Below are 133,218 nucleotides of genomic sequence, written 5' to 3'. Positions count from 1 at the left end.
CAAGCTGTCTTTACCTCCAGTAAAAATTACATTTTACTGCATCTATAAAATAATAACCTGTTGTTTAAATTTTAGCATTATTCTAGCAAGTCTATTACTTATTTTAAAAGTACATTTAAATTAATACGGCTTATCTAATTTTAATTTAGGGAAGCAGCAAAAAATTTTCCTTTCAATTGCATTCTATTCATCTAAAGAGCTTTTCAAAAGTAACACAAATTTGCCGCTTTCGAGCGTCAGTAGCTCTTCAACCCATGTTTACAAAGTCGGGCAAAACCATGGGAACTTGCAGAATAAAAATATCTTCTTATTCAGGAAGTTTTCTGCCACCGTGCGAACTGAGTAAGATGCGTAATTGTCTTTCCTTAGCTAACTAACTGCGTTTGGTATAGAAGACAAGGAACCTGATCTAAAAATTGCTGTAAAAAATGTTGTCTTGCCTTCTTCAAAAACTTCCCTAACAAAAAAAATCGAAACAACTTTCAAAAAAAATCTTATTGAAATTCTTCAGTTCGTGGTTACTCTTAATAGTGGACAGGTAAACTGGTTGAAAGTAATAAATAGGCTGATAAGACACTGTTCTTGGTCTTTGAAGTTACAAGCTATTGCCAAAATTCAATTAGTTTGCAACAATCACATTTCTTGCGTCAGTCTCAAGAACTTTGATCAACCAAATAGAACGCTAGAACTATTTCCGCATTTAAGCCAACCGAAAGTTCACCCGGAAATCGTGGCTTGTTTTTCAACGTAATGCAATTGATGCAGATTCTAAGTGCAGTAAGTCTTTTTTTGTAGTGCAGCAACGAACGGAAAAAGACAGTGCTTCGTTGAAGTCTGGGCTCGTCGACCGCATTATCTTTGCAATAACCTGCAACTAATTTTATCTGAAAAACTGCAACTAAGCGGCAACGTAAACTTACTAAACAAAAGTAACAGTTGGCGTAGCTATTAAGTTCAAAGAAGTGATTTTAAGCCAGACGTTTGACTTTGTATAGGTTACGGAAGATGGCGCAATAAATCTGGAGAGAAAAGTCTTATAGGAGTAGGCATAGTGGGAGCTATCATTCTAGTTTCATGCAGTGTACTTCTTTTCAAAATCACGAAAAGAATCAGAAGCACACAAAAGATTAAAAGTTTGTAAAGTAAAGAAACTTATTTTGTAACAGTATTTTTGGTTTTAGAACACCTTTTCAAAGCTACTGAACTAATTGCAAAGGGTACAGCCTTAAATAATTTCTTAATTTGCTCTATTACTCGTCTTTTAAAGATAAAGAGCGACTTAAAAATCTTTGGCGCAAAACTACTAGCTATCTTTTCAATTCACCGCAAGGCCCTTATTTTCATCTCGATGGCTTTGCGTTGTCCCAAAAATTGCTTGAGTGTTCTAAAAAAAGCCCAACTCTTAATGGAAATCTTGTCCGCAAGGTAAAAAATTCTCCAAAATGCAATTATCATTGTTTACGTAGGGCCACACAATAAGCGTTACCGTCCCAAGAGTTCATACTGTTTTTTTCGAGTTAGGAGAAGAAAGCATCAAAGTCTGGGCTGCGGCCAAAACTGGAGTGTAAATATCATGAAATCTTATTTTTTTACGCCAAAAATATTTTCAACAGTTATAAGTTGGGCAACCCATCAGCAAGCTATGCAGAAGGGTTTGACGGTTTTTTAACGTCCGCACGTGAAAAAATTGAAACTCAGAAACGTGCAGCAAGTCGCTAAAAACAGAACGCTGCACAGAAAACGCAGTTTAGTTTGCATTCATAAAGCGTATTATTAATAAAGAAGCAAGGACCAAATTGTACCTAGCATGCAGAAAGAATTACTGTAGGACGAACTACATGGTATATGAAGATAATGCAATTTTTATTATTTTGAAGCGTCTTTGATGTCAGGTATTTTCTTTTAGAACGCACGCATAATCTGTTTTATTGCTTCCAATTCTTTGTCTCAGATCTTTTTAGTGCATTTTACGCTCCTAACCCTAGTCCAATTAGGAAAAGAGTCCCTAACGTTCCAAACGCTAATGATACTTTTAAAGCCGTTTTTGGTAATTCTAATGAATGCAGTAACTTTAATTAAAGATAAAAAAGAATAATTAAGAATACCAGTTTTTTCTTTTATTGCACGAGTTGTTAGGTTCTTGTCATATTTTTGTTCTCTGAGTTTAGGAGGCCCGCTGATTACTTTGGTGTTTTCGATTTGAATTGGGATCTTCACGTTGTAATCAAAATCCGAAAGACTGCACTTCCAGCCGTCTCCGTGATAGCCATGATCACAAGAGCATTTATAGCTGCCTTGCGTGTTTATACAGCTTGCATGTAAGTCGCATCGGTTCAAACTCATAATGCACTCGTCAATATCTTTAGCACAATCATATAAAAAATACATGGTGCTGTACTACGTACCATCGCAGTAATCTAAGCCGTCACCCGTGTATCCTTCTTGGCAATAACACTCGTGGCTAAACACCTTATCAATACAGTACGCTGCAGAATGACATGGACGCTTTTTCAAAACTTGATAGGCAACGCTGCACGAGTCATCGTCTAAAATAGACGCACATTTTAGTACAAGTAGTAAATTCACTTTCTGCAAATTTAACCTATTTATAGCTAAATCAGAAGTATCAAACGTTTACAATGTACATTTAATATTAGAGGTTGACTTCAATTTGACATCGTTTTTCTTTAGCTACAATTTGTTAGTTTTTAGTATCCAGATGTACGCAGAAAATTTAATAAAGAGTAAACTATTTCTCTTTCTGTACTAACCGACTGGTAATAGTTGCACTTCAGCATTCAATTTCTCTCTAAACATAGGTTGCGTCTCACGGTGCCATACACATCCATACCATCCTGCAATAGTAGTTGACAATTTTTTAATAGTAAGTTTAGACGCGGAAGGAGTTGAGACAACATGTACGTCATCGGGCAAGTTTGCTCTTTGTCTCTTGTTTTTTAATCCTTGCAAATTTCTATAAAATTCCCAAACTGGATAGATTAGCGGGAAAAAGCTGCCTTTGCAAAAAACTTAAAGCGTTGAAAGTCGGAGCCAATGCGTATAACCGAAGCCTTGGATCCCACGCCATGGTACACTTTTTGCTTTCTAAAACTTGCGTTTGCTAAAAGATTCAAAAACCAATTACTGGTCGCACCGTCCAACAAGTGACACTAGTCTTTTGCGCCGTACCAGGTCTGCTAAAGCATATAAACCCCAAGTGCGCGTTATAACGCTATATCACCAAACCTTTGGATTGCAACATAAAAGAACCACTTTGCTTGAAGTACAGTGCACGCCACCATAAATTTCCAATTTTCAAAGTCCCCTACCCCTTTACAAAAAAGCCCTGCTAAGGTAACCAAAGCGCCATTAAATTGTTTAGGAGGTAATATAAATGTGATTGTGAAACTCTTTCGCCTAAAAAGAAGAATTTGTGCTATTAGCCAATCACGGATCAGTGTTCGTTCACATGATCTTCGCGCAATTTGGTAAAATGGGTCAAGTGATTGTTACGTCACAGTCATACTATCGTGGTAAAAGAAAATATTTCTTTGTTGCTAGCCGTGCGCGCGTTAGGGTAGCATCGCTCTAATCATTCGAGACGAAATATTTTCACAAAAAAGCATTTCTTCGTCAATGTCTATCAATGAGATTTTAAAATTGCCTTTCAGTTACCTCCTAAAATTTTGAAATAAAAAATTTATAGTGCCGTTATCGAGAAAAACGCACGAAAAGGAGCGTAGGTACGGTCGTTTTTGAGAAAACCAGAAAATTTCCGAAACATTTCATTCAATGAAAAGTTTAGAAATTTTCTCCAGTATATCCGCAGTCTTAAGCGATTTTTACCGGACACGCAATTAGTCAGCAAAACGCGGGTTTGGGCGTGGCATCGCGAAAGCAATTTTTTCTCTAAACCTGCGGCTTCAGTAGACCCGAAAGAACAAACGCTGTTAGGAGAAACAATCTCCTAAACTCATAGTAGCGCGAAAAGTGCCGCCGATGGCGAGACCTTCATTTCGCGACGAAAAACGCGCGCTAGTTGCTAAGTGGAAATTTATGGTGGCGTGCACTGTATTTTCGTGAAACGCGTCGGCGGATTATTTTATAAGGCAAACGAACCTTAAGAAAGCATCTGTACTGGCGATTGAAATCCTGTGGCAAGTAGGCAATTTTAAAAACTGCGGAGACATGGTAGCCTTTTTCTTTGTAAAACGTAACATCTCCGGAACTGTAATACACCATACTGGTTTTAGGATGAAGATAGAAGAATCGCTCTGGATAAAGTTCTTTGCGTATATGTGGCGTCATAATTTTAATCCAGAAAGAGCACGCCACTTTTTTAAACCGATTTTGAATTGAAAACTTGGACTTTTCTAAAGTAACTTTCATTTTTGACAACTCGTAGGGCCACTCTAAACAGCATTATTAATTAACCAAAGGAATGAAAGAAGGAAATTTACGCGAAGACCACTTCTCTTTTGACCAGCACTCGTGCAGGAGAAGAAAAACCAACGCAATGACCACTTTCATTTCCTACACTATTGCGTCACAATGGCACCGTATTGCAACACGAGGACTATTTCAGAACCGCCTTGGCCTACACTGTACCTCCTCCATTCAATGTCAGTACAGTCGTCAAGCGGTGTCATTCAGTCAGACTGCAAGTATTGATACTACACCAAAGACAAGAACTGAGGGTTTTCACTGTGACGTAAGCGTTTCACATAAATTTGCATGTGATCTTTAGTCGACGTGCACTGTATTGACCAAGATGGCAAATTTTAAGTTAATTGCTGTGTTCTTCGGAAAGACGACTAAAAGTTGTACAATCCTAAAAAAGCTCAAAGATGCGACAAGAAGATATCCTCCCTAAACCTTATCTTCCTCACTTCTTGATTCGACACTCGAGGAGATACTCGACGAAGCGTTTCGGATGGCGAAAGAGCACCGTAGTTGCAAACCAGAAACGCAAGACTTACCGCACTTGACCCATTAGCTATAGGCATGCAATCCGCGTATGGCCTCGTTAGAAGGCTGTACAGTAGGAGAGCAAAAATTCGTCAAGAGCCTGGCCAATTTCTCTTGCGTCTCCTTCTGCGAGAATTCGATCGTTGTAGAATATTGGATTGCCATGTTCCGCGCTCACCTTGACAGTGAGGAGAACGACTGGGTACAGTAGTCGTGGGTTCTAGCTCAACTGAACTGTATTAATATATATATACAGGTGACTACAAGACATGCTCATGTGAGACATATACTTCCGGATAACATGTCCGGGAATGACATCTATTTTAGAGTCCATCACATCCCGATCAATTCTGTCCATATCGATTATGTGGACGGACTTCTCTTTCACTTCTAGTGGTCAAGGCAGCTTGCGGAGCAACTGGAACAGGTTGTGCAGCTGGAACAGGTTGAACGGCCTGTGCGGGCTCATCGGCCTCCGCCACAGGTTCAGGAACAGCTTGACCTGGTAGCTCAGGTTCATCCGGCAATCCTACAGAGATATCTTCGTCGTCGCTATCTGCTTCCGGACTCTCAGATGCGATAACCAATTTTCCACGATTGCGACGAATAGTGCCAGGTAGCTATGTAGTAACTTCTGGGAAAGGGTGCTCGTTTGATAACTCTGCCATGTTCCTGGCGATCCACGATGAAAACGGCATCTCCTTCCTTGAGAGGACGTACACCACCTGCCGGAATATATGCACCGCCTTCCGGAATGTATACACCGCCTGCCAGCGGAGTACGTACACCACTTGCCGGAATATATACATCGCGTGCCGGCGGAGTACATACTCCACTTGCCGGAATATATACATCGCATGCCGGCGGAGTACGTACATCACTTGCCGGAATATATTTACCGCCTGCCGGCGGAGTATACGTGCACCACTTGCCGGAATATATACATCGCCTGCCGGCTGAGTATACGTACACCGCTTCCCGGAATATATACAACGCCTGCCGGCGGAGTACGTACACCACTTGCCGGAATATATACATCGCGTGCCGGCGGAGTACATACTCCACTTGCCGGAATATATACATCGCATGTCGGCGGAGTACGTACATCACTTGCCGGAATATATAGATCGCCTGCCGGAATATATACACCTCTTGCCGGAATTAATACACCGCCAGCCGGCGGAGTACGTACACAACTCTCCGGAATATATACACCGCCTGCCGGCGGAGTACGTACACCACTTGTCGGAATATATACGTCGTTGGCCGGCGGAGTATACGTACACCACTTACCGGAATATATACATAGCCTGCCGGCTGAGTATACATACACAACTTGCCGAAATATTTACGCCGCCTGCCGGCGGAGTATACGTAGACGACTTGCTGGAATATATACATCGCCTGCCGGCGGAGTACGTACACCACTTGCCGGAATATATACGTCGCCGGCCGGCGGAGTATACGTACACCACTTACCGGAATATACATCGCCCTCCGGCGGAGTACGTACACCACTTGCCGGAATATATACACCGCCTGCCGGCGGAGTACGTACACCTCTTGCCGGAATATATACACCGCCTGCCGGCGGAGTACTTACACCACTTGCCGGAATATATGCACCGCCTGCCGGAATGTATACACCGCCAGCCGGCGGAGTACGTACACTGCCTTCCGGAGTATATACACCGTTTTAGCCGTTGTAGTCGTTGTAGCCGTGCCGGCTGAGTACGTACACGCCTGCCGGTATCTATACACCGCCTGCCGGCGGAGTACGTACACGCCTGCAGGAATATATACACCGCTTGCCGGAATATATACACCGCCCTCTGGCAGAGTACTTACACGCCTGCCGGTATATATACACCGCCTTCCGGCGGAGTACCTACGCTGCTTTCCGGAATATATACACCGCTTTCCGGAATATATACACCGCCTGCCGGTGGAGTACGTAAACGCCTGCCGGAATATATACATCGCCTGCCGGCGGAGTACGTACACCGCTTGCCGGATTATATTCATCGCCTGCCGGCGGAGTACGTACACCACTTGCCGGAATATATACATCGCCCTCCGGCGGAGTACGTACACCACTTGCCGGAATATATAGGGCCGAAAACGGTGACCCGAAAAAGGCGATTTACGGCGCGAATAAAGCGTTTTTTCTTTCAGAAACGAAAAAAATGCTTAGAAACCCTTATTTCCAATTGATCTGTGCTATTTTCCGTGTTATAAATGCGCTGAGAAACCGAAACAACAGTTTTTATTGTCACGCTCTGACGTCACAATCAAAAGTATCCAGTCACATGTACAGTATATGGGTGGGTATGTACGCGTGTACGGGTAACAGGAAATATGACCCGTACACTTCCCGTACACATGCATAGGTCCTCCTCAAATACAGAGCACATTATCAAATACAGTGCAGTGCGTGCCAGCATAAATGGCCAAACGGGACTTTTAGTAGCGCGCGAGGAATTCAGAGCGTAGTTTACATTTGGCGTAGTTTTGACGTTTGATCGTCACATCAAGGATTTCCAATGAAGTCTAGCATTTCTATTTACGTCTATTTTGTAAGAAAACGGTTTTGATTTCACCGCAGACAACGTTTCTATACGTTTTGCTAAGACACAGAAAAGTTCGTTTTTTTCCAGTTTCAAACAACATATGACGGCTTTCATAAACTTATCTGTCACTTTATACCATTTTCTAAAACTTCATTATCTTTGATTTTCAATACAGTAATTCGGTGGAAAGAAACGGATGTCACGTGACGTAAATAGAAATGCATTTTTTTCCGTTAGGGATCAAGTTAGAAAGAAACTCACTCTATAAATGGCTTCTCACGTGCATTGTTTAGAAATTTATTATCGGCGAATTTGAAAATGTTCTTTCCTTTACAAAATTTGCCATTTCAGAAACTTTTTATTAGCGCGCGCTAAACTTGCAAAAAATTTAAATCTTTGGGAGTGTACGTCCCACAAAAATCAAACTGACATCCCTGTTTAAAATAGGCATTAGAGTGATTTTCGTTGACACACAGTGACACTGTATGTCTTGCAGCGAGTGATCTACAGTGATCTTAGCGCACATTTTGTGGCCATTTATGCTGGCACGCACTGTACTGTACGTCAGAAAAGCGCCTAATTAGGAAAACACAGCAATCATGCAAGTACTGTATTTACAGTATGCAGGTAGGACTGAGCTGTACTAGTAGTAGCTAACGGCTGTAATGACAACGTGAATATGTGACAGCATAAAAACTATGACGTCACACTATGTTATGCACTCGCGTACGGTAAGCGGTGGGAGGCTCTGCATGATGGCAACACGGTGAACACCGGGCCATCATTCTCTAGTATGGATAGTTACGCGTAGCGGAGACGACGTGTCTATATATACGCTACGGGACGTTTTCCCACCCAGTGCAATTGAACTATTAGATCAGAGTGAATTGGATAATGGAGCCGACCACCAGAGTTGTACGGGTGGAGCCCGTATAACGGCGGAGGGAGGCTCTCTCAAACGTGATCTTAGGGCCGGAAGTGTCTGTCTGTCTGTCTGTCTGTCTGTATGTATGTCTGTTCGTCACGCTCGGTATTGTGACGTAACATAAAACCCGTTTTTTCGTACAGCGCATGCGCGACATAGGGCTCGAAACGGTGACCCGAAAAAGGCGATTTACGACGCGAATAAAGCGTTTTTTCTTTCATAAACGGAAAAAATGCTTAGAAACCCTTATTTCCAATTGATCTGTGCTATTTTCCGTGTTATAAATGCCCTGAGAAACCGAAACGACAGTTTTGATTGTCACGCTCTGACGTCACAATCAAAAGTATCCACTCATGCCGTACAGTGCGTGGGTATGTACGCGTGTACGGGTAACAGGAAATATGACCCGTACACATGCATAGGTCCCCCTCAAATACGGGCAGGGCGGACTTTCAAACGCGCATGCTCCGTTGCTAGGGGTACTTCGCGGATTGTAGCGTTCTATAACGTCGCCGATTCACCCTTTTCGCGTTCGAATTGAGAATTTCTGAGAGTCGGAAAGGTGATGGGACTTCATTTTGGGAGCTTCTGGTTCATCGATTCCGCGTTTCGTTTAGCAGACGAAAAGTTGGAATCGCCACCCAAACTCTCGTAGCTGCGGAAAGTTCTAGGGACGCATTTTGAACTACTGAAAGAGCCATTCATATAATTTCGTTTCCTAGGCAGAGTAAGAATGAAGAACAAATTGCTTTGGTGTAAGGGGCCCCTTTCTCGACTCTATTAGCGGCTTTTAGAAAAGCCGGGCTTTCAGATGTGAGGTAAGCCTATTATTTAATGCTTGCAAAGGTGACTTGATTACAAGCGAGGAGACGCAGATGTACCTAAATAGCCTTCAATAAAATCATTTTCAATTTTGCGCAAAGGTGACCCAATACTTACTGTGGCCAGCTCCTCAGAAAATAATTAAGAGAAGGAGTAGCTGTGGTCAGATGCCGCCTGTGCTCTTCGCTCTTCCCTTATGCGATCCTTCTGTCTCGCCGAAACGAATTCAGGCCTCAAGGCAGACGGAGGCAGGTCTTTCAGTCGCGCAGACAAATTCTGTCTAAATTCAGCGGTCGTGTACCACTCCGCTTGCTCTTCTGCAGCGTCTTCTTCTTCATCGTTGTCTTGCTCGCCGCCTGGCTGTTCTTCCTCTTCATCTGCTTCTGCAGAGATGCTCTTATTGAATGCTTTTGCAAGTCTCTTTATACAATCTAGTATGTAAGGCTGGCAGTAGCGGCACCCGTTTTCATGCAAGCACGCATCATGAAATGAGTGCCCACAGCTGAGCAAAACAACGGTGTCGTCATCCTGGGTACAGTCTTTGAAATCGCAGAGGAAGTCTTGGGAGGGAATTTCGCCTGCAGCTCCTCGAATTTTGTCACTAGGTACTCTGCAGATTTTCCGGCCAGAATAGTGACGCTTTGCTTGTTCGTTTTTTTTAGGCGGATCAGTTAGAAAATTTGATGAAAATTCGTGATCAAAACCGTTCGCACTGATGACTTGAGCGAATTCAATAATCTGCTCTGCTGATGACCACGACGGGCACTGCATTCGCAGCAGCGAATGAAATGTCTCGACTTTTTTCTCAGAGAATACATTCATATAGGAAGAGAACGTCGTCTTCCACTCAGGTATAACTGCCTCCCGGTAAATGTTATCGCTAATTACACCTAACATCGCTTTGTTGTAATTGTGTCGCTGTTGCACAATGAACATAATAGCCAGATGTAGAGTTGCATTCTGCCACAATGAGTAGCGACATCCTCGGTGTATTGTGCTGTAGTAGTAGAACACAAGAGGCAGAAGCTCGTCCAGTAATTGTCTCATTGCTAGAAACTCCGTATCTTTGCAAACGCCGAAGATTCCGAGAACGTCGTCTCTCACGGTAAGCCAACCTCCGAAGAGGCAAGCAATTAGCGTTGCCATTCGGTGGAATCTTGGTTTTCGTGGTAACATTTTCCTTCTCCCAAATAGATGTTTGTACAAATCTAAAGTTGAGTGTAATGTTAGGCTTAGATTCTGAGCAAAAAGTTTGCTAACCTGAGAAGATGGGGTAGTGAAGGGAAAAAAGATTTTCCATTGCATTAAGGAAAATGTGAAATGGTCCCAACATAGGGAGGAGGGAAACAATAGGTGATCTTTCATCTTTGCACTAAAATTTGCAGTGTTAAGCCGTATTATCTCAATTGTTTTGTACATTACCTGAGCAATAAGTTTTTTTAGAAAATAAAATGTTGGATAATCTCCAGCGGCAGGCAAAATGCATTGGCTCAGGTACCTAAAAGATTTTTTATTTGTAACCAGTGTTGCTTGTCTATAGTCTTACATTTTTAAGGCTGGATACAATTCAAGAACATTTTCAATAACGTCTTTATAATTTCTCAAGGACTTGAGCTGTTGCTCCTGTTCGCTTAGAAGGCAGCAGCTTTTTAAGCTGTCAAGATCCTTTTGGTTTGGAGTTACGTAGCATCTACAGCGGTGATTTTAAAATGAGTAAATTGAGCTAAATAACTAGAATAAAATGAACCTCTGATTTTCCAAAGACTTGTATATGTTGTCTGTATCAAGTTGTCTAAACGACGATGGTAAATCCGCCAACCAAGTTGAAGCTAGAACTGCGGAGAAGCGCTCAGAGAAGAAATTAGTAAGATGGCTGATTGCTATTCCTCCTCTGCAGGACGTGTCTTCCGGATAGAAATGGATTGAAGCGCTTTGAAGAGGAAGACTTTCCAAGGTAGAATGAACATCAATTATTGCTGTTGCAAAGTGGAGCGCTTTTGATGTCTCTGCAGATGTTGGACGTGGAATTGTATGAACGCTGTGAAAGTCGTCCACAATCAGCACTGCCAAATGCCCGTCTTTTCCAGCTTCGTCCAGCCGATCGTTTACCTAGAAAAGGTGCCCTTGGGCATATAATTTTATTTCAGAAAGTTTAGAAACGAATACCAGCGGCCTGTTGGCGCTTGATAGTTTTCTTCGATGAATAGTTGTTGGATGGTCACATATTCCCAGGCGTCTTCCGCACTCTAAAGCCGCTTCAGAACAGCCAGACAGCGACAAATGAAGACCGACATCACTAGCAAATGTTGTATTTTGCTGAGGAAGGTAGTTTGCATGGTTAAATATAGGTGAGTCACTAATTTACGTACTTGATTTCTAAGGTAGGCTAATCGATGAAGTTCTCCGACCACTCGACTGCGCCGAAGGCCTGTTCTTCTTTCTGAGTCTACAGTGGCGGAGTAATGGCTTTTTATCGATTTTTCAATAATATTGAACAGCCCTGGTGAATTCGTCTCGCAAAAAGACTCCATTTCGTCAGCATTATAGAGCTTTCCGCGCTCAGGAACGTGCAGTCGATACGCTTCTTGAAAAGACTTTATCAGTTCCGGAAACGATTCTAAAATTTATTCAAATGTATTTGAAAAACGCAGAAGAGCTAGCTAGCTAAACAACCCCTTTTTTTAATTTTTCGTTTTCTATCTTTAGGGTCGACGCTTCATTGCTGGCTGCCGTAAGCTGGCTTGTCAGACGATCTGAATTTTCCAACTGCTCCAAGTGAGTGCAGGCAATAAAACAGAATTTACCGTTTTCTGCTTCAGCCATTTCCAGATTGCTTGTAAGGTTTGTTACGTCGTGTTTCAGCGTCGCTAAATCAAGGCTATCTCGCGATGTTACAAATTAAGGTATATCTGCACCGAGATAAGACTTGGCAGCCGCGGCCTCTTCCTGGAATGCGTCTCTCTCAAACATTAGCTGCTGCAATTGGACAGACGCCGCGAAAAGTTGCTCCTGCATGGTTTCGAGCAAGTTCTACTAGTGAGAACGATAGAATTCCTAAATGTACATATATATACGAGTAAATATGACTTCAGATTCTCTCTGGGTTCCTGCCCCCGGTTCTTCGGCTTCAGGTAAATTCTATATAGACAAACTTTATAGTCGGCGCATATTATACTGCCGCTATATGACGCGAACTTCAGCCTGAGACTCAATCGCCGAGCGTTTCGCAGGCGGGCGATACAAGGGATGGGCGGTGACTTGTTCCATAGAATCGATGGTCTCTAAATGGCTTCGACAGAGGAACGCGGCGGGCTGACCAACGATGTCGTCGAGAACGGCGAAGAGGCGCTCGGGACAAGCGCGTAGGGAACCACGGCACCTAGCAGAATCGAAAAGAACGCAGCATTTATTGGATGTACCTTTAGCGATCCTGTAGTGCTCTAGGCAAAGAGCGACGTCGTCTACGAATCCGCATTCGCGACTTCTTCGTCCCGAAAAGGACGTGGTCCTCCCAAAGCACAGGCGACGAGCACGAGTGCCAGGAAGGTCGGAGTAAAAGCATGGGAGATCAGTTTGCATAGCGTAAGACAGCTGAGAGCGAGTCAATCGAGCAGGCGTCTGCGCGGATCAAGGTCAGCTGAAATGCATTTTATCGACCGTTAGAGCCGTTTTTTTGAATGTATCGAGGCTCCGATCGCTACGCGTAAGCGCAAAGCGTACATAAATGTAGCAGACTTCGTTATCTCTACTATCTGAGAATGGCATGCAGCCCAACTTCCGACGCGTAGTACTCAATTGACGTCCTCTCGAAAAAAAAACGCGTGGATCTCATATGAAAGAAAATTTATTGAAGTCTGGATATGCGAAAGTATGAGCTTATCCGGTTCGAATTGACCTTATCCGAGGCCATTTTCTGTGGGTGGGTCTTAATAGAATACACACAGTCGCGCTATTGGCCCATTGGCCATTGTTAGCAGAGCATGCGCGTTTGAAAGTCCGCCCTGCCCTCAAATACAGAATACAGAGCACATTATCAAATACACTACGTCAGAAAAGCGCCTAATTAGGAAAACATTGCAATCATGCAAGTATTTACAGTATGTACGTAGGAGTGAGCTGTAGTAGCTAACGGCTGTAAGGACCACGTGAATATGTGACAACATAAAAATTATGACGTCACACTATGGTATGCACTCTCGTACGGTAAGCGGTGGGAGGCTCTGCATGATGGCAACACGGTGAACACCGGGCCATCATTCTCTAGTTAATTGTAATTTTTTGTACTGTGGTATTTGAATCGTCACGCCCTTTCGTCATAGCGCGCTACAAGCCGCAAATATTCGTCTGTGTACAATGACGTCACAAGCATGTGACCGCCGCCATTTTAAGTCCAATTCGATAGGCGGAAAATAGCTCTCCTGCCTCGAATCTTTAGTTTCGCTTCTTCGACAGTAACTCGAAAGCTTCTGTAGATGTAGCTAGACTAGGTTATCGAGCGCTTAAAGCGCAACTTAGCTCTTAGGAGGCTAAACGAAGGTGGGCGTTCCTCTTATTCTCGCGTAATTAGCCCTTTCTCACCCAAAACCGAAGCTATGGTTTTTTTCATCTAGTAGTGTTATGACGTAATAAATTCGCTACGTTTTCGCTTGAGATGCGAAAATGAATTTTTTGCTCATTGATTTTTCGGAAAAAAGAACAAAAAATTGTGCTGTTGGCCTAATTTTAAACGGAGGATTTATTTGTAAAAATAACAACTAGCTCAGAAAGAGATTTAGAGACTCTTTCTAAGAACGCTCGGACTTCGTTGCGTGGGCGACGTGACAAAGTGTCCCGTATTGTAGACAGACGGATTCCTTCTTCTCTTTCTTCTTCTATCGTTTGTGCGACTCCCTCTCGACTTATGGTAGACAACTATTCTTCAAACTGCTCGACTGCATGACGCTATCCTCTAGGCTAGCGCTCGTGGCGACGACAGTCAGTCTTACGCATACGTGAAGAACCTGAACGTCGACAGCTTGTGCTGCACGATCTGCTTGGCCGTGCGGTCATTCGTTCTGCAAGAGCTGCGTCAAATCGTGGCTGAAGCGAACTCCCACTTGTCCCGAAGGCCGCTATCGAATGCAAAAAATCAGCTGCAGCGAGTCGTCGCTTTGAAAAAGATGATCAACGCGCTCGAGATCTACTGTCCCAAGCGACACGACGGCTGCAAGGCAATAGTCAAGCAAGACGCTCTCGGTAAAAAATAATTAATTAATTAAGTCTCTTTAAATTCCTTTTTTGACGTTGCATAGTTTTAGAAAAAGGGGGTTCCAAATGACGCTAATTTCTTGTTTATTGCTGTAGAGAGTCATTTGCTGCAGTGTGACTATTCTAAGGTTCCCTGTCCTACATGCGGCCAGTCGACGAAACGAGAAGTGATTGAAGGCCACTTGCACAAGCAAGCTAAGGAGATCTCCCAAAGGGAGGCAGAACGCGAGGAGGCTAAAGAAAAGATTATAGAACTGGAAGACAGCTTGGCCTCCATGAAGAGCGAACTCGACGACGCCATTGAGGTATTTGATTTCAGTTATTCATACGGAACCAACCGACGAGGCGTCTATCAGCAAAGTGTCAAAATTTACTTCTCAACATTTGAACACCACAGGTTGTCCAGGGAACGTCAACACGTTGAAATTGTTCAGTTGTATTCATCGATCATTTGTGTGCTGGAAGAGTGTGGATACACTGATGCTAGCTGCAACCGCCTATGCCACTCGTTGGTTTACCGTCGACCAAAATATGACGTTACTAGATTGGATGGAATCCCTATTGGAAGCTGGTATAGCTTTTTGCATGCTTTGATCTTAAAACTGATTTTCCTTTTCTTAGAAGCAAAGCAAGAAAGCAAGATTTATGTAATCAAATGAAGTCCCTTGAAAACAAGTAGGTCTTATTCCTTCCTGAATAGGCTAGAAGAACTGATAAACTATTTCTGCCTAGCTTTCCGACTTCATCAGCACATCTGCTTCTCTAATCAATGGCTACTACTGTGGCTCTACCAAGTCATTGAACAGTCCAGAAAATCAGTCAGATGAAGAAGCAAGAGACGAGATATGAACTGGTTTTATTTTCTTTTTCATTTGCGTTAGCTGTAGTTATTAGTAGGTAGTTAGATTAGGGGTCCTGGCGTATGCTTGCAAATCTTTTATTTAATATACCCGGAAATAAACCGGAAGTAAAAAAATCGTGCACAGCCTTCTTTACATTCGCTGTCCACCTGCACGAGCTCCGTGTTACGGAAACCCGTGCAGGCTTCAGAGTGGGGGTCACTCCATACTCCCCTCGATCGGAGTTAGAGCCCGTTTATTCTCTTGGCTCGGACGCCTGGCAGTCTCGGATGTGAGCACTGGCAGCCTGATTCCAGGGGGACTACTTTTTTGCCCACCGCAGTCCTGGAGGGGGAGGGGTCGACTGCATAACCCCCAACAGCAGGTCAGCCAATTTAACCTCGTGGCAACAGAGTTGGGCCGGTTTTGTTTAGTCACCCCGGGGCCCAGGGGTGAACGAAGACATCGGAGAGCTCTTCATCACCTCGTCAGTATGATCCATGAACGAGCCTACATAGAGAAAAAAACAAAACCAAAGAGAAAGAGAATCATACCTGCTTCACTTGAATGAGATGACATCAGAAGGAGTAGCTACTCAAAAGTGCCGCAGTGCCTCGGCGTGAAAGAATAAAACGGTTGCTTTCTTTGCAGCTGTGGCAACTCTTGAAATAAGAGAATCAGACAACACAATCACAACTACGCTAGTAAAACTGTAACTTCCCTTAGCAACTCTAAAAGTGACCAAAAGAATTGGGCGCTGACCGATGTCTGATCCTGGGATAGGAATTGGATTTTCCCAATCCGGCCCAATGTCAGAAATAACCTAAACAGCACAGGTAACAAACGCGAGTGTAAGGCGGATTGATTGCCTGGATCTCCTGCGACATAATGGACTCTGCAGAGGAAGCCGGAAGTCGGTGACTTGCTCTAGCTCTCATTCATATATAGTACTGCGAGTCTACATTCATAGAAAAACATGACGTGTGTCCACAAACGAACAAACGGCGGTTTGTACCTCAAAAAGCCAAAATAACGGACCCTATTGTTCCCGAGTCGGAGAATTGCGCGGTCAGTCTGACTCTAGTAGACTGTACCGGTACAGTAGTCTAGCTGTGCAGGAAACGCTTCGAAGAGCGCTGGAGCCACGGCGCGCTGTTGGCTTCGTGGAGTGCGACCTTCTCAAAGCCTGCAGAAGGAGTGTCGGACGTCCTGCGTGAAAAAAGAACGCAAGCGCACCCGGTTGCATGATTTTGCGGGGTCCTTCGATTGCTCGCTCAGTGAGACGCTCTCCAGCTATCCTTATGGATCATCCACCCTCGCGCGGAATGCTTTGACGGTCGTTCGTTAGGCCAGCAGCAGCCTAGAAGAATTCCAGTGTATCCGTGAGTGCACGGATAATAAAATTTTATTATCCGTGGTGCACCGAGGTGCAGTGTCGCGCAATCCCGGATGAATGCAAATGCACGTCGTAAACAGTTGTCCAACTAACATGTTTTAATTATTTATGTATTGATAATGTTTATTTTTGTGCATTGAAAAAATACTTGTTTCACTGAGCGGCGGAGCCGGCAAATCAAGCGGCGACAAATCCATAGCAATATCAACGGTCCCAGACGTCGGCGTCGGTCTTCAACCCAACAGTGTATCGTGAGAGGATGAATGATCTATTAGGCCACAATTAGCTAGGGTTAGCGCACTACCGTCACATCCCCCCTTCTTCAAACAAAACAAAACAAAAAAAAAGTAGACTACACAGACAACACAAAGAAGAGATAAGCCCTCAATTTAATATTTAGGCCCTGTGAATCAAAGATTAGGCCCTCAATTTAAAGTTTAGGTTTTTAGATTCAAAGGTTATTCTCTCATTTTAATATTTGGCTTTTACAATCATAGATTAGGCCCTAATTTAACTGTACACGCCTGAGTATTAAATTAAGAGCCTAATCTTTAATTCTAAAGACCAAATAATAAATTGAGGGCCTAATCTTTGATTCACATGGCGTAAATATTAAATTGAGAGCCTAATCTTTGATTATAAAGGAATCAGTATCAAATTTAGGGCCTAATCTTTGACTCTAAAGGCCAAATATTAAATTGAGGACCTAATCTATGATTCTAAAGACCAAAATATTAAATTGAGGGCCTAATCTTTCACTGTTTTCGCCTGAGTATTAAATTTTGGGCATAATCTTTAATTCTAAAGGCCAAATATTAATTTGAAGGCCTAATCTTTGATTTACAGGGCCTAAAAATTAAATTGAGGGCCTAATCTTTAATTCTACAGGCCTAAATATTAAATTGAGGGCCTACTCTTTGATTCACAAGGCCTAATATTAAATTGAGGGCCTAATCGTTGATTCTAAAGGCCTCAGTATTGAATTTAGGGCCTAATCTTTGATTCTAAAGGTCAAATATTAAATTGATGGCCTAATCTTTGATTCACAGGGCCTAAATATAGAATTGAGGGCATAATTTCTAGTTCAGAGGGCATCAATATTAAATTGAGGGCCTAATCTTGGATTCTAAAGGCCTAAATATTAAATTGACGGCCTGATCTTTGATATCAAAGGCCAAATAGTAAATTGAGGGCCTAAAAATGCTCGAGACGCCCGTCGTCGATGTCGATCGTGCTCCTTTTCTTCGCCAAGACGCCCAACTTCTCGCATATGCTCACAAAGTGCTCGTTGACGATTTCTTCCAACGACTTTATGCTGCCCTTGGCAACCGTTTCGAAACTATCCGAAACGAGCGTCTCCACTTGGGACATCGGATCAGAAATCCCCTTTGCCGCATCGTAATCGTCGATTTCTTTCTGAAACGCCGCGTTGTGATCTTCGACCAAGCGTCGAAGTCTCTCAGGCAGAACGAGATCCACCCCGTCGCAGGCTACAACGACCAAATTAACATAATTATTATTAATCTATTTATCCGTTATTACTTATACGACTGGCTTCCTTTTCGTTGATGTAAAAGAGACAGTAGGCGCTCGCCGTGTGATGCGTTCCAAACGATATGCGTCGAACTTCGTCCCACATCACCGACGTCACGGAGACGTCGTTGAATTTTCGCCACGTGCCGGCGACGTGATCGCGAATGTAGACCCAGTAGTGACCGCCCGTCGCTTCGCCTTCGTGAACCAAAACGGAGTGGAGGCGATAGCACACGTTTTCTAGTTCTGCAATTTTGTACAGTTCGTCGATTTTCGTTCGAACGTTTTCTATTTCCCTTCTCAGTTCTATTCGTCTCGTTTGAGGGGCGAGTTTACGTGCGTGCGTTTTTCTCACCGCGTTCGACTTCGTTCACCTCGTCTCGCCATCGACTCAGATCTTCCGTCCGCGTTTCCATGACGACGTCGCTGGAGACGTGTCGAGGAGACAAATTCGGAGCGCTGCAGAGAACTAGAGAACGAAGTTCGATTAAAGAGCTCTACTTTTTTCTTTTGTTGAAATTGCCTTTAGGTTCTTCCTTGGGTGAGACCTGCATCATGTCGTCCTGGCTACTACCCAAGCACACTCTCTTTGATTGTGCGAATTCCAAAGAGAGATTCAATGCGTCTCTCAGCGCAACCCGTTTGCCTTTATAGTTTGTATATCTAATCATCGAATAGCAAATACTGATTATGTATAATCAGAATCGATTTACTTTTCGAGTTCTTGTTCCAATGCAGCAAGCTGCTCTTTCAATTTGTACTCCTCTATTCGTTTCTCTCGAGTCACGGCCTTATTAACCTCCATATACCTGATATTGAATAAATAAAGATAGTTATTTATTTTCTGTGGACGGCTACCTATCCATGTAGAGCACTTCATCAAAGGCGAACCTATCGTGTATCTTCTTCGCTTTTCCTTCGGTGGAACTGAACTCGAATCGCGATAATTCCAATATGAGAACGGGCGGCAAATGACGAAACCACGTCTCCTGTTCCGATTTGACGTCATCCGAACCGCCGTTGCCGACGCCGCTTGCGTTGACGGGCTCGATTTCGCGCTGGACCATCAATCCGTCGAGACTCGCGTGGAGATTGGGAAAACCGCGGACTGGAAGCGGATGGGCGCCAAACGGGCCGTCCGTTTGGAACTCCTTACCCTCGTTCATGCCCATCGTGGAGAATTTACCGTAGAAGAGTTCGAGGATCGGGTTCAAGGCGGGAGAATCGGTCTTGAACGCTTTCTCGAGCCATTCCATGAGAAGATGGTTAAACTCGCTCACATCCTGAGAACATACAGGTTAAGTTTGTTAGGAATAGTAGGAACGGTTCTACTTACCTGCTGATAGGCTGTGTTAGATGCGGAGGAAGCGAACGTAGATTTGAGTTAACGACACAACGTGCTACTACTAAATATATAGTAATTAATTAATTTTCTCATACCTGTACTGCTTTTGTTGGATCGACGTACTTTCGCCGACTTCCCAGTAGGAGTGCAAATAGGTCTCTCAGCTCCTTTACAAACAACACGGACGGACTCGATGCTTGGTCTCGTTCGCTCTCCGGCGCGTCGCCGTTGACGACGCGTGCATCGTCGAGACTCGCGTGCTGCAAGACGACGTTACGAAAAACGGGAAGATGATACAACGACTACAAAACATCAAAACTCCCCAACTATTTAATCTAATTTAATTGTTATTTTATCTACCTGAACGACGGCACTAAACCAACACGTATTCCCAACGTTTTTGATTCCCACCGGATTGGCTCCGTCGCGGATTCTCTCGTGGGGATTCACAGGGTCGATGTGGAGCAAGAGGGAGTCGTATCGGCGCCGGTGTGTCGAGCCGCCTTTCGTATCGGCCATGCTAGCCTCGACAGCTCTTTGGGGGGGGAGGCGAAGATCACAATTGAGTTTCATGTATGGGAAACTTTAACCTGCTCAAATCTTGGTCTTCTCGAGACAGAGGAGCTCCACTAATATGATTCTACGCATAAAAAATAAATAAATAACTCTTTCTAACGAATAAAATATTCACTACGAGATACAGTTGAGTCAGTCAGTACATCTGTAAGACTGTTTCTGGACTAAGACATGCTGCACTGCTAATCCTAACGTTGGAGCGTGTATCTATCTCTAACCCCCCTCATTTCTTACGGCGTCTTGAAGGCTCAATGCGATCGCTCTCTGGACATCGTCGTCACCGTCTTCCGTCGACGTCAAATTGATGAGAGTCGGCTTCACCTCCGATCCGCCACCGTACATCTACGAGACCGACGAAATAAAAATAAAAAATCATCAAAAGTTCGTCGTTTATGCGTCGAACGTACGGAAGTGGGCACCGAGCCCGTTCCCTCGCAGAGCGTGTATTCGGCTTGATCTGGAATAAAAGGAACTCAAACGTTGCAAAAGTCACAGCAGATCCCTATCTGGACACGCTTAGACGCACGCTTCGGTGGCCCGCATGGAAACGAGCACGAGACCTTCTCACGCGTTCGCGTAAGGGAAACCGTCCGTCCAACTCAAGAGGGGCGAATTCTGAATTAACTCATTTATGTATACCTGCGCTAACTATGGTCCACAAAGCCCCGTCGTTGATCATCTCCTTTGCGGGTTCCTTGGGACGGAGGGTTGCCTGAATAGAATAGAATAGATATCTCTAATAGAAACGAACAAAGGCTCGTGTTCCTATTACTTGAAATTGAATGATTCGATCCTGCGACCGGCAGAGATACATGCGCTCAGTGTCCTTCATATAGAAAGCGACCTGATTGGGTGAGAAAGAAAGAAACGTCGGTTGGCACCGTGAGAAACGATCGACTTCGCGAGGAAGTGAAAGAGACTCGCCTTGTGGAGCTGAGAAACCGGACCATCAGCATCAAGTATAGCAGTCTGGTTGTCCACCTTGCGAATGACCTAAACAAAAGAGAGAACATATATTGCAATGGAAGCCATCAGAAGGAGAGAAAAGAAAACCATACCAATCGAGGCAGAGCTATTTCTGTCTTCGTGCAGACGAGCTTCACCGTTTGACCGTAGTGAACGGCTCCATCAAGAACGGTGAACTCTTCACCCTCTCTTTCATTTTCATCGACTTCAGGGAGAGAGAAAGAAAAAAAAGGAGTTAGGTCTTCTCGCTCCCCCAATTCCTATCAATTTACCGAGGTAAATAGTAAAGGCTCCCCATTGCTGACTGCTCGCTTGGAAATTATTTCCCCCGACGTGAAGATATCGAGTGCTGACGGTCTTCGATTGGGGTCGATTGAAGAGAGCGACTTGGGATCCGGACAAAATGCAAACTGAAAAAAAATCAATTAATTTAAAAAATCATCGAAAACCGTATTCCCACGCGCTCACATTCGGTATTCTTGAGCGACTGCTTCTTTATCGACGGCTTCACGAGCAAATTGAAGTGCTCGCGCTTATCGGCGTCCGATATCAAGAGCGTCTTCGCCGCGCAGTAACCCTTCGCAAAGAAAAAAAAAGGAGATGGAGTCAGCGAAAAGTGCATAAAGCGCGCCCACGCATTTTCTCACGGTGTCCAAATTGAGCGGTTGCATGTCCTGATCGCGATTTCCGATTCCGGCCGAAGCGGAGGCTGCGGCGGCGGCGTAGATGGGAGCGAATCGGTGTCTGTTGGGAAGTGGCGAAAGGCTATTTCTCCGTTTGATCCGTCGAAACTGCTCGTGGGACTCGGTAGAGGGGGGGACGACTCGAGTCGCGCTTCTCATCGCCTAACGAGGATAGGGAAACGCCGTTCCGACGCCAATTGAGTCCGTGCCCAACGTCGGCGGGATTCCGGGCAGGTAATAACCAACTGCTGTGGCGAAAAAAGAGGACAAAAGCTAATGTTATCCACAAGGACGCGCGCTACAAAGGAAGTGAAACGGAAATAGGTGTACCGTAAGGCGACGGGATAGGGTGAATAGGCCGAGCGTCGCGCAACCGAATTCGATCCTTGATACGGATCGACGAACGGATTGTGCCCAGTTGCCGCGTACGGATTCGTCGTGTACGGATGAGCCAACGACGTCGGGCTGTTATACGGCGGCATCAGACACGACGAGCTGGGATTAGCTGGGATTAGTCGCGTGATGATAGTAGGGACCACTTCGCGCCGCTATGGTAGCAGTAATCCTATATAAAGCCTGCAAATCCTACGGCAAAATATTTGTGCTTCAGAGAGTCATCTGCTGATATTTGTCTCGAAGGATAATAGGTTAGAAACTTAATAAAAAAAGATGAAGTTAGTGTCATGAAATCAATAAAGTAAATCCCTTCAAATAATTGAAAACTCTACACGTTGTATATAATTTATACTGTGCACTGCATTCCATATCGTTTAGAGGAAAAGTTGTACTTAGATTGTTATAAGGCTGTACAGAAAATTAACCTGCCAAGCAGTTTGATAACAAAGGCTACACACGTGACGAGTAGACGCACCTTCTGCACAGCAGGAAGCGCATTCCATCCAGGGCAAATCTTTTCATTGGGAGTACCCAGGCCCTTCGTTAGAAAAAAAAGAAAAAAAACTAATTACACCTAAGTAATGACGTGGCATTAGTCTGACCTTACATATCTTATTAACTTGATCAATTTCTGATTTGCCTGGAAAGAGGGGCTTGTGTTGAAGGAGTTCGCCAAAGATGCAGCCAACGGACCAAACATCAATAGCAGTAGAGTAAGACTGCATACGATAATAATATTTATCATTATTTATAGGTTCTAATTATAAATAACTTATTTCTATTTTTACCTCTTTGTACTGAACCAAGTACGTACATTCAACTCCAGATAGATTTTATTCGCCTGCACGTCCTTGGGACCCGGATACGAACTGTCCATGCAAAGAAACGCGGGCAACGTCAAATTGACGAGCAATCTAAGTAACGCGATCCAATTCATCGCTTACGAGTCCTCGTTTCTCGTTCTTACTTTATGCAGGCGTTGAGCAGATTTTCGTCCTCCCAGAAATTGACGAGAATCGATAGAATATCGGTTTGGAGAATTTGCGTGCAGCCGAGCTGGCGACGCGTCAGGCAGCTCGAAGTGTCGCGCTTCAGAAAGCCGATCAGGTCTTTCATGCACTCTGCGCGGCGATCGATCGAGAAATTCGCTCGAAAAGGGAGAGGAGCCCCGTTTTCGTACCCCAGCACTCTTCGCCTTTGTAGTATTGGTCGTCTTCGGTGTATCCGAGAGCGCCGCAGGTCGCTAGAAGCTCTTCGTCGATGTCGAGAGCGAGTAGAGCGTCCATTTTCCTTCTCGGGTAAACGGCTAAGTCACGTGAATAAAATAAATACTTGACTCATGTATATTACGATAAGAATTTTTACACTGCGTATGCCACTTCGAGAAAGAGATCAACTCGACCTCCTTCGGAGCTATAGGCGTCTATTGAAAAAAGATGAGGTCCCATGTCTACGTAACTACATTTCCGCAGCGACGTCGACGTCGTAACGGCACGACATCCACGGCTCCAAGTCCCGCGGCTTTGCCACATAGAGCAAATCGAATGTAGCCGTCTTATTCAAATCGACTACAGTGACAATCCAGCAATGACGTTATAGTAAATAGTGTCTTGCAATATCGATAATTTACCTTTTCGTTTGCGACGGCCGACGATCCTCCCATACAGGAATGGTGCAGTTCTCCGTCCAAACCGACATCTCCTGTGTATATATAATAATATATTAATTAAAAAAATAATGGATATTTTTCTTTCGTCTCCTCGCCACTCACCACATGTGTCCTTCGTTTTTTCCATGCTGAGAGATCCGTTCATTTGAACGCATAGTCCGCCCACAGTTTCTGCTCTTTTCGAGTGACTGGAGCCGTCGCCTTCTTGCTTCTAGTCGACTGGCTCGACGCCAATTTCCTGACGGAACCGGCATGGCAGGTCTAAAAACAATCTAATGAGTAAATTAACTAATTATGTATTCTTAGACACTTGTTTCTGAGGCTTATAGCCTGTCTTCTGCTGTCCACCGTCGTCGCAGAGGTGAATCTAAAAAATTGTAAAAATCAAAATGTATCTGTCATGCGCAATTTCGAGTTTTTCTTATACCCGATTTTCTTGACGGGTTCCAGTCTTTCTGGAATCGTCTTCGTCTTCGAGACGAGGACGAACGGCTTTTTCTTCGCTTTTTCCATCGTCTCCTGTCGTTTCTTCAGCTCTATTCGCTTCTTGAATTCCACCAGCCGTTCGCACATCGATTTTCCCTCGTCCTGGGTCGTCGATCCTGAAGCGAAAGACTCGCGCGTCAATATAACAGAGCTAGAAAGGCGAACGAACTCGGTGCGATGTGCCGTTTCGGCGGCGAGGTCTTCCGAACGCGGTTTCGTCGCGCGTTCAGAGCGTCGTGACGCTTAGTTCGACGCCGATCGTGTTCCTCTTCGTCTTTTCGAAAGCGGCGGTCCTCGGCAGAAAGTCCTCGCGCTTTGTACGCTCGCTGAAGGTTGCGATCCATTTTTTTCTCCGAATTGTGCGCGTGCGCTTTGTAAAATCCGCAAAATCCGCGGCCTACTGATTCTAATTTTGGCACGGAACATTTCCCATCATGTTGAGGCTTTAGCTTTTTAGGATACGCTCTGCACGCCAGCCTGGAGGCTAGCCCGCTCTGAGAATAAGATTCGGTGTTTCTAGGGTGGGTACAATTCTCGTCATATTTGACAGCTTTCCTCTCAGCAAGTCGACATCTTTGAGTCTAAAAAGCTTGTTCGTAGGAGAGTCTTGCAAACCGATATGTTGCCAACGTGTCATCTCAAGGGTGCGGCCCGGCCCCTGCATGCCGCCCACGTAGACGTACGAGGTCTGCAGCCTGCAATTCATTTATCGGGAGTACGTGGCGTGCGTAGCTACTGTCAACAAAGAACTTCTAGCAGCTACGTACTGATAGGAGAAAAGTCTGCAAAAGCGATCGCAAACGTGAAAAAATAGCCTCGCGTAGCCGGGCCCGCGTAGCCAGGCCCTTCTCCCTGATCTCCCGTATAAACACGGGAGGGGAGAAGGGCTAGTCTGGAGGCCACACCCTTCGCTCGGGACAAACGCGCATGGTCCAAGTGTTGCATGCGGTACGCACTAAACGAATTAAGTTATTAGAGACGCCCTACGTCATAGCTTCGAGATCCCAAAAGCGAGACAACTAGGGGAGAATTGGAAAGTCTAGGCGCGGTCTAGGTGATCGTACGCAGAAGCGACAGCTGAGGAGTTCGTCGTTTTCGCGTACTAGATTGCTTTCTTTCGCGTACGATCGTCACATTTTCGCTTACGATCGCGTACGATTGGGTGGCATAAGCGTGCGATCGACCGGGATCACTCATCGCTACTCGTATAAAAACATTCGAGGGCGTAAAAGCTAATTGGTCCCTACGTCACAGACAACTCGGCCTGTGATTGGGCCGCACTCCACAGTGCGGGGTGCAACACATCCCCCCCCCGTTTGGCCTGACCCTATGCCACGGTCACGTGCAAGGGTCAGGTGACCTGACTAGTCAGGTCACCTGACCCTTGCACGTGACCGTGGCCGAGTTGTCTGTGACGTAGGGACCAATTAGCTGTTCTAACCGTTTACGCCCTCGAATGTTTTTATACGAGTAGCGATGAGTGATCAAGGTCGATCGCACGCTTATGCCACCCAATCGTACGCGATCGTAAGCGAAAATGTGACGATCGTACGCGAAAGAAAGCAATGTAGTACGCGAAAACGACGAACTCCTCAGCTGCGGAGCTCGTCGCTTCTGCGTACGATCACCTAGACCGCGCCTAGACTTTCCAATTCTCCCCTAGTTGTCTCGCTTTTGGGATCTCGAAGCTATGACGTAGAGCGTCTCTAATAACTTAATTCGTTTAGTGCGTACCGCATGCAACCATGCGCGTTTGGCCAGACCCTTCCTCCCTCCAGACTACAGGGGGTCTGCGTCAGAGGGTCACGCGACACCCCACTTGCCCCGTGACCTCGGTGGCCCTAATTAAATCAGCACGTAACGGTAAGCAAGATCGCTTCAGCGCGTAAGGAAACGTCTTCCGACACTAGTTCCGAGGTAAAATCGCGTTCGCGGGACTTGTTTAAAGCCATATGTACGGTAGAGCGAACAGTTGCGAACGTTTCCTTACGCGCTGAAGCGATCTTGCTTACCGTTACGTGCTGATTTAATTAGGGCCACCGAGGTCACGGGGCAAGTGGGGTGTCGCGTGACCCTCTGACGCAGACCAATGTTACCAGGCCCTTCCACCAGTGAGTGCGCCCCAAGCGCGCTAGCTGGTGAAGGGCCTGGGGACGAGGCTAGGCGGGCGTATCGATCGACCGAAGAGAATCGTCACTCTCCCGGTGTGGTCGAAGGATTATGTGTTGGAGGTCTCGACGAGGCCGGGTAGTAACTCCTAGTCTTAAGACGAACGTATTTGCAGTGTGTGTTGTAGGTCGACCATTTATGTTAGTTAGTGTGGAGTTTGTGTAGTAGAAGAGTTGAGAAGTTGTAGTAGAGTCGAAAGAGACGTAGAAGAGTTGAGAAGTTTTAGTAGAGTCGAGAGAGACGTAGCAGAGTTGAAGAGAGTAGCGAGAGTAGAGTAGAGTCGAGAAGAGAGGAGAAGACGTAGTTAGTAGTAGCCGGCATTTGTAGTGTAGTCTGTGATCATGCAGGGACGCAATGATCTTGGGGGGGAGGAGTGTAGTGAAGTGTACTCCGGGACCTTGGTGTCTTTTAATTAGTTAAGTGGACGCGGCCGATGATTGGCTGTATGAGTGTGCAAGTAGGGGTGTCTGTGCGTGTGCGAGTCAGTCGAGCAGTCTAGTAGTCTAGTCGAGTAGTCGAGTGCTTGTACGTAGTCGAGTGCGAGTGTGTGAGCAGTGAAGTTAAATAAAATCGTTGACGAACGTACGCGAGAGTGGGCCGAGCGGGCGAAGCGAATCAGCGAGCGAGCGACGACGATCGAGAACCGAAGAGACGACGACGTTACACTTCCCCCCTGCGTATCCGCAGACGTAGTCCGTCAGCGAATTGTTAGAAAGACTTTCACTAAATGCATTTTCTTACAAAACAGATAGAAATTCAGTACATACGAGGCCAGATACGAGGGAAAATGGGAGCCTACGTAGAATGCGAGTTAGCGGGAGATCACCCTAACAACGACGCATGCGCCTTTGAAAGTCCGCCCTGCCCGCGCAGCGAGGCCTTTGCCAAAACTGACGTCACAAATTAAGTCGGAAACCCCCGTATAATATCGTCAGACATAACTGAAAATCTAGTCGGGGTTGACGCAGTTGGAATCAGCATTCAACTCATCAAAAATCTCGAAAAACAAAACATAAAAACCCTATTCCCAATTCAAAGCGAACTCATACCAAAAGTCCTTGAATCAAGCGTCTCGCCTCTTCTATCATCACCAAGTGGATACCGTCCTCGAGACGTGTGCGTATCAGCGCCGACAGGCAGCGGAAAAACCCTCGCCTACGTTCTACCGCTTCTCCACGTGCTAAACCGCGTGGTGGTGCGTCGTCTACGCGCTCTCATTGTACTACCAACCCAAAATCTCGCTGATCAAGTCAAGCAAGTATTCGATACGTATTCACGTGGAATGAGCGTTCAAATTGGCTTGACAACGGGACAACAAACGTTTACTAAAGAACAAGAAATGCCGACTGAATCCAGAGGAGTCGATATACTCATTACAACTCCTGGTAGACTTGTTGACCACGTGACATCAACAGGTGGCTTCTCCTTGGATAACGTACGTTTTTTGATTATTGATGAAGCCGATCGCTTATCGCCAACCCTAATAATTTGCGAAAATTCGACGTTTCGAAACGAGGACTCACGTGTCTTCCATCGCTTACACATCGTCTAGTTGATCTGGGTCGGAAATCGTGCGTGTGCACAGTTCGAGCACTCGCAAACACCCCGGATAAACAATAATGAGCCGACCACCGAGTTGTACGGGGAGTTCGTTATTCGCAGAGAAGAGCATCTAACGCGCGCTAGAAGATAGTTTGCCTATGGGTAAAAACCCACGTATGTCCTACATGTTTGACCAGGGATACTAGACAATAGGGATAAGAAACGCGTGTACATTGTGACGCATGATGCGTGACACGCCACGCCCCTTCACCAGCTTGGACCTCTGTCAAATACCGTATAGCGCAAAATATTCGCGGGAGAAAACTTTCGCGAATTTCGCGATTTTTTTCCCTTCGCGAAAGTTTTTTCCCGCGAAATTTTAGATTTTCACACACGTCATAAGTAGGGCCCTGACGATCGCGAAAGTTTTCTTCGCGAAGTTTATTTCTAGGCAAATTCGCGAAAGTTTTCTCCCGCGAATATTTTGCGCTATACGGTAATTATCGATATCTCCAAATCTGAAAGCTGCAGAGCCTTCTAATATTTTGGCAAGGTTTGGAACAGACTACGAATTAATTTCCTTTTGTCGTTTTTATCAAACGAGGCTGCTTACGACGATTTTGGCCCGTTTCTCTTCAGCACGCGACTTTGTGCAATTGTTATGATTGTTTGAAAGGATTTTAGATCCCCAAAGTCTATTCCAATATTAGACTATAAACGTCAAAGTGCAACTGTCCTGCCCAAGATCGTCTGTCATTCCTAATCACCAGATTAAAGGCAATTTTGCAATTTGTCAATAGAGGTGCTTAGCAGAAAATCGTCTCGATTTTGACGGTTAGAAACCAGTAATGATTTTGGGCAATACAGTTGCACTTTGAGGTATATTGTCAACAATTTGAATGAACTTTGGGGTTCTGAAAACCTCTAGAACGATCATAACAATTGCACAAAGTCACGGTGATGGGGTGCTGTAGAGAAACGGGTCGAAATCGTCTATAGGACATCATCGTTTCGAGAATGTTGAAAAGACATTTTGCAACCTTGCCAAAATTATTCACTTGCTCTCGAGCTTTTGGATTTCGAGAAATCGGGGAATTACTTAAGAGAGTTCAAACGGACGTGGAGGGGGGCGTGCCGAGTCACGCATGTATTATGACGTTACAATAGGTCACGCGCGCGTTTCTTATAACCAAGAGCTATTACGGACGTGGCAATCAACCTTCGTGGATGAATAATGTGAGATGCTCCGGAGCAGAGAAACGCGTAGAAGACTGCGCTTTCGATGGATGGCATGAAAAACGGTGTACAGCGCAAGAATCAGCCGGAGCCGTTTGTGGTACGTATTGCTATAGGTCTGTAGCTACACATAAGATAGTTGTTCCTCACAACGTCACTCCTCCGGCTGGTGCAGCCAAAGTGCTGGTACAGTACGTTAGCCTCTTTCCAAGATCCTCTTACACGCGGTGTATTGTATTATAGGTCTTAATACCATACGTTCCGACAACATTAGCTATTGTTTCTTAAACTAAAGTATTAATAGCAACTGACGACGTCGTAGTCCTGCCTCTAACAACGGTTCGACTTACCGGATCGTCTTTCGATTACGCCGGAATTGTCGAAGTTTTTCACAATGGCAGCTAGGGAGTAATTTGCAACTATAATTGGATTTGGAACTCAATCAGCGCTCGCCTCTTCTGCCGTCAGTTGGGATACAAGGGCCCGTTCAGATTGCCTGTCTATCTGCGTCGATCAAAGAGATCGTCTACAACGCGTTCGGCTTCGTGCCGTTCGCGCGTTCCCTCACAAAGTACGTACCTTTTTAATATGCCTGCGTGCATATCCTTATGCGTCCTCCGAAGGTTGTCCGTCGATTTGACGCAGGCGGGGCGCGCTGGGGCACTCTTCCAATCGCAATACCGGGCGGCCCGCGAAATGCCCGCGAAACGCCGGCGACGGTCGAGCCACGAGATGAACGGAAAACGGGACAGGCGGAGGTAGACAGGGAAAGGGAGCCAGCAGCGGTCCGTAGAGTGGATAGCCCATTGGCATTTGGGGTGGAAGAGGAGGAGGGGGCGGTGGGGGAGCGTCGTTTTGAGGATTCGTATACGCCGGAATAATCTGCTTAGATAGAAATGGTCATCGTCGAGGAGCGCTATGACGTTACGCGGGTCTACCTGAACCTCCGCCGGTCGGACGTAGAACGGCTGGGTCGACGTGAATTCTGTCCAGACGTACTGCTGCGCTGGAAGACCGGGCATCGCGCCCAAAGGAACAGAACGAGACGTCGGCGGCGGAAGAGGAGGAGGTGGAGGAGGTGGAGGGGAGCCTACATAGAGGAAATATATGAGAAACGAAATCGGCTAGGTCTTATAATCTTTCTACGGTACGTAAACGTCTTATAATAGGGATTTGGTGTTGCTCACCTTGCATAAGCAGTCCTTGGGGCATTCGCGAAGATTGAGTGACGAAAACATCGCTGTTTGCCGACGTTACGGCGACGTGTTGAGGTCGTACACTGTCTGCAAGACATCAAGTTATGAAGACCACTGTACACACTTTTCGACCAGACTTTACTTGCGAAATTGATATTCACATTCGGCAACAATCCTTTTTGCCGATTACCGTCTGCATTCACAGAACTTTCTCCCTTGGTTTCCGACTGTTTCTCTTGGAGCCAGTAAAGGGAATCGGTAGTCTCTAAATCCTGCCCGTCGGGTGATAAGGCCTCATTGGCGCTCTTTTCGGCGTCACTGTCGAGCTGCTGAGCCACCTCGCGCAATTCCTCGTCCATAATCTTCTCCAACTGCCTCGATTTGACCTCAAATTCTAAAAATATTTATTGACAAAATAGGTCATAAAATTCTCGTGACTCGTCCCAACCCAAATCGTCCTCATTGGTCGTCTCCTCGTCGAGGAGAGGCCATTCGGATTGAGTAGACGGAGCCCAACTTTCTCCAAGAGGCCTCCCACTCCCCACGCTATATAAATGCATATTAATTAATGCCTATCTATACTACGTGCTCAATACAGACCTTCCAGGCTCTTTACTTGAGCTGCTGCTCTCTAATAATAATAATACGAGACTGCTACAAAGGAAATTTCCTAAAGGGAAGCTCCCACCTTCTGTATCAATTTTCTTCCACAACGCTTCCGGCAATTCAACTCCAGTGTCTACGATAGCGCTATTCATCGCTTCTCTGAGCAATTTGTCTTCTTCTTCCTCTTCGGATGCGCCTTCCTGCCAGACGCTCTGCTGAGCCACATCGCGCAATTCCTCGTTCATAATCTGCGCAAACTGCCTCGAAGCGACCTCAAATTCTAAAAATATTTATTGACAAAATAGGTCATAAAATTCTCGTGACTCGTCCCAACCCAAATCGTCCTCATTGGTCGTCTCCTCGTCGAGGAGAGTCCATTCGGATTGAATAGACACAGCCCAACTTTGTCCAAGAAGCCTCCCAATCCCCACGCTATATACATGCATATTAATTAATGCCTATCTATACTACGTGCTCAATACAGACCTTCCAGGCTCTTTACTTGAGCCGCTGCTCTCTAATAATAATAATACGAGACTACTACAAAGGAAATTTCCTAAAGGGAAGCTCCCACCTTCTATATCACTTTTCTTCCGCAACGCTTCTGGCAATTCAACTCCAGTGTCAACGATAGCGCTATTCATCGCTTCTCTGAGCAATTTCTCTTCTTCTTCCTCTTCGGATGCGCCTTCCTGCCAGACGCTCCGCTGTGCCACGTGTCCTTGATGGGCTGTCGCCGTCAAACTTCCCAGCGTTCCAGCACTGCTGCCCATTGAAACGGGGTGCGGATACGCATTGAGATTAAATGCCATGGATAAGCGAGCCATATCGTTAAATATTTGATGCATATTCAAGGGCTCTATTAGAGGATTCTCGTGCGTTTCCGTTGGCTCTTTGGCATGAGGAGATTCCCGCTTCGCTTTGATATTTGACGTCATTTCGTCTGGCTTTGTTTCTACGACGGGTTCACTGTGTACAGTATGCAGAAAAAAAATTCAAAATAGATCGTTGCGTGACGTTACAATGCGTCTATATCTACCGCTTGATCTTGCGCGCGTTGGACTGTAAGGCGGGGTTTCCCGTCTAGAGAGGTAGAAATATAAAAAAACCAAGGCAAATCAAAAAAAAGATATCGTTACCAGTTCGCGAGGCCTAAGGGGAAATACTAATATAGATACATATAGATATGGAGATGCTTACTTGTTTGAGCCGGCTAAATGAGCGAGAGCCACTGCTTCGAATGCAACGTGCTTACTAAATACAAATACAGTCCGTGACGCTAAGATAAGAAGAAGACTTCTACTCCTGTCATGATACCCACCCCTTCTGTATTTCTTTTTTGGTGAAACTCGCCTCGTCATCTCCTAGTTCGTGAAGAAACATGCAATCCTATACGCAGAAATATGAACGTCATAAATACACGATTGTTTTTGAACGCTGCAGGTTGTCTCACGTGCTTAAAACAGGGTCGACACTTTAGAAAATTAGAGCAATATTTCGACGTTCCAAACGACACTCTTAAATGATAACCGTTGATAAATGTATCATTAATTGCTTTAATCGCTTTAGCAGCATCCTATAGTATAATTCAACTAGAATCTATTTAAAAACGTCCAATTCTTCCATCTTACCTCCTTTCTTGCGTACGTGACATATGCATTTAGACTTGGGCCCTTACATCAGACAATTGCAATAAATCAAAAGATAATTCTTGTGGCCCTACTTGTGGTGGTGGGTATTCCGTCGAATTAACTGTGATGTTTCGAATTTTTCCAAATTTTCCGCAATATTCGTACCGCTTCAGCACGTCCGGATCGGCCACGCGCGGCGGAAGACCGATAATGAAGACCAAATTCAGTCGAATGACTCTCACGCCCTCCAAATGTTTTCGATTTTCGACCGTCTGCCGTTTCTTTTCCTGACTCCATTGCTTTCGAGATTTTTGAACTCTAAAAAAGTTGTGCCATCGCGCGAAGATGCGCATGCTATGACGTCAGAATACCGTTCAGTTGTCAAGGGAATGTATTCAGCGGGATTCTCGGGATAAAGCTAAATCATTGTAATTAATTGATGAATCAGCTAAGGAATATTTGAATAATATTTTACTCTTCGACATGCCGGGCACAATCCGTTCTCGTTCGTGCGTATTCGATGCCAGCAAAATCTGCACACCTGAAAACGCGCTTTTGCCCCTTCTCCTTTCAATTTTCGAAGGACTAACTTGATAACCGCACGTGCACGGATAGAAATTGATGTCGTCTATCTCCAATGGCTCCATGCAGAGGGGGCACTGTTCGACGAAGGAGATGAAGGTTCGTCAGGCGGGTTTGGGAGTGCGTGAACGCTTACTTCGGGTGCTTCGTCACCGGAGGTCATCATCGAGCGTTTTTCGGCAATCTATAGGCGATATGGGGCTGCGAGGGCTGCGAGAATGCTTCTGGAAGCCCGCGTTGTCGATCGAGCCCGGATTGCCGAGTGCGTACTTCTGCGCAAGGTACGCAGTGTATAGGCTACGTAGCGGGAAATATTGCGGGAAATAAGGGACTCTACAGTTTTGCAGAAACTAGACGCCGCGTTTTAGTCATTCGGCGTGTTCGCGCCGCCGCGGCCGCCGAGCCGGAAGACGAAGAGTGAATCCCAATGCCAGATGCAAAGAGCGCCGCCGTCTTTTCCCGTCCATATCAGGCATCTAACAGACGGTCTCATACAACAAAATCAATACCAAGTCTCATATGTGTGTATTACTTTGCTTCGTCGATAGGCGTTGGGCAAAATTCAACCGATGTAATTCCACCTGTGTGGCCGTGGAGTACGGCTACTGGGCTTCCATTCTTTAGATCACACACCCGAACTGTCTGTTTCAAAGCAATGAATCGAGACAGTCACATTATTCTTTCTTCTTACTTTGTCAAGTCCTCCACTAGGGTGTTCTCGTCATTGACAGATATACTAGATAATGATGGCCTTTCGTGAGCCATCATGGGATCCCCGAACACCCCCAGCACATTCTTATTACTCTAATATTTTGTAAAGCCTTTTTGCATAATTTGCATCGCACTGCCTAACCACGTGAGTTGGCATGCTTTATTTTCCGTAAAAGCCTACAATTTGGCCTCTTACGTAAGCGTGACACAGAGCTATACCTCTCCTAACCCTAACCTCTGCCCCTTTGGGTGATCGTGTCACGAGGCCCATTATCAGCTCGCAGTTGGGTTTGCGTGCTGCGAGCGCGACAAACCCAACGTGCTCCTTTACAGCGTTCCCTTTATGAACGTTACTGATAAAGCTCATTGCCATGTGCCCGTTATGTTTAATAGTATTTATCCTCAATGATGTAGCCTGTATAACAATCCGGGGTTCCTATCTACTGTGACGTCGCAATTTTATGTACATTTTGTTCAAAATACGGGAGAGTATGACATCACAATGAACGTGGATGTCATAAAGGCACCTGTGTGCGTGATTGGTCTAAGTGCGATTGTGACGTCAGTGTATACCGACAGACAAACACTTTGGTTTTTGGGCGATCACGTTTGAGAGCCCCTCACACCAGGGCGCGCGCGGGCTTCGCCCGCGCGCGCCCTGGTGTTCGGGGAATCAGATATATCAGCGATCACTGACTGGTGACCCCGTAGCGTCATCAATAGACGGCCGTCCGTTGATGACCAAATCTTCGGTTATCATCAGCACACTAGAATATGTATATTAATTATAATATAGCAAATGATCTAGGACGTTTTTCACAGTAAAAATGCGTCTGCCTGTCCGATCCATCAGCAAGCAATATACAGGAGCCAAATGGCCAAGAATTTTTCGATGCTAAGTAGCAAATGAGGCAGAAAAATCAACGTTCAAGTTCAATCCGGGTCTCTCCTGTAATAAACTACAGCGAAATTACAGGGGTTAGCCAACGGGTCTCTCCTGTAACAAACTACAGCGAAGTTACAGGGGGCTAGCTAACTCTTCTCTCCTGTAAATTAAAAGATATTGGCCAACCGAAGACAATTTTTGAAAATCGTCTAAGATAATTTTAAAAATCGTCTAAGACAAGCAGGGTCCTGCCGAGAATTTTTCAGTGTGGGAAGAAGGCTGATATAGAGTAAAGGAGACTATTAATATATAAGTGTTTCTTAGCTACTTTTTGATTCTTTTTGCTCTCTCTCTAGCATCCATTCCAACGCTTGCTTTTGATATGATCTCAACGTTGGTATCAATTCCGCGGGGACAAGAGCGTCATTGGGAATTTTACGCGTTTCCTGATTGGATAGGACTATTTCGTATAATCCATCCACGTCGCCCGGGGCAACCAAATGTGGCGATTCGTAAACTAAGGAAAACTTTTAGCTACGATTTTTTGATTGAATTTACTTACAATTTGACGTCAGATCTGGCATGAAATGAAAAATTACGAGTTGGAATTTTTCGTGAATGACTCTCCTTTTCAAATTCAATTCTTTTCGATTTAGCAAAACGTCGACGAAAACGATGTTATTTCGATTCGCTTCGATTTTTAGTTGGATGATGTTTTGATGTTCGAGCCAGCATATCGCTGAAACGACGTCGTTTGTCGTCGATTCGTCGTCGAAGGCGATTACAGGGAGTGCCGTAACAATGGACGCATTGTGGAGCCGTAACTCTGCTCCGGTTTCTTCGTTCGACGCCAAATCGATGGAATCGTACGACGAAATGTCGCCGATTGTGTTCTCGAATAAAAGTTGACCGATTGCGCACTCTGTTTCGATGTTTTCCGACGTTTGCGAGTGAACGCGAGCGAAGGGCGATTCGATTTTGGCTCGTTTCGAAGCCAATTGCTCGCTCTCGACTCTAGTCAATAATTCTCATCGTTTTGCAGACGCTCTTTTCATTCGCCTTGCCTTGAGACTAAGCTAGAGGCGGAGCGACGACGTTCTGCATGTTCGAGCCGGTGCATCTTCCAAAATGATAGAGCGCATGCCCACGCGCAAGCCTACAGTACTGTATTCCGGATGACTCGAGATATTCGACGGCGACTTCTTTCTCGTCTCCGTCCAAAGTGATGCCGACCTCTTCAGCGACCCACTTCTCGAATTCGTCCCTCGTCAGAAAATAGGCCAATGGACTCTTTCTCTTCTCGTCGGGAAGAGAGATATACTCTTCAATAGCGTGGCACAGTTTGGGAACATCATCAGCTGTCTGTGGACAGAAATCACTAAAGTGAACAAAGTGACTTCTCCGCTATTTACCTTGAGCATTTCTTCGCGAATTCTTTTCAGTTTTTCTCGGCAGTCCTTCATGCGATCTGATTGGCTCTTGCTGCAATCTATTTCGATCACGTGTAAAACTTTAACTGTGTCTTCGAATTTATCTTGAAGACGTTTCGCGACTTGTTCCAGCTCAAAGCGCACTTTGACTCCCGCCTTCTCATTGAAACCAATGAGATTGAAGATGACGACAAGACGAATGCGCGATTTTTCGTCAGAAGAAAGCGTTCTCATTGAAGCCTTCGTGAACGCACACCAATATTGTCCTTCTTCTAAAAGGCGACGAATCGTTTCTGATGAAATCTTTCCTCGAATTGGAAGGACGAGATTGAATATTGTATTTGATTGGCGAAAGAAGAGACCGTGTGCACTGTGGAATGTGGGTTGGGCACCAAAGTCCCACCACGATCCTTTGCCAACTTCCCCATTATCGCAATTATGGATATCAACACCCGGTGTGCGATCTTCATCTTTTGGTGGGGGTTCATTGAGTTGAAGAAGAGAATTTACGTACGTCGTTTTTCCCGCCATTTCGCTGCCAACTACGCAGAATTTAATTGAATCTGGACGAACGGTTTCTCGGCGAAGAACGGAAAATCGAGCGGCGTCCTATTAAAATAATTACACACGGAAACTGAATTAAATTGATGACGTACGTAATGCTGTCGAAGGAGAGCTCTCATCTCACCCTTCCATGCCACCTCATAAGGTGTCTTTCCGTCCTGAAAATCACGTTTATAAATTATTTTCAATTAGGAATGAGAACACGTCACCTTGTCTTGACACGTGACGTCACAACCCTTCTTAATCAATAGATCAATAACTGATGCGTCTACGCTGTAATAGTATTTTGCAACCATATGCAATGCATTTTGTTCATTCTACAAAGAATTGAATAGAGAACGAGTGAGGAATGAGAATTCTGACTAACCCAATGATCTCTGAGAGAAACATCAGCTCCTAATTCAATTAGTTGCTGAATGATAAAGAAAGAACGATGATAACGACATGCGTTCAATAAGGGTGTCATTCCCTTCTAAAAATAAAATCGCGAAACGAAAATGCGAAATATCGTAGGAATGCGACCTCATCAACAGAATTGATATCAATGCCTTTTTCAATGACAAGGTATCGAAGAACATCTTTCACTTCGTCATCTTCACACTTTGATGGTTCAATGGCATAAAACAAAGCGGTCTTCCCTTCCTGAATAAAAAAGACGGCGATTTGTTGATTGAATTTGTAGAAAATAAACAACATCTCACGTGATCTTTTGCTTGACAGACTGCTCCTTTTTCATCCAAGTAGCGAACTTTCGCTGAACGATTGATGGAACTTGCACACGCAGACATAAAAGGCGTTTTGCCAAACTGAAAATGAAATAAGAATAAAAGTATCACAAGTGAAATCTTCTAACCATGTCGACGCTATTGATATCAGCGTGGTGTTCCATGAGCCACTTTACTCCATAAATGCTTCCATTGGAGCAGGCACGATGCAGAGGAGTCTCCCATCTCTATTACAAATATTGCACATGTAGCTAACAAAACCACATTATATATCACGTGATTAGTAGCGTTGACACTTAATCCCTTTTCATTGACAAAATAATTAAAAATCTCATTTGCTTTTTCAGATGACGAAAACTGATTATCAGCTGCCCCAGCCTATAAATCAAAAGTTATTGTTACCAGAGAGCTGACATCAATTCTGTTACAATATCATCTGGTGACAAAATATATCCATATTCTTCGAGATAGACCATTTTCTTCATTGAGTCAACGGAACTTGCACTGGCATAAGAATACGGGACAAGTCCATTCTAAAAAGAGTGATAAGTGAAACCATATGAAATTAATTCCAAGTCATACGGGGTCTCTAAGTTTGAAATATGCACCGTGAGTGATGAGCCATTCAACGCCAAAAATATTTCCCCACTTGCAGGCACAGTGAAGTGGGCGGAGTCCAAGCTGCATCCACGCATCAGTTAATTTATCAATACAAAACGTATTCATACCCCTGTTGATTCCTCTTCAACGTCTTGATTCTTTTGCACAATCACATAACTGAGCCAATCATCGGCTTCCTCCGCCGAATCAAACTCTCTTCCCGCCACATAGTGAATTAGTGACAAGCAAGGGTGGTACTAACAAAAATGAGAATACAATCAATGTAGCCTGGCTTGCGAGGCTACAATCAATGGTGTGCGGCGATGAAAAACGCAACCATTCCATACCTGCTCAGATCGAAATCCTTTTTCTGTAGAAAGCAAACTAAGCAATTCATCCTCATTTTCCCACTTCTTCTTGATTATCGTCTCTAATCGATCAATCGCGATCCGCGTCTGTAAGCCAACAATCAGCCAATAACAACGTTTTGGTGAATCTTCGAGTTCGTTTCACGACGAAAAGCAGTTCGTCGTCGAAACGACTACTTCTCTACCGCGGCTTCTTACAAGAGGATCCACGTCCTTTTTCGCTTCTTTCGTCGCAGTCTTCAAAACGACTATATCACTAATCGATAGTCTACGGCGGCTTCTTCGACGAGGTGGATCCACGCCGTTTCTCGCTTCTTTTGTCGCAGAGGTTCCCATGACGTACGCATGCGCAGATGTCACATTGAAGGAATGTTTGTACTGTATTGCATTCAAGCCGGTGCATCTTTCAACTGATTGAGCGCATGCGTACGCGCAAGTTCGTCGCGATCGATGACGTCTAAACTTCGAAATTCCCTCCTCCAAGCTTCTAGCACTTGACCACGCCTCCAAGCCAGCAACAAATCAAAAGCCTACAATAGAAAAATAGAAATAAAAGTATCAATAAAACATAACATAGGTTGAATAAAAATAGGAAGCCCTGACCGCGAGAAAACGCCCCAAATATCTACTGGCCATACAGTTCATTGTATTTCATTTCTATATAGCTCTTCGACTGATGCCACAAAACTCTCTAAACGAACGTAGAAGCTGGCCGGCTGTCGACGACCTTGATTGCTTCTTCCACAGCTCAAGAACCTTGAACATACGAGAGAAGTTATCGCGAGTGAATTCGCCAATATTCGTTCGATCGTTCAAGCTAATATCGAGAGCAATAGCAAGAGCTTCCCATTTCGATCCGTCGACAGCAGCACACGCTTTCATCAACGCATCGGACACCGGCTCGTCATCGGAGGGAAAACATCCTAATAAATAAAGAATAATAGAAAAAGAATTTTCAAAAGTGCGAATACCTGAAGAAGGAAACTCTATTTCACGTGCAAGGATCACTAAGTCTCGGACGCAACAAACGTTATCTTTGTCTGGTCGAACGGAGAAGAGCTTGTCGTTGAGAGCCCTCCCATTAACCTTCTCATCGACTTCCCTCGACGAATAAATTGCCGGGTCTGCGTTCAACTTTTTCAGATGAGAACTGTCCAGATAGAACCAGTTAAGAATGACACCCGGACTTCGTTCGTCACAAAACAATGACCGGAAAAGGCGGAACCCTATAGGGTCGTTGCTATCGTACAGTGTATGACCGCAGTTGCCTTTTCCGGTCTCCGTTGCCTTTTCCGGTCCCGGGCTAAAGTTTAGGTTTTTCGCTGCCTCTTTCGTTCTGGGTTGACTGCCACGCTGCCATATTGCCACAGCGCCCCATGCTTTGCTATCACGGTTGCAAAAAGTATTATGACATTAGGCGCTGGCGGGCAGCAATGAACCTACGTTGGTGACCTTAGTCTGGCGACCGAAAGAGGCAGTGAAGACCCTACTTTAATAAAACAACGATCGGAAGAGGCGGAACCCAAAGGGTCGTTGCCTTTCAGTTGCATGCCTTTTCCGGTCGCCGTTCTAGGGTTGTCGCTGGCTCTTTCGTTCGCCGTTCTATGTAGTTGCGTCTTCCCGTCGCTTAGAAGCCCTGCACGCTCGACTTCGTCGAATGACTCCTATGCATCTTGGATCACTACAAATATATATCACTTTCTGCCTGTATGTCAGTTTAATTAAGTTGGCAGATTGCCTCACTGCCACGCGACCACACACGATGGCTTTCTGTATTTGAAAACTGCGCAAGGTTTTCCTGTAAGTAACGGTGCCAGTGTCACTTTGGCAGTGAGGCAGCATACCTATACGCATCGAACAAAGTCCGATCGGGAGTCTTGTAACAGTATCACAATGTTGCTTTCGCAGTACGGTTAGGGTTAGGGTTGGTAGTGATGATAGTAACAAAAACTTTGCAGCAGTTCAAAGCAGCAGTGAAGGAGCTCTGCTTTACGCATGCAAGAGAAAGTTCTTGAAAAGCGGCAGCGCAGGTCGACTTGTTGGCTTGCATTACATCAGGCTTCTGCACCTTAAATTTTGCTGCTTTTTCTTCTGTAACCGATAAGGTCAATCGATTTTTAACGCGAAATTGCTGTACTCCGATAAAAAAAGATCGCCATGTAACGTAAGAAACGCAAGGTGGAAAATATTGCATCTGCAGCCTTGAGAAAGTGGCTTCCACAAAGAAATTTTGGCAACAGCGGCAGTGAACGAACTTATATTTTACTGCTGTCTCTTTCTTACATTTGCGCTTACCTATATTGAGGAAAGCACGAACGGGATTCTTCTAACAGAATTGCCATATTGCTTTACAGTTTAGCATGCGTCGCTTCCTGCCGGGAATACACGTAGCAATGATTTTGCAAAAGTTGAAATCAGCAGTAAAGGACCTCTGCTGTATTTACGGTGCAAAAGCCTGTATCGTGAAGTACAAGCCCAGAGACAATTTCCGCCTTTCAAGAAGTTTATTTTCTTCTTCTGCGAGAAAGAGAGTAAGGCACTTCGAGAATCAATTTTTACTGCCGCTACCAAACAAATACTCTTACACGATTGCTTGAGTCTTCTCTAGTTTGCCACGGTGTCACTTTGCAACATTGCCACGTTGCCACGCTGCCACGTTGCCACGCTGCCACGCTGCCACGCTGCCACGTTGCCACGCTGCCACGTTGCCACGCTGCCACGCTGCCACGTTGCCACGTAGCCACGTTGCCACGCTGCCACGTTGCCACGCTGCCACGCCGCCACGTTGCCACGTTGCCACGTTGCAACGTTGCAACGCTGCCACGTTGCCGATGCTGCAGTGTATTCATGACACGACACTATACTGCTACAGTACCGCAGCCAGTGTCACACTAGCACATATACACATACTACAGTGGTACTTTTACACGTATTAGCATCATTTGTAATTGAGCAGCACTAAGGACGTAGTGCTACAGCCAATAGACATAAAACTGCTACGTGGCCCACTTGCCACGTCAACATTGAAGCCACTCTATAAGGAGTTTAGTGCAACATGCAGCTAATGGACATGCCACAGTTGCCACGTTGACACTGAAGCCACTCTAAGGACTTGGTGCAACTGCAGCAATAGGACACGAAACTGCTACGCCATATGCCACGCTGCCACTGTGCCCTTTTGCCTCTGAAGCCCCATTGACCACTAAAAGCCCATTGCCCATAAAGCCCCCGTTTTTCCACGTTTACATTTAATTCCTCTAAATTCTTTAGTTCTTAATGCAGCAAATGGATTTGCCACAGATGCCACGTTGACACTAAGCCACTGTAAGATCTTGGTGCAACACGCAACACTAAAACTGCTACCGGTACGCCATATGCCGCATTGCTTCCGTGCCACTGAAGCCCTTTAGCCACAATTGCCACTGAAGCTCCTCTGCAACTGTAGCCCGAGTGCTCGTCGTGCTAAAAACGAAGAAACGTTGCTTTTTTGCACTGTGCGTCGATAATTGCAATGACGAATTGTTTATGCATGAATAATAACAATTTTGCAGCGTAAAGCGATGCGTAGATTACCTTTTATACAGCGTAGTTGATGGCAATAAAATTGCGACGTACATCACGTGATATGTTTGCGCGCGCTACGGCTCGTTTCTGCGAATAGGCTAGCCTGAAAAAAAGCCCCAAGCGACTCGCTCGATCTCATCTTTACTGTAGTAGGTAAGCGTCTCTGCCTGTAAGCGATCGATGATAGGCTGTACACGCGTGACATTGCTCTAGCGCGACCGACAATCCCCGCCCGACGTTTATCCGTCGCTTGAACTCCCTTTTAGCGTTTTCTCCGGATATCGATTAGAAGTCATGAAATCAACTCATTTGGTTTATTCCTAGGTTATGAATTGGAAAAACGTCTCCTCTTGTATCGCAGCAACTGCGCTAATCTTTCTCGTCGGTCTTATTAGGTACAAGGCGGAACTAGTGTACTCCGTAGACTGTTCGCGTAGGCCACGTCAATTGACTACGATTCTCCCTGCTCTCCCGTATGTCCACGGGAGGGGAGAAGGGCCTGGCGAACGCGAGGCTATCAATCGACCGTGACTCCCTCCTTTCGCGGGGGAAAACCGGGTTGTTGTTAATCATGCAATGCGCAAAACCTAGTCTGGATGCCAGACCCTCTCGCTCACGAGGTCAGACCCCTGAGCGCTGCGGGACACGCTCCGAAACACCAGTAAAGTGTGCTCATTGCACCAGACCCTCCTCCTCCCTGAGCGAGACACTACGCAAAACCCCGACAGACTTCGAGTCAAATGCAACCGCGCGAGGGGTCCCCGTTTCTCCTGCCGCGTACCTGTACATCACCTTAGCAGCAGGCAACGAATTCTAACTAGCCATCGAGACGCGGCTTTGAACTACAGTCTAGAAGCTCGCGCATTTTTGGCGGCTTTGCGTACGAAAATCGAATCGACAAGTCCCGATAGGAAATAAAAAAAAGACAACGCCGCCGCCGCCGCCGGTCACTTAGACGCTACAAAGCTCTAGAGGGGGCGGGTGTTAAAATTTTAGATAGCACTCAGGCGCGATAGACTCTGGGGCCCTATTTTCTTTATCCTTAGTGCGGTGCTAATGAATGAAACGAAAGGCGTCAGCGACGCTGAGCGTTTCGATGACAACAACGTCTCCGTTCACGATGGAGGAATCGCATTCAAAAAGAAAGTACAACGCACACGTCGCGTCGACGACGTCGCGCTTGCGAGGAAGAAGATAAAGCGACATGATGTCATTCCTTTGGAATTCTACGCCTACAATCTACCTGAACCGCTTCCTCGCGTGGGGAACGATTCGCGTTTGCTTGCCGAATCGATTCTCATTGTCAATCGATCAAATGATTCGAACGTGAACGTTTTTCGGCTAATTCAATTCGACTTGAGCGAAGCCCTCGCGCTCGAAGCGGCGGCCATGTGCGAGAATTTTCCGTTGAAGGGGCGCGCTCAGAGGGACGTGTGTCAACACTATCCAACGGCCATGACCGCCATCATTCGCGGGGTTCAACTCGCTATCAATCGGACGAAAATTGATTTGCAAAAGCGGAAGTGGGACGGAAGTTCGTTGACTAATCCGAAATTCGGACAAAATCTACTCAAGAAAGGTGAGGTGTTTTTATGATAAAAAGTCGGTCTTTTAGAATTTTTTTGTACTTTTTAGCTTGTAAGGAAACTGCTTTTTCCCATGCTGTTATATCTGCCGGCATTGCCTACGCCGTCACCGAATCCTGCTATCAGGGGGAAATACGCAATTGCCAGTGCGACAATGGTCTTAAAAGGGGTCCCTGGGACGGGTGCAGTGCGGACGTCAAATTCGGTGTGAAAATCTCCGGCCAGCTGATGGACGGCGCCGAGACGAGTCACTCCTTTCACTCGGAAATCAATATCTATAACAACCGAGTTGGCAGACTGGTGAGTCCTAATTCTCCTTTTCGGTGGCTGCCTCCCGGTCCAAAATCAGTCGCGTGATAGAATCTAAATACAATGCTCGTTTGCGGCGCACCGCCTTTCGTTTCTAAGGCTTATGTGATTGCTACCCTGTTACGCTATGACACTGCACGGTTGCGTGTAGGTCTTACTTTCTAATAGAAATTCATGAGTCCTTTTTATTGTAGGCCGTTGAGAGGTCACGCGAGGAGAAGTGCTATTGCCACGGCATGTCCGGCGCGTGCACGATCATGACCTGTTTCATGCAATTGCCGCCGTTCTCGCGAATAACGAAAAATCTCGTCGAAGCCTACAATCATCCAGTTAAGACAGCGTCGAACGACGTTGGCCGGCCGATGCGTCCGAGCGAGTGGAAGCTCAAGAATCAGGCGAAAGAGGATCAGCTCGTCTATTTGTCGCCGTCGCCGAATTTCTGTCGCAAGTCGGTTCGAGAGGGATCCGTCGGCACGAAAGGTCGCTTGTGCGAACTTGAGCACGGGCACGAGGGAAGCTGTCGCACCCTCTGCTGCGGGCGAGGATCAAAGGTGCAGCAGAAGGTGAATTTGCGGAAATGTCACTGCAGTTTCCAGTTCTGCTGCAGCGTCCGCTGTAAGACTTGTAAGGATACCGAGCTATATCACGTTTGTCGTTGATGTCGACGACTGACTGACTGAAGGAGGGGACGAGGAGGAGAACGTTCTATTTTGGTCTTGGGGAGATGGAACTGAACAGTAGTCTAATAGAGCACTTGCGATTACGTCACACACTGACGTAATTTCTCGCTGACCCGTATTTCCGGTACATGCACTCGCAGTAAATGAAACACTTTATCGACGGCCTCCAGACGTTCATTGGCGAAGATGTGTGTTCGACGACTTCGCCAACCACACCCCCTTAACGCGCGAGGGTCTGGAGTATCGAGGCTAATAGCATAGATAGAGGAGAAGCGTAGCCAGGCCCTTCTCCCTGATCTCCCGTATAAACACGGGAGGGGAGAAGGGCCTGGTACTTCTAAGGTGCGAAAAGGTCACGTGGGACCCCCCTTTGGGGCAGCGGTCAGTGCTTCTTTAAATACTTGTCTTAACACCAAAGTAGTATCGCTCTCGTGCACTCGTGCTTAGGTCTCGTGGCTCTCGTGCCTCTCTTCGCTAGCGCACTTCGCTTGCAGGACCGCGTCTTTCAAAATAGAGCCGCCACTGACAACCTTGGCTTGCGACGTTCTACGGAACGACTTTCAGCTCTCGGACTTTCGTCCGGGGCAGTTAGATGCCATCCTCAGCATAGCGAGGGGGAAGACGTGGTAGTTCGTTTTGGAACGAATGGTGGAAAATCCCTTTGCTACCAGCTTCCACCTCGCTTACTTGGAAAGTCTTCCTGCGCTGTTATAGTTAGTCCTCTTAGCGCCCTGATGAGAGAACAGGTACAGACGCCAAGTGATGATCTCAACGACAGATACTATGGCGCTACAACAGGGTCAAAATGAATGAATGATACGAATGAATGAATGAATGAATGAATGAATGAATGATACGAGTGAATGAATGAATGAATGAATGAATGAATGAATGAATGATACGAATGAATGAATGAATGAATGAATGAATGATACGAATGAATGAATGAATGAATGAATGAATGAATGATACGAATGAATGAATGAATGAATGAATGAATGAATGAATGAATGATACGAATGAATGAATGAATGAATGAATGAATGAATGATACGAATGAATGCAACTGAAAGTTGTCTTTATTGAAATTTTGAAAGTATGTTTCTCAATTCGGAACACAATCACAGACTTTTAATGCCTAATTAGCAACAACCCTGACAGATTTAGAATGGTCTGTTTTTCAAATCCGAACACAATTACAGCCTTTAAAAGGAACAACCTGGTCATTTCGAAATAACGCAAAAAGATTTCAATGTACGCAACACAGCGCAGTGACAAAAAACGTTTAACAAGTTTGATTCAAATTTGGCCAAGGTGAGTGACGTTGACGAAGGCATGAACTAAACGTTCGACGTATGCCTCCGCATCTTCACCTTTTTTCTGAACGGGCAAGGTCAGCGTTAGGAAGCATATTGAACTCTGTGGGAAAATTGCTGAATGACTGAAATGCAACTTGGGCTTCAGCCTAAAGCCAGTAGGAGGAATTGCATTTGATCCGGTGAAAAATGCCAGGACATGGGACAGGCTGCAGTAGTGCTTTCTCTCTGAAAACGATAACCCGATTTTAGAGTTTAATATTGGAGAATAAGTGTTCTTTTATACCTTCGCAGTCGTCTAGAAATCTTTGAAACAGCATGTACGCGTCTGTCTCTTGCTGCCATTTTTCTTCATCTTCCTTCTTCTCGGTAAAGGCAGCTGTTGCAAACATTTTGAGGATCCCCTCTAAATAAAGTTTCATCAAATCACTAATAACTTTCCAGCAAAAAAATCAAACCTGCTGTAAGTGCTGAGTCCTCGTCGTGAACAAAATATTTCTTCATTATGTCCTTATGATTTCAATAAAGACAACTTTCAGTTGCATTCATTCATTCATTCATTCATTCATTCATTCGTATCATTCATTCATTCATTCATTCATTCATTCATTCATTCATTCGTATCATTCATTCATTCATTCATTCATTCGTATCATTCATTCATTCATTCATTCATTCATTCATTCATTCATTCATTCATTTTGACCCTGTTGTAGCGCCATAAGATACAACTTTGTCGAGCAAGTTTTCAAGCTGAAAAACCGTCAGCCGTAGCTTGCGTTACCGTTGCACAAGCCAAGCTCTTAACCGCTGAAGACTTGTCGACTTTTCAATACTGTACGTTTCTAGAATAACTGTGGTTTTTCTTTATAACGTTTCCATGCTCAGTTTATTTGTCTCCTGAATGTGCTGTGCACCCCTTCTGCATGGCTTCAGACTATGAAGACCCTATCTAAGCGTCTCGTCCTAATAGCAATCGACGAAGCTCACTGCGTTGCAGAATGGTGAGCAATAGTTTAGAATTCACTAGAATGCCTGTACACAATCATCTAATGGTACAGGGGTGATGACTTTAGAGTGGACTTTAAATTTTTTCGACGTCTTCGAGACGTCTCTGCATGCCCGGTCATGGCACTAACAGCAACTCTAACAAAACGTACAAAGATTACAATAGAAGAAAGAATTGGGCTGAAAAACCCAAATTTCGTCGTAACAACTATAAACAGACCAAACCTGTACATATGGTTTCTGAAGCAACGTCAAACGCACGAGGTTCATCACTCATTTGACGTACCTAATGCTTACACTTCTATTCTTATTCACTAGGCATCTCTTCAACCTGTCATGGAATCCCTGATTTCAGGAAAAGAGAAGACAATAATATTTGTCAAAACAAAAAATGTTGCCACGGACATATGGGAAATCTTTCATTCAAAGTATCCAGACCAAGTCGCAATTCATCCCTAACCACAGAAATGAGACGTCAAACAGAAAGAGATTTTCGAGAGGGACGCAAAGTTCTCGTCATTGCTACCGTCGGATTTGGAATGGTAGTATTATAAATTGCAATCTATTTTTCTTGTCAAAGTTATTTTATTATTTAGGGAATTGATATTAGTGACGTCAGAATTGTTGTTTGTTACGGATCACCTGATACCGTCGAGGGCATGTTTCAGGTAGAATAGTAAACAACATAGGCTTCGGCAGCTAACTAATCAAATGACCTTAGATGTTCGGTCGAGCTGGTCGTGATGGCAGTCCTGCCACCTGCCTCCTCTACAGGCCTTCTAGCAAGAAGAGTAATAAAACAGATTTGGACAAAATTCTCCAGGAAAAGACTTGCTTGAGGAAGCAAATCTGCCAATACTTGGAATCCTCGTACAGCGCTGAGGATCAAGCTGGGCACCCGTGCTGCTCTAACTGCAACAAAGAAGGAGAAGATCCATACGGTCTCTTTGTCTACCCAAGGCAAGCCAGAGGAAAGCGAACCAGCGGAAACTTGAAGAGAAAGCGAAAATCAAAAGGCGACAATTCACCTTCAACAGGCGACTGGTACATAGACAGGTCTCTCTATGAATGGAGGGAACGAGAGTTCGAAAATAGCGGCCTGTCTTGCCTCGGCGCTGAAGCCATCGTTAGTAATCGTCTGCTGTCTCACGTACGGGACAACTGTGCAGTGCTACGTACAGTTGACAATATTCAGGCTGCTACTGGCCTCAATGAAAAGTACGCCTCATCTCTCTCAATTGCGCTTAACGATTGCATGGCTAAAGCTTCAAAGATGGTTGCTAGCGAACACAGCTATTGTTCGAAGGCTATTAATTAAATAATAAATTATCTTTCGTAGCATGCTTTTCAGAGCCCTTGCACTTCTTCTACATCATCAACCGTCCTCTTTTGGCTTTCGACAGTCTCTTTAGCAATTTTCTTCTGCAGGTAGTTTTGGAGCCACCCGTTCTCTACTTTCAGGATTCCTTCTCGTCTTGGATCGACGAAATCCCATTCTATCCATGTTCTGTCACTTTTCATGGTGACAACTTCCTCTTCCAGCAGTACTGCAACCATCTTTTGGACGTCATTGTCAAAGGAACGAACGGTGTGCGTGGATGTCTTTGCAATGCCCAATTTGTCTTCAAACTTTCTAGAGCCATCCAAAATTTCCATCGCTACTTCCGACACGAGAGTGAGATGCTTTTTCGTCAATGCTCCGCCGCTAGCTCGTACCGCATTTTTAATTATGGAGCCGACCACCACAGTTGTACGGGTGGAGCCCGTATAACGACGGAGGGAGGCTCTTTCAAACGTGATCTTAGGGCCGGAAGTGTCTGTATGTATGTCTGTCTGTCTGTCTGTCTGTCTGTCTGTTCGTCACGCTCGGCATTGTGACGTAACTTAAAAACCCGTTTTTTCGTACAGCGCATGCGCGAAATAGGGCCCAAAACGGTGCCCCAAAAAAGGCGATTTGCGGCGCGACAAAAGCGTTTTTTCTATGACAAACAGAAAAAATGTTTAAAAACCCCTATTTTAAATTGCACTGAGCTATTTTTATTTCTATATATGCCCTGACAAAGGAAAACGAAGGTTTTGATTGTCCAGCTCTGACGTCACAATCAAAACAGTATCTGTGACGCAACCGGCCCGTCGAACACGCCCGGATCAATGGCCTATGCTCGACAACACTGGAGCCAAGGGAAATCGACGAGCGATCCTTCGGATCGCTCGAAAAGATCGCTCGGAGAGCGATCCGAAAGATCGATCGGAGAGCGATCCGAAGGATCGCTCGGAGAGCGATCTGAAGTCTCGAATGCGTAGCTGACTTGTAATTTGCAACATCGAACACCTCTACATTGTGACGTCACACACCTTCTCAATGAATGACACCAGCTTTTCTCCTTTCTCCGATCCAGATACCAGCAAATCGATCGCTTCGCGAACTGCGAACGATCGCGTGGGCTTGATCCCGCTCCGCGTTGATGATGCGTTTGCGGTTGAATCACCTCACGGGATAATATCGGTTGTCGCGCCCACTTTGAGTGGGCACGCGCCGATTTTTTTGCCTTATTGGGCAAGTAATGCATGCGACTCTTCAATGCGGCAGGCTTTGCTTCCGCTTGCGAATGAAAAATCGCACAAATACGAAGACACTTCAGGGGAATCCCCCTCTTCAAGACAAAGGCGACTCGCTCGCGAACGAAGGCGAACCAATCGTCTAGATCAGTCTGACGCGCAGAAGGAGACCGAAAAATGCAATGCTCTCTTTAGAATGCGTCACAAGAGGTCTTCCGAAAGTGTCGATGAGACATTCGCTCGCAGAAGGAAGGACGCCGAAAGCCACCTTGCAGAAAGAAGAGCAGAAACGCCAGAAGAACGCAAAGAGCGTCTGTCACGTGACGCTATGGAGAAATCTCTTCGAAGAGACAATGAAACGCAAGAAGAACGCAAAGAGCGTCTGTCACGTGACGCTATAAGCAAATCTCTTCGAAGAGACAATGAAATGCAAGAAGAACGCAAAGAGCGTCTGTCACGTGACGCTATGAGCAAATCTCTTCGAAGAGACAATGAAACGCAAGAAGAACGCAAAGAGCGTCTGTCACGTGACGCTATGAGCAAATCTCTTCGAAGAGACAATGAAACGCAAGAAGAACGCAAAGAGCGTCTGTCACGTGACGCTATGGAGAAATCTCTCCGAAGAGATACTGAAATGCAAGAGGAACGCAAAGAGCGTCTCTCGCGTGATGCTATGAGCAAGTCTCTCCGAAGAGATAGTGAAACGCCAGAAGAACGTCAAGAGCGTCAAGAGCGTACCGCTGCTAGAAATTCTGTCCAAAGAGATAATGAAACGAAGGAAGAGCGCCAAAAGCGCCTTTTAGCTAATGCCAAGCGCAATTCAGCTAAAAGACGAGAAGTGACTGCGGATGAAAAGCGGTTTCGAAACGATATGGAAGCGCAAAGAAAGCGACGAAAGAGGCAGGAAGCTGCTCTTCGCGAAAAATCAGGTGAAATGGGCGAGGAAAGGGTCCCATTTTGGAGACAGAGGGAGACGCAAGATGAATTTGCATCTGCACATTATCCTCGCTTAGACACATTTCACAAACGCATGGAAGGTCTAACCTTCCATACGTGTGTTTCGTGCGAGGAGTCGTGGCCCACTTTAGACGTAAAGTACAGCACACAAATGGTCAAGCAGTGCACAACTGACCAAGGAAACGGTTGGGTAGGCCTTCTTACATCCGACAACAACATGAATCCTGGGCGTGTTCCACCGCCTCTTAAGGATTTATCAGTTGTCGAAGAAATGCTCATAGCGCAAATTGCACCTATGATGCACATTTTCAGATTGCCGGCCGGACGGCAATTTGGATACCGCGGTCACGTGCTAAATTTGCCCCAAAATGTGCAGTCGGTTTTGACCCGTCTGCCTAGAACAAAGAGTAATTTGGGAATGGTCGTTGTTCGCCAGACGCGCAATTCCGGTAAGGTGAATGACTTCCGCGTAAGGCGACAACGAGTTCTCGAGGCACTCGTAAACTTGAAAAGAAACAACAAGTATTACGAGAACATAGAGATAGATTCCGAGGCATTAGAAGCTCTTCCTGAAGATGGAGAACTTGAAGATCTTCATGTGATTAGAGCGGATAATGAAGATGCCTCCTTTGAAGATATTTCTCCTGTTGGTGCTAATGCTGACGAGGCAAAAGAACAAAAAGACACGAATGAAGAGGAGGACGATGCAGTCCACTTTTCGCATTCTGTCTTGCCTTCCGCAGCATTAAACCTAACAGAAAGACAAAAGCTTGATAAGTTTATTGACAGTCTTGGAAACAAGTCTGCCGATGAACAGGTGGAAGAGAAAGGAGATAGCTCCAAGGAAAATGGTGACCAGCAGGACTATATGAGCTGGCCCACATACGGTAGTAATCCTATTAGTGAGTTTACGACGGAAGGCTACTTTACGCAAGCCTTTCCGGCGTTATTTCCAACGGGAGCAGGAGACTTCCGTAGTCCCCGATTAAGGTCTGTTACGTTGGGCGAATACCTGAAACACATAATGCGGTATAAAGACGGGCGTTTTGCTCGGCATCCGCGTTTCAGGTATTTTGCTCTAAATACCATGATGAGGTGGCGGGCGTTAGAAACAGCTCGGGTTTTTGTTAAACAAAATCCGAGCGATGCAGCCCTCACCGTTGAGGAACTCCGAGAGATGACAAAAACGTCGGAGAAAATTCCTCATTTTGCTAACAAAGTTGTCCACTTTGGCAAAAGTCTGCACGGTACAAAACAGTATTGGAACATGCAGAAGAAAAATCTTTTTGCTATGATGGAAAAGCTCGGTTCGCCAAGCTGCTTTTTTACTCTGAGCGCAGCTGATTTGCATTGGCCCGAGTTTTTCAATTTGGCAGCGCATTATAGTCCGGATAAAACGGCAGAGGAATTGCATGCAGAGTATAGAGATCGAAACGAAACTCTGAACAGCAATCCCATGCTAGCCGATTGGCTATTTACTAAACGAGCCACTGACTATTTGCATAATATTATGGCAAACGTCTACTGCTTTACAGACTATTGGGCTCGCGTAGAATACCAGCATCGTGGCAGTGCTCACATGCACGGCGTCGGTTGGATTCGGGATGCTCCTGATTGCGAAGAGATAACTCGTCGCATAAAGGATTACCCCGAGTTTCAACTTGGCAAAGACGATGAACCAAACGAAGAGAGAATGAAAGAGATTCTAACGGAAGAAGGCCAAGAAATTGTCGACTTTGCCGATTGGCTTGTGTCGACAATGAATCCTTCTTTCGACGAAGAAGGCAAAGGAGAAATGCCGCAAACAAAGAAAGGCAATCATCCGTGCCATGAAAAGTGGGCCGACATTAGCGATCATGACGCTGATTACAAGCGCCTGATAGCCACTGTTGAGCGCCACACAGAGTGCAAGCAAACGACTTGCCTTAAAACAAATTTAATTGGAGAGTCCGTGTGTCGTTTCGGGTTTCCAAAAACGCTGAGAAAAGAAACGACACTGGAAATTTCTCCTTTCGGAAAGCCGGAGCAACATACCGAGGCGGAGATAGAACACAAGCGCAACGATCCTCGCGTAAACAGTCACAATCGCTTCCAGCTGGAAGGTTGGCGAGCGAATGTTGACATGCAAGTTATCGTCAGCCCATACGCTGTCGGTAAGTATATCGCAAAATACGCAACAAAAAGCGAGCCGCAATCAGCAACGCTGAAGGAAACGTTTAAAATGATTACAGAGACAATGTCAACGGCTGATCCGGCTCGAAAGGTCGTTTCCAAATTGCTTATGAAAACCGTTGGCGAGCGCGACTATTCAGCACAGGAAACTTGCCATCTAATTATGGGCGAAAAGCTGGTGACGTCTACTCGCGAATTCAAAACGCTCTTTTTAGAGAATAAGCGGGAAGTCGATCCGGCTGCAAAGCCAGGGCGAACTGCAACGCTTCCAACAGTAATAGAAGAGTACATGAGACGTCCGGTAGAAATTGAAGACGTTTGTCTACTGGACTACGTCTCTGACTACTATATAAACGCAAAGGGTAAAACAGTGCGCAGACACAAGTCTGTAGTCGTTCGTGTAGCCCCGCGAATCCTTTGCAATAAGTCAAACAAGGAACAGTACGAAAAGTACTGTTACTATCAGTTGATGAAATTCAAACCTTTTCGTAAGCTGGACCATTTGACTATTGAAGAAGAGGAAGCAGAGAATGAGATTACCGATACAGACGGTGAAACCATTCCTCTGCCTTCCACAAAAGCTTTCAAAAAGTTCATTCGAACGGCCAGCAAGAAGTTGGTCAATAGAATTGAACTGATGGAAGATATTGAATCAATAGTCAATATTCAAATGCCTTTTGAAGAGACAGAGGAAGATCCAAATAAGGCACAGAAAGACGAAGAGAAAGATCTTGGGCAGAAAAAGATCCGAGATCAAGATGACTGGATGAAATTGTGCCGTCCTCCCAATTCAGCCGATGACTTTGACGAGGACGACACAAGAGATTCCGAGTTTAATCAAGGAGATCTCGCTCACTACAACTGGTCGGAAAAACTTGCGCAGTTTCCACCGTTGTCAGAGGCTCCAAAATTTGTGACGGAAGCGCGTAAAAAAAGCACTTCATCTAAAAAGGATCTCGTTGCGGCTGCCGATTCAAGCCTTCTTCAAGGCAATCAGAAATTAGCGTACGATATTGTTCGCAGCCACAACGAGTTGACAAAAAGCGGCTTCGAATGCAAGCCGCTTCGAATGATTGTTTGCGGTTCCGCTGGAACCGGAAAGTCATATCTAATAAATTGCATAAAGGAAATGCTCGGAAGCGAATGCATACTTGCAGCACCTACTGGTGTTGCAGCATTTAATATTGGTGGACAAACGCTCCACTCGCTTCTACGCATTCCTTTGCAGAAGACGTCATTTTCTGACGTTCAAGGACCTTCTCTTAGAGACCTGCAAGAGAGGTTCGAAGACGTACGATATTTGATCATCGACGAAATGTCGATGGTGGGACGGCATCAGCTGTCACTTATCCACCGGCGCCTCTGCCAAGCGCTGCCGCAGGGAGCTTGCGAGTCGTTCGGTGGAATATCTCTAATATTTTTCGGAGACATGGGACAGTTGCCACCTGTTGGTGACTCTCCTTTGTACCGATGCGCGGCAACCGAAGGATCCGCGACTAATCAAGGCCGTCAGCTGTATATGACGTTTGACGTTGTCGTACAGCTGACGAAAATCATTCGCCAGTTCGGTAACGACGAGCTACAGATAAAGTTTCGTGACGCCTTGCAAAGGCTTCGCGACGGTTGCCCGTCGTACGAGGACTGGAACGATCTGTATATGTCACGTAACTTTGCACGGCACGATCAGCTGGGAGACGTAAAGACGTCTTTCCGCGATGCAGTTCGGCTATTTGCGTGCAGAGAGAATGTAGCTGAGTTCAACTTCAATTGCTTGAAGAATTCAAACAAACCGGTGGCTGTGATTAACGCCGATCACAACTGCACCGAGGCGAAAAATGCCAATGAAGAAGACGCTGGCGGACTTTACGCACGCGTTCGTCTTTGCGAAGGCGCGCGTGTTATGCTCACATCGAATCTCTGGACCGAGATGGGCTTGGTCAACGGATCGATGGGATATGTAGTGGCAATTTTGTACCAACCCGGTGCAAAACCGCCAGCACTTCCAACAGCTGTCGTTGTTCAAATGGACAAATACGACGGCCCGACATGGGGCGGAGAACGCTGCGTTCCCATATGCCCAATTGAGCGCACATGGCCCAGTTCAACGGGCAATAGAAAGAGTTCATGCAAGCGGCGACAGCTACCAATTCAATTGGCATGGGCTGTCACCGTGCACAAATCGCAAGGTCTCACACTAGATCGTGCGGTTATTGACATAGGCAAGCGCGAATTTGCACCTGGAATAACATACATGGGATTTTCCAGAGTGCGTCATATTAATCATTGCCTAATTCAAGGCTTTGATTACGCTCGAATTTCTAATTTGAGCAAATCAAAAAGCTATAAACAGCGATTGAACGAAGACAAGCGCCTAGACGGTCTAGCTAGGCGCACTGAAAAAACGTTTCAATCGTTGGCCGGAAATAGCAACGATACTGTTCCAGATGATATTAAAGAGTTTTTTAAACATCTGGAAAATGAAGAATCAGTAATTGACAAAGAAGAGCATAGCGATCACACATACAGCAAAAAAATGATCGCAGACAATGACAAAGACACGGACAAAATTGATACTGGTGCGGTCAAAGTGACTAAGACAGCAGCTAAAAAAGCCCCTGTTCCCAAACCTAAAGGCAAACGTGCGAGTTGTGCCCGCACAAGTGTGCCGTTACCACCGGCTGCAAAGAAACGCCGGACCACTACTCCACCGTCTCCGAATCCGTTTCTGCTTCAAATGGGGCGCAAGCGAGAATCGATAGTAGGAGACGGAAACTGCTACTTTCGAACAGTGTCGAAAGCAGCATTTGGAACCGAAGATCACCATTTGGCACTTCGGTTACAGATTGTTAATTTCATGGCAGAATACCAGTCTGTCTTTGAAATGTTCTGCTGCAACACGGAATATGAAGCTCACATTTCAAAGCTACGACAAGAAGGAGCTTGGGCAACCCAAGCTGAAATCCACGCAACTGCAACACTTTTTCAAATTGACGTCAGTATATTTACATGGATGGGTAAAGAGTGGACGTGGAATACATACAAACCGAGGTTTGATATAACTGTTCCGGCGCTAATTAGGCTGCCCGTGAATAGAATAGAGATACAACATTATAGAAACCACTTTGATCTGATTGTACCCATCGATCAAAGTGAGTTGGCTTTGGCTTCTCCACGCAAAAGTGCAAAAGCGTGCGACAACCCAAAGCTGTTGTGCTCTTCTTTAGCAGCTAATGAAGCTGACCTGCTGATGGCCAATGAACAATAGTTACGTCGGCAGGTAAGAGAAGGCATTCCAATGAAATGCCTTCTTGGAGGCATTCCAATGGAATGTCTCCTACAATAACAAAAAATTTTGGAAAATTTTTTATACCTCAAAAACTTCAACAAATCTTTGCGACAAATGAAAGGAAAAAAGAATAGTCAAAGTCAATGACTAAAGCTTTTTTAAAACTGCAAATCAAGGTTAGGAAAATATATAAAATACGTAGTAATATGAGACATCTTTTTTACAGTAAATCAATCAATCAATCAAAATATCATTCAAAAAATCAATTAATCAATTAGTCAAAAATCGATTAATCAATCAATGTATTACATCATGCTGGGGACATGACGATAGCAAGTTACCTCCTATGGGAAAAGATTAGCGAAGTGAGCCAAGTGAGCCGTTTACAGCATGTTTATTCAAGACATAATTATTACAGACATAAATTAAAAGACAAATAAGAAATGTATACATATATATATATACTTGCTAAACACATAGATAATTAGTCATCCCTATCTAAAAGTTTCACTTCGTCCATCTCCTCCTCCTCCTTCTCCCCTTCCTCCATCTTTTCCTCCTCCACCTCCTCCTTCTTCTCTTCCTCTTTCTTTTCCTCTTCCTTCTTCTCTTCCACCTCCTCCTTCTTCTCTTCCTTCTTGTCTTCCTCTTCCTGCTTCTGTACCTCCTCCTTCTTTTCCTCTGGTGGCTTGCGCTGGCCACTGCGCTGGCCGCCGCCCCGAATCACATTGAGGGCGGCGGCCAGCATTTCTTCGCCTCCGCCGCTCGGGCGGAGAAACCGCCATGGTGCGATCACTACTTCAAGTGATCCACCATGGCTGCTCGATCGCATCACAAAGTCACTAAAGAAAAAATTAAATATTAAAATAATTCTTTCGCGAGCGATCTTACTTTTCGGAGCGACGCCGACCGCGACCGCTTCCGCGGCGATTGCGACCACGTCGACCTTGGCCACGGCCACGGCCGCGACCGCGGTCGACGCGATCGCTTTTGCCGCCGCCACGGCCACGGCCAGCGCCGCCCGTTCCTTGCTCAGCTGTCGAAGACATTGCGCGCTGTGTGTGAGTGACGTAACAATGAAAAGGGTGAGCACGTGTTTTATTTATTTATTTAAAACGGTAACAGCGGTGGGAGGCTCATGATGGCTATCCAAGCCATCATTATCTAGTTTATAATCTAACCTCATATCATTTCTAGATGAATACAACAAAGACAGTCGGGTAGAACAATCCGATTTGAGTGCAAAGCCGTGGAAACGACTAGCAAAACAGGGCGCATTTGCCACTGTGTATGAAGCTCAGCTGGCCGGACGAAGAGTCGCTGTAAAAGTGCTCAATAAAAATAAATTACCCGACTTCTTCCGCGAAGGAAGAATGTTAAAGTATTGAGAAAACCGAGACACAAATGTTGAATTGATTCTCACGTTGCTCTAGAGAACTTAGACACGATCACGTGGTCGAATTTCGAGGCCAAGGCGAGACGATGATCAACGACTTCAAGGATTCTCGTCAGAAGGAGATTCCGATTGGACGTCACTTTCTCGTCATGGAATTCGTTCCGAGCAATTTGGAACGATACGTCAAGAAGCGCTCGAACGCGGAGAAGCACGGCTTGGATCACGTGGACGTGTGGAATTTCGGCGAGCAAATTCTGAGCGGACTCACCTATTTGCACACAAGACAACCACCAATCGCTCACATGGATCTCAAGCCAGATAATCTATTGGTATATAAATAAATAAATAAATAAATAAATAAATAAATAATTGTAATACCTTTAATGATAGTTTTTTTCTTTAGCTTGATGAAAACCAACTACCGAATCCCAGAGTAAAGTTAGCCGATTTTGGCTTGGCTCTCGCAGTCGATCAAAAGAATAAGATGAGATCGTATCGCGGACACGCCCTGTGGAAAGCGCCTGAAAATTATCACAGTCAATTTTCTCTTGATGACTTGCCTAGGGACGCTCTAGTTCGTAGCGATATGTACAGCTACGGACTGGTGCTGCTCTTCCTTGTGACAGGCAAAAAGCCGTGGTCACCTGATCCGATTTTTATGTCATCAGATGCCAGTCTAATGTCCGGCTCGTCGTCTAGGCAAACGGAGACGTCTGCTAGCTCTGTAGCAGACGAGGATGACGAGGACGATTTTCCGGAGATGCCGTCTGGGAATCGCTATGAGATTCCGAGCCAATTGCCTGGAACGTTGAATGAGATAGTGAAGGCTAGCTACTGCGAGGATCCCAAGGAGAGATTGACTGCACCGGACTTGTACGAGACGTCGTTTCGAGGTCAGTGAGGGGGGACTTGTGCGCAGCGTGATAATGCAACGATAAATGTAGACCGGAAGAATCCGTTTGACGTCGAGCAGATATCAGCTGAATATTTCACGTGTGGATTTCTGAAGACGGAAATCTTCGTGGCTGATAGCTGCGTAACAGAGGTACTGTAACGTTTTTAATACAGCGTATTTCCCTCTCTGTACCGTTTCTAGTCAACGGAAGGAAGCTATGCAACGAAATGTCCTCTGCCTGGCTATCCTCATTCGTCACTACGCTGCGAAGTGAAGCGCGAAATCACCGCAAGCGGAGCCGCGAAGCCGATTGTCAACCAACTAGAAGGACAACTAGCAATCTACGAAGAAAACTTCATGAAACATTTGAGAGAATTTCAGAAGAAGGCTCGCGAAAAGATCATCGACGACAATCCGTGTATCGGCCTAAAACTGCTCCAGCTACCTCGAGCCGGCGACGACGAAGAACAGCAGGTCGTTCTCCAATTCGCCCAGACGACCTACTGCGTCCATCGAGCGATGCGCGAAACGTGGAAAGAGCTTCCCATGGAAACGAAGCACGAAGTCGTCCCGTCGAAAGGAATTGTCAATCCGACGTTCAGCAATGCGTTCGGTCTTCACGTTGCCATAGTAACGGCCGACAAGCCTCCCATGTTCGTCTTCACTCGTCGAGCGAAGCGCATCGGACTGGCGAGTCCGGATAATTTCACGTGCGGCGCGGTGGAGAGCTGCTCGATAAAAGACTACGAAACGATTGATCCCATAACGGGCGAAGCGACGATATCGCTCGTCAGAACGGCGGCTCGAGGTCTCGACGAAGAATTGGGCGTTCATTTAGAAGGCGGCGATCTCGACGCCATCACTCTGTCTACGATCTATTTGAAGCACGATTGGCACGAATGGGGTCTGTGCGGTTTCGTCGATTTGAACGACGCGAGAATTCGTCCCGATCGTCGGCTGACCGTCGAGCAGATGAGGACGCGATTCACGTCGGCCGGATTCAAGGATAAGTTCGAGCACGAGAAAATCGTTGCCGTCGAATTCACACTTTCGACCATGGTGAAATTCGTTCGCGAGAATTTTAAGAATTTCGCCAGTTCGGCGAAATTGGTCGTCGTCAAGGTGCTCCAGTCGTTTTTCGGCTACGCGGCCGTTGAACGCGAATTCAGCGTTGTTAGTGAGGAAGATTAGGACTCTTGACTCTACTACTGACTACAATGTCATAGACAGAAGAAATCTTTCTTTTTTTTTATATACCTATTTTGTTTGCAATTTTCAAGTTTCGTATTCGCTGCAGATGGAAGATCAATCCCAAAACAAAATAATCATTCTGTTCTAGGTCTTCCTTGTAGCCAAGGTTGAAAACGCGCGTAAAGTAATTTTTGGTTGCAATCTAGTTCCCAGATAAATTTGGCCTGGTCCCTACACTATCGGACAGCATAACCACACGGAACCAGACCCTTTAGGCACATACAGTACAGGGAGCCAGTGAACGGTGGCTTACTGGAATGCACGGCGATGAAGCAAGACGTAGAAAATACGTATGTATAAAGGGCTAAGCTCTGATTTTGTAGACGAACTCGTAGGAAACTATCACTTGGATTTTCACGAAGAATACCTTGAAATTAGGTTCTCTTCGCTATTATTCTGCAGGAAGCAGCTCGCTTAACGTTTATCTAGAATGTTTTGCATGTCCTGTAGCTCTGAAGATGATTTGTCCCTAGTAGAGTCTACCCACCTCTATCACACTCGTCGTCGCCTCGACCATGATTGATAGCTCACGAACGCAATCCTTAGTGACACTACATTATACGAAGGCTCCGTTGGCCGACGCACAAAGTCCCAAACTCACGAAGAGCGTGGTTTCTATGTGGCGTAGCGTACGTTATACACGCGCGATGTCTTCAGGAAGAGCGCCAGAATGGCTCGAGAAAAGCATTTCTCTTGTCTAACAATGGCTTGACAACGATGCGAAGGCAGACGCAAACGATCTAAAGAAGCTCAAGAAGCTGTTGCTCGAAGGAAAAGGCAAGCACAGGTCGCTTTCAATTTCAATTTTCGTTCGATGGATGTTTCGTCCTCGGCGACTTTCTCCTTAGCTTGCAGTTGTTAGGCTTGCATAATCGTAGTTCTTTAGCCCCTGTGGGGAGAAATGGGCCAATCAGTATCATATAATTTCTAGATGTGAATGCAACAAAACGGATGCCAGTCTAATGTCCAGCTCATCGTCTAGGCAAACGGAGACGGCAATGATGACGACGACGATTTTCCGGAGATGCCGTCTGGGAATTGCTATGAAATTCCGAGCCAATTGTCTGGAACGTTGAATGAGATTGTGAAGGCTAGCTACTGCGAGGATCCCAAGGAAAGATCAACTGCATGAGAAGTCATTTCGAGGTCAGTGAGGGGGACATGTGCGCAGCGTGATAATGCAACTGTAAATGTAGACCGGAAGAATCCGTTTGACGTCAAGCAGATATCAGCTGAATATTTCACATGCGGGTTTCTCAAGACGGAAATCTTCGTGGCTGATAGCTGCGTAACAGAGGTACTAAAAGATGTCTGACCCTACGTAATTAATGAATTAATACAACGTATTTTCTCTCTACCGTTTCTAGTCAACGGAAGGAAGCTATGCAACGAAATGCCCTCTGCCTGGCTATTCTCATTCGTCGCTACGTTGCCAAGTGAAGCGCGAAATCACGATTGTCAACCGGCTAGAAGGATACTAAACAGTCTATGAAGAAATATTCCATAGTCATTTGGCAGAACTTCAGAAGAAGGCTCGTGAAAAGATTATCAACGACAATCCGACGATCGGCTTAAAAATGCTTCAGCTTCCTCGAGCCGGCGACAAAGAAGAACAGCAGATCGTTCTCGAATTTGCCCAGATGACCTACTGCATCCATCGAGCGATGCGAGAAACGTGTATGGAAGAGCTTCCCGGAGAAACGAAGCAGGAAGTCGTCCCGTCGAAAAAAATCGTCAATACGACGTTCAGCAATTCGTTCGGTCTTCACGTTGCCTTAGTAACGGCCGACAAACCTCCCATGTTCATCTTCACTCGTCGAGCGAAGCTGCTCAATAAAAGATTACGAAAAGATCGACCTCAAAACGAGAAAATCGTCGCCGTCGAATTCATTCTTTCGACCATGGTGAAATTTGTTGGCGAGAATTTTAAGAATTTCGCCAGTTCGGCAAAATTGGTCGTCGTCAAGGTGCTCCAGTCGTTTTTCGGCTACGCGGCCGTCGAGCGTGAGTTCAGCGTTGTTCGCGAAGAAACGGAGGGCTAGAACTAGGTACAGTGTCAACTTTCTTTTTTCCAGACCCGCCCTGCATTCCTGCATAGCAAATGTTGCGCAGTCGCGTTGTACGTACTCTCCGCACGCGAAATGGCAGATCCGAACTGGGGACAGGACTGGAACTGGGACGAGCTTGCCGCTCTTCTCGCCGCATTCGTCGCGAGAGGTCCTCTTTTAGGGAATCTTCAATCTGGCGGTCTTCTTACAGCCTCCGAGTGCAAGGAACTCCATCGCGTAGCGCGGGTTAACAGCACAGAGGCAGGGAAAATGCTGCTCGATTATCTTCGAGATAGACAGTGGCCCACTTTTAATGACTTTTGCGACATACTCAACGGCACGGATGGCTGTCAGGATCTCTATCGCTTTATCTTGCGACGGCAGTCTGGTGAGGACCTTTCATACTTGAATGAAAGAAAGATATGTTACAAATGCAAATGCTTAGAGTAGTGAAGTCAAAGAAACTCCGCAAACTATTAGAGTTTTACTAAAAAATGTGTCTCGTGAGACGCGCCGATTTTCATCTATTGTCTCATTTATATGTTGGATTATACGGATTTTATCTTATGGTGCAATGGCTAAAATTAACGTAGAGTCAACATGGCTTGCGTCAACGATTTGGATCTCTCTGACGGAAGCTTTAATTTGGTCAATTTTCACGTTCACATCGTTCACGTTTGGTAGGAGGTCAGTGGACAAAAAAAGAAGAGTGCCAGATTTGCTCCCTGGAGAGGTAAACTCCACTCTCATCCACATTGTAGCAAACTTATTAAAGTCAAAGTGGGAAAGACTTGCTCCACTTTTGACAGAAAATGCCAGTGATATACTATACTACAGGCGAATAGCTGACGACGATGTTGTTCGGGCAATGATGGTCCTAGACGATTGGAAGATGAATCGTGGTTCTAAAGCCACCGTTGATTTCCTCATTGAAGCCTGCGAAGAGTGCGGCATTCAGCGAGAAACGATTGCTGCTGGTTACAAGAAGAGAAGTACTTCCTCCTAGCGTCAGGATTCTCTGAGTTCGTGTTGCTGCCTATGTCTCGTGATTAATTAATGAAACGAACGAAGCCATGTACGCTATTTCTAGAATTTAGCTTTACACACATTTTAGGGTTAAAATGATTTTCGGTATATGTAGATTTCTATGTACATAAAGACAGCACGGCACGCACATGTGGCGTGTGGCCATCTCGAATGCCTGCCTCGTCAGTTTTTTAAGTTGATCTCAGTTGGGTGTCCTAAGTTTGGATGAAGCAACATTTCTCGCACCCTGTCGATGAGTGAGTGGTTGGTTGGACGCGGTCTGAACCGTTAGTTCAAATACAGGTCAACTACCATAATTAATTGAGGCCGCCCTCTAATAGAATGAGTATGGAAACCGGGTAAAGACGGTATTTAAATCAGGCAGGCCAGTTACGGCGAGATTACGATCCGGAAAGACTTCGTACGCCCTCTCCGCGCAATCTCCATCTAAGGGCCTGACGGCGAGAGACTGCACGTGGATGATTCACTAGTCCTTGGATGCGGTCTGAGAAGTCCATTATTCTTATTCGATTTGAATTAGGAGACTGTCACGTGCTAGCCACATCTTCATAAATTAGGGAACGTTTTAGGGAGGAGCCATTGTTTCATAAGACCACACATTAGCCAAACTATAACAGGAAACACATGCAACGTACCAGCTCGCAAGACGGAAAGCATTCACACAGCGCAGCCACATTTTACTTTAGCATACAAGCATTCGTCCTCACACGTTGTCGTAGCTGCCAGATGCTGCACGTGCAAAGGAAACGATTTAGAAAATTCCTTTATTAGAATTGCGAAGCCAACTTACTGCAGGCAGAACTAAAATAGATTGTCGTCGACCATGAGTCGGCTACCCCTCGCGCCGCCTGCAAACTGGACTTGAAACTGCGTGCAATCCCCTAAGACGGACGACGATTTTCCGGAGATGCCGTCTGGGAATCGCTACGAAATTCCGAGCCTGGAACGTTGAATGAGATTGTGAAGGCTAGCTACTGCGAGAATCCCAAGGAAAGATCAACTGCACCGGACTTGTATGAGAAGTCATTTCGAGGTGAGTGAGGGGGGACATGTGCGCAGCGTGATAATGCAACTGTAAATGTAGGCCGGAAGAATCCGTTTGACGTTGAGCAGATATCAGCTGAATACTTCATCTGCGGCTTTCTCAAGACGGAAATCTTTGTTGCTGATAGCTGCGTGACAGAGGTACTAAAAGATGTCTGACCCTACTTAATTAAATAATTAATACAACGTTTTTTTTCTTTGTACCGTTTCTAGTCAACTGAAGGAAGCTATGCAACGAAATGCCCTCTGCTTGGCTATTCTCATTCGTCGCTACGTTGCCAAGTGAAGCGGAGCCGTGAAGCTGATTGTCAACCGGCTAGAAGACAACTAGCAATCTACGATTAGGATACAGGCTAGAACTACTGTACGGTGTCCGGCGGGTGTCGACTTTTTTCCCGGGCCCGCCCTACATTCCTGCATAATGTTGCGCAGTCGCTTTGTACGTACTCTCCGCACGCGAAATGGCAGATCCAAACTGGAAACAGGACTGGAACTGGGACGAGCTTGCCGCTCTTCTCGCCGCATTCCTCGCGAGAGGTCCTCTTTTAGGGAATCTTCAATCTAGCGGCCTCCTTACAGCCTCCAAGTGCAAAGAACTCCATCACGTAGCGGGGGTTAACAGCTCAGAGGCAGCGAAAGGGCTGCTCGAATATCTTCGAGATAGACAGTGGCCCACTTTTAATGACTTTTGCGACGTACTCAACGGCACGGATGGCTGTCAGGATCTCTATCACTTTATCTTGCGACGACAGTCTGGTGAGGACCTTTCATACTTGAATGAAAGAAAGATATGTTACAAACTGTAATAGATATGATGTTGGAAAAGATTCGTCGCGAATGCTACGAGCCTCACGGTAATCGGTTTTTCTTTGGCCAGTCAGCGCAGTTTTACTTGCACGGTGGTACCATTGTTCTTCTGCTGCTTTTTTCTATTCCGTTCTCGTTTATTGGTGCCAGGCTTCTAACACCGGTGTTTGACGTCAGTCAAATAGCATCGCCTATTGCCAGTTATTATGCTGAAAGCTTTATGTACATTTCTAAACCTGAACAGGTGCCCTTATCACATGCTGACATTGAAATAGACGTTGATACTGACATTGATACTTACATTGAAGCACTAGCTGATGCAGCTGTTGCTACTGGCATTTATCACGGGGACGTTCATCGAATTATGAAGGATCGTTTGCATTCCTATTTCAATCTACATTTTCAATTCGGGACGGTATGCCCTGTACAGAGAGTTCCTAAAAGCCACATTTCATGCCTTGTGCTGTCATATATTGAGAAGTGCTGTTCTAATAGTTTTAGTTTGGCGCTCAAGGAGCTTTCTGCGCTTGGCAATGAGTTAGGTATTCAATCCGTTGTAAAACATAGACTTCTCATGTCAGAGATTTCCAAACTATTCCTTTATTATTCTGCTTGGGGACTTTTTGCTCTTTTGATGGTGAGCAACTCCCTTGTACTTCATCGACCTAGACTTTGGGTATACAACCCTTTAAAGCTGTTCTGCCTTTGCACGCTAACATACTTTTTTATAGCTAAGAAACCGATGGTGTCAACGTCTTCGAGAAACGTTTGGATCCTTTCCGCCATACTGTAGAAAAGGTACAACGTTGTCGTTTTGCGTAAAAAAATTGTGTATGGGCTGCATTGTAGGCGTTCTATCAAGGCTGCAGCGTTTTGATTGGACAAGCGTGGGGATGTTGGGAAAAGCATTGTTCATTGATAGACTAAGTCACGACTTAGACACACTGAACCGTCAAGTAGAAAATCTTCGCGAAGGCGTGTTAATGGGACAAAGAGTTTCGACGGCTGTTGTTCAAGAACTGACTGAAAGGACGGAAAGTATTACCCAAATTTTTCAAGGTGTTCCGGAGTTTGAATCTGAATTGAATAGAGAGTGTAATGATGTTATGCAGGTGAGATAGAGCTTGAACTGATTGATGTTTTAATTTTCCTTCGTTATATCCTAGGCTGTGTGCGCGCTGGCAACTGCGCTAAAAGCAAATGATTTGCCCAATTCTGTTCACTTCTCTCCTACAGAAATACTGGCATCTACAGATACTTCCATACTTATTAGGTTGGGAGGAAAGAAAGCGAGGCTTAAAAGAGATGCTACAGCTTTCGAGTTTTTTGACGAGTTAGGTGGAAGACTTGATCTCAGCGATCACAAAGTTAGCTTGATAATTCCTCCAGGAGCCTTAGCTCAAGGGCAGCGTCGAAAAATAACATTTAGCCTGTTTCTGTCAGATCACAGTGTGTGGTTGGATGGAAAGAGAGCTTACCTACGACTCTTGACTTTGTCTCCCTGTATGGCGTTTCGAAAGTTTGTATCTTTTCAGGCTCCCAACGTACTTGACTTAAACGAGCTCTCTGACGCGCGCGTCTCTTTATTTTATTTGCGGAGTCCGTTATTGCTCTACAATTTAGTGGGAGAATTGACTAGTGAGGCACGTGTGGCCATGTTCACTCACACAGTTGTTGGTCTTTCGCCGGACTACGTTACATACCACACGCAGTCGTTCTGTCAGCATTTGAATATTGCAAGGGGGTCGTTCAAAGTCGCAATACAGGCCTTTATAAGGAAGGATTTTGTTCCTGCAAAAGGAAAAACACTGACCGTGCACTTGGTGTTTTCCAGCCCTTTTCCCCAAGTTCTTGAACGAATCAAAAATCGCATGGCGAGGAGAAATTTTGAACAAAGAAGCGATGACCAGTTTTCCTGCAATGTCGACAAACACTCATCAATCGAAATTTCTCTGTCAGACATCGAGAAAGACGTCTGGACGCCTGCTGAAGATGATGCAGTCACCATTTCTGTAGACTCATTAATGAGCAGTGCTCATTCCAAAAGTCTAATGGACGACTGGATTACAAGAAACTACCTTCTAAAGTGCAACCGTAGTCTGGAGGAGGACGAGGTCACATTACGGTGCAAATGCTTACAGAACAATCCAAGTAGTGAAGTCAATGAAACTCCGCAAACAATTAGCGTTTTACTCAAAAATGACTACGTGGAGCGCCGATTTCCTGGTCTTCTCTTGAGCATAAAATGGATGATAGGGGTCGCCCTTCTTTCTTTAGGGATTAGCCTTTTTTTGGCAATTTTTGAAATTGAGGAACTTCCTCCGAAAGCGCTTTTGTCCATAATTTTTTTCGTCGTGATTAAATTATTTGATGTCTTTTTCACGTTCACATCTTTCAAGTTGGGTAGAAGTTCAATGGACATGAAAAGCAGGGTTTCAGAGCAATCGCTGCCTACATATAATGCCAATCCTAGATTTCCCGGTGAGGACTCGTTTTGTCAAACAGTGGTGCCAGATTCGCTCCGTGGAGAGGTAAACCCCGTCCTCATCCAAGTTGTGGCAAACTTATTGGAGTCAGAGTGGGAAAGACTTGTTCCGTTCTTGACAGGAAACGCCACTAATGTGCGCAAGTACAAGACATTAACCAACGACGACTTTCTTCGGACAATGATTGTTATAGAGGATTGGCAGTTGAAGCGTGGTCCCAAAGCCACCGTAGATGCCCTCATCAAAGCCTGCGAAAAGTGCGGCGTTCATCCAGAAACGATTGCCGCTGCTTACGAGAAAGAGCCTAGCGTAGAGATTCCCTGAACGCATCTTGCTGCCTATGGCTCGTGATGAATTTAAACGAAACGGAAAGAAGCCATCTAATTCGAAGATTAAAATGATTTTCGATGTAGTGGGTATTCTATGTACTTTTAAAAACAGCACGGCACGCCCGTGTCTAGGCGTAAATATATATCCTTTCGCGCGGCGTCATCTTGAATGCCTATACTGCGTCATTTTAAGTTGATCTCAGGTGGGCTACTAAGAGCTTATTTGAGACCATCTAATGAATTCTCACCCGAGACATGTAAGACCCCAACCATAGCTTCTCATATTCCAAATTTCATGATTTGAGGTTACCGAGGCCAAAAATGTGACGTCGTATTGCTGATGCGTCTCTTACGATTCAAAGTAAAATCAGTTATCAATTGATCTTTGAAGTGTGTGCATGCCTGTGTACGAACGATGATTTTCCGGGGGTTTTGTTTCAGACGACGTTAAAGCTCGGAACTTATCCACTTCTTAGGCAAGCCCGTTTTCCTATTGAATTTGAACCAGGGAACAAGAAAGATTTTCTTTGTTTGAAGGCGGAGTCATTCTTTTCATAGGACTACCGACATACTATAACAGGGACACATGCAACGTACCAGCTCGCAAGACGGAAAGCGTTCACACAGCGCAGCTAAATGTTACTTCAGCGTACAAGCATTCGTTCTCACACGTTGTCGTAGCTGCCAGACGCTGCACGTGCAAAGGAAACGATTTAGAAAATTCCTTTTATCAGAATTGAGGAGCTAACTTACTGCAGGCAGAGCTAAAATAGATGTCGTCGACCATGAGTCGGCTACCCCTCGCGCCGCCTGCAAACTGGACTTGAAACTGCGTGCAATCCCCTAAGAACGAGTGAATATTCAAACACTTTGGCCCCTTTTTGTCAACGGCCAGTTCTACTCCGTTTATCAAGCGATAATGGGAGAAGCCCTCACGCATGGGAAGGACTCGGTATCCGTTCGATACGCAGAGCATCGAAACGACTAACTGATGAACGCCATAATTTTCGAAGAAATAGGTGAACTCCATTGCTTTGTTGAAGCTGGCGTGCTTCGTGAGAGTAGGCGTATTGATTATTCCCGTCATGATGTACGTTTGTCCGAATTTGATGGGATCGAGGAGCAACGAGGAATAGACTTCAAAGATAAAATATCAAATAAATAAATAAATAAATACAATTAATGTTATCTCACCGATTCTTTTTTGACGACTCTTGACCGACCTCTTCTCCTCGCTCTCTCCCTCTGGAACGATGGAGAATTCAGGCGACTGCAAAGCGGCCATGTCGAGATTCGTCAGAAGATCGCACGACGACGAATAGGGATCGCGAAGCGGCGCCAGGCCGTACGAAACCGTCCAAGGGCCCAGACACATGTCGTTGTGATAGCCACACGCGTCCTTGTTTTCGAAGTCGCAGTTCGCCGTGAATCTCTCTAGAAAAGGAAAGTACGGATCCATTGCTTGTCCGTGGGTGTGTGTCATCTCTTACGTTCGTCACGATTGCAGGTGTCACTGAACTCCGGATAATCAACAGGAACGTTCAGGAACGTTGCTGATGCTCGTCAACTTTATTGTGATTTTGACGCGAAAAGAAAAGCAGTTGGACTCTGGTGGATCGCGAATGTCAAACAGCTTGTCGCAGGCGTATTTCTTCTCGTCGGACACACTTCTATCTACGATCATTGTGCCCGATTTTCTGTCCACGTAGTGAATGGCAAGGTTTGGCAAAGGCACGGTTGTGAGTAAGTCCTCTCTAATTTTTTGCAAATTCCGTAGTGCCGGATTCTGGTGAAACACTGCCGCAGGCAGATAATGCTGTTATTGTTTTCTCATTTTGAACAACCCATTTGCCGGGTTTCTATAAAGTTTACCTAAGTAAGAATGAAAGCGCACAGTTGCAGACTGTCCAACCTTCCCTTTTCCGGACTTTCAAAATATCATGAGCTTTTTCAAAATAGGCGATCTTTTAGGCCTATTAGTTTTAGCAGGGCGTAAAAAACTTGTGCGTAGCGTAAATTGGTGTTAATTGAATGACTTCTCAGCGACAAACGCTTGATGTCAAAAACAAACTACGCCCTTACTCTGACGTACAACGCGCTAAAAATTTCTTCCCTGGCCTCCGCCATTATTTTCCCAACGGTACAGCCAGTACAGTACAGGTTTAGCAGTCTGCACTTGCACTATTGAACGGCCAGGGTTAGGTAACTGCAGTTTACTAGACTGTGGGTTATTTATAGAGGGCCAAAAAATGCTTGAAACACAACGCACTTCTTCTTAATTAATTAAAAACTAACATTTACAAAGCTGCACTTCCTGAACTCATATAGTCAAATTCGTTTTTACCGCGCAAGCGCAAATAAGTACCGCGCGTGGGTACAATATCATAGACAGCTATTTCATTTATACGCAACTAACTGTTCATTTTTGCACTGATCGCTGTTTTTGACACATTGTTCACTAATCCCTAATCACTGTTCACTGTTAACTAATCACTAATCCATTGATTTTTGACACTGTTGTAGCGCCATATAAACGAGGCAGTAGTATAGACCGGTTTATACGATCAGAACAAGTGAAACTGGTTTTGTAGACCGGTTTTTAGAAGTGGTTCAGGCACGGTAAGTCGAATAGACCGGTTTTTAGAAGCGGTTTGGGCACAGTAAGTCGAATAGACCGGTTTTTAGAAGCGGTTCGGGCACGGTAAGTCGGATAGACCGGTTTTTAGGAGCGGTTCGGGCACGGTAAGTCGAATAGACCGGTTTTTAGGAGCGGTTCGGCCAAGGTAAGTCAAATAGACCGGTTTTTACAAGCGGTTCGGGCACGGTAAGTCGAATAGACCGGTTTTTAGAAGCGGTTCGGCTAAGGTAAGTCAAATAGACCGGTTTTTAGGAGCGGTTCGGCCAGGGTAAGTCAAATAGACCGGTTTTTACAAGCGGTTCGGGCACGGTAAGTCAAATAGACCGGTTTTTACAAGCGGTTCGGCCAAGGTAAGTCAAATAGACCGGTTTTTAGAAGCGGTTCGGGCACGGTAAGACTTTTGGCACGAATAACGCGTCATAGACTATTCCCTATCGGTTCGCGACGGCGACAAGGTGAAACACTATCGCATACGCAAAGTCGACCAAGTCGGTTTCTACGTTGCGCGTTGCTCCGCATTCAGCAACATACCGGATCTAGTCGCACACTACGAAAAAGACGCCGGAGTCCTCTGCATCAATCTGAAAAAGGCATGCCAACGCGCAGAACTGCCCCAAACGGACGGCATGTCGCACAACACGACAGACGAGTGGGAAGTTCCGCGCACGTCCATCCATGCAGCTCAAGCAAAAACTTGGGCAGGGTCAATTCGGCGAGGTATTTGAAGGCCTGTGGAACAACACGACTCCCGTCGCCGTGAAGACGCTCAAGGAGAGGTCCATGTCAAAGGAAGCGTTCTTGGAGGAGGCTCAGATCATGAAGAAGCTACGTCATCCCAAGCTCGTTCAACTCTACGCCGTCTGCACCGTCGGCGAACCAACTTATATTATGACCGAATTGATGAAGCACGGGTCTCTTCTCGATTATCTCCACGGCGAGGGACGCGCGCTCAAGATGCCGCAGCTCATCGACATGGCAGCGCAGGTTGCGTCCGGGATGGCGTACTTGGAGAAGCAGAATTATATTCATCGCGATTTGGCGGCGAGGAATTGTCTCGTCGGCGAGAATCTGGTCACGAAAATTACTGATTTCGGCCTGGCGCGCGTTATTAGCGAAGAGGTATACAAAGCGCACACGAAAACGAAGTTTCCAATTAAGTGGACGGCTCCTGAAGCGGCCTTCTATCATAAGTTCTCGATCAAGTCCGACGTCTGGTCGTACGGGATCCTACTCACGGAATTGGTCACGTACGGGCGGATTCCGTATCCGGATATGAACAACGCCAAAGTGCTGGAGCAAATTGAGCGAGGCTATCGAATGCCGCAGCCACATGGGTGCCCAGATAGATTGTACGAGGTCATGGTTGATTGCTGGAAGGATAGCGATATGGATCGGCCGACCTTTGAGACTTTGCAGTGGCGTTTGGGGGAGTTCTTCAAAGAGGATGGAATCGGCGAAGGCTATCGCGAAGTTTGAACAGTTTCATTAGATATACGCAAGCGTGTGTGTGATTGTTTATCTGTATTGATTTATTGTTTTTTTGTTGTGTGTGGTCCCCCCCGTATTTTGTTGTAACTATCTTGCTAGAGGAGAGTTTGGTTGCGTGTGGAGCGTGGGATTTAAATAAAGTGCGGACGGCGAAGGCGTTCACACTCGCCTTTGTCGCGGTGAAAGCTAAGGAAGTCGTGACCCAGTTGAAACAATGCCGAGTATGCCAGTGTCTCGGTAGCGACAAGTTCCAGTTTCAGGGAACGTTTCCAGAGCCGAATGTAGTAATTGGACACCTCGTCAGAGGCAACCATTGCCTGGTGACGAAGACGGTCGTTTTTTCTTGAGGGTGTAGCCGGAGATTTCACGCCGTTAATCGAGATCGTTCCTCTGACAACGTGTGGAAACTGCGCAAGTTTTTCCGACCAGTTGTAGTAAGCGAGATCTCCTTGATTAAGCCGCCATTTTTCCTAGCCTGGTCCCCAGACCCTCTCAAGAACACCCGTATGACGGTGTTCCACTCTGGAACACCGTCATACGGGTGTTCTTGAGAGGGTCAGGTGTGTTGCCTGCAGGGAAGTTTAATACAGGTTAAACGCGGTTGATATCTACCGCCATGATTATGTAAGGCGCGGGCGGTGTCTGGTATCGCCATTCGCCGCCTTCGCGCAGACCGAATTTTTTCTCTCTCGCAACTTTTTCTCTGCGCTCTCATTCTAACGTTGCATGGCGGATCAGCGTCCGGCGAATCAAGCTGTCGGTCAGCAGGGACAAGGCAAACAGCGTCAACAGGGGCAGGCGCCGCGGGGACAGAATCCTCCGGCGGCTCCGCCGCCCCAACAACCTCCACAACCTGTCTTACCTCCGCCCCCGCCGCAAGAGGACCAAGCGCCGCCGCCCGCACAGCCGCTAGTTCCAAGGCAGGCAGTTCCGGTACCTATGCAAGACTTCGTAGCGGGAATAGTGCAGCAAACCGTGGCAGCCTGGAGGGCAGGTAATTCGGGCGTCGGGCGCTTAGGGTCTACAGATCGGGCAAAACGCCCTCCCTTTGAGGGCAGGTAATGCGGACGACGGGCGCATAGTCCAAAGAACGGGCGAAAACGCCTTCCCCTCGGTCCGCTTATCGCCCCCACCTGGCGACAGTATCCATTGCTTTCACGACCAGTTCCCACGCCGCCCGAAGACGTTTAGCGTAGAGCCCCGCCCTTCTCGCGTCCCCTTACTCTCCCAGGCGCAGCGACGGATAACTGCGAGGCGTGACTCTTTCGGACGCTCCCCGGGGAGGTCGCTTGTCTGCGCAGCCACAGCAAGGGCCTCTGCCGAGGCAAGTAGCTAATGCTTGACCGCGGCAGGCGCCGCCGCTTCAGCAGCCGCAGCAGCACAAGCCGCATCAGCAGCAGCAGCAGCAGCAGCAGCAGCAGCAGCAGCAGCAGCAGCAGCAGCAGCAGCAGCAGCCGCAGCAGCCGCAGCCGACGTGGTTTGTTTTGCTCATGGCGCTTGCGAAAAAGCCCCGCAAGGCAACGCCGCCGTTCTCGCTAGGAAATTGCTTCGGAGTTGTCCCAGGGCGAGTCGTCGCAAAATCTCGGCGCGCGAGTTCGTCGATCTTACCGAATTTCTCCCCGACAACGCGGAGGGGCTATGGCGCGAGGGGGAGCGAGGCAATTAAGTGCCCCTCGCCTGCGCCGGGTCCTCGTTCGTTGCGCCGCATCACCTCGATCGCGCAATAGGTTCAAGCCTTCGCGGCTTTCGCCGCGGTGGAAGTGTCACAGCGCCCAAGTTGGGCGTTGGACATGCTTGGCTACATCAAGCTAGTGGTGCGCATGGCGGAGAAAGGCCGTCCGCGAGAATCGTGGCGGCGCCAGCGATCATAGGGCGGCCATTTGTGCGTTGCGGCAGGCGGGGCCGGGCGCGGCGGCGAATCCTGGCGCAGCTGGATCGCGACGCGCTCAACGTCGCGACAAGGCATGCCGGCTCTTCAACTTTGCGCCAGCTGCTCCTTTTTTGGCGCACGCCGCGTTTATTGCCACGCGTGCGACAAGTGGGGGAAAGTTCATCGCGCTGCAGATTGTAAGCCAGCGGCGCAGCAGCAGCAGCAGCAAACAGCCGCGCAAGGGCCTCGAGCGCAGTCGCCCAAGCCCCAGTAGAGCCGCGCGTGACTGTCCCGATTAGCGTGTTGCCCAACGCCGTGCAGTTGCACTAGTCGGGGGCATGCAATAAACCGTTTCCTGCTGGTTCCTAGAAATGGGGGTCTTTCAGCGGGCGCGTACCGTTCTGGGCAGGCGCTGGCGGCGTTGGACGCCGCGCGCGCTGCAAAGGCTTCAGGTTCGGCGGTCTGGGACACGCTATCATCGGCGCCGGTGATGCCGCAGGCTGGGGCGGATAGCTTAAGGCGCCACCCAGACCAGCGTTTTACAGCATGGCCGCTGCGCGGACTTTCGGAAGGTTTCCGAATCGGCTACGGCGGCGGGAGCGAAAAGCGAGCTCGCGCACGCCGCGACCTCCACTCTGCGCGGGAGTACTTCGCGGTAGTGGACAATATCTAAACGGCGAACTCGCAGCAGGCAGAGTAGTGGGCCCAGTCCCGGCCGCTACGACGCAGCTGGTGCGCTTGAGTCCCTTCGGGGTAAGTCCCAAGTCTGGCTAACCGGGGCGGTGGCGGCTAATATTCAACCTGTCGTCCCCACGGGGCGGCAGCGTCAACGATGGAATTTGCCCCGAATGATGCGCGACCATGTACACCCGTGCGGAGGGTGCCGTGCGGTACTGCTGGCAGTTGGGAGCTGGGGCAGTGCTAGCAAAGCGGGGCATACAAAGCGCATTCCGCATCATTCCGGTGCACCCGGCGGGTCGCCATCTCCTTAGCATGCGATCGCGGGGCGAGGTGTACGTGGCACACCGTGCTGCCGCTTGGGTTGCGTTCGGCACCGGCGATCTTCTCCGCAGTAGCAGACGCGCTACTGTGGATCAGCCTCAGGATCGCGCGCATCAGTTGCAGGCGGCGCTGCGGGCGTGCGAAGAACTCGGGGTACCCGTCGCTCGCGGAAAGATTGGAGGCCCTGGCACGACGCTGGTGTTCTGGAAGATCGAGCTAGACACCGTGGCTGGAGTAATGCGTTTGCCGCAGGCAAAGCTGCAGCGTCAGCACCGTGGGCTCCGCTTCCGATCGCACCGAAGGAGCTCCGGCCGGTGGTTCTTGCAGCGGCGGTGTGGCGCGAGAGCTGGTCGGGCGCATCGGTCCTGCTTGAGTGCAACAGCACGGTGGTCGTGGCGGCGGTGCGGTCACGGTCAAGCAGGGACGCGGCACTTATGCCTCTCCTGCGTACGCTGCAGTTTTTTTGCGGCTCAATTCGTGTTTGCTTGGAGGGAGCGGCATATCCCGGGAGAACAGAAGACCCTCGCCGACGGGCTCTCGCGTAACGTTCCGCCCGCCGCGCTGAGAGCGTCTTTTTCCTCAGCTTGCCACCAATCCGACGCCCATCTCGGGGGAGCTACTGGACCTAGTGGCGCTACCGGGATTGCCCTGGAACGAGCCGCGGTGGAGGGAGCTCTTTCACGCTACACTGCACAAGGTGTCGCGGACTCCACTCGACGATCGTACGCCGCAGGACTTCGCCGGTTCAAACGATTTTGCGAGCAGTTAGGTCTGCAGGGTCTGCCAGCGTCGGAGCGCGTGCTCTCGCTCTTCTGCGCGGCCCTGGCAAGAGAGGGGTTAAGATACGCCACAATAAAATCTTACCTGGCAGCGGTTTGCAACGGGCAGGTCGTCGCTGGTCTGGGCGATCCGTTCGCGGCATCGATGCCACTGCTGGTTCTCATGCTAAACGGAATCAAGCGAGAACAAGGGCGGCCAGCGGCGGATCCCCGTCTCCCCATCACACCGGTGATTCTTCGTCAGCTGCGGGCGGTGTGGGGACAAACGCCCCATCGATGGGACTCGACGATGCTGTGGGCGGTATGCACGGTTGCCTTCTTCGGTTTCTTGCGTGCAGGCGAGTTCACCGTGGACTCGGTGGCGGCGTTTGATCCCGAGCGTCATCTTTCGCCCGCTGACGTGTCGACGGATTCATTGGCGGACCCGTCGTTCGTCAAATTGCGGATCAAACAGTCGAAGACGGACCCGTTCCGTGGCGGCGTGTCGATTGTTCTAGGACGCACACGCGCGGACCTGTGCCCTGTGGAAGCGCTGCTCGCTTACCTGGCTCGCCGTCGCTTTGCGCCGGGGCCGTTGTTTCTGTTCGAAAATGGCGGAGCGCTCTCACGGGCGGCGCTCGTCGATCAAGTGCGACGGGCTCTGACAACGGCAGGCGTGGATGCGACTCGCTTCGCTGGCCATAGCTTCCGAATCGGGGCGGCGACGACGGCCGCTGCGCGCGGACTTGACGACTCGACGATCCAAACGCTCGGCCGATGGAAAAGCGCAGCGTTTATGCGCTACATTCGTCTGGACGAGCGCCAGCTGGCGCGATACAGTCGCGCGCTGGCTACAGAGTAAATAGCATCCGCGTACTCAGGAGTCCAGCGCGCGTTAGCGACGTAAACCGGTTCTGTGTCGCATGTTTTGTGAGCGTGGCGAGTTAGTTGTGGCGTTCTTCGGGCGAGTGGAGAGCGTACAGCCGCTAGGGGGTTTTTGTTATGTTAGTCGCGCCAGCAGGTTCTCACGGGCGGAGACCACAACTATGCTAATTGGGTGAGGTGGTGATCCCGTCTTGGGGGACGTCGCTCCAGCCCCGTTGGGACCGTTCACGACGGTTTGTTGGGGGCTCGGATTCGGCTTGGCTCGAATCGGACTGACGAGATCGGCGGCGAGCCGGGCGGAAGCGTTCCCCCCTAGCGCGCGTTAGGCCCAACCCTGAGCAGCACAGGGCAACTCACAGGTAAGATATATCAAGGGAAGTTTAATACAGGTTAAACGCGGTTGATATCTACCGCCATGATTATGTAAGGCGCGGGCGGTGTCTGGTATCGCCATTCGCCGCCTTCGCGCAGACCGAATTTTTCCCACCCTCCCTCCCGTGCTGCTCCGGGGGCCGCACCCGCTTCTCCGTCCTTCGGACGTGACTCGCCGCTTGGGGGGGCTCGGATTCGGCTTGGCTCGAATCGGACTGACGAGATCGGCGGCGAGCCGGGCGGAAGCGTTCCCCCCTAGCGCGCGTTAGGCCCAACCCTGAGCAGCACAGGGCAACTCACAGGTAAGATATATCAAAAATGTTTCTTGTCGTAATTGATTCTTAATATCAAAAAGTCGTGCGCACGCAACTGCATATGGTATCAATGCCAGAGATACATATGCGTAAGTAAGTACGCAAGACAACGCATTCACAACTGCCTGCAAACTGTTTTCGTCTGCGTGCGCTATCGGTCCGACTCACCCACTCGCTGTTTCTCGCTCCCTTTGGCTAGAAGACATCGCGCAGCGGCCGACGAGCGAAGAGAAGCCTTCGGCAACGACCCCATCTGAGACCCATCTGAGACCTACTGAGACCCCATCTGAGATCTACTGAGACCCCTACTGAGACCTACTGAGACCCCGTCTGAGACCTACTGAGATCCCTACTGAGACATACTGAGACCCCTACTGAGACCCCCACTGATATTTTGGCAAAGTGACAGTGAGAACGCGACAAGTTTTCCGTTAATTTAATTTAGACATTTATGATGTTAAAGATACAGAAATGAGGGCACGCATTATAGGTGTCGCAGCCCAAATGAAGGAGTTTGACTACTATTTTGGAGTTTCTTTGGGAGAGCTAATTCTGCGACACAGCGATAATTTAAGCCGTACTCTGCAAAAAGCAGATATATCTGCAGCAGAAGGTCAGGAGGTTGCTACTATGACAAATAGAACCCTTCAGTCGTTGAGAACGGATGAGAACTTTAGCTGTTTTTGGGAAAAAGTGATCACTTCGGCTGAAACATTAGAAGTCGGTGAACCTAGTTTGCCACGTCGCCGAAAAGTCCCAAAACGGTATGAAATTGGCAATGTGCAGAGTCAGTGTTACTTTCCAACAACTGTAGAAGAGCACTACAAACGACTTTACTATGAGGCTATGGACCTCATTACTACTGCCATAACGGAAAGGTTTAATCAACCAGGGTACCGAATTTACCAAAATGCTGAAGATCTTCTGCTAAAAGCAGCCAATGGCGAAAATTTTGAAGCTCAGTTTGAATTTGTAACAAAATTCTACAAGTCCGATTTGTATTCTCAGCGACTGCACCAGCAGCTTCAAATCCTATCAACTAATTTTCCATCTTCTGCTGCGAAGCTCGGTTGTCCGATCTAATGGAATATTTTGGAAGTTTAAAAAAGCCTGGGTTTGGCTTTGAGAAAAGCCGGGGTTACCTAATCGGTCACGAAGACCCTACGATGCGACTTGTACAGTTTCACTGCCTTTTCAACCTCGCGACCGCCTAATACATGTACGTCACTATTTGGGGGACAGCAAGAAAATCAAGTGTACCACCATACTTTTACACCCAGAAAGATACGCGTACTGGTAGTCCCTAACTTTCCGGAAATGCCTCCTGTTCGTATCCTCCGATATCGAAGCGAGCGCGTCGTCGACGATGTTTGTCAGCGCAGCGAAACTGTAATTGCAGTGCGCCCGAGCATAACGTTTTGCGTTTCCCCAGTGTCGTTCGATTGGACTATCAATTTGAGTGATATTTTGGAAAAGGTGCTATTTCTGCGCTTCTTACTTCAACTCGCAGTGAAATTTTGGAGTAAAAAGGCACAAATGGCCCCGCGAAGTCAACAGCATCTCGATTTCGGACTTTTCCGCAGCGAAATCTGGGTGTCTTGAAAGGGCGTCCTCTATGTCTTTCTTGAGCATTCCGCGAATATCGACACCTCTTTCCGTCAAGACCTGAGTGATTATTAAAATGTTAGAGTATATACTTACTGCCATATATGAAGTAAATTACTGCTGCCAATCCTTTAGGAACCCCATTATCGTCGACCATACGAAACCGATGCCCATTCCATACGGTGTCCCGCATGATCGGTTGAGCGCCTGCTGGCCCATTGTTCATCCTCGAGGCGACAAGCGCATCCGGAGCCTTCGCAGTGTGGTTCGAGCTGTTGTCGAACACGAATAGGAGATCGAAGAACTGAGGCGAGTACTTCAGTTCCGCAATTTTCACTGCCGTTCTCAGCTGTGCCATCACGTTCTCTCGTCTCCAGAAGCCCTCTCGATTGACGCCCAGCTCCAAAGTCATTCGCGCACGCTGAGGAAGATGACGATGAGGAGCAGGAAGCGCCACATACTCTTCGTCTGTGAAGCCGAGAAAACCGTTAAAATTGTCGACAAAGTCCGACACCATGATGCTAGGTCCTTTTCCCTTTGTACATACGTATAATGTATTAATAGAAAATATTTAGTGAGATGAATACCTTGTGCTTCAATACAGTCTGCTCGTCTTCGCCCCAAAAATAGCGCTGGTCGTCGTTCGATTGGAATATTGATTCATCATGATAAATGATCACCAAGTGTTTTTCAGCGGAAGAATCGGCTAAATATTAATTATGTTTGAATCACCGTTTTTCCTGACCCATGCTTGCAAACTGATCTACGACTCCGTCACTGGGAAGCGGAGGGGGCTTGTGCAGGGAAGTAAGCAGTGAGAGCGTCGAAAGGTAGCTTTCCCTGTATTCGACTACGTTCTCCCTAAATTTCGAAAAACACAAATTAATTAAAAAGTTAATTAAGTAAAAAATTGTGTTTATTACCTTTCGTGTCCGTCAAGGTACACAGACTTTACTGACGAATCTTTTCGCGAGAAGCCCATCGAGTGGAGGAATCGGCATCCGGTTGCAATCGATATGGACGTCGGGAATCCAGGCGGCAGGTGAGGCGTATTCGGAATAAGATCGTCGTTGACGAACTTGCAGAAATCCGCAATTGTCATGTTAGGCCTCCCTCGAACGCACGAGTTCATTCGAGCCCACTTCCGAGCCTTCGATTCGAGGTCTTCATTGATCATTATGGAGACCCGACCATACTTCCCGCGACGATAGTTGGAAAACTCGCCGCTGTTCCTTACGTAATCACTGCGCCATCGTATGATCGACGCTTCCGACGACCCCAAAATGCTGGCAGCCAAGCGAGCAGACGTTACGAGACCCTTTCGAGTGTGGCGCAGCAGGAGTTCGACTAAGAGTAGCGCAACCATCTTCTTGTCGTCACGCAGCCGTGTTTGACACCACGTCTTTAGACTCCCCCAGAGATCAAAGTCATCACCGGTCTGCTCGTCGAATTCGACAACGGCGTTTTCAACTGCTGGCGTCGGCTCTTCCGCTTGGTGGTCGCCTACGTCGCCTTCTTCGGCATCCAGAAAAGATGTACGTTCTGCGCATTCACGCGTTATAATCTGCATTACGCCTCCAACGCAGTATATTTCACCAAAAGTTGTTTTTCGCATGTCGTTTAGACGTCGACCTCTCTTTCGGTACAATCGGCGGAGTGATCGCTTGACACTCGGAGCAGTGCGATGCATGGCGAACGAGAAAAGGTATGGAATGAATGAAATAGTAGTGCACGCTAGTGAGGAATTTAAATTTCGCGGGTAAAAATGCGTGGGTGGGGTTGCCTGTGACTAACGGTCAACAAACGCGTGCTATTGTGACGACACGGATTCCTGAACACTCATTGGCCCAAATACAACTACGATTAGAGGCTTCTACGCCATATTATCGTGTCAAGAAACTCCTAATCAATCGAGGGATATGCAGTAGGCAGGACGGAGTTTCAAATGCGCATGCTCTAAGAACAATCGAGTATTGGCCAATAGCAGCCGATCCATGTTACAACTCGCGTTCGACGACGCCCCTTTGAAAGAAAGGGGCGTCGGCTAAGGTGAGTTCGAGCGGGCTAAGCTCGAACTCCCACAAAATGAACACTTCTATGCATTAGCTTTCATATAGGCTTCACGCGTTTTTTTTTCGAGGGTACGCGTTTTGAGAAAAACGGGTTCGAAAATTATCGGTACGCGATCTTCAGCTGTCGAACTGAGAAACGCTAGAAATAAATGAAAACATTCAAATTTCGCGCCTGCCAACGGCAGCTGAAACCGATCACACTGCGCATTTTTGCTCGTATCTCGCTCGCTTGCTCGATATTTTCTCGCTCGCTCGATCGATCTCTCGCTATGGCTCAAAACAACACTTACTCGTGCTTTTACGACCTTCCGCTAACTCGCTCTCGCTCTCGCCGTGCTTGTTTCGGACGGATCACGTCTTTTTCAGGACGAAAAGCTCGAGAACGCGGCTTCTTCGACGACGTCACCCTATGCGTTGAACACGCCCGGGTTGCCCTCGATAAATCCTCGAAGTGCTGCGTACTTTTTGATTCTTCTAGGTGTGATGGAAGTCTGCGGACGTGTTCTGAGAGGCTACTGCCCGTTCTCGACGATATTAGCGGCATCCCGGCGGCGTTCATCTGTCGACGTCACCACGACTCCATTGACTCACTACCGGAAGTTTCAACACACCCCCTGTATCGACCTCCACCAAAGCGGCAATCTGGAACGATTCAGGTCTGTGGCATACCTATTCATTTTTAGCTCATTTTTAAGTACAAATCCAGACTGATACCGAAAGTTCATCTGAAACCGCTGAGCTGCCGTGCGTTCAGGATCAGTTGTCAGCTGCGTGCCTCCAAGTACAGCAGCTGCTGTTTGAGAAAGAACAGCTGGCTCTAGAGGCGGCTGCAGAGAACGCACTTTCAGGTCAGAAAAAATCATGTATTTTGTACTCGAGGCATCTAATAAATACTATTTTATATAGAAACAACTAGCCTGCAGCTCAATGACGCCCGCTGTGATATAAAACGACTTGAAGCAGAAAACGGTATAACAAAAATTATTGCATATAACGTTAGTGCATGCATATGCACTAACTATATATGCAGTAGAAATAAATTATTTGCGGCTGTAAGCTAATTTTCACATTAGCTGTGCTTCGAAGTCAGATTGCTTCATCTGCTGCTATTAACAGCAGTTTGACAGCAGAACTACATGCCACGAAGGCAGACAGAGGTAAAGACATTAATAATTAATTATGTCGCATAAATTGAAGCAAAAGTGATCTAGATGAAAAGACTCGTCAAATCCAACGCTTGAAAGAAGAAAGTGAACGAATAAAAACCGGTAAACTTTGTTTGATTGTCTTTCTCCGTTCTTCACTGCACCCATTAGAGTCGTTCCTTGGCTTAGTCAAATCATTCCAGGAAGCTTTTCGTCAGCACGTACCTAAAGAAGGAAAACTCTACAGTGCAACGGAAATGGAAGCCTTTTGCGAAGAGCATTCCCCTGGATTGTTCAGCCTCCTTGAAAAAGCAATTACAAGCGACTATTCGCTTCAGATAGACTCCGAGAGACGAGCAGCTCTCCGGCAATCTCGAGTTGTTGGAGAGTTGCATCGCCTGGCGTATCTCGGCAACCAGGTATACCGAAAAATAAATGATTGTTAAAATGAAAATATTATTGATTTATTGGCAGCTTAATACAACCTTTGTAAACGACGTTGGTCTTCATTTGTCCCTATCTGGTTGCTCTGAAGCTGCTCTGGAATTCGGAAGGAGGCTTGGATTCTGTGGTCACCCTAAGACCATAAGAAGATTTCGAAGATCCCTAGCAGATGATAATAGGCGTCTTGTCAACGCTCGCTTGAAAACGGCCTTGGACAATGACCATCTAGCACTGCTTGTTGTGGACGACTTTCATAGTATCCACTCAGTGCAACGTCCAACATCGTCAGAAACGTCTCGGGCGTTCCACTTTGCTACAGCAATAACTGATATCCATTCAACTATACCCGGTCTTACTGTGCAAGGCAATGCTTCTGCTATCCATTATTGTCCTTCGGAAAATTTCCCAAGAGGGGGGATAGCAATCGCTCATGTCGGAGAACATTTTCTTGAAAATCTTCCTGACCTCATGGCAAGCACGTGGCTATCAGTATTGCCATCGTCATTTAGGCATCTAAACACAAGGGACATACAGTCATCGCTTGAAGACCAAAGGTTTTAAAACTGTTCAGGTTAAGAATTTGATTTGACTTCTTGTTCAGGTGCTATGTGACTCCTTCTCAGAGGGAGCTCGATAGCCTCAAAAGCTGCTGCTTGCTGAGCGAAACTGAGCAAAATCTCAAAAGTCTAGGTGACTACAAGGCGGCTGTAGAAAATGCTATCGATTTATACCCAGCATTAAAAAGGTATTACAGAAGAGAACTAAATCAATAAATTAAAATGTTTATAGAGGATTTATAGGTACCTAGACAATAAGGTGATGCCATCTCTGGGAGACTATCCAACTTTCTATTTCCTAAAAAAGATGGTAGCTCAGGTAAGCTAAAGCAAACATTTAAATAATTTTTTACATGCTTGTAACTAATTAATTAAACCCGCATAATTTAATAACTATAATAAAAAGATCTGACAGCGTCTTACTTTAGTGCAAAGAAGAAGCTTCAATCCTTTCTCTTTTGCCAATGCTGGGTCCGTTCCATATTTATATCAATAGCATGGAAAATCTGATAAGCCTTTATCACCCTATATTTTCCGGTAAACCAATCATTAGCAAGGTAGAATATTGTAGAATTTAATGTGTCTCATAATATAGCACTTTATAAACATCTTTTTGGCGAAAGAAAAATACTTCCTCGCAAACCGCAATTTCACAGGATGACAACACTCATTGCATCTCTATTTGGCGGTTGGTTGATGGTGCGAGAGGATGTCATCGGTGTTTTCGGTATTTGCAAGGATATTGAGTACCTTTTACTGAGGTACTTGCTCGACGACCTGGTGCCTCTTGTTTTCTACTTCTACGCCACAATACACAAAGGATCGCGCTATGAATTGTGGCAGAAAGCTACATTACGGCTGGCTATAATGTTTATCGGACAACAGAGGCACAACTACAATAAGGCTATGCTAGCGACATTGAGTGATCATCTTTACCATGAAATGATCATACCTGAATACAAGAGCACCTTCTCGTCGTATATGAATATTTTTTCGGAAAAAAAGGTGGAAACCTTTCACTCGTTGTTGCGAATGCAATGTCCTTCTTGGACATCTGCAGAACAGATAACTGAAATCGCCAACGTCCTAGGCGCCAGGAGCTTCGATCACGAATTCACCTTAAATTTTCTGTCGGAACATCCTAAAAAGAGTCACAAGCACAATGTGGAATTGTTAGCAGGAAGAGCTGCTGAATTTCTTACTAACAAACTGATCAAGCTTTATAATCAGCCTGGGCAGTCAAAAGAAACAACTGGCAGTCGGCAACGACGAAGGAACTTTCAGTTAAATACGTTCAGCTGCACTTTAGACCAGCGAAGTCTTCCTCTCGGCTTCTCGACGCCAAAATTGCCTAATGCAGATCTCCTTTGTGACTTGGAAAGTTGCACTTCGGAAAACGATGACGTCATTCTACTTAGCTGCGGGCACTCTTTCCATTCGACATGCACAAAGGATGAATCATGCGTCTACTGCCAGCCGTTTTTGCTCGACTCTATAAAAAAACTCTCTGAAGCCTTCAACAAGAGCATCGCAAAAGACCATCCTGATGCAGATGAAGGCCACGTCCAGGAAGAGGACGACGATGGAGAGGAAGACTTCGAAGACAGAGAGGAAGACTGGTATACTACGACGGAGTTCCAGCAGCATCTAAAGGCATCCTTCAGAAATCTTCCGCCTTCTGCAGTGAGACCGGAATACATTTCTGCACTACAGAAAGAAAAACGCCGCGAAACTGTACTCTGTGATCACAGCTATGCTGGCAATTAGAGCAGTGACGAGTACAAGCGACGTAAGGGCTTTCCACGAAAGAAATTCTACATCAAACGGCTAAGAAAAATCCACAAGCCACGTGAGAATTAAGCCCGGCTTTTTTAAAAGCCGAAAATCAAAGCAAAGAAAGAAGGCCCTTTTTATCATTTAGAGTGCTTCTTTCGCTTAAACAGTCAACTTCACAGGTAAGTATGACCGCAATGGCAATACACTATAGTGTATGCAGTGCACGCGACAGCGCGATTTTGCCATTGTGATGCAAGTTTCGTTCGAGAGGGTCCCGCTCTAAATCCGCCCGTGACCTAGTGATTAATAACTTATCTTCTCGTTTTTATCAAAGAAAACAGTCGAAATCCTTCGCTAGAGGGCCAAATCGGCTCGATTTAGGAACATTCTACGCCGCGTAAAAGCCCTAGCGACGGAGCATGCGCGTTTGGAAGTCCGTCCTGCCTATGCAGTATGCCCATGCAGTATGACGCTATACGGCTTTAAATTACGGAGCTAGAGCGCGCTAACTGATTATCATTTATGCTGATAAGCACTGTAGTACTCAATTGACGTCCTCTCGAAAAAAAAACGCGTGGATCTCATATGAAAGAAAATTTATTGAAGTCTGGATATGCGCTTATCCGGTTCGAATTGACCTTATCCGAGGCCATTTTCTGTGGGTGGGCCACAGAAAATGGCCTCGGATAAGGTCAATACACACAGTCGCGCTATTGGCCCATTGGCCATTGTTAGCAGAGCATGCGCGTTTGAAAGTCCGCCCTGCCTATGTGGGGCCTATGTGGGGGGCAGGGCGGACTTTCAAAGGCGCATGATCAAGCATCAATGAATAGTAGCCAATAATAGTTTATCTGTTTGCGCATGCACGAGTCCCTACCAATTAGGTTATTGCTACGTTTTCCCTGATGACTACTGTAGATCAGTCAAAAGGATCCTTATGAGTCGATGTCTATGGGAAAATTAATTCCGTAGACCAGTCAAGAGGATCCTTATGAGTCGATGTTTATTGAAAAATTAATTCTGTAGTCCAGTCAAAAGGATGCTTATGAGTCGATGATTATGAGAAAATAATTCCATAGACCAGTCAAAATGATCCTTATGAGTCGATGTCTATGCGAAAATTAATTCCGTAGACCAGTCAAAAGGATCCTTATGCGAAAATTAATTCCATAGACTAGTCAAAAGGATCCTTATGAGTCGATGTCTATGGGAAAATTAATTCCGTAGATCAGTCAAAAGGATCCTTATGAGTCGATGTCTATGCAAAAATTAATTCCGTAGATCAGTCAAAAGGATCCTTATGAGTCGATGTCTATGCGAAAATTAATTCTGCATGTAGACCAGTCTAAAGGATCCTTATGAGTCGATGTTTATGGGAAAATTAATTCCATAGACCAGTCAAAAGGATCCTTATGAGTCGATGTCTATGGAAAAATTAATTCTGTAGACCAGTCAAGGGGAACTCCAGCGAAAATTAAAGTCACTGTAGGACAATAGCATATGTCTAGCCAAAACAATAAATGACGGTAAATGGAGTGTCTATGTCTCCCAGTGAGAGAGAGTTAAACCGCTTTTTTTTGTAGGGTTCTACGGGTCTTTTTTATGTTACCGGTAGCAAAGTCGGTCTCTTACTGGCTTTCGACGCGTCGCAGTTCTCCTATTTACTGTCCTCGTAGCTTGATGTATCACAGTCAGTGACCCACTTTACTTTGAGCTACATGGGCAAGAACGGCGACGCGTCGAAAGCTAGTACAAAACCGGTGACGTAAAAAAGACCCGTATAACCTCACAGAAAAGGCGATGTTACTTTCACAGGGAGACATAGACGCCACATTTACCGTCATCTACAGTTTCGGCTAGACGTAAGCTATTGTCCTACAGTGACTTTATTTTTCGCTGGAGTTCTCCTGCTTGAAAACGAGCAACTTTGCTAAGCATTTGGGCTGTTTCGTGCATCAAAATGCATTTCTCGGGTTTCCATTGGTAGCAATAAAACTAAAAATAGCAACGAAAAGACCCAAACTTGTACAAAAGCAAGCGGTGCAAAGAAAAAAATCGCACTAAAACTTTGTTTTAATTCCGATACTTATATAAAAGCACTCAAACTGATTAGAATGCAAAAATAAAATAATAAACGCAGCTCGTCAGCTTGACGTAGCCTTAGCTCTTGGCAATTTATCATAAACAGCACAAACACTACGATAAAGTTTGAACAAACTGCATTAGGCATAGCGTCCTGTATGCGACAAAATTTTTCATTAAAACGAAGTTTTAGTGCGATTTTTTCTTCACACCGATTGCTTTTGTACAAGTTTGGTCTTTTCGTTGCTACTATTAGTTTTATGGCTACCAAAGCAAACCCGAGAAATGCATTTTGATGCACGAAACAACTCAATTGCTTAGCAAAGTTACTCGTTTTCAAAAGCGTCTTAAATACTTTCAGAGTGTTGTTTTAGAAACGGATTTGGGCTTTGCAAACGGAATAACTGGTTTCAGATACTTCCCCATCTCTGAATTTGTCCGCAGCCTCTAGCCTCGCAAGCCAGTCCCTTCTCCCTGATCTCCCGTATAAACACGGTAGGGGAGAAGGGACTGGCTTGCGAGGCTACGCAGCCTCCCTTCGTGTTGAAGGTTCTAAGACGAATGGTGAATTGCCACGTTGCCATGGCAGCGTAGCATATCCCAGGAACAGGTGGCAAAATTTTTTGTCTGGACGTAAGGATTGTCTTTGCCACCCTCCTTTCCTGGAGGCCCTTTATAATCGGTTGCAGAGTTGCCTATTACAAAAACCGTGCGTTCTTACAAAATTAGAAGTATTTTTCAAACCTCGTAAGAAATCTTTGTGGAAGAAAGGTGTAGAACAAATTGTGTCGATTGATTGTTTTGAGTATGTAGACGGGATCGTTTATGCCTGCTCTTCCTCTGATAGTGCTCATCGTTGAACGAGTTGCTGTGGCTGTTAGAGCCATCACTGGACAAGACGGAATAAGCTCTCAGTGACTTCAGCTTGCTGTATGCTGTGCGGAAGTCATTTCCCCTTAATTTCAAAAACGTGAAAGGATACGTCAAAATAGATAATCCGTAGGTACCATTCTGTACACAGTGGGCTTCATCAATCGCTACTGTATCAGATTAAGTCGGGCACCCAGTCCAGCCTTCATTACAGTCATCCATTCTTGGCTGACAGCGCACTCAGGTAACATGTAGACTTAACGAAAAAAAGTTGAAATTTCATGCAAGTATTCATTGAGTACGTACAATATTGGCATTTTTTCAACAATTCTTCTGGCATGTCCAAGACATGGATTGGCGAAATAAATCTTGTTGCAAACAAATTCAAGGAAGACAGAAATTCAACCTGAAGAGATAGATTGATATCAGTCATGGGACAGTCAGCAATGTAAGCAGTCCAACTTGTTCGTCCATTAGCGCAGTCAGAGGACTAACGACTAAGAAGCAGGGTCGCTCGAACAGTTGGGGTGGCAGCTGATAACAGAGGGACTTCCCCCCATTCGTCCCAAGTCGAACAATGGTGTCCTTTCCATTCATGACCGCAGATATAGCTTCACGCTGCCCTTCGCGAAAATCCTTTTGAAGAAAGATGTCGCGAAGAACACGGTGAGCTCTCTCTGCCAAAGAATTAGCGTCATCGGCCATTTTTGAGTCTTCAAGTTAGCGGGAGTAACGCGCGAGGCCTGGATTAGTAGCATCCGAAAGGCGAACATTAAATTAGAGAATCGTCCAATCTCGCGTGCATGCAGGTGAATCCCATTAGCGAAGTGAGTCGACAGCAATGTAATCAGTCATGTGACCACAACGGAGGACCACACCCACGAAAGGGGAACCCCATGGCCCTTTCCCTCTCGGAGTATCCGGGAGATCAGGGAAAAGGGCCTGGCCACGCGAGGCTAGGCGGCCACTTAGCACGCGTCTGATTGGTCGCGCATCAGGCTGGGCGTCAGCTGCTAGTCTCATCCTGACGCGCTTCCACCGCCCATCTCCCCTAGTCGAATAATGGTAAGTCCTTCGTTATCCAATCACGGGGATTTTTGGGACTGGACTACGTCTTCGTCTTCCCCTTATGTACAATTTCTTTGCTGCGCAGACGACCGCGAGCGAAGGAATCGACGAAAACGGATGCGAGATGTTCCCGAATCGAATATTCGTCGGCGGCATTGCCTTCAGCGTGAGTGCACGGGAAGATACTACAGTACTAGGAGAGATGGAGCGCAGAGTGTCGCGCGCCGTACGTGTTTACCTAACGTCTGGCACTGTTTTTGACGTCCGTAGACAACAGAGCTCGAGCTGAAGACGTACTTCCAGACTTTTGGCGCGGTGCGAGACTGGAGGATCATCACCGATCGAAGAGGAGTTTCGAAAGGGTAGGCTAAGAAATCCGACGAAAAAAAAGCAAAAACGAGCCAAACGATCGAAACATCGACTTTTTGGGGGAGCCTAGGTACGGTTTCATTACGTTCGAGTGCCAAGAGGACGCCAGTCGCGTGAAAGAGCAGGTAGAAGCGCGTATGCGGGGCCTCTGTTTGGACAGACGCGCCAACTATCCTATTATACAGGGTACACTGTACTTCAACGAGAAGAAACTGAACATCGGGCCAGCGATTCGCAAAAAGGTGAGAAATCTAGACGAGTCGACGCGTTGCATTGGCGAATTTCGACTGACGTAGCATGGCGGACAATTTCACAAGCCGGCGTCGACAACACGCAAACGAAGCGTCGACCGATCGTCGGACGGCGGCAGTTTCGAGCCGCAGTCGAGCGCCGCCACATCGCCGCCGAGCGCGGAAGTCGCTCCAGTCAAACACGTCGACCTGTCTCAATTCAGTCACGAGACCGTGACGCCGATGTGTACCTGTCCCGCGGGGCTCGCTTACGCTGCCCCGCCGGGATTCGTCCCTGTGGCGACAACGCCGACGAATGCTTCGTATTATCAGCATGGGGAAACGTCTAATTCGCCGCAGGTTAGGTAGATGTGGCTACACTGCGAATGCCTATACCATCGTTTCCGCAGCTAGTCTATTATCCGGCACCGACTCAACAGTTTTGCCAGGTACGATTTTGATCGGTATCATAAAGGTCGATAACTACGGTGGCCGATACGGGTTCTCTCTACCAATACGGGGCCTCTTCCTCCTCTCACTTCTCTACCCAGGTCACTTCTCGCTAGCCACTTCTCTACCCTAGTCACTTCTCGCAGATCACTTCTCTACCCCAGTCACTTCTTGCAGATCACTTCTCTACACTAGTCACTTCTCGCAGATCACTTCTCTACCCCAGTCACTTCTTGCAGATCACTTCTCTACACTAGTCACTTCTTTACCCTAGTTACTTCTCGCAGGTAACTAGTCACTTCTTGCAGGCTATTATACTTCTCTGCCATATTCACAGTGTTCATGAATGCATTTTTAATTAACTATAGTGTGAAGTCACTATATTATCGAAACTGTTCTAGCACAACTATGAGTGTGAGATGTAGCTTATGTCATAGAAAACTTGAGCCTGAAGAGTACAATCGCAAGAATAAAATTCCAAAAATTTTGCGGTTCACTATTCCAATTAGAGGAGCATGTAGTTTAATTAATTCGACATTATGCTAGAACAGCAACACCCTGTGATGTAAGGTGCTTCCGCAGTCGCAAATTAAGTTAAGATAGAGAACCACCCCTGACAACGGCCCCGTAACTCAGTTAGCAATTTTCATCACAGGTTTACGACTTTACTGACCAGCACACAATAAATAAATTTAATGTGTATTGATGGTGACGCTTTGTCATACCAAGAGGTTGCAACACGGATTGTTGCAAATTGCGCAATCACTTTCTGTTCTAATATAGCTATCAGGCAGCGACTAGCATAAATCTTCATCATGCTTGCATATGCACTCAAAAAGAGGTTGCTCTAAAATAGACCCTGTTCTAAAATAGTGCAATCTGAGAAGGTACCATATTAGAACAGGACTATATTAGAATAGTTTCGATAACATTATATAGTGACTTCACACTAGTTAAAAATGAACACTGTGAATATATGGCAGAGAAGTAGTCTAGCCTGCAAGAAGTGACTACGGTGAAGAAGTGACCTGCAAGAAGTGACTAGGGTAAAGAAGTGACCTGCGAGAAGTGACTAGGGTAAAGAAGTGACCTGCGAGAAGTGACTAGGGTAAAGAAGTGAATCAGTTAGAGAAGCGAAATGGGTAGAGAAGTGACTAGAGTGTAGAGAAGTGATCTGCAAGAAGTGACTGGGGTAGAGAAGTGATCTGCGAGAAGTGACTAGGGTAGAGAAGTGATCTGCGAGAAGTGACTAGGGTAGAGAAGTGGCTAGCGAGAAGTGACCTGGGTAGAGAAGTGAGAGGAGGAAGAGGCTTAGTATTGGTAGAGAGAACCCGTATCGGCCACCGTAGATAACAGCTCTTCTTACCTTTCGAAGGCTCCGCTAATGCAGTGTCCATACGACTGGCAGGTGCGATCTATTATAGTTAATTATAGGGCGTGCCACAAAACGCGCGTCTCGATCTTCCCAGACGAATTATTATAACGGCGGCGCGCTCCTTTCTCTAACGGCGCACGCCGCCGATCAACATCTCGTTTTTCGGACGCCTACATATCCGCTCCGCCTCGATGTAAGACAGCGTGAGGATGCCCCGCCTCTTTCTTCAATGGGAACTCCACCTAACCCATAACCCTAACCCTACGAAATAGTCTGTCTGTGCATGTCGTCTATCTCTTTTAGCTCTACTGTACTAGCAGATTTACCCGTTGATCGTTCCGTGTGTATTCAAACATGAGCGCATATGAAATAATGCTTATTCGGCCGTTTCTTGATTCATCAGCATGAATACGGAGCTAGCCCTAAGATCACGTTTGAAAGAGCCTCCCTCCGCCGTTATACGGGCTCCACCTGTACAACTGCGGTGGTCGGCTCCACTAGACGATTTTTTCTTTTAGTACAGCTTTATTTTTGTACACTGCACGTTGTACGAAAATTAATGTAAAGCAAAAGTTTTGAAACTACGGTAACGGCATTGCTTTTATTTGAAATTATCATTTTGAGCCTCGAGTGATAGACTGTGATTAATTCAGCAAAGACAGTACAGTACCCTACCCGGACATACGGGCCTCGGCGCAAACGTTTTTTGTTCGCTGCCAGCGTTTTGCTATTAATAATATTTTATTAACTAGACGTGAAAAAGCGCGCCAAGAGACGTCTAGTGTAATAGATCTTCTAGCCTTTATTAGATTACATCAGAGATTACATATGAGGCGTAACCAAGCGCGCAAAGCCCCAGCAACAAAAAATATAAAAAAATTGAATGTGCGTTCCTCTAAATCGACACCGACGTCGTAGAAATGAGCCAAGCGCAAACATGTACACGATTCAACGACGTCCCCCCCGGCGTACTGGGAGGCGACGACAGTGGCGAACCGATAGCGGGTGCAGCGACGGAGGCTGCATTCCCGCTCGCCAGCGTGCCGTCTTTAGCCCGAAAGTCGACGAATCCTTCACCGACGCTAATCACGATTGTTTCTCGAGTGTCGACGAAGATTACACAACAACAAACGAATATGCGCAAGAACGCCGATTGAGGAGTCGGTCGTCGTTCACGCCCAACGCCTCCCAAAAACCCCGACGCGAACTTCAAACAAGCTATATGTTATTTACCCCTGCTAGAGCTCGAATGAAGCAACATCATTCGAGCCCATTTTTGACGACTTTGCTTAAGCTTGAAGCCCGGATACTAAGCCGCGGGAATTTCAAAAAAAGCATTACAGTAACTTTCTTTACCAATGCCTTCTAATTTGACACTCTTGTAGTTTCCTCCTTCGAAAGTGCAAACAGCCACTCCCTCATACACAGCGGCAGTCTGAGACGCAAATGCCGCTTTGACGCTGCACGCCTCTCTTGGCTTCAAAATCCCGATTCGCGGATCGACGTCAAACGGATCGTTAATGTCCCACGTAAAAGTCGTTTCGACGTCGCTCATGTTCAAAATTTGAAAGCAGATTTCCGTCCAATCACCTGACGCGCACATTCCGAACTTGAGCGAGTCGGGAACGGAAAGATTTGCTTTGGGAAGAACGGCTCGAACCGAACGTCAAATTTTCCATCCGACGTTTCAAATTTGATCGCGTCCTCATACGTTTCCTGTAAATAATCAAATATTCCAATCTCCGCATTGTAAAACGACGGGCAAAGTGAAACTCGTTCCTGCGCCTCTTTTTCGTTTTTAGGTCAAAGTGCTCTACGTTTGGAATCTCATGGCGTCGACGACCGAAGAGCAGATTCATCAGAAGTTCGTCGAATTCGGCAAGCTGGAGAAAGTGAAAAAGATTTGCGATTACGCTTTCGTTCATTATTCGACGCGTGAGGACGCCGTGGCGGCGAAAGAGTCCATGGACGGTACATAATCACGTGACGTGCACCTAAATCCCAATGTATTCCTGACGTTATTAGGCGAGGAATTTGACGGAAGCCTTCTGGCAATATCGTGGGCCAAGCCAGTGGACAAGGAACAACGTCAATTGGCAAAGAATTTCGGAAAAACGTTCTATGACGGAGTGCCTATATATCCATCGGTGAACAACGTCAGTGGAGGGGGATCAGGAGGAGAAAAGGTGCCTCGATCTCCAACGTCCACACAAGCAGTCGTTCCTCCCGTCAATTCAATGTATCCATTACAAATCAGCCCATTTTTCAAACGGTAAAAATAATTTATAGGGATTATGAACATATATATGCATTTGCTTCTAGCACTGACAGAACCCACCTTGGAAGCTATGTGGATCGTATCCCAAGCAGTGGCAACACGCGCCCGCAGTCATGTCGACGCTACGCTTTGCCACCCACCACGCTTCCGCTATCGCCAGTGGCAAAGCCTTTCTTTCCGCCGTCGCAGGGCTCGCCGCCGGCGATTCCACTACCACCGCCTCAGTCATCTTCATTTGGGATGAGTCCTGTTATGATTCACGCGGTGGCCGATTCACTGACTTCTTCGGGTGTCTACATAAAGAGGCATTCTGTGGAGGTATACATTGATGTCCACTTTTTAAATTTACTTGGGATTTGCTAATAGGTATTAGAGGATATTTGTACTAGAAGCAATTGGGCGTCACCTCAGTATAATCTGATTGAACTTAACTGCAATTCGGGAATGACGCCGTTTTATATTCAAAAAGCAAGAAATTAGAAATTGATTAATACTTTTTATGTGTCATGTTTTTTAGGTTTCTATTCCTGGACTGAGTCAGCATCAGTTTCAATCAACTAAACTTTGCTCAAGCGCCGACGAAGCGAAAGCTCTTGCAGCCGAAAACGCTCTGTATCATCTCGGCCTCTCGTTCTTACCAGAAGGTAAAAAAGTCTCCACATATCATACCATCTGATCAGTCATATATTTATTCATCTATTAATTAAATAATTCTATTGAATTTTCGCTTAGGATTCACTGTCAGTCTACCTTCTCCACATTTCTCGTCGCACATCTCATCAATGTCCGCTTCAGTGAATGATCCGACAAAGCCGCCGCCGCCACCGTTGCCTGGAGCAATTCCTCCGCCTGGAGGAGTGAGGCAACCAATAGGCGTCGTCTACGGATCGCCGCCACCGCCGCCCTTTTTCAACGAATTCCACGCCAACAGGTCTATTTATTCTCTTTCAGAAGTATATCCATATTAGTTGTCATGCGTTTGTGACGACGACGAGAGAGCCCGAGTTTATGTTAGTGTTCCTTCTATATATCGTGTAGAGAGCGTGCGAGAGACCGTGAAGCATTTTTCATCGTTTGGTTTCTGAACGAGATTTGAAGTTGTAATGGGGTTGTCGTTTGACGGAGTGTTCTAGAGAGGAAATTTCAGTACATGTGGCGTTGCATTGGTTAAAATCATTTCGCTTTCTTGAATCTGGCGATGCCTTCGAAAGCATCGTACGCAAAATTGAGAGTGATAGAGTTGGTGCAGCCTGGGTGACGCTAACCTGAACGCAAATATGTAAACTTTATATTTATTTGTATATGCATAATATATATCACATATTTCAACAAAAAAAACAGACAAAGGAAGAACAGAAAAGTAATTACTTAGACGTTTTTTCTTCATGCTCGGATGCGGGCGGCGGTGTCGCACGCAAACGAATTGCGCTTAAACACATGTATACCCGTCCAGTACACGTATTCGACGGGTGCACGTACTATTCGACGGGTACGCGTATGCGACGGGTACACCTATTCGACGGGTACACATATTCGACGGGTACACGTAGCGGTGCTATCTGGACATCTCGGGTACGGGTACCCAGGCCATGCCAGCAAACAGGTTTTCTCTCTGCTGACTTGGTAATACATCTACTATAAACCTTACACCCCCAACAATTAGACAGAAACATTTTTGGACTACCGTCCGAGTCACTGTGGCGGCCCGGGTGCGATCTGGGCCTCTTGGGGACGGGTACCCAGGCGACCAGGCCACACCAGCGGAAAGGTTCTCTCTACTGATGTGGTGTGGGAATATTACAAAATACTCGCACAACTTTAATAAATATGTAAAAATAATTATACACTCGTCGAAGACGGGTACACGGCTAGTGTAGCTATATACATATATGTTCCTAGTTAGCGCGGCGTTACAGTCTGTCTCATCGCAGTTGGACCAAAGTGATTCTCAAATAGAAAATCGACGATCCCGTTGAATCGGTCTCAGGTAGAGAACATTTAATTAATTAATTAAAAGTTTAGAAATAGAAGCGTTTAGCAGTGAGTGATTTGAATTGTGATAAGGCGAGATCGCTAAAAAGTCGACTGGAATCCGCCGGTCAGGATTTAGAGCAAACGCTTGTAGTCAATCGCAATATGGAAAAGTAAAAGTCGAGCCAAGTATTGATTTCACCACTAAAACAATTATCTTTTGTAAGACTTTTCATCGTGAACAGGAGGAATGGAGTCAGCAGAAGTCAGCTTTGGAGAAGGAAGTGTTTCGGCTAGAGAAGCAGTTCAAGTACCGTTTTGCTGACTTGTCCTTGGCTATCTTTCATTTTTTATTTTTAGAGTTCCGCTTTGCAAACTGCGTCGCTGGAGGCGAAGCTAGGATCAGCTGAAAAAGATGTGATTCGCCCGTCGATCCCTGTTGCTATTCTATTCTAACTGTACGGTTTTTGCGCTGTAGCTCCAAGCCGAGCAGCTACAATTGGCTGAACGATTGGGACAACTTTCCGTCCACGGAAAGGGACAAACAGCTAATGATACTGGAAGAAAAAGCGAAACAAGACAGGGTACGTGAACAAATAAAGAATGCTAATCGCGAAACTACGTAGGCAACGTGTAGTCAATTGACCACAAAACTGGAAATAAGTGCAACCAAACAAGCACTTTGAATGCATACGGTAAGTATAGTCATGTAAATGTGACTGCTGCCAAAGCAAGTCCGGCGGCTCCAGCAGCCACCATTCCACCAACGGCGATCATTTTCTCCCAAGCTGTCGATCGGTCTATTCTAGGATGATTCCGAAAGTGAGCTACAAAACCGTCCTGATAACAAAAAATTGTCACGTGACCGAGGTTAAATGAAAGGAGCCCACTCACCCATCCGCCGTGGGCGTCGATCCACTCGGCGAGATACTCGTCGACGAAATCGGCCGTCAATATCGGTACGACGGCGATCATATCGTGTATTCCGTGCTTAACGCCGTGTACGGTGAAGGCGCCGCTAAACGCAAAAAGCGACGCGATCCGACCGTAATTGATACCGTCGCGAAAAATCTCTCGCGTCACGTCGCTGAATGTCGATAGGATGGTGTCTGGTCGACAGGGAAGTCGATCGCACATGCTCGCGAATTCGGCGTTGTACCGTCGTTCTATTTCTCGCGCTGTTCGTCGTATCATCGCCTCGAGCGTGCCGACATCATGACCGGGCGCAGCCAGACGGCGCACTGTGTCTAGAACGTCTTGGCGATAACCGTTTAGACCGGCGAATGTCTCGTTCGTTTCGCATTCGTGCGCACAACGGTACAGTAGGTAATCGCGGGCGAGAGTGAGCGTGCGTTGGGCGACTTGGGTGCGATGACGCCGTTCTGATTCCATGGTGTATTGTGTCTTGTCTGGAGGGCCGTCTGGAGTACGTGTAGCCTCCAGACCCTCTCTCGCGTGCTTTAGGGTGGGCGTGCCGGGCGCGAGAGAGGGTCTGGGCACTCTTCTCATGTAGGCCTGTTCCTTTGATCTTAATTGACCAATCAGAGAACGAGCACCCGATTCGGGTGCCCTATCAGCGAAGAGTCCAAAAACGAATTACGGCTATCCGGGTTTCATACCGTCCCGTAGTCTAGCGATCGATGGAAATGTATCGGACTTTTAGTCACTACCGATCGATCTTCGATCGATATCGATCGGGACACCGATCGATAGAGATTGATCAAACTACCGATCGATTGAAGATCGATTTCGATCGATCGGACTAACGATCGATCGAAGATCGATACGAATCCCCGTAGAAGTCGAGCTTCGGTGGTGAGAGGCGGGCGCCACGTAATCAAATTTGAGATCAAAGGAACAGGCCTACATTAATACTTACCGCTCTGTGCCAACCCCCTGCCGCTCAAAGGGCTTGGCGGTAGGGGGGCCCGGACCCAGGGGTCAAAACCGGAAGCGTGCCGGAAACCCGGTCCCTCACGCCCGGCCGCAGACCATCCACCGACCCCCGTGGGCCGAGCCCCGGCTACGCGAGCCGGCGCCCGGCGGTGGGCCCATGAGCACCACCGTCCAGCCGCCCCGTCACGCCTGGGAACCAGGCGGAGAAGAAGAAGAAAAACCCCCAAGGGAGGGTCGGGAGGGAAGAGAAAAGATTGCGTCGCGCGTAGGTGTGCTCGCCTCGGCCGCTGTGATGCAAATGAGCCCCACGCCCGACGCTCCGTATCAACGACGGTTAACAATAATGTTAACCTGCCATTGATACTTAACGCTCTGTGCCAACCCCCTGCCGCTCAGGAAAGGGCTTGGCGGTAGGGGGGCCCGAACCCAGGGGTCAAAACCGGAAGCGTGCCGGAAACCCGGTCCCTCACGCCCGGCCGCGGACTATCCACCGACCCCCGTGGGCCGAGCCCCGGCTACGCGAGCCGGCGCCCGGCTGTGGGCCCATGAGCACCACCGTCCAATAAACTCTACCTACCCGGGCCCGGCTCGCATCCTCGCCGCTACGACACGCCAATAACTCAGACTACAAGACTCTCATGTTCACCGTTTTCCCCCCTCCCCCAAACAGTCCTGTCCTAGCGTCCGCCCTGAAGGCCTTCCACCAGCGCTCTTGCGCCCGCCAGGCTTTGTTCCGGGATCCGCACGTAGCGCATGTAGCAGTTGCTGCGCCATCAACCAAGCGCCTGAATAACCGCCGTCGACGCCCCGAGCCTCGCCGCCTCCGTGGCCGCCCCGATCCGCAGGCTGTGTCCCCCGAACCGCTCTGACTCTACCCCAGCCTTGTCCAGCGCCGCCCGCAAACCGTCGACGAGCTGCTTTCGCGTCAGCGGGGCGCCATTTGGCCACAGGAACAGCGGGCCTTCCTGGGAGCCTCTTGCCGCCACGTAAGCTAAAAGCGCGGACACTGGGCACACCCCTCCCGGCGGAGCCCGACCCAGGAAGACAAAAGCCCCCTCGCCGAACTGGTCGGTTTTAGACATCTTGATTCGTAACCTCACCCACGACGGGTCGGGGAAACGGTCGACGGCCAAGTCCCGCACCACTAGATGCCGCAACGGCGAAAACTCTCGAAGGGACGGCACCGTGAACTCCCCGACACGGAGGCACCCAAAAAACCCTACACACACTGCCGCCCACAGAAGCCGCGCCTGTGCCTGGTCCGCGAACCCGTTCCAAACGCCCCGCAATCGTGCCAGCAGAGGAACCGTCAGCGGCAAGCGAGAGTCCGTCTGACGCCGCCCCTTGTTTGCCTGCACGCGCTGAATACCCCGCAGCAGGCGGTCCAATAGCAGCAACCGCGGTTGGAATGGGTCGGCGGCCCCCGCCGTGATGTGGAGGCTGCGCACCGCGGAGAGATACTGGCGCACGGTCGAGGCCGCGCAGCCGTCCTCCGCCAGCGCCGACGCAAAGAGGCAGAACGTGTCGAGCGAAGCGGGAACCGGACATATATTAAGGGCTTCACAGAACGACAGAAAACGACGCTGGCCGGACGAGTACGCTCTCCGTGATGCTGGAGCCAGGCCGTTTAGCGTGTAGACGCGACGAGCCGCTTCCAGTGCGGGGAGGTCCAGGCCTCGTCGCCCCCAAGGAGGGCGTCGAGCGCGACGGCCACCCCGTCCGGCACGACTCGCATGTCCAGCGCCACCTGCAAAAACGGCAGTCCAGTACGGTCGGCCTCTCGCAACAGCGCGTCTGCGAAAACATTATCTACCCCCGCTATGTGTTCCGACCGACAGCAAAAATTAAGTTGGGCTGCGACGAACTGCAACGCGCGCAGAAGAGGCAGCAGCCGCCCGTCCCTACTAGATCCGGAGTTGATCGCCGCCACGACCGTGGTGTTGTCGCACTGGAACAGCACCGACTCGCCACGCCACGTGGGACCCCAGACCACGGCCGCCACCAGCACCGGATAGAGCTCCTTGGGCGCGATCGGCTGATCGCGCCATGGCAACGACCAAGGCGATGCAAAACCCCGCCACGGAGAAGAGGAGACAGCAACGGCGCCGTAGCCCCAACAGCCAGACGCGTCCGACTGCACGCGCAACGAAGGAGCCCATGAGCCGACCGTCGACGCCAGCCCGACGCCGTTCCACGACGCCGCAAACGCCAGCCACCACGCGATATCCGCCCGCGCGGCCTGATTCAGGCGCACAAAACGGTCGAGCTGCCGCGCCGTGTGAGCGAGGTCCAGAAGTCGACGCACGAACGACCGGCCCGGACGCACGACCAGACTCGCGTGATGCATCAAGCCGACGAGAGACAAGAGCTCCCGCTTAGTGCACGCCCGCTTGTCCGCGACAGCCGGACCCAATACTTACTGTGGCCAGCTCCTCAGAAAATAATTAAGAGAAGGAGTAGCTGTGGTCAGATGCCGCCTGTGCTCTTCGCTCTTCCCTTATGCGATCCTTCTGTCTCGCCGAAACGAATTCAGGCCTCAAGGCAGACGGAGGCAGGTCTTTCAGTCGCGCAGACAAATTCTGTCTAAATTCAGCGGTCGTGTACCACTCCGCTTGCTCTTCTGCAGCGTCTTCTTCTTCATCGTTGTCTTGCTCGCCGCCTGGCTGTTCTTCCTCTTCATCTGCTTCTGCAGAGATGCTCTTATTGAATGCTTTTGCAAGTCTCTTTATACAATCTAGTATGTAAGGCTGGCAGTAGCGGCACCCGTTTTCATGCAAGCACGCATCATGAAATGAGTGCCCACAGCTGAGCAAAACAACGGTGTCGTCATCCTGGGTACAGTCTTTGAAATCGCAGAGGAAGTCTTGGGAGGGAATTTCGCCTGCAGAGAACCCAAGTGGAAGACTTCTTTGGTCAACAGAGCAGTTCATTGTTTTTAGGTAAAATGTTCGCCTGTTTTTTCGCCTTCCGGTTGGAAGTACTTCATGCGACTGGTTCGGTTGATTGTACAGCTCCTCGAATTTTGTCACTAGGTACTCTGCAGATTTTCCGGCCAGAATAGTGACGCTTTGCTTGTTCGTTTTTTTAGGCGGATCAGTTAGAAAATTTGATGAAAATTCGTGATCAAAACCGTTCGCACTGATGACTTGAGCGAATTCAATAATCTGCTCTGCTGATGACCACGACGGGCACTGCATTCGCAGCAGCGAATGAAATGTCTCGACTTTTTTCTCAGAGAATACATTCATATAGGAAGAGAACGTCGTCTTCCACTCAGGTATAACTGCCTCCCGGTAAATGTTATCGCTAATTACACCTAACATCGCTTTGTTGTAATTGTGTCGCTGTTGCACAATGAACATAATAGCCAGATGTAGAGTTGCATTCTGCCACAATGAGTAGCGACATCCTCGGTGTATTGTGCTGTAGTAGTAGAACACAAGAGGCAGAAGCTCGTCCAGTAATTGTCTCATTGCTAGAAACTCCGTATCTTTGCAAACGCCGAAGATTCCGAGAACGTCGTCTCTCACGGTAAGCCAACCTCCGAAGAGGCAAGCAATTAGCGTTGCCATTCGGTGGAATCTTGGTTTGCGTGGTAACATTTTCCTTCTCCCAAATAGATGTTTGTACAAATCTAAAGTTGAGTGTAATGTTAGGCTTAGATTCTGAGCAAAAAGTTTGCTAACCTGAGAAGATGGGGTAGTGAAGGGAAAAAAGATTTTCCATTGCATTAAGGAAAATGTGAAATGGTCCCAACATAGGGAGGAGGGAAACAATAGGTGATCTTTCATCTTTGCACTAAAATTTGCAGTGTTAAGCCGTATTATCTCAATTGTTTTGTACATTACCTGAGCAATAAGTTTTTTTAGAAAATAAAATGTTGGATAATCTCCAGCGGCAGGCAAAATGCATTGGCTCAGGTACCTAAAAGATTTTTTATTTGTAACCAGTGTTGCTTGTCTATAGTCTTACATTTTTAAGGCTGGATACAATTCAAGAACATTTTCAATAACGTCTTTATAATTTCTCAAGGGCTTGAGCTGTTGCTCCTGTTCGCTTAGAAGGCAGCAGCTTTTTAAGCTGTCAAGATCCTTTTGGTTTGGAGTTACGTAGCATCTACAGCGGTGATTTTAAAATGAGTAAATTGAGCTAAATAACTAGAATAAAATGAACCTCTGATTTTCCAAAGACTTGTATATGTTGTCTGTATCAAGTTGTCTAAACGACGATGGTAAATCCGCCAACCAAGTTGAAGCTAGAACTGCGGAGAAGCGCTCAGAGAAGAAATTAGTAAGATGGCTGATTGCTATTCCTCCTCTGCAGGACGTGTCTTCCGGATAGAAATGGATTGAAGCGCTTTGAAGAGGAAGACTTTCCAAGGTAGAATGAACATCAATTATTGCTGTTGCAAAGTGGAGCGCTTTTGATGTCTCTGCAGATGTTGGACGTGGAATTGTATGAACGCTGTGAAAGTCGTCCACAATCAGCACTGCCAAATGCCCGTCTTTTCCAGCTTCGTCCAGCCGATCGTTTACCTAGAAAAGGTGCCCTTGGGCATATAATTTTATTTCAGAAAGTTTAGAAACGAATACCAGCGGCCTGTTGGCGCTTGATAGTTTTCTTCGATGAATAGTTGTTGGATGGTCACATATTCCCAGGCGTCTTCCGCACTCTAAAGCCGCTTCAGAACAGCCAGACAGCGACAAATGAAGACCGACATCACTAGCAAATGTTGTATTTTGCTGAGGAAGGTAGTTTGCATGGTTAAATATAGGTGAGTCACTAATTTACGTACTTGATTTCTAAGGTAGGCTAATCGATGAAGTTCTCCGACCACTCGACTGCGCCGAAGGCCTGTTCTTCTTTCTGAGTCTACAGTGGCGGAGTAATGGCTTTTTATCGATTTTTCAATAATATTGAACAGCCCTGGTGAATTCGTCTCGCAAAAAGACTCCATTTCGTCAGCATTATAGAGCTTTCCGCGCTCAGGAACGTGCAGTCGATACGCTTCTTGAAAAGACTTTATCAGTTCCGGAAACGATTCTAAAATTTATTCAAATGTATTTGAAAAACGCAGAAGAGCTAGCTAGCTAAACAACCTTTTTTTAATTTTTCGTTTTCTTTCTTTAGGGTCGACGCTTCATTGCTGGCTGCCGTAAGCTGGCTTGTCAGACGATCTGAATTTTCCAACTGCTCCAAGTGAGTGCAGGCAATAAAACAGAATTTACCGTTTTCTGCTTCAGCCATTTCCAGATTGCTTGTAAGGTTTGTTACGTCGTGTTTCAGCGTCGCTAAATCAAGGCTATCTCGCGATGTTACAAATTAAGGTATATCTGCACCGAGATAAGACTTGGCAGCCGCGGCCTCTTCCTGGAATGCGTCTCTCTCAAACATTAGCTGCTGCAATTGGACAGACGCCGCGAAAAGTTGCTCCTGCATGGTTTCGAGCAAGTTCTACTAGTGAGAACGATAGAATTCCTAAATGTACATATATATATACGAGTAAATATGACTTCAGATTCTCTCTGGGTTCCTGCCCCCGGTTCTTCGGCTTCAGGTAAATTCTATATAGACAAACTTTATAGTCGGCGCATATTATACTGCCGCTATATGACGCGAACTTCAGCCTGAGACTCAATCGCCGAGCGTTTCGCAGGCGGGCGATACAAGGGATGGGCGGTGACTTGTTCCATAGAATCGATGGTCTCTAAATGGCTTCGACAGAGGAACGCGGCGGGCTGACCAACGATGTCGTCGAGAACGGCGAAGAGGCGCTCGGGACAAGCGCGTAGGGAACCACGGCACCTAGCAGAATCGAAAAGAACGCAGCATTTATTGGATGTACCTTTAGCGATCCTGTAGTGCTCTAGGCAAAGAGCGACGTCGTCTACGAATCCGCATTCGCGACTTCTTCGTCCCGAAAAGGACGTGGTCCTCCCAAAGCACAGGCGACGAGCACGAGTGCCAGGAAGGTCGGAGTAAAAGCATGGGAGATCAGTTTGCATAGCGTAAGACAGCTGAGAGCGAGTCAATCGAGCAGGCGTCTGCGCGGATCAAGGTCAGCTGAAATGCATTTTATCGACCGTTAGAGCCGTTTTTTTGAATGTATCGAGGCTCCGATCGCTACGCGTAAGCGCAAAGCGTACATAAATGTAGCAGACTTCGTTATCTCTACTATCTGAGAATGGCAGCCCAACTTCCGACGCGTAGTACTCAATTGACGTCCTCTCGAAAAAAAAACGCGTGGATCTCATATGAAAGAAAATTTATTGAAGTCTGGATATGCGAAAGTATGAGCTTATCCGGTTCGAATTGACCTTATCCGAGGCCATTTTCTGTGGGTGGGTCTTAATAGAATACACACAGTCGCGCTATTGGCCCATTGGCCATTGTTAGCAGAGCATGCGCGTTTGCAAGTCCGCCCTGCCCACATGCATAGGTCCTCCTCAAATACAGAATACAGAGCACATTATCAAATACACTACGTCAGAAAAGCGCCTAATTAGGAAAACATTGCAATCATGCAAGTATTTACAGTATGTACGTAGGAGTGAGCTGTAGTAGCTAACGGCTGTAAGGACGCGACGTGAATATGTGACAACATAAAAAATTATGACGTCACACTATGGTATGCACTCTCGTACGGTAAGCGGTGGGAGGCTCTGCATGATGGCAACACGGTGAACACCGGGCCATCATTCTCTAGTATCAAAGCATCTCACAGACGCCTAATCGTCGCATCGCTGGAAAGCGGATACGGAAGGAGGTGCGTGCACCGTTACACAGAAATTGATCCACCTAGTCTAATTTTGGAAGACGACCACATCCAGGTTGAAATCAAGTAAACGCGGATGGTGACTGCACAGCTAGATCAATATTTCAACCACTATATACATGTATAAATCGATAATTTATCTAGATTACAGTTGAGTATGAATATTAGTCAAAGATCAATGAAAGCAACGAAGGCGGCCGTTACGTTACGTTCGACGATGTGGCCTTCGCCCACACGTCCACCGACGGAAACGCCCACGCATGGTCAACGCGAGCGTCAGTGTACATCAGTCATTGCAACAATATTAGAGATCAAGGTTAGTATGGTGGCTTGTGCTCATGCACAGAGGAATACGAACGACAGGTAAGAATTCTATCTAGTGCACGACCGTCAAACTGCCCGATAAGAAGCTAGTTATACTACTATCTATTCAGATCTAAGGGTCGGTTGCAACGAAGGAGTTCGACGACAATTGTGCTCTATGGATGGCTGTAGGTGTAATTTCTGAGAAGACCACTTTTCGAAATACGTACCAGTGCAAAGGGGCCCCAGTGGTCAGCTACCTGCACTATGGACTTATGCCTGCATCGAAACGCTTCGTACGTCGAGACGGTGCGCGCGGACGATAAACGAGAGCGTCGAAATCGCCTAAGGAGATTAGCTTATTGGGATAGACGACTTTCGGCTTCAAATCACTTCAATCGGGACAGAATTCGAATCTCTATGTTCTTCTGGTCCAAATAACATGATTGGCGATGCCAAAACTGCCGAAATTCGTCTGAAACACGTAGAGTAGGACCTCGGCTTTCGGACATTCTGCGAAATTTTCGGACGCTCGCACAGCAAATCTAGCGAACCGATTCTGGCTTCCTATGGCGCATTTGAAAGCCCAATCCCTTCCAGGAAGATGTGCCAGAGCGCGAATCAATAGACCAAACCCTCATAATTTTATGAGAAGATTAGCGCGCGCAGGTCAAATCCTCCGCTTTCGGACAGCAGTATCGCTTTCGGACACGTATGCGTAGCTCATTCAAATTTTAATGTTTCGCCTAGAATTTTTTTCACAAAATCCTCTATCATAGAGCTTTCGAACGCAGTAAAGCTTTAGCCAAATGGTCTAGTCTATCGCATGCTAAAAATCGACGAATATACCGACATCGCACCTCGGTGTTCGGACACCAGTTATTCCGTTTGCAAAGCCCAAATCCGTTTCTAAAAGGACATTCTGAATTTTCTGTAAGGTATTTGAAACAATTTTCAAAAGCAGCTTAAAAAAGAGTAACATTGCTAAGCAATTGGGCTGTTTAGTGCATGAAAATGCATTTCTTGGGTTTGCTTTAGTAGCCATAAAACTAGCAACGAGATTACCCAAACTGGTACAGAAGCAAGCGGTGCGAAGAAAAAGTCACCTTTAAACTTCATATTATTGAAAAATTCTGTCACATACCAGTACAGGACGTTACGCAAAATGCAGTTTGTTCAAACTTTATCATAGTGTTTGGTATATTGCCAAGAGCTCAGGCTACGTCAAGCTGACCATCTGCGTTTATTAATTTATCTATTGCGTTCTAAGAATTTCAGTTTGAGTGCTCTTATATAAAGATCGAATTTCAGATTCTTGGTATCACACTCTGGCTGTGATATCTTCATGAATCTCGATGCTGCTAAAAATGTACTTGCTCTACTTATGGAAGTCAAGAGCACTCCAGAGACAGATACTGTAAAAAGGCGTACTTTTATGTAATGTTTCTGACGTTGCGATAAAAATCAGCACGACAAATGCATTTGGCGTAAAGTACTGTATGCGGCAGAATCTTTCATTAATACGAAGTTTTAGGGTGACTTTTTCTTCGCACCGCTTGCTTCTGTGCCAGTTTGGGTATTTTCGTTGCTATATTTAGTTTTATTGCTACTAAAGCAAACCCAAGAAATGCATTTTCATGCACTAAACAGCCCAATTGCTTAGCAAAGTTACTCTTTTTTAAGCTGCTTTTGAAAATCGTTTCAAATACCTTACAGAAAATTCAGAATGTCCTTTTAGAAACAGATTTGGGCTTTGCAAACGGAATAACTGGTGTCCGAACACCGAGGTGCGATGTCGGTATATTCGTCGATTTTTAGCATGCGATAGACTAGACCATTTGGCTAAAGCTTTACTGCGTTCGAAAGCTCTATGATAGAGGATTTTGTGAAAAAAAATTCTAGGCGAAACATTAAAATTTGAATGAGCTACGCATACGTGTCCGAAAGCGATACTGCTGTCCGAAAGCGGAGGATTTGACCTGCGCGCGCTAATCTTCTCATAAAATCATGAGTACCCGGATACACACTTTTTCTATCTATCCGGGATGGCTGAGTGCTCGACGTTAGGTACCCGGATAAACACTTTTAACTATCCGGGATGGCTGAGTGCTTGACGTTAGGTACCCGGATAAACATTTTTTGCTATCCGGGATGGCTGAGTGCTCGACGTTAGGTACCCGGATAAACACTTGGATAGTCGATACTCCTCGCGCGTTAAAGGGGGTGTGGTGTGGTTAAAGGGGGTGTGGCGCCAACCACACCCCCTTAACGCGCGAGGGTCTGGAGTATCGAGGCTACGACCAGATAAGTGGACGTGTGTGTGGTTGAGAGAGTCCATAACACGCGCGCCTGCCATAGACGCTAGGTTCATTAGACGGCGAGACGTTACTTGGGGAGAACGATTTATGCAACGAAGGAAAAAACGAGCTGCAGCCAACCCGCCGCCTAGGGGACGGCAGCAACAACAACCACCACCACCGCCGCAGCCCCAGGTACAGCCGCAGCAACAACAGCTACCTCCGCAACTCGCACGCCCCTCGGCAATTCATCGTGAGATTCAAACGTTCTACGGAGGTGCCGCCGATGAGGTCGACTCGTGGTTCCTGCATCTCTATCTAGCGGCGCTCCAACAATGGGATGAAGCGACGAAGCTACGCGAGGCCGTTGCAGCGTTGGGCCCTGGGGTGAGGCGCGAATACGCGGCATTCGAAGTAATAACGCGCCCCGCACGCGTCGGATGGGCGGAGTTCGAGCGATATATGAGGACGACCTACGGACCAAAGCAACCCGTCGACTTCTGGACGACGCGCTTGATGAACATCAAGCAGGCGACACAAGAGGCGATGAAGGACTATATTTCTCGCTTCCGACTCATGTCGACAAGTCTCGTTCAAGCCGAACAAGCTGACGGAGACGGCGGGCGTGTTTCTCAGCGCATGTTGATCGTATGGTTCAAGCATGGACTACGACCCGAATTCCAGCCCGACTTGATACGCGCGGAGCCAATTGCCACACTAACTGATGCATATCAGGCCGCGGAGAAAGCCGAAGTCGTCTGGAAAGCCCTTCTCAAGAGACCGCACCCGCTGGGAGAGGTTTACGCCTCCCATCCCGCAGCGATAGCCATGACGACACCCCAGAACGAGAGACAGCGTGAGACCGGAAGGACAGATGAAGAGACTAATCAACCTGGAATGGCGGCGCAGGTAAAGCAACTCGCTGCCGAAGTACAGCGCCTTTCCAAAATCGTTCAAGAGAACAAGCGACTGTCTTTGGCGACGAGCGAAGTGCAGCAAAGTCTCTCAAAGAGGTGGCGACGTGATGACACCTCTTATCAACGGCCACGCCCTATGGAACAGTCGGCTTACTTTCCGGGAAATTGCAGAAACTGCGGACGCTGGGGTCACAAAGCAGTGCATTGCCGGAGAGCGTCGAATTATCCCAGCGCGGGACAACCATTCTCCGGAAGAACTCCTTCAACGGGACCGCCCTCTGCGCGACCGCCCCTCACTGGTGGAAACCAAGAAACCCTCGCCAACACGACCCGGCCTGGAGTCAATGCCGTGCAGGCTAAGAATGATAACCCTTTTGCCGAATTTGGCCGCTCTGACTTACCAACGTATCCTGTGCGAATAGAAGGCGCGCCGCCGGTTACTTGCTTATTTGACACCGGGGCAAAGGTGTCACTGATGTCCGGCGACTTCGTCCGTCAGCTAAGTGTCCAAATGGAAGAAGCAGGCGAGGAACTACGACTCAGAGCCGCACCAACGCTCGCCTTGTACGCAGCCGATGGAAATGCCTTGACCATTGCCGGCTGCGTGGAGGTGACGATGCGCGTCGGCGAAATGAGCACGCAACAGCTCTTCGTCGTCACCGACGGACTGCTTTTCTCCGTTCTGCTCGGATGCGATTTCATGTGGCGAACTGGGGCAGATATTAGTTTCAAAGGAGGAACTGTGACGTTGACCGATGCGCAAGGAAAAGCTCACACGGCGCCGTTGTTCAGCGCCTTCTCGACCGAACCGGAGACGGAGAGCGTTAACAAAGGACAAACCGTAGGAAGAGTGTTGGCCGTAACTTCGTTGGGACGAACGCCAGCGATAACCGACGGGGTTGAGCCAGACCAAAGAGCAAGAGGGAGCGGTTCGAACGCCGAAGCCTGGAAGCCGAGCGAGAAGGTCGCTATCTCACCAGCACTGGATGAGCGCCAGACGGAACAGGTCAAAGAGCTGATAGACCGTTATTCCGATACCTTTTCCTCGGGTCCCCACGACATGGGAAGAATGGCGGCGGTGACGCATGAAATCGATACTGGAGACCACCAACCTGTTAATCAACAGCCGTATCGGATGGCCCCTGACGAACGAGATGAGGCGGATCGGCAGATCCAAAGCATGCTGGATAACGGGGTGATATGCGAGTCGAAGTCCCCGTGGGCCAGTCCGGTGGTGATGCGAGATAAGAAGGACGACACCAAACGTTTTTGCTGCAACTATCAAGCGCTGAACGAAATTACGAAGAAGGACCGCTATCCGCTGCCCCGAGTGGATGATTGTCTCGATGAATTGGCTGGCAGTTACTATTACACCTGTCTGGACATGGCGACGGGATTTTGGCAGATCAAAGTCAGGGAACGCGATCGGGAGAAGACTGCCTTCATTTCACCTTCGGGTCTCTTTGAATTTCAAGTGATGCCCTTCGGCCTCTGCAATGCACCGTCTACATTTCAGCGGGCCATGGATCACGTGCTAGCTGGCCTGAAGTGGCGTACTTGCATTGTGTACGTCGACGACATATTAGTCTTCTCCGCGACGTTTGAGGGACACCTGAAGGACTTGGCTGAAGTCCTGGAGCGATGCCGTCAACATAATCTGAAGTTGAAGCCTGCGAAGTGCATAATCGCTAGCGAAGAGCTGAAATATCTGGGTTATGTCGTCAAGCGTGGCGGACTCGCTGTTGACCCGGAAAAGGTCCGAGCCGTACGCGATTTAGCCCCGCCGACGAATAGGACTCTATTGAAGTCTTTTCTGGGACTAACCTCCTACTACCGACGATTTATACGAGCGTATGCAGAAGCGACAGAACCACTGTACCGTCTGTTGCGCGGGAAACCTGAGACCTTCGTCTGGGCAACCGAACAACAGGAAGCCTTTGAGAAGATTAAGACCGCTCTCACAACTGCTCCACTATTGGTGCATCCGGATTGGACCAAGCCATTCAAGCTGCAAACGGACGCATCTGATTACGCTATAGGTGCTGTTCTATCGCAAGAAGATGACGAGGCACGCGAGCGAGTAGTGAGCTATGCAAGTCGACAACTAACTGCGGACGAAAGGAAATACGACACGCGCGAGAAAGAACTTCTGGCCGTGGTATGGGGTTGTGAAACTCACGCTAAATACCTAGGCCAGCGACCGTTTGTTATTGAAACCGACCATGCCAACCTGAAATGGCTAATGAAGAGGGATCCGCCCCGCGGAAGATTGGCCCGTTGGGTCCTGCGATTGCAGGCTTTTGACATGCAAATCAAGCACCGTCCCGAGATAATGGGAACGCCGACGCTCTATCACGTCTCCCGCGAGTGGCGCCTTCGACCGAGAAAGAACCCATTCCTGTTCTCCCCGTGACGGCTCGCGCGCCTTTCAAGGTGCCCGGCGTCGACGATCTCAGGAGAGCCCAGGAACAAGACCCTGAGATACGCGCAACCATAGATTTCTTGCGATCTCCAACTGGTCAGGAGGCACCACCAACTGCGCGCCAAATGCTGCGGGATACCGGGGAGATAAAGATGCACTCAACCAGCGGTCTCCTAATACACTCGACGGTGACGAATGGGCAACGTCTGGAAGTCCCAATACTTCCCGCTGCGCTCAGGAACGACGTTCTAGGAGCACTGCACACGGTTCCGATGGCAGCCCATTTGGGGGTGAAGAAAACCCTCAACAAAGTCCGTACGCAGTACTATTGGAAAGGGATGACGACCGATGTGAAACAGTTCGTACGAACTTGTGAGGCATGTCAAAGAAGGAAGACAGTGCAACCAACGACATCTGGAGAACTTCAACAGTTCAGCGCTACGCAACCTTTCGAAGTGGTTGGAGTTGACTTGCTGGGACCGCTGCCAAGCACGACCAGAGGTCACACCTACATAGTGGTGATGGTCGACCGATTCACCCGCTGGGTCGAGTTGGTACCCGTGGGAGACATCACCGCCGCTACTGTCGCCAAGGCGGTTGTCGATCAATTGATTCTTCGCCACGGCTGTCCACAACGACTGCTATCTGACCGAGGCTCCCAATTCCGATCCAAGCTGATGAGACAGTTGTATCGACGATTGGGCATTGATAAAATATATACCAGTGCTTATCACCCGCAAACGAATGGCCAGGTGGAGAGATTTAACCGAGTCATCACGGCGGCACTCTCAGCTTATGTCAGCGAGCGACAGGATGACTGGGACGACTACATTGAAGCGATTGCATTCGCCTATCGAACCAGTATCGTCGACGCTATTGGAAACACCCCTTTCTACTTGGTTTACGGCGGAGACCCGCTACTGCCAACGAGTGCCTTCGCCGCCTCCGACCGAGACGTAGAGATGGATGCTTACCGTTATGGATTGGCGCTCACTGAGAGATTGCGGGAGGCACACCGACTGGCCAGAGGCGTACAGGCCAGGACTGACATCAACAGGAAGCGAACTTACGATGCGACTCACCAGCACGTTGAATTCGATATTGGATCTCTCGTATTAGTCCGTGATCAGACTTGCAAAATTGGATTGAGCCCGAAATTGAAGTCGAAGTACGCTGGACCGTATCGGGTGATCGAGTAACCTATCGAGTACACCACCTAGAGAAAGCTATGAAAACCATCGTCCATGTACAACGCATGGTACCTTAGGTACCTTATCACCGGAGGGAAGCTGACGAGACCGAAAGCGACAGCGGAGAGTCGGACGATAGCGACGAGGATGAGAACGACTCCGAAGAAGAGGGTCGACGCGTGATGGAGACTCCAGTGAGCCGGTACGTGAGAGTTGACGAATCGTACGTGCCTCAGGCGAGAGAAAGGGTCGTCACAGCGCCAACCGAGGTACGTAGTCGACGCGTAACAGCGGGGAGGCGTCCGCTTCGATATCGCGACGATTGACCGCGTTACGGAACCTGAGAGTATTGCGTTGATTAGTTAAGGAACGAACCCTTTTGTTGTCTTTGTGTTGAGTTGAGTTTCCCTAAATCTGCGCAGTAGTCGCGCGTTTAGCTGTTGCATATGGTCCAGCCTACTGAAGATGCGAAATAACCTCTCTCGTTTCCAGCGCTACTAATAGACCGGAGCCGCTTTGCAGCTGTGAATAGACCGGTCCTTGTCCAAGAGCCGCAACCGGGCAAATTAACCTAATTCTATTTCGCAGAAAAGATGAGTTTAACGATTTTGTCTTTTCAAAATCGGCACATCGTTTATCTTCCCATCATTTAAAGCTGCCACGCAAGTGAACTGCAATATGTGTTTTCTGTTGAAAGTACTCAATGTGTTTTCTGTTGTAGGTACTCAAAATGTTTTCTGTTGTAGGTACTCAATGTGTTTTCTGTTGAAGGTACTGAATGTGTTTTCTGTTGTAGGTACTCAATGTGTTTTCTGTTTTAGATACTCAATATGTTTTCTGTTGTAGGTACTCAACGTGTTTTCTGTTGTAGGTACTCAATATGTTTTCTGTTGAAGGTACTGAATGTGTTTTCTGTTGAAGGTACTGAATGTGTGATCTGTGTTAGGTACTCAACGTGTTTTCTGTTGTAGGTACTCAATATGTTTTCTGTTTTAGGTACTCAATATGTTTTCTGTTGTAGGTACTCAATGTGTTTTCTGTTGTAGGTACTCAATATGTTTTCTGTTTTAGGTACTCAATGTGTTTTCTGTTGAAGGATACATACCCTGCAAGCAGGAAGTGGTACAGTGTCAATTGCACAAAAACATGCATCAGTGATACGTACTCTGCAAGCAGGGAATGGTACACTGCGAATTCCACTATGCGGTAAACATGCATCAGGGATACACGTATTGCAAGGGCAGGGCACTCTACCAGGAGTCGCTGGAACTTCGCAGCGAGGTCGCTTTCGCGCGGAAGAAGCCATGGAAAAACGGAAAGACAAAGGAAGATGGCGGCGGAGAAAATATGCATAGCGCACTCTAAGGCGATTCGAATTGTGGCGAAACGCGACTTCACGGCGGCGATTGCTCGATTCGGACCGGTAGAGAACCCGCGCGAGACGTGGCATTTGGAATTGCGGCGCGATCGGCGGCTCGGGAAAGCGGCGGCGGAGGAGGATCCGCGGCGGGGGTCCCGACGAACGCGCGTTCAATCGATCGCGCGGAAGGGCGTTCGAAGCGCAGCGGCGCGATCGAAGCGCGGTCACGGCGGCGTCGGGCGGCGAAATTTGAAGGCGAAAACGCGAGGTCCCGCATAGGAAACGCAGGCCCCGTACGAAGCTCCGTAAATTATGGGAAGAAAGCTCCGTAAATTATGGGAAGATAGACAATGGCGTCGTTTGGGCTTTAAAGGTATAGATTAAAGGTATAGATAAAGGTATAGATGATGGCAACACCGAACACCGGGCCATCATTCTCTAGTCGAGCACGTGTCTTCTAGCTGCTGTCCCGTATTAGTGTTCGCGGACACTAAGAAAACGTTCGATATGTCGTCGTCGCGGCCGCGAAAACGGTCCCACCAGTCGCTCGATTCGTCGGATCATCGAGATGAATCCGTAGCGATGTCGTACGAAGAGCTTAGTGGCGATCATTCGCAGCACAGTGAAGCGACGAGGGTAAAACGAATGAAATGGAGCTTTGAGATGTCTTACGAAGCGATTATAAAGCGATCGGAATCAGAAAACGGCATAATCGAGCGATTGGAACTAAAAAACTTTATGTGCCATCGTTTTTTGGAACTCGAACTCAATCCTCAAGTAAATTTCATCATTGGAAAGAACGGAAGTAAGTGAGGCCCCTTTTGGGAAACGAGCGAGCCTATCAATTCATTGTGTATTTATAAAAGTTAACTACTTACCTCCATGGAGGGGAGGGGGGCAGGCCCCCCGTCCGACAGAAGGCCATGGGCCACTCCCGATAACACCGCTTGCCGAAAGGATCTAGGTACCTAACACACCAGGCTTCCTAAAGCCTGGTGGTCAACGCTGGGGCAGGTCCCGGATGTAGCTAGACAGCCATAACCGCAATGGTTGTCATGGTAACCGGAGTATCCGGGCAACCTGTCCCCACCGTTGTGTCACACTGGATAACCAGTGGAGATCCTAACTAAGCCAGGGGGGATGGGACCGCCGATCGCAGCGAGCATGAGAGAAAGGCGACGTCACAAAGGCCGCGGTCCAATTGGAAACACCCCCTGTTAGCCAATGAGAGTGCGCGAGTGGACTCCTAGCGCACGCCATATTCCGGCGAAGTTAACGACGGTTAAACAAGTCTAACCCGCCATTAACTACTTACCTCCATGGAGGGGAGGGGGGGGGGGGGGGGGGGGGGGGGGCAGGCCCCCCGTCCGACAGAAGGCCATGGGCCACTCCCGATAACACCGCTTGCCGAAAGGTACCTAACACACCAGGCTTCCTAAAGCCTGGTGGTCAACGCTGGGGCAGGTCCCGGATGTAGCTAGACAGTCATAACCGCAATGGTTGTCATGGTAACCGGAGTATCCGGGCAACCTGTCCAAACACACGCTCGTATACGAGCGTGACCTCCCAACCATTGCGGATAATACACCCTGAGGTAGATACGGCAGGACGGAGTTTCAAACACGCATGCGTCGTAGTTAGGGTTACTCCCCGCCTTCGAATGTTCTCCGAAAGCGCTGAATTTACCTTATCTAGCCTCTGGCAAGCGCATTTTCTTTGGCGAAAATGCTCAAATATGGCATTGCTTCACTGAAACGAAAGCGCATCGGGCGGGGACCCTCGTACAAATAGTATCGTCTACAACTTCCCATTTTTGTCGCCGAGCTTTCCGAAAACGCCAGTAGTATAAATAAAAGGCAGTATTCTTTGGCTTTGAAGCTAAAAAGACGCTGTTTTTACCTAACATATTTCGGCAAAATTCGAAACATCGTGGGTCGTTAGGCGCGATTGAGGCACGATTCAGCCCATTTTCGAGCGCATTTACAAATCCCTACGATTTTTTAAATTTTTGAAGCTATTTATAGAGAAAACGTGCGGTTCCTAGTGCGTTCAGCGGTCCTAAAACTTTCAAACCGCTTTTTCTCGAATGACGTCCCCCTCAACTAAAAATACGTCAGGGCTAAAATCAAAGCTTATTCATTGAAGCTTCGATCTGCCAAATCTCAAGCTTAGCCAATTCGAACTCATCTTAGCCGAGCCATTTTTCTTTCACGGGGTCTCGATAGAACGATAAATGTTTACTTCATTGGCTGATTTAAGGCGCGTGCGCGAAAAGGGCTACGTCATTGGCTCTCCGCCGCGGTCGATCGCTGGGCGTATGCATGTCCGTCGACAACTGTCGACTCTTCATCGGCGGCATACCGAAGAAGGTGACCAAGGCGGACATACTCGACGAGATGCGTCGACTCACGGACGGCGTCGTCGACGCAATCGTCTATGCGAGCCTCGCCGATAAGACGAAGAATCGCGGATTCGCCTTCGTCGAGTACGAGAATCATCGCGCCGCCATGATGGCGCGACGAAAGGGCATGCATCAGCGTCTCGTCGTCTGGGGAACCGAAATCACCGTCGATTGGGCCGAGCCCGAGTGGGGAAGACGAGGATGTCATCATAGATGGCATGGCGAAGGTAATGTACGCATATTGATAAGACGGGATAAGGATGCCCAGGGGGGTTAGAGGTCTGTCTTCCACTGCATCCCCCTCTTTTTCGTTTTTAGGTCAAAAAGTGCTCTACGTTCGGAATCTCATGGTGTCGACCACCGAAGAGCAGATTCGTCAGAAGTTCGTCGAATTCGGCAAGCTGGAGAAAGTGAAAAAGATTCACTATTACGCCTTCGTTCACTATTCGACGCGCGAGGATGCCGTGGCGGCGAAAGAGTCCATGGACGGTAAATAATCACGTGCACCTAAATCCAAATGTATTCCTGACGTCATTAGGCGAGGAATTTGACGGAAGCCTTCTGGCAATATCGTGGGCCAAGCCAGTGGACAAGAAACAGCGTCAATTGGCAAAGAATTTCGGCAAAACGTTCTACGACGGTCACGGAGTGACCATATATCCCTCGGTGAACGACGTGAGTGGAGGGGGATCAGGAGGAGAGATGGTGCCTCGATCTCCAACGTCCACACAAGCAATCAGTCCATTTTTCAGACGGTAAAAATAATTTATAGGGATTATGAACTGGTTTATTTATTTATTTATTTATTTTTGCAGCATCTTGCCATTGGAAAGGGCTTCGATCCAATAGCACGCGGTCCTCTTAACGGAAAGGTATTGTGACGATTTTTCTCTGTTGCAGTATGTGGATACTAGCAGTCAACCCGGCTTCGCCCGGGTATTGGTCTTGCTAATAGCTTTCCCTCTTTTTCTGAAAGTTCTCCTTCCCAGCGGTGAATATGCATCATGCCGCTGATATGGCCTCCCGTAGTGTGAAAGGGCAGGGAACTCCAAATTGAAAATTCCTATTAGAGACTCAGTTCCTAACTCTGACTTGAATATTAGTATTAGACAGCAGTCTCTGACTCCGGCTTGATTATTTCTGTTATATAAACAGTCGATCCCTAGCTCCAGCTTCATTATTTCTGTGTTACAGTATTAGCGTTGGCATATTACCCATATTAACCTCTGGAGGACAGAACGTCCATCAATGAGAGCCGGAGTCAGATAAAAGGTCCTCAGATACCCAGTCCCTAGCTAACTCCGTCCCAATCAAATCTATTAGATACTCAGTCCCTAACTCCGGTTTTAATAAATAGATACTCCAGTAGTTCCTGATCGACTCTTGCTTGATTATTTCTGTTATCAAAACAGTGTGAGAAACGCATAGGGGAACAAAAAGAAGAAAGGACAGGGAACTCCAATTTGACAGTTCCTATTAGACACTCAGTTCCTAACTCCGACTTGAATATTTCTATTAGAAATCAGTCTCTGACTCCTGCTTGAATATTCCTGTTATATAAACAGTCGATTCCTTGCTCCAGCTGTGTTATTAGCGTTGGCTACACTACTGCATGCACTACGGGAAGGTCCACACGCATATTAATTAACCTCTGGGGGAGAGAACTTCCAGCAATGAGAGCCGGAGTCAGAAAAAAGAGACACGAACGTCCTCAGGGACACATTCCCTATAACTCCGGCCCAATGAAGTCTATCAGATACTCAGTCCCCAACTCCAGCTTTATTCGATAGACACTCCAGTAGTCCCTAGCTTCATTATTTCTGTCACTAATACCGTCCCCTAACTCCAGGTACTCGTCTCCAGACACAATCACCCTGTCCATAAATCATTATAGGAGGGAAGGTCTCTACTTGACAATTCCTATTAGATACTCAGTTCCTAACCGTGACTTGACTATTTCTATTAGAAATCGGTGTCTGGCTCCGGATTGATTATTTCTGTTATTTAAACAGTCGATCCCTAACTCCAGCTTCAATCTGTGATATTAGCGTTGGTTACACAACGGCCTGCACTACGGGAAAGTCCATACGCATGTTTAACCTTTAACTTTCAGCAATGAGAGCCGGAGTCAGAAAAAAGGTCCTCAGATACCCAGTCCCTAACTCCGGCCCAATCAAATCTATCTCAGTCCCTAACTCCGGCTTCATTAAATAGATACTCCAGTAGTCCCTGACTCTAGCTCGATTATTTATTGTTATCAAAACAGTTCCGAACTCCAGGTACTCGCCTCAAGGCACAAACACCCGGATAAATTATTATAAGAGGGAAGGCCTCTGCTTGGAGAAAATCTAATTTTTGCGTATTTGTCAGTACGACGGTCCTACAAAATAAGTAGCATTTTCCTGGTCGATTAAAAGCAAAACGGTGCAGTACCTATGAGCGGCAGTCCAATTTTTATTAGAACCGGCTAAGTAAATAACTCGGTATTTATTACATGGTCGCATCCCTCTAAAAGGCGACGGTGGGACACCGAGAAGCGCGGGAGAGGGACGTAAATAAATCGGCGAGAAAACGCGCCCAGAGGTGATGACGCAAAGAATGACGTCATCGCCACCCTAGACTAAAACAGACGAAACGAAACGCCACCGACGCGCAACGCTATCGAAAGAAGCGTTTCGAAGCTAAGAGCGGAACGACTTTGCGCGGTTGACGTCGTCAAACAGTCTTAGCTCTTCGCACCGCACGTGACGGTGACGTCGAGTGACGTCGTGCGCGGGATCCCGGGGACCCCGACGAAGACGCTTCTATAGAAATGTCACGATTTTCGTCGCACGGCGGCGGAAGCGGTTCGCGCACGGCCGCCGCGCGCGCGAACGCAAAGTCGTACGGGGTCCCCGAAAAGACCGGGAGATTCGTGGAAGGCTATTCTTGTCAGCGGTGGTGGTCCCGTCTGTGTACGACGTAAGGCAACGAAGTTAGTGGGAGGACCAATGGCAGCCCTTCGCGCACCCACGTGAGTATTACGTCATTAAGAAAACCGTTACTAAATTTCCCGTACAATGCGTCCGTAACCTTGGAAAATGGGTAACGCACGCTGCTTCTCGAAGTTCTGTTCCTTGCGAATGCATCGAAAACCTATCAGACCGACTCTAAAGCGAACTTTCCGTCATCGGGCGCAAGCGTTAAACCAGAAACGCTCTGAAACATCTGGTAAGAGCAATTAGGGCGGGTTATTGCTCGTGTGATTCCCTCACGTTTCAGTTCCGCCCTCAACTCCACCTACGCACGAGCCAGAGATACTTCAGGAAGATCCTGGCCCAACACCCAACGTTGCCTCCTCGCTTCCAATGACCGATGAGGACGTCTGGAGCGCTGTCACCATCTGGGTGCAGTTGCGTCCAATGCACGATCTGCAAATGCTCTCTCTGCTCTGTTATGAGATTGGGATGCGCGACGTCGGCCTCAACATCGGCGACTCATCGAAATTGGCGGCGCAAATTGTGGGGAGGTCAGCAAGAACCGTCAACGAATGGAGGCGCAACTTTATAGAAAATGAAGGCGAGTTCCCTCCGGACATGCGGGGGAAATACGCACGCGTGTCCATCATGACCCATGAGGATTGTCGTGTTCGTGCGGCTAAATGGGCACGTGCACACGCGTGCGTCAGGGGCGAACCTAACATGACCGTGACTGACTTTGCATACTACATAAACAACACACTCTTACCTTCCATGCACCTTCCCCCGGGGTTCCCCACAACCATATGTACATTGCTTTCTTTCGCGTACGATCGTCACATTTTCGCTTACGATCGCGTACGATTGGGTGGCATAAGCGTGCGATCGACCTTGATCACTCATCGCTACTCGTATAAAAACATTCGAGGGCGTAAACGGTTAGAACAGCTAATTGGTCCCTACGTCACAGACAACTCGGCCTGTGATTGGGCCGCACTCCACAGTGCGGGGTGCAACACATCCCCGTTTGGCCTGACCCTATGCCACGGTCACGTGCAAGGGTCAGGTGACCTGACTAGCTCTCCACGGAGTGGGGCGCTAACGCGCTTCACTGCGGGGAGAGCCTGGCACGCGAGGCTATATCCATCCCAACGTGCAAAACGTCGATCTACTCGAAGACACTGTACACGACGACAGGATGGCAATAGCTCCAGTCAACGAAACGAAGGGCGCCAGGATTCATATACTAAAGAAGCAAACATCTCAGAAACGAAAGACAAGCGACAGCGCATCACTCTGTGGCAGAGAAGGCTACTGTGTAGGCGGTTGAAATCGGTGTCTTCCAGAACTGGAATCGGACTACTGCAGAGCTGCCAAGGGTTAGAGGGCGGTATGCGTGAGATGCCAGCGCGCGCTTCGCGCGCGCAAAAAATTTTTGGCCACGCCCCCTAAAAATTGAGCCGCGCCCACTAAAATTGAGTTAAAACTGCTAAGACTACCCATCGCACCACAGATGTAATTAATGACTTATTACACCTATGATAATGCAGTCGGTGCAAAGCCTCTAGCGCTTTGAACTTTCAGGGCCTCATGCACGTGAACTCGTGTAAATAGTAAATTACAGTACAGCTGGAATTATTATAGCGATACGCGAGGAAATGTGCTTGCCTACGCTCGCCTTACAATTTGCAAGACATTCCAGCCGTTTCTAGCTTCTTTCGGCTAGCTAGCGTTTCACGTTTAGTACAGTTCTAGATGAAATCTCACAAAAACTCTGCATGCGTGAGATTTTATCGATCATGCGTGAGAGCTTGGGTCAAGGGCTGTATGCGTGAGTCTCACGCTAAATGCGTGAGACTTGGTAGGTCTGCTACTGCCCGAGATGCAGGCTGCGAAAAGTAGGTCGTGCGCAACGGGACAAGGGTGAGGTTTCAGGCCGCGAAAACGCACGTCAGTAATCTTATTCGTATTTTATTCAGATTCGATCTTGTAACGAGAAGGTATCGCCAAAAACGACGCAAGAAACGGACTTTCAAAAAAGGGTGTGTCACTAGCGTGCGCTCGTGACGGACCCCCCCTGCACATATACCTGCACTAGTCTGGAGGCCACACCCTTCGCTCGGGAGGAAGGGTCTAGGCTCGAGGGTCCAGCCTGTAGTCAGGTCACCTGACCCTTGCACGTGACCGTGGCATAGGGTCAGGCCAAACGGGCCCAATCACAGGCCGAGTTGTCTGTGACGTAGGGACCAATTAGCTGTTCTAACCGTTTACGCCCTCGAATGTTTTTATACGAGTAGCGATGAGTGATCAAGGTCGATCGCACGCTTATGCCACCCAATCGTACGCGATCGTAAGCGAAAATGTGACGATCGTACGCGAAAGAAAGCATGTAGTACGCGAAAACGACGAACTCCTCAGCTGCGGAGCTCGTCGCTTCTGCGTACGATCACCTAGACCGCGCCTAGACTTTCCAATTCTCCCCTAGTTGTCTCGCTTTTGGGATCTCGAAGCTATGACGTAGAGCGTCTCTAATAACTTAATTCGTTTAGTGCGTACCGCATGCAACACTTGGACCATGCGCGTTTGGCCAGACCCTTCCTAGGCTCGAGGGTCCAGCCTGTTGTCCGGTCTAACGCGCGCGCGTATCCCTACCAACAGGCTGGATAGTCTGGAGGCCACACCCTTCGCTCGGGAGGAAGGGTCTGGCCAAACGCGCATGGTCCAAGTGTTGCATGCGGTACGCACTAAACGAATTAAGTTATTAGAGACGCTCTACGTCATAGCTTCGAGATCCCAAAAGCGAGACAACTAGGGGAGAATTGGAAAGTCTAGGCGCGGTCTAGGTGATCGTACGCAGAAGCGACGAGCTCCGCAGCTGAGGAGTTCGTCGTTTTCGCGTACTACATTGCTTTCTTTCGCGTACGATCGTCACATTTTCGCTTACGATCGCGTACGATTGGGTGGCATAAGCGTGCGATCGACCTTGATCACTTACTCGTATAAAAACATTCGAGGGCGTAAACGGTTAGAACAGCTAATTGGTCCCTACGTCACAGACAACTCGGCCTGTGATTGGGCCGCACTCCACAGTGCGGGGTGCCGTTTGGCCTGACCCTATGCCACGGTCACGTGCAAGGGTCAGGTGACCTGACTACGAAAGAGCCAATCGACGATAATGCACTGCGAAACGTACGATGAAACTGCGAAGAAGAAGAAACGCGACCGCGAGGCATCGTACCGGTACGCCATCTTGACCTTGAGGCGAGAAATCTTGCATAATTCGTTGCCAAGAATAGAATTGCTGACGATGATCATGATGCAATCGATAGTCAAACGGTCTCCAAAATTCGCACCTATGCGAAAGGAACCAACCAGAGCGCTAGATGAACCCAACGTGACCTCAACGGACCAATGAGCGCGCTGGGCGGAGCTATACGGCTCAAAAGGGAAGTGCACACCGATTCTCCTTCAGTTGCGGCCTAGGGTGGGTGCGGCGTGGAGCAATCTGCGTCTCATCCTTGACGGACTGGCTCGGGAGCTTTGACAAAAGGACAGTCTGGATCGTCGGATCAGCGTGGCCCACGGATTAATCCCGTGCCGGAGCCTCTAAGCAGGGCGATGGGGGGCTTCGGCCTCGGTTCACGCACTGAGCAGAATGATCGCCTATAAGTCTTATTGTTGCCAAACGAGCACGGCCTGCGTTAGGCAGAGTGGGCACGGCTCGGAGGGGGTGTCGCAAGCGGTCTGGTTGCCGGCACTTTTCTCACCAACTGGCACGATTAGATTGCGGATGATCTGGCTCAGGAGAATTCGATCTTAGCATTGCACGTCCTTTCCTGTCGACTCCTACAAACGGTAGTCAGCCGCTCTCCACCTCAAAAGCCCCGGTTCTTAGCTTCGGCTTGCCAATGTGGTCAGGTATCGTCGCGCCGGGGGACTCGGTATTAGGGGCCGACTACTCGTCCAGGCGGATACTGGCTGAGGTGGCCTATGAGGTCAACACTCGCCCGAAACTTTTTGGAACGGGTGGCCATTGCTTTACGGTGGCTGCCTTGAGCTACGAAGCGTCCGAACCTCCCCGTTTTTTTATTTAGACAAATACTAAACACAAAAACAAGAGAACAGGAATAGAATAAACATATGACAAGATTACTCCCAGCTGAAGCACTGAACGGGAGCTCCAGCTGAGGAGGGGCACGGGGGAAACAGAAATAGATGGGAGGACAGACTTAACTTTACGTAAAATAATTCGGGAATTCTCACGTTGAAGAGAGACAGACAAACATTTACGCCAAAAATCCATGAAAATGCATTTTTGTCGTCAAGAAAATCTAAAGAAGGGCGAAGGGAAAATTGGGAGAATAGACGTCTTGCGATGGGACTCCATCGGCCAAAAACGAGCGGCTCGAAGAGATATCCGAGTCGCGTTGCGTCGTCGAGGTATTTGCCAACTTATCCTCATCCCTTTTAGCAGCCGCGGCACCATCTGAACGGGCACTTCGCGCGAGAACTGATCCGGATTGCGGGTGAATGACGCTGACATCCAATAGCAGCTTTCGGCCATCCTTGAAGTTAAAAACTCCAATGTCTGGACGCTTGTTGTCGTCGTCGAATTGATGCTCGCGTTCCAGATCACAAACGTAGTTGACCGAGTGAAGAAGGTTGAGCCAAGTGTGTTGGATGGCGTTATGACGACGGACGGCACCTAAGCCACGAGCGCAGGTTAAGGTGTGATAGCCTTCGTTGTCGATTGTCGCCCCACAATCACAGTGGTCAATGTCTCGCAGGAAAGGAATTTCTGCCCCAAGTCGAAGCAATGCCGCGATCCGAAATTCGGCAAGCGAGAAGGACAAAGCATTCGACGAGGGGAGAGCATCCAACCATGCAGCAGACTCTGAACCACTGGCGCTGCGGATACGGGCTTGTGAACGTTGGTCGCTGCGAGATATCAAGCGTTCAGCTGCGTCAGATTGGAGAATTTGTGTTAATTTCGCTTGTAACTTGGGCTTCCAGTTTGGCAGTTGTTCAGCATTTGGTATTAGGCTTTTGATATCTTCTCCGACTGGATGTAAGCCAATTATTGCACGGAAGATGTGACCTTCAAGGAATCGCTCGCTCGGGGTGGTGTCAATGTTCGTAGGCGCCGACGGAAATTTCTCAATGCAGCCAGGTAGAAATGCAAGGGACGCAGCCCACGAACCGATAAAAGCGCAAGGAGAAACCAGCGAAGCCGAAGAGAGACCAAATCCACCGTGCGACAAAGGAAGGCTGAGCTGTTGACTTTGATCTGGAGAGACATTGATGCCGATGATTGACTCCCAAGTCGAAACGATATTTTCATCATGTAACTTTGCTGCAGATTCGATATCAGGTGGAGGAATTGATCGAAGAAGGTGTGTTAAGGTCGGGACTCCGCAGTAACGAAGGAGCAAGGAAGCAACTTGGGTGTTCGCAATGCAGCGAAGCTTTTGTAAGAATGGCTGCTGTTTTCGTGCAAATTTCAAGCACTCACGGTGGATGAACTGCGCGGAGCCGACGGGACTGCCAAGAATTTGCATGCCGTCCCTTGAGATAGAGGCGGCAAGGGGTCATTCGCCGACTTCATGCTGACTCAAAGCTTCACACTTGTCAGGACGAATCTCCAGACCGATTGAAGCCATTTTATCCTGTAGAACTTCGTACGCTGACAGAACATCCGCTTTCGGGCCGACAATAACTGCGTCATCAAGGTAGCTAACGACAAAGCCTTTGGAGCACTCTTCTGCAGCTGCTCGCAAGCAAGGTTGCAGAGCAAGCGCGAAAAGAAAAGGCCCCAAAGGGTCACCTTGCTGGACGCCCTCCTCTGATAGAATACACTTGATATTCATTTTTTGTTGGAAGCAAAGTGCAGGCAGGAGGAAGTAGCAACGAGCAACGAACTTGTACAAAGATGGAAAGGATTCAGCCACTTCTTTGAGAAAAGAAGAGCGGCTGATGGAATTGAAGGCATTACGGGCATCAGTCTTCAGAATCATCCAATCAGGGTGCTGAGTGAAGAAGGTGGATAAGATGCTCCGCACCGCCGGCCGTTGCCACCCCAAATTGGAATGGGTTGAAAAACTAAGCCATTTGAGATTTTAAAGAACTGCAAGCCGCTTTGGCCACGAGACGACGAAAGACGCTGCCCACTGCTATTGGCCGTACATCATTGGCATTCCCCGTGGTGTAGCTCGGGTAATGCTAATACGGACGCATTGAAAAAAGGTACTTAGAACGATATTTTGACAGTGACTAATTGGGATTTGATTTTTAGATCGCGAGCGCCGAAGGACGAAGATCGAAGAGAGAACGATCGACGAAGACGTACAGAAGGCACGCGAAAGAACCGAACGACGAAAGAAAGGAATCGAGAAAATACAGTGGATACGCTAGAGTAGGTTTTTGCATGAGTGCATGTATACTGTAAAATTACTCTACGAAATAAAGTCGAATGTGCGCGTCTTGATCGTGTACGAGGTCGTAGCGCATTCGTCCAGATTTGATTCTCGTTCAGCCTGCGATCTATTGGATTGTTTTCTGAGCGAATTGATCGACGTGGAAGGCAGATCGAGGCAAGCGTTTTCACGCGATTCGACAAAATCGAGGCTCGCCGTTTCTTTTTCAGACCTGGAGGCTAGAGCAGGCTTCAAAAATACAGCAGAACTCTGTAGGAACATGAGCGAGGACGATTTTAGCGAAACAAAGAGGTGTAGGTCCGGGGGAAAAAGAAAATGGTGGTGAATCTGCCTCGCTACAGAGAGGGGCACGCTGCGAGGCGTCTCTGATGCACTCGACAGACAAAGAGGCATCTTTGCTTTCGCCTGCGCCGAGCCCTGGACGCAAAGCGAGAAATTTTTTCTTTGTGGCTGATAGGACTCCCGTATTAACCTGAAAGATTTAAATAATCAATAAAAAAAGGTACAACTAAAAAGAGAGCGAGAGAGAGAGAAAGAAAATGACAAAGACACATCCAAAGACAGTACTGTAATGTCATGGCAACTGATTTAGAAAGAGCGACCAAATGAAAGACATTGATATTTCATTTCTTGTTGCTTGGATGAGAGCCTGCTGATCTTACTTCGAACCTAAGCATAGGAAAATCCTTCAAACTGACCATCCTCCTTCTATAGAAAACGTCAGTACGGTACATAACCAAGACCAAATAAAACTTTCTCATCTAACCTTGATCTGGTGGCGTGTCGTCGACCGTCCTTGAACTCCTGCGGTATCACCTGGTCGTTCACGTCTGCCTTGACCCCGGGAACAAACAGAACGGGAACCTATAGTGAAAACAGCATCAAAAAATTATCAATCGATTAAATATTGCGCGCGCCTTTTTGTCATAGACGTCATCCCAATTGACTTCACTGAAGAAAACGTGTTCCATTGTTTCCTCGGCATCGCGCTGACTGCCACCAAGTCTAAGAAAAATAAACTCTACTCGCATTTCTATGTGCCTACGAAGTCAACTGACCTTTTTGTTGGATCCTTCTCTACAACCGGAGAGAATCGATCTCGCTCGTTCTCCACGCCGATCAGGAAACTTAACGTCTTGCTATATACATACAAACAGACCGTCTCTCATCGTTTGGTCTTTGCCTCGTATGCGAGAACGTACGGTGAGAATGAGTTCGAAGAGAACTTAGTGATCCCGATTGTAGAACGGCAAACGGCCGCAAATCATTTCGTACATGACGACGCCGACTCCCCACCAGTCGACACTTCGGCCGTACTCCTCCTCCTCGAGAACCTGAAAGCGCGAAGTAAGGCTCAAAGTCATACGTAGCCCCCTAAAGACGCCATTCAATCCCCCCTGACAATGTTAATAAGACCCCCTTCAAAACTGACTATCCTCACGTTGTGGGCGTTCGCTAATTTTTATGCGCGAGTGGCGTTCCTTGCGCCTGAATCGCAAGCGCCGCTCGCGCGCAACGAAAGGGAGACACTTGTCCCTCAAAAGTGGGCGTTCCCGCCAACACTACAAAGTACTTTTTATGCGCGAGTGGCGTTCCTTGCGCCAGACCGCAAGCGTCGCTCGCGCGCGGACAAAAGGGAGACACTTGTCCCTCAAAAGTGGGCGTTCCCGCCAACGCTACAGAGTACTTTTAAGAGTACTTTTTATGCGCGAGTGGCGTTCCTTGCGCCTGAATCGCAAGCGCCGCTCGCGCGCAACAAATTGAAGACACTTGTCACAGTAAAGTTATTGAGTTGAGACTGTTAACAATACAAATGCGGTATCTAGTCAAGGTATTCAACTACGAAAGTCTCGCTCCTTTTCTTACAGTACTAATAGAAAAATTCACTCGCAATTGATTTTTCGTTTTGATGGAATGCGTTCGTTGCGATGAAATCAAACATGATCCGCGCCCCGCAAAAATGAACGCGATTAAAACGAAAATTCACGCCCAACAAAAAACTAAAAAAATTGAGACCACGCAACTTGCCGATCGCAGATCAGTAATTGCTGCGCATCATTTTTAAAAAGATTTAAGTTGCGTCGTGAATTATGACAGAAATACTGGTATACCTCTGCCGAGAATTTCAGTGTGGGAAAAAGGTCTGGAAGGATAGACAAATTTTAAAATCGTGCCTTGGATGATTCCTTAGACCGTTTTAATTACCCCGTGATCACAGATGCCCTTGTGATCACAGGTACCCTGTGATCACAGATTCCTTTGTGATCAGAGAAACCCTTGTCACAGATACCCTTGCCACAGTCTTAGGATTATTTCACGTTGTACGGAGAAAATCAACAGACGCCTTCCTCTTCCTAACTCCCCATGAACAATCTATTAGCACATATACTGCGAAGGTTGCTTTTCGACCGTGTATAAAACCCTGCGTGCTCTCGTTTACCTCAGAGGCAAGGTATTCCGCAGAAGGTCGTCGTCTTCTTATCCACAGTCACGTCCTGTTTGCACAGCCCAAAATCGGCTAATTTGATGTGACCAGCCTTGTCCAGAAGAAGAGCCAAAAAGGAGACAAAGGAAATGGGGTTGCCCTCCACGTGAAACGAACGCTCGAGCTATCGTTCTCACTTCGCCACCCTGGGCGTATTCCATCACGAGATAAAGTCTCTTTTCCGTTTGAAAGGAAAACCGGAGTGACTAGGGAAACAAAACAGCGTCAGAAAAGTATGCGAATCAAAACGAGATCAACACTAAGTAGAGGAGCCTACTACACTCTTACATACATCAATACTTGGGGACACGTAAGCAGCTGACTAAATCATAGATTCAATGTGAGTAGTTGCCATAAGAAAAGGATGCTTTGTCGTCTTCAGCACTTGGTTCTCAGTCAGCGTGTGAGCAACCTCTTCCTAAAATAACTGCTATAGACAACTAGGCAATTCCCTTCTTCCTTGCCTTTGCAATGATGGCATCCTTCTTGAGGATTTTGACGGCAAACAGTTCGCCCGTCGTCTTCTCGCGAGCAAAGCAAACCTTTCCAAACGTTCCACGACCGAGCACTTTCAACATTTCAAAATCCTCCAGAACAGCCTAAGAGAGAATAAATGCAGACGTAGAATAAAGAAGGAAGTGATATAACAACAATAAAAGAGATTATATTGGTATACTTTGCTGGAAGATTTTTCAAGGGACGAACTCTTTTCCTTGTTTGCCTCGAGAGCCGCTGAGACCTTCTCAATCGCTTCAACCCACGCATCACTAGGAAACAAAGCAACAAAGCGAGAACAATCAATATACGTTCACCGAAATATCAATTCTCACCGTTCGTCGGTGCGATCAACGCTGAAGAAACGTTCAATGAAATTCGCCCACTGCAAAACCCTAAAAAGATCAGTAAGAGAGACCCATTTTTTTTTTAAAAAGAAGAGTCCATAGAATTCATCTAATGACAAACTTTTCTTGAAATAATTAATTTTCATGAGCTGGAATTCTGCAAAGACAAAAATTAGAATGTAAAACAAACAACGCGATTTCTGGGTCTTCCACGTACAACGAGGAGACGTCCTCGCTCCTACACAAATTCTAGTACGAGACAGAAGCTACGAACAATATACGCAATATCCTAGACACGCTTAGTCCCTCGAAACCTACGAAGATCGATGCTGGAACGACTAGCTTTGAGAAATCTCGAAATAACGAATAAAAGCATCGATTTTCTACAAACTACGCGTTCGAAGTTCACGAACGTACGTAGTTCTATATTAATAGTTAGGATCTTAGCATATTTCACTTGGTGCCGGCGCGCAGCGCCGGTGCCAAGTTAAATATGCTAAGATGGGTGTGTTGGGCGGGGGCGGCGGCGGGGAGGATGGTGGCTGGTTTTTTTTCGCGATTTTCTCGGCCAAAACTAAAGATTGGTCAATCCCATGAATCAAAAACGTTTTATAACCCAACAAGCTACTAGACTAGAGAAAGAAACGGCCCAATCGCGTCGAAAGCACCAAAATAGCGCGATTTTCCGATCACGTCGCGGTTTTCTCACGTAAAAGGAACGATCCGTCGAATCGACGCGATCGAAACGCTTTAGAAATGCATTTTTTACTTCAGCTAGCAAAAGAAACGACTGAATCGCGTGAAAAAGACCAAAATATCGCCATTCTTGGTCTCCCACGCATAAAAATGGCGATTCCCTTATACGTAGCCTAGCTAAAGTGCGAGGTCTCTAAACGCGTCTTTAGACACATATTTAGACTACAATCTTACGAGAATCAATGCTGAAGCAAAAAACTTCGACAAATCTCAGTTTCCCTCTGCATTGACAAACGTAGGTCTACTGTCTCAGCATATGCTAGTTCTAGCCTCGGATACCCAGACTCGCGCTACTAGGCGTGGCGCTGGGAGTCTGGGCAACTTGCTGTAGAGCGTCGGTTCCTTTGTGAAATTAGCGTAGGCGGGTACGTGGGTGGGACACTTCGAAAAGCAATTGGTCTGCCAACAAAAGTCGCGGCCTGTTCGTCGGTGCAAGCGCTCGATCTCAAAGAGTTCGCACAAAAGGGCGAGTGCGACGTCCATCTTGAGGCTACGGTGTAGATGTTGTATCGAGCTAATTGAGTTAAGCTGTCCTAATCACATAATTAGTCGCGTTCGCTGAGCCACTGCTCGCTTTGTGATTGGCTGTCGCATCCCAAAGGAACCGACGTTCTACAGCAAGTTGCTCCCAGCGCCGCGCCACGCCCAGTAGCGCGCGCGGAGAGGGTCTGGGTCTCTAATGCTAGTTCATACCGGCGCACGGCCCCGCTTCCCCGTGACATGTATGCATCTGCCTTACCTGGAGTGAGAAGTATAGAGTCTTGTGAGTAGACTAAGAGCCTTTTTAATTAAGAACGCCGTTTCACAAGCAGAGGCCAGCGAAGAATCTAGCCAGCCACAGCTCGATGATATGGTCTGCCACTGTTCCACAGTGGCCGCTGGAAATGGCAAACCTGCAGCAAAGCGCCCAAAAGTGATGAATTACTGCTGGAATTGTGGCACCAGTCTTTACGATGTTATGTAATGTGAGACTGAAAGAGAGACAAGTATATTTATGTCAGTCATAGTTTGCCAAATACACGTCTATGAGACTTATACACTTTAGCAGTCCATCTGCGTACGCCTGTACCAGCTCCCGCGTTTTTCGATAGAATTTTCGGATAAGGTCAACTGACACTGTGGCAAGAGCAGGGTCAATGTGATTTCGAAGAGAGGCGATGTTTTACTTGCAGCTTTTTCTCGTGTGATCTTTAGCTCTGCCCCAGACCCTCTCAATAGGGTTTAGTTCACAGTGATATTTGGGTAAGAACAAACACTCGTGGCCTCTGCTTGAAATAAATCTCTCTACCATTGACTTTTCATTTTTAAAGTCATCGTGCTCCTTCAAAATTGCCTCAAGTTCTGGTCTGTTCTTGCCATCAACAGCGACTCCTCTCTCCTGCAGAACAATTCGAAGGCCTTTCGCACGCCCATCGTCTAGCACCATTCGCTGAACGGAGCCATTCCAGACGTCATAGAGTTTATTTCGGTATCAATGCTCGTGTGTGTTTTTGATAGCTATTTTGCGTGATAGTTAACACCTTTCCGGTATGCACCCTATTGCATCGTCTTCATTGCGAATTTCGTTTAAATACCTAAGCTGTTTCTTCGAGACGCTTTTGAAGACATTGTAAAAGACCGTCGACGTTCTCTCTGAATAACACCAAGCACTGCAATGCTAGAAGCGATTATTCCACGTACAACGTGCAGTGTACGAAAATAAAGCTGTACTAAAAGCTAAAATAGTATAGTAATATATGTCGTATCAAAGCAGTGTACAAAAATAAAGCTGTACAAAATATTAGAAAACTAAATAGTTCAAGACGAAAATTTGTGAAACTACGGATATGTGACAACAGGCTTTCACGAGAAACTAACGTGTTCATTCCGATATAGGCGCATGCGCTTGTATGTGAACAATTAACCATTTTAACCTGAACTCATCTGACGCTCTTCATTATCTCTTTTTTTTTGCAAAAAGAAGAAGAAAAGTAGAAACAACTGGAATCATTATCACATAAGATCCAAAATGAAGTGAAACCGTGCCCCTTTCTATGTTGAAAGATGGGCTTTCCTCGTCATCAAATCAAATCGACTTCATCGAGGCGCGCCCAACCCTTTTCCACGTCGAACTGTAGCAACCCGTCGACACGGCACCTGCGATCCCAATCGCCGATCACGCGAAAACACTACGTCCTAATCATTGTCATCATCCTTGCGTCCTTGGCATTTCCTGTGAAACAGGTATCACTAACGGATTGCACAAAAAAGTCAAAGTTACGTGTCAAAACTTCCAGTAAAAATAAATAAAATAAATGAAAGATGTCTTACCAAAAGAGATCCCGAAAAAATTAAAACGGGCGGAATAATAGCGGTGTTTGCATTGCGAGTGTCCTTTGCATCGCGTGGACTGTTAGATCGGTAGCCTGTTTTGTCCCATAGTCATACAGTACGTAGTAGGCGTGAAAATGGAAGAGTAGAACTCGCCTCGTATGTGTACGACTTTCGAGAAGACATCGACGAGACGACGAAAGAGCAGAACAACCGCCGAAATGCACGTGGATCCTCGCTTAAAAGCGCATGCGCTTTTACCTCGAGGTATAAGCGCATGCGCCTAACAAATTCACGTAGAAGCGCATGTGCTTCTACGCGAGGAAATACGGTAAAAGTTACCATTGTCATAAGAATATATTGATAATTTTTTTCTGCCGACTGCATTTTTGTTTTGTCGAATATGGAATATCGTTTTAGGCAATGACTAGGTGTCACTGTGAAATCGTTTTTGTTGAAGTCCTGCGCGCATGACACGAAAAAAAGACTTATCTACTCCTTAGACGAGGATGTGCTGACGTTTGTGCTATAATTACAATTTCAGCAGTCAAATGGGAAGAGAAAGTAATTGTTGTACTTGTGGCAGTAAATGTCTTGTCGTTTACTAGAGAACTTCAAGAAGAAATGAGATTTCGTCACAGGTTGCTGAAATTTCATGCCGTTTATTCAATAAAAAAGGGGTTCTCCGTGCTGCACTACGCAAAATCTCGCTTGACAATTTTGCCGGAAAAAAAATTGCGGTTAGCGTCTGCAACTACGATCAAAGAAAGAACAATGATCCTTTTTGACGTCAGTATTACGGCGACAAATACTGTAACTACAGCAGCAAAAGCCTTTGGTTAATTCAGCTGCAAACCGGAAAAATTAGAAGAAGATCCAAAAGTGTGCGATAGCTAGTTCTCTCGGCTGTCTCTTTGATCCGTTGGTCATGGAGGTGTACAGTACGGCCGTTGAAGCCCTTTCGCTCTTACTTTTTTTTGCAAAGCCGCTGCTCGCTCTTCCATCAATTTCATCAATGACGGCGCTGCGTTTGTCAACTACTGGCGCAGGCTAGATCTTTGACGAACCGCTTCTCATCGTACGCAGGCAACACTTTCGGTGCTTTGGGGCGGAGTACAACATCTTGACATCTTCCCTTCCTCCGTTTCGTTAGTTCCCTCTATATGTATTACGGCCAAACTTAAATTCCCTCCCTCCCCGAGGGTGGCCGCAATAACGAGGTTCCACTGTATATTCTAAAAATTAAAAAATGAGAAAAAGATAAGGTAAAGCAGGTCGCTGCCCGTTTAATCCAGACATGGACTACTGCTGGAAGGCGTCGTCGTCAACTTCAGGTTTTCTCGCTTCAATTTATCCACCCTTTCCAAAACAAAGCGATAATCCGGGAGCAATGACGCCTTTGCTACCCCGATTTACCACTGGCTCCGCCTCCGCTGCGTGCGCTCGTGGCGTCCGATCTCTTCACATCACTTCGGGGATTCTGTTGATCCTCGCTGGCTACGATCACGCGTTGGGTAGCTAAATGAGACGAGCATTATCAAGATTCTAAATACAGGTCGCTGTTGCTCAGCAATTCAGTGTCAGCAAATCGACAGTGTCCAAGATCATGAAAAGAAGAGAGGATCTACTAGCAATGTACACAACTGGCAGAGGCTGCAGACCCTCTCAGAAACGACAACGAGATGGGAAGGAACCCGACGTTCAAGAGGCTCTTGCCTTATGGCTAGAGCAGAAAGTTCTTCAAGGAGCGAACGTCTCGGGTCTTGTTCTGAAAGAGAAAGCGTCGTCATTAGCGGCCAAAATGGGTAAAGATTTCACTCCAAGTGACGGTCGGCTTTCTCTTTTGACAGATTTCTTTCCTTCTGAATTGGAAAAAAAATAAAAAGTTGATGTCAGTTACTAGTAAATTGCTAAATCCGCTTAAAAGTCTTATTCGTCTTATGTCAACTTTCGGTTAATGTCAACTATTTCGCTGATGCATTTCGGTTGACATTAACCGGCTTCGACTGTATCACTCACACAAATATCTACCAGCCGTTCTACTTCAAATGTTCTAAAGGTTATTCACAGAAAAAAATATCCTATTTAAGCCGCTGCTGTGAGGGCCAACAGCAAGCCAAACCATGTAGCTGCTCTCTTATTACATTTACCAGAGTATACAACCCTATACAAAGGTAATAAACGAACTGGAGTATCTGCAATGGTTTCTATTGGTCCGAAGGCTTTCTCAGAAAGTGCTGAACTTGCAGAAATATGACAGACACCCCGAAAGTTCTCTCATACGGTAATCAGGTTCGTTTTCATATCCATCTATGCATAAATCTCACTGATGATTGGCCAAAACAAAGTGCAAAATTTCACACGTTTTTCAGAACTGTGAACACTATTGGCAAGCCAGGTCATGGCAAGCCAATTGACCAACTGGAGGAACATTACAATTGGTAAGTTATATCACAGTATTCTTCACTGGCAGACAAACCACCTTTGCCCGCGTAGGGTCTTACAGACTGCCGTGTGTAACGTGAGAAGAAAACGATCTTCACACCCAATCAGCTAGGGTTCGCGCAACACCGTCACATCCCCCCTTCATCAACAAAACCACAAATAAATGAAGACTACACTGACAACACAAAAGCTGCGAAGTAGTGAATTGTTTATCGGGCCGTTCAGGCAGCAGGACTGTAGTTCCATGAAAAAATCGTCTGAAAGACGCGTACCGAGCGTGTACGCGTCTCACGCTTTGCGCCACGGTTGCCAGGGGTCCACGATCGTATCAGCCCCGCGTCCTTTGAACGTCGCCGGCGGAGGGACGCTGGTCAGCTGCACGATGACGCGCGGCGAATTCGG

At 47.2% G+C, this 133,218-nt stretch overlaps 17 protein-coding genes, 10 long non-coding RNA genes and 1 pseudogene across 42 annotated transcripts in view; 16 read left to right on the top strand and 12 right to left on the bottom strand.

Annotated features, from left to right (window-relative positions):
• The window catches only part of LOC136188023 (uncharacterized), a 4,636-nt gene extending 2,849 nt beyond the window's left edge, over nt 1-1,787 (top strand). The window contains exons 13-23 of one of the 2 annotated variants that reach the window (XM_065975754.1): nt 1-19; nt 150-209; nt 267-342; nt 393-538; nt 596-747; nt 796-929; nt 996-1,133; nt 1,182-1,217; nt 1,268-1,425; nt 1,467-1,564; nt 1,614-1,787. The exon at nt 1-19 is cut by the window's left edge and continues 62 nt beyond it. In XM_065975754.1, the coding sequence (XP_065831826.1) occupies nt 1-19; nt 150-209; nt 267-342; nt 393-538; nt 596-747; nt 796-929; nt 996-1,133; nt 1,182-1,217; nt 1,268-1,425; nt 1,467-1,564; nt 1,614-1,719 (1,123 nt within the window). In that variant the 3' untranslated portion in view covers nt 1,720-1,787. Of the gene's footprint in view, nt 20-149; nt 343-392; nt 539-595; nt 748-795; nt 930-995; nt 1,134-1,181; nt 1,218-1,267; nt 1,426-1,466; nt 1,565-1,613 lie in introns of both variants that reach the window. The other variant, XM_065975753.1, reaches the window with a different exon arrangement.
• A 327-nt stretch (nt 1,788-2,114) lies between these two features.
• On the bottom strand, nt 2,115-3,098 carry LOC136188310 (uncharacterized). The gene is made up of 3 exons (XR_010670196.1): nt 2,772-3,098; nt 2,406-2,546; nt 2,115-2,360 (listed from the first exon to the last, which is right to left on the bottom strand). It is a non-coding gene; the product is annotated as an uncharacterized lncRNA (long non-coding RNA).
• Nucleotides 3,099-8,938: 5,840 nt separating this feature from the next.
• On the top strand, nt 8,939-9,385 carry LOC136188311 (uncharacterized). The gene is made up of 2 exons (XR_010670197.1): nt 8,939-9,025; nt 9,084-9,385. It is a non-coding gene; the product is annotated as an uncharacterized lncRNA (long non-coding RNA).
• Nucleotides 9,386-11,960: 2,575 nt separating this feature from the next.
• Nucleotides 11,961-12,895, bottom strand: LOC136188312 (uncharacterized). Its single transcript, XR_010670198.1, has 5 exons — nt 12,481-12,895; nt 12,373-12,423; nt 12,201-12,315; nt 12,090-12,152; nt 11,961-12,038 (listed from the first exon to the last, which is right to left on the bottom strand). It is a non-coding gene; the product is annotated as an uncharacterized lncRNA (long non-coding RNA).
• A 1,200-nt stretch (nt 12,896-14,095) lies between these two features.
• Nucleotides 14,096-15,493, top strand: LOC136188041 (uncharacterized). Of its 2 annotated transcripts, none has more exons than XR_010670091.1 (6): nt 14,096-14,188; nt 14,238-14,520; nt 14,629-14,837; nt 14,889-15,103; nt 15,154-15,207; nt 15,265-15,493. XR_010670091.1 is itself a non-coding variant. In XM_065975766.1 (6 exons), exons 1-5 carry the CDS (start codon nt 14,186-14,188, stop codon nt 15,189-15,191), a joined length of 747 nt encoding a protein of 248 aa, XP_065831838.1. In that variant the 5' UTR covers nt 14,096-14,185; the 3' UTR covers nt 15,192-15,207; nt 15,265-15,493. The 2 variants fall into 2 exon arrangements, 1 of the variants encoding a protein (XP_065831838.1); XM_065975766.1 differs by having other exon boundaries at nt 14,629-14,877; nt 14,930-15,103.
• A 1,801-nt stretch (nt 15,494-17,294) lies between these two features.
• Nucleotides 17,295-22,149, bottom strand: LOC136188506 (ubiquitin carboxyl-terminal hydrolase 25-like). The gene is made up of 19 exons (XM_065976243.1): nt 21,835-22,149; nt 21,656-21,764; nt 21,460-21,597; nt 21,280-21,392; nt 21,146-21,214; nt 20,994-21,065; nt 20,861-20,933; nt 20,629-20,678; nt 20,456-20,563; nt 20,236-20,285; nt 20,006-20,180; nt 19,741-19,947; nt 19,637-19,684; nt 19,159-19,583; nt 19,014-19,109; nt 18,824-18,963; nt 18,656-18,769; nt 18,310-18,606; nt 17,295-18,257 (listed from the first exon to the last, which is right to left on the bottom strand). The coding sequence occupies exons 1-19, from the start codon at nt 22,027-22,029 to the stop codon at nt 17,962-17,964; spliced, it is 2,775 nt and encodes a 924-aa protein (XP_065832315.1). The 5' UTR covers nt 22,030-22,149; the 3' UTR covers nt 17,295-17,961.
• A 433-nt stretch (nt 22,150-22,582) lies between these two features.
• On the bottom strand, nt 22,583-24,779 carry LOC136187896 (protein timeless homolog). 4 transcript variants are annotated; one of them, XM_065975613.1, is made up of 11 exons: nt 24,591-24,779; nt 24,363-24,537; nt 24,246-24,302; nt 24,038-24,196; nt 23,897-23,967; nt 23,447-23,834; nt 23,234-23,387; nt 23,055-23,180; nt 22,869-22,985; nt 22,742-22,804; nt 22,583-22,691 (listed from the first exon to the last, which is right to left on the bottom strand). In XM_065975613.1, the coding sequence occupies exons 6-11, from the start codon at nt 23,550-23,552 to the stop codon at nt 22,667-22,669; spliced, it is 591 nt and encodes a 196-aa protein (XP_065831685.1). In that variant the 5' UTR covers nt 23,553-23,834; nt 23,897-23,967; nt 24,038-24,196; nt 24,246-24,302; nt 24,363-24,537; nt 24,591-24,779; the 3' UTR covers nt 22,583-22,666. The 4 variants fall into 4 exon arrangements, with proteins under 4 accessions (XP_065831685.1, XP_065831684.1, XP_065831682.1 ...); XM_065975612.1 differs by having other exon boundaries at nt 22,874-22,985; XM_065975610.1 differs by having other exon boundaries at nt 22,583-22,804; nt 22,874-22,985.
• A 4,543-nt stretch (nt 24,780-29,322) lies between these two features.
• LOC136188143 (uncharacterized) lies at nt 29,323-30,167 on the top strand. The gene is made up of 3 exons (XR_010670140.1): nt 29,323-29,468; nt 29,673-29,939; nt 29,992-30,167. It is a non-coding gene; the product is annotated as an uncharacterized lncRNA (long non-coding RNA).
• On the bottom strand, nt 29,618-39,004 carry LOC136188141 (uncharacterized). Of its 7 annotated transcripts, none has more exons than XR_010670137.1 (29): nt 35,543-36,052; nt 35,309-35,497; nt 34,915-35,053; nt 34,792-34,861; nt 34,075-34,119; nt 33,916-34,025; nt 33,520-33,859; nt 33,392-33,460; nt 33,277-33,342; nt 33,173-33,219; nt 32,894-33,119; nt 32,802-32,843; nt 32,624-32,746; nt 32,492-32,559; nt 32,371-32,424; nt 32,310-32,322; nt 32,210-32,253; nt 31,745-32,139; nt 31,657-31,687; nt 31,505-31,602; nt 31,253-31,450; nt 31,165-31,195; nt 31,013-31,110; nt 30,707-30,958; nt 30,556-30,651; nt 30,307-30,458; nt 29,948-30,253; nt 29,822-29,894; nt 29,618-29,769 (listed from the first exon to the last, which is right to left on the bottom strand). XR_010670137.1 is itself a non-coding variant. In XM_065975872.1 (28 exons), exons 8-28 carry the CDS (start codon nt 33,547-33,549, stop codon nt 29,975-29,977), a joined length of 2,412 nt encoding a protein of 803 aa, XP_065831944.1. In that variant the 5' UTR covers nt 33,550-33,655; nt 33,721-33,859; nt 33,916-34,025; nt 34,075-34,119; nt 34,792-34,861; nt 34,915-35,053; nt 35,309-35,497; nt 35,543-36,052; the 3' UTR covers nt 29,620-29,974. The 7 variants fall into 7 exon arrangements, 3 of the variants coding, with proteins under 3 accessions (XP_065831946.1, XP_065831944.1, XP_065831945.1); XR_010670138.1 differs by having other exon boundaries at nt 29,822-29,872; XR_010670136.1 differs by having other exon boundaries at nt 29,822-30,253.
• Nucleotides 39,005-42,310: 3,306 nt separating this feature from the next.
• Nucleotides 42,311-44,945, top strand: LOC136187990 (protein Wnt-7b-like). Of its 3 annotated transcripts, none has more exons than XM_065975694.1 (5): nt 42,311-42,384; nt 42,556-42,626; nt 43,278-43,810; nt 43,867-44,117; nt 44,321-44,944. In XM_065975694.1, the coding sequence occupies exons 2-5, from the start codon at nt 42,559-42,561 to the stop codon at nt 44,783-44,785; spliced, it is 1,317 nt and encodes a 438-aa protein (XP_065831766.1). In that variant the 5' UTR covers nt 42,311-42,384; nt 42,556-42,558; the 3' UTR covers nt 44,786-44,944. The 3 variants fall into 3 exon arrangements, with proteins under 3 accessions (XP_065831766.1, XP_065831768.1, XP_065831769.1); XM_065975696.1 differs by having other exon boundaries at nt 42,318-42,384; nt 42,445-42,626; nt 44,321-44,945; XM_065975697.1 differs by having other exon boundaries at nt 42,336-42,400; nt 44,321-44,945.
• Nucleotides 44,946-51,792: 6,847 nt separating this feature from the next.
• LOC136188505 (uncharacterized) lies at nt 51,793-56,173 on the top strand. The gene has a single exon (XM_065976242.1). The coding sequence runs from the start codon at nt 51,824-51,826 to the stop codon at nt 56,081-56,083; it is 4,260 nt and encodes a 1,419-aa protein (XP_065832314.1). The 5' UTR covers nt 51,793-51,823; the 3' UTR covers nt 56,084-56,173.
• Nucleotides 56,174-56,483: 310 nt separating this feature from the next.
• LOC136188504 (uncharacterized) lies at nt 56,484-57,153 on the bottom strand. Its single transcript, XM_065976241.1, has 2 exons — nt 56,996-57,153; nt 56,484-56,946 (listed from the first exon to the last, which is right to left on the bottom strand). Exons 1-2 carry the CDS (start codon nt 57,151-57,153, stop codon nt 56,589-56,591), a joined length of 516 nt encoding a protein of 171 aa, XP_065832313.1. The 3' UTR covers nt 56,484-56,588.
• Nucleotides 57,154-57,304: 151 nt separating this feature from the next.
• Nucleotides 57,305-59,614, top strand: LOC136187886 (uncharacterized). Its single transcript, XM_065975601.1, has 5 exons — nt 57,305-57,485; nt 57,538-57,829; nt 57,904-58,393; nt 58,445-58,545; nt 58,597-59,614. The coding sequence occupies exons 1-5, from the start codon at nt 57,478-57,480 to the stop codon at nt 59,584-59,586; spliced, it is 1,881 nt and encodes a 626-aa protein (XP_065831673.1). The 5' UTR covers nt 57,305-57,477; the 3' UTR covers nt 59,587-59,614.
• A 670-nt stretch (nt 59,615-60,284) lies between these two features.
• On the top strand, nt 60,285-62,157 carry LOC136188094 (uncharacterized). The gene is made up of 4 exons (XR_010670107.1): nt 60,285-60,423; nt 60,578-60,792; nt 60,843-60,943; nt 61,014-62,157. It is a non-coding gene; the product is annotated as an uncharacterized lncRNA (long non-coding RNA).
• Nucleotides 62,158-68,151: 5,994 nt separating this feature from the next.
• On the bottom strand, nt 68,152-69,108 carry LOC136188503 (uncharacterized). The gene is made up of 4 exons (XM_065976240.1): nt 68,898-69,108; nt 68,602-68,841; nt 68,309-68,544; nt 68,152-68,250 (listed from the first exon to the last, which is right to left on the bottom strand). The coding sequence occupies exons 2-4, from the start codon at nt 68,780-68,782 to the stop codon at nt 68,152-68,154; spliced, it is 516 nt and encodes a 171-aa protein (XP_065832312.1). The 5' UTR covers nt 68,783-68,841; nt 68,898-69,108.
• Nucleotides 69,109-70,561: 1,453 nt separating this feature from the next.
• Nucleotides 70,562-71,539, top strand: LOC136188559 (tyrosine-protein kinase SRK2-like). The gene is given in 2 exon segments (XM_065976294.1): nt 70,562-70,716; nt 70,718-71,539. Coding segments are annotated over 2 exon segments (849 nt in total). The 5' UTR covers nt 70,562-70,671; the 3' UTR covers nt 71,522-71,539.
• A 9,647-nt stretch (nt 71,540-81,186) lies between these two features.
• On the top strand, nt 81,187-84,324 carry LOC136188502 (uncharacterized). Its single transcript, XM_065976239.1, has 10 exons — nt 81,187-81,259; nt 81,318-81,380; nt 81,485-81,568; nt 81,623-81,679; nt 81,728-81,975; nt 82,031-82,554; nt 82,602-82,745; nt 82,801-82,876; nt 82,986-83,094; nt 83,153-84,324. Exons 5-10 carry the CDS (start codon nt 81,814-81,816, stop codon nt 84,322-84,324), a joined length of 2,187 nt encoding a protein of 728 aa, XP_065832311.1. The 5' UTR covers nt 81,187-81,259; nt 81,318-81,380; nt 81,485-81,568; nt 81,623-81,679; nt 81,728-81,813.
• Nucleotides 84,325-88,181: 3,857 nt separating this feature from the next.
• On the top strand, nt 88,182-90,203 carry LOC136188501 (protein boule-like). The gene is made up of 8 exons (XM_065976237.1): nt 88,182-88,262; nt 88,439-88,519; nt 88,624-88,715; nt 88,793-88,847; nt 88,908-88,964; nt 89,019-89,312; nt 89,363-89,401; nt 90,186-90,203. The coding sequence occupies exons 1-8, from the start codon at nt 88,182-88,184 to the stop codon at nt 90,201-90,203; spliced, it is 717 nt and encodes a 238-aa protein (XP_065832309.1).
• Nucleotides 90,204-92,583: 2,380 nt separating this feature from the next.
• LOC136188103 (probable RNA-binding protein 46) lies at nt 92,584-94,143 on the top strand. Of its 2 annotated transcripts, none has more exons than XM_065975825.1 (6): nt 92,584-92,748; nt 92,803-93,049; nt 93,109-93,373; nt 93,422-93,523; nt 93,573-93,699; nt 93,788-94,143. In XM_065975825.1, the coding sequence occupies exons 1-6, from the start codon at nt 92,607-92,609 to the stop codon at nt 94,021-94,023; spliced, it is 1,119 nt and encodes a 372-aa protein (XP_065831897.1). In that variant the 5' UTR covers nt 92,584-92,606; the 3' UTR covers nt 94,024-94,143. The 2 variants fall into 2 exon arrangements, with proteins under 2 accessions (XP_065831897.1, XP_065831896.1); XM_065975824.1 differs by having other exon boundaries at nt 93,100-93,373.
• A 1,119-nt stretch (nt 94,144-95,262) lies between these two features.
• LOC136188318 (uncharacterized) lies at nt 95,263-95,516 on the top strand. Its single transcript, XR_010670204.1, has 3 exons — nt 95,263-95,336; nt 95,387-95,443; nt 95,505-95,516. It is a non-coding gene; the product is annotated as an uncharacterized lncRNA (long non-coding RNA).
• A 215-nt stretch (nt 95,517-95,731) lies between these two features.
• Nucleotides 95,732-96,418, bottom strand: LOC136188500 (bcl-2-like protein 1). Its single transcript, XM_065976236.1, has 2 exons — nt 95,921-96,418; nt 95,732-95,866 (listed from the first exon to the last, which is right to left on the bottom strand). The coding sequence occupies exons 1-2, from the start codon at nt 96,416-96,418 to the stop codon at nt 95,732-95,734; spliced, it is 633 nt and encodes a 210-aa protein (XP_065832308.1).
• Nucleotides 96,419-100,901: 4,483 nt separating this feature from the next.
• Nucleotides 100,902-101,562, bottom strand: LOC136187936 (uncharacterized). The gene is made up of 3 exons (XR_010670042.1): nt 101,515-101,562; nt 101,096-101,457; nt 100,902-101,038 (listed from the first exon to the last, which is right to left on the bottom strand). It is a non-coding gene; the product is annotated as an uncharacterized lncRNA (long non-coding RNA).
• On the top strand, nt 101,153-103,196 carry LOC136187933 (uncharacterized). Of its 2 annotated transcripts, XR_010670040.1 has the most exons (10): nt 101,153-101,212; nt 101,264-101,302; nt 101,361-101,673; nt 101,730-101,851; nt 101,912-101,982; nt 102,053-102,249; nt 102,320-102,382; nt 102,441-102,479; nt 102,549-102,710; nt 102,774-103,196. It is a non-coding gene; the product is annotated as an uncharacterized lncRNA (long non-coding RNA). The 2 variants fall into 2 exon arrangements; XR_010670039.1 differs by having other exon boundaries at nt 101,730-101,982.
• Nucleotides 102,179-102,958, bottom strand: LOC136187935 (uncharacterized). The gene is made up of 4 exons (XR_010670041.1): nt 102,544-102,958; nt 102,436-102,486; nt 102,262-102,376; nt 102,179-102,213 (listed from the first exon to the last, which is right to left on the bottom strand). It is a non-coding gene; the product is annotated as an uncharacterized lncRNA (long non-coding RNA).
• Nucleotides 103,197-103,979: 783 nt separating the features above from the next.
• LOC136187963 (uncharacterized) lies at nt 103,980-104,488 on the bottom strand. The gene is made up of 3 exons (XR_010670060.1): nt 104,394-104,488; nt 104,261-104,345; nt 103,980-104,201 (listed from the first exon to the last, which is right to left on the bottom strand). It is a non-coding gene; the product is annotated as an uncharacterized lncRNA (long non-coding RNA).
• A 2,271-nt stretch (nt 104,489-106,759) lies between these two features.
• Nucleotides 106,760-109,627, top strand: LOC136188499 (uncharacterized). Its single transcript, XM_065976235.1, has one exon. It carries the CDS (start codon nt 106,760-106,762, stop codon nt 109,625-109,627), a length of 2,868 nt encoding a protein of 955 aa, XP_065832307.1.
• A 4,322-nt stretch (nt 109,628-113,949) lies between these two features.
• LOC136187972 (RNA-binding protein 47-like) lies at nt 113,950-115,797 on the top strand. The gene is made up of 4 exons (XM_065975669.1): nt 113,950-114,814; nt 114,906-115,076; nt 115,126-115,342; nt 115,403-115,797. Exons 1-4 carry the CDS (start codon nt 114,508-114,510, stop codon nt 115,434-115,436), a joined length of 729 nt encoding a protein of 242 aa, XP_065831741.1. The 5' UTR covers nt 113,950-114,507; the 3' UTR covers nt 115,437-115,797.
• An 8,199-nt stretch (nt 115,798-123,996) lies between these two features.
• Nucleotides 123,997-133,218, bottom strand: part of LOC136188497 (RAC-gamma serine/threonine-protein kinase-like) — a 10,946-nt pseudogene continuing 1,724 nt past the window's right edge.

Source organism: Oscarella lobularis, chromosome 6 (assembly GCF_947507565.1).
Source record: "Oscarella lobularis chromosome 6, ooOscLobu1.1, whole genome shotgun sequence".
NCBI classification, from domain to species: domain Eukaryota; kingdom Metazoa; phylum Porifera; class Homoscleromorpha; order Homosclerophorida; family Oscarellidae; genus Oscarella; species Oscarella lobularis.
Note: the sequence above shows the minus strand (reverse complement) of the source record. Positions and strands in the feature narration are given on the sequence as shown.

Excerpts from the sequence above, each read along its gene's own strand:
- LOC136188041 (XM_065975766.1), top strand. Across the intron at positions 14,521-14,628 it reads AGTCAAGCAAGACGCTCTCG|AGAGTCATTTGCTGCAGTGT; the intron begins GTAAAAAATAAT and ends TTATTGCTGTAG. Across the intron at positions 15,104-15,153 it reads GGAATCCCTATTGGAAGCTG|AAGCAAAGCAAGAAAGCAAG; the intron begins GTATAGCTTTTT and ends TCCTTTTCTTAG.
- LOC136188506 (XM_065976243.1), bottom strand. The coding sequence starts at position 22,029 with ATGAGAAGCGCGACTCGAGTCGTCCCCCCCTCTACCGAGTCCCACGAG. Across the intron at positions 21,765-21,834 it reads AACCGCTCAATTTGGACACC|GGTTACTGCGCGGCGAAGAC; the intron begins GTGAGAAAATGC and ends TTCTTTGCGAAG. Across the intron at positions 18,258-18,309 it reads AAAGGAAGCCAGTCGTATAA|CCTGCGACGGGGTGGATCTC; the intron begins GTAATAACGGAT and ends TGGTCGTTGTAG.
- LOC136187896 (XM_065975609.1), bottom strand. The coding sequence starts at position 24,765 with ATGGATCGCAACCTTCAGCGAGCGTACAAAGCGCGAGGACTTTCTGCC. Across the intron at positions 24,538-24,590 it reads GAAACGGCACATCGCACCGA|GATCGACGACCCAGGACGAG; the intron begins GTTCGTTCGCCT and ends CTTTCGCTTCAG. Across the intron at positions 24,197-24,245 it reads GCTATAAGCCTCAGAAACAA|ACCTGCCATGCCGGTTCCGT; the intron begins GTGTCTAAGAAT and ends GATTGTTTTTAG.
- LOC136188141 (XM_065975872.1), bottom strand. The coding sequence starts at position 33,549 with ATGATGACCTCCGGTGACGAAGCACCCGAA. Across the intron at positions 33,461-33,519 it reads CCGGTGACGAAGCACCCGAA|TGCCCCCTCTGCATGGAGCC; the intron begins GTAAGCGTTCAC and ends TTCGTCGAACAG. Across the intron at positions 33,343-33,391 it reads CGTGCACGTGCGGTTATCAA|GTGTGCAGATTTTGCTGGCA; the intron begins GTTAGTCCTTCG and ends GCGCGTTTTCAG.
- LOC136187990 (XM_065975696.1), top strand. The coding sequence starts at position 42,559 with ATGAATTGGAAAAACGTCTCCTCTTGTATCGCAGCAACTGCGCTAATC. Across the intron at positions 43,811-43,866 it reads ACAAAATCTACTCAAGAAAG|CTTGTAAGGAAACTGCTTTT; the intron begins GTGAGGTGTTTT and ends TGTACTTTTTAG. Across the intron at positions 44,118-44,320 it reads ACAACCGAGTTGGCAGACTG|GCCGTTGAGAGGTCACGCGA; the intron begins GTGAGTCCTAAT and ends TTTTTATTGTAG.
- LOC136188505 (XM_065976242.1), top strand. The coding sequence starts at position 51,824 with ATGACAAAAACGTCGGAGAAAATTCCTCATTTTGCTAACAAAGTTGTC.
- LOC136188504 (XM_065976241.1), bottom strand. The coding sequence starts at position 57,153 with ATGTCTTCGACAGCTGAGCAAGGAACGGGCGGCGCTGGCCGTGGCCGT. Across the intron at positions 56,947-56,995 it reads GGTCGGCGTCGCTCCGAAAA|TGACTTTGTGATGCGATCGA; the intron begins GTAAGATCGCTC and ends TTTTTTCTTTAG.
- LOC136187886 (XM_065975601.1), top strand. Across the intron at positions 57,830-57,903 it reads TCAAGCCAGATAATCTATTG|CTTGATGAAAACCAACTACC; the intron begins GTATATAAATAA and ends TTTTTTCTTTAG. Across the intron at positions 58,394-58,444 it reads GTACGAGACGTCGTTTCGAG|ACCGGAAGAATCCGTTTGAC; the intron begins GTCAGTGAGGGG and ends CGATAAATGTAG.
- LOC136188503 (XM_065976240.1), bottom strand. The coding sequence starts at position 68,782 with ATGTGTCTGGGCCCTTGGACGGTTTCGTACGGCCTGGCGCCGCTTCGC. Across the intron at positions 68,545-68,601 it reads GAGTCGTCAAAAAAGAATCG|TCTATTCCTCGTTGCTCCTC; the intron begins GTGAGATAACAT and ends TTATCTTTGAAG. Across the intron at positions 68,251-68,308 it reads ATTATCGCTTGATAAACGGA|GGGATTGCACGCAGTTTCAA; the intron begins GTAGAACTGGCC and ends ACTCGTTCTTAG.
- LOC136188502 (XM_065976239.1), top strand. The coding sequence starts at position 81,814 with ATGGAAGCCTTTTGCGAAGAGCATTCCCCTGGATTGTTCAGCCTCCTT. Across the intron at positions 82,746-82,800 it reads TTATACCCAGCATTAAAAAG|GTACCTAGACAATAAGGTGA; the intron begins GTATTACAGAAG and ends GAGGATTTATAG. Across the intron at positions 83,095-83,152 it reads TTATCACCCTATATTTTCCG|CACTTTATAAACATCTTTTT; the intron begins GTAAACCAATCA and ends CTCATAATATAG.
- LOC136188501 (XM_065976237.1), top strand. The coding sequence starts at position 88,182 with ATGGCCCTTTCCCTCTCGGAGTATCCGGGAGATCAGGGAAAAGGGCCT. Across the intron at positions 88,716-88,792 it reads CGAAGAGGAGTTTCGAAAGG|GTACGGTTTCATTACGTTCG; the intron begins GTAGGCTAAGAA and ends GGGGGAGCCTAG. Across the intron at positions 88,848-88,907 it reads CCAGTCGCGTGAAAGAGCAG|GGTACACTGTACTTCAACGA; the intron begins GTAGAAGCGCGT and ends CCTATTATACAG.
- LOC136188103 (XM_065975824.1), top strand. The coding sequence starts at position 92,607 with ATGGCGTCGACGACCGAAGAGCAGATTCATCAGAAGTTCGTCGAATTC. Across the intron at positions 92,749-92,802 it reads GGCGAAAGAGTCCATGGACG|GCGAGGAATTTGACGGAAGC; the intron begins GTACATAATCAC and ends TGACGTTATTAG. Across the intron at positions 93,524-93,572 it reads CGCCGTTTTATATTCAAAAA|GTTTCTATTCCTGGACTGAG; the intron begins GCAAGAAATTAG and ends CATGTTTTTTAG.
- LOC136188500 (XM_065976236.1), bottom strand. The coding sequence starts at position 96,418 with ATGGAATCAGAACGGCGTCATCGCACCCAAGTCGCCCAACGCACGCTC. Across the intron at positions 95,867-95,920 it reads TCGACGCCCACGGCGGATGG|GACGGTTTTGTAGCTCACTT; the intron begins GTGAGTGGGCTC and ends TTTTGTTATCAG.
- LOC136188499 (XM_065976235.1), top strand. The coding sequence starts at position 106,760 with ATGAGGACGACCTACGGACCAAAGCAACCCGTCGACTTCTGGACGACG.
- LOC136187972 (XM_065975669.1), top strand. The coding sequence starts at position 114,508 with ATGTCCGTCGACAACTGTCGACTCTTCATCGGCGGCATACCGAAGAAG. Across the intron at positions 114,815-114,905 it reads TCATAGATGGCATGGCGAAG|GTCAAAAAGTGCTCTACGTT; the intron begins GTAATGTACGCA and ends TTTCGTTTTTAG. Across the intron at positions 115,077-115,125 it reads GGCGAAAGAGTCCATGGACG|GCGAGGAATTTGACGGAAGC; the intron begins GTAAATAATCAC and ends TGACGTCATTAG.